This window comes from Pleurodeles waltl, chromosome 5 (assembly GCF_031143425.1).
Source record: "Pleurodeles waltl isolate 20211129_DDA chromosome 5, aPleWal1.hap1.20221129, whole genome shotgun sequence".
NCBI lineage: Eukaryota > Metazoa > Chordata > Amphibia > Caudata > Salamandridae > Pleurodeles > Pleurodeles waltl.
The window spans coordinates 1119055284-1119199462 of NC_090444.1; positions in this window are offsets into that span (position 1 = coordinate 1119055284).

The following is a 144179-nucleotide window of genomic DNA, read 5'->3' on the forward strand; positions in this document are numbered from 1 at the left end:
TTTTGCTCTGGTTTTGTGTTTGTAATATGAGCGAGCAAATCTCTGCTAAAAGCTGCTTAACAGTTATGGATTAAACCCTGTGGAGGCCCCTAGGCAATAGCACACACAGATGCAATAATCATGCCTTTACACCCCTGCAGGACCCCTACCCAACGTCACCGGACAGGAGGTTCCAGACATATCCAGTCCCCCCACAGAAGAGACCAACAGTGATGACAGCATCTCTGCACAACTGGATCAAGATGACCAGCCCGGCTCATCTGGGACCTCGGGACAGTCGGTTCCCCTGACACTGGCACAAGCCACCACAGAGCCTCCCCCCCCAGGAAACACCAGCACAGCACCCACCCAGCGGGCCCATCCCTCTGTCCCCAGGACACATCAAGCAGCAGTGTGTCCACCACTACAGGGAACCCAGGCAAACCCACCACCCCAAGAAAATCAGGGACCTGGGGTAGTGGCAGTGGGCACACAGTTCAGGGGACAGAGGAACTGGAAAACAGGGGAACTGGGAGGACAGCTGTGAGACAGGGGGAGGACAGGCCCAGGGAACTCACTCTCCACGAGGCCCTCTCCAACATCATGGGAGCTTACCATCATTCCCAGGACACAATGGCAACGGTACTGGCCAACTTTCAGGAGACCCAGCGGCTGCAGGAGGAACACTATCTGGGGATCAGGGAGGAACTGAAGTCCATTAACACCACTCTGGTAACCATTGTAGGGGTACTGAAGGACCTGGTCAAGACCAGGAGGGACACTGTGGCACAACAAGAGGCCCCTGACACTAGCCTGGATGATGATCAGCCCTCCGCCTCCGCCAGCGCTAGTGGACAGAAGGCACCGCCACAGGACCACAACACCAGCACCCCACCCCCTGCAGATGGAGAGCTGTGGTACTGAAAATTCTGGACCCGTGTTATAAACATCGTCGAATCACAACGATTTTGGTATCAGCAGACCGAGAATGATTAGAATAGTATGCACAAGCATTGTATTCATATCCAGGTGACGAAATCACCCGAATATCAGAGTTTCTGTCCTGAAACTCTGAGGTTCCATTTAAACGACAGCCATTTTGTGATTGCCCTCACATAGGCCAATGACTAATGCCGAAAACGAGTCTGAAGGACACGTACATCTTTGCTGACTCCTCTGTGACCTGAGCAAGCTGACTCCACTGCCTGAAGCCAAACCTGTTCGACCAGTTTCATTCCCAGTGGCCGAATGAGATTAGTATCAAGGCACAACACATCATAAAACCTTTCATCACACACAAACCATGCCTAATCTTACACGCACCTGTCCCTGGTTCTTTCTTTATGACTTGCTTTACAAGGAGGAGGTGCCTGTTTATATTGGGGGTCCGTCGATATCTGATGAAAGTACTGAGCCTTGCCGGGTAATTGATTGAGGGCTGGACAAACTGAAATATGGCTTGTCATCATAACCCTGCTATTTCTTTGTAGTGAAAATATGTGAATGGTCAACTGTAAAATAAGGAATGTTTGCCTAAAGCATAATATTTTGTATAAAAGAGAAGGTTAGCTTTGCAAGGGGAGCAGTCTCCTGAGAATATACACCGTGTTGTACTTCTAGGATACCTGTTACTGGCTGCAGCCAATAAACAAGATCTTTGACTTCACCAAGAAGACTCTGTGTTTCTGTAGTCTGAAACAGGAAGGACTCGAAGTCTTAGGGTGTGTTCCCTGGCACCACTGGGTTCTGAAAAACCCAGTACTTCAGTTGGCGCCCAACGTGGGGCAATTTCAGCGGTACCGGTCCAAGCCAGAGGTTTGTGAGGAGCTTCGTGTGAAAATTCTGGAGGGAGGCCGCCACTTCATCGACCCCTGTATGTCGACGTGGTCCGAAAGTCTTTGCTGCGAGGTTCCCCGCTTTCCGACAGCTACGAAGGACTGCTGCCCTGACTTTCGCCCTGTTTTGGACCCTTGATGATTTGGTAGAGCGAAATGATAAACGAGTCATCTGGTGACATCATCGATACCTCAGTTAAGTATAAGTGGAGCGTCTCCCAGTCCTTAGTTTGGTTCTTAGTTTGGTATCCCCTTGGGATCTTTGATTTGGAACTTGCAAGTACCAAAGCCGGGGGATTTGTGTATTCACGAGACTATCATATTCGATAATCCTTTGAAGTTTGAAGCTAGACTGGAGAGCGAAGATGCCTGGTCTTAGCAGACATGGAAATTTGTTTTGTCTTGGTTATAATAGGGATTCCCGATTGGAGGACTCGTGTCCGGTTCCTCCGATTGGAACTCCAACCTATGAACTATATGTGAAACATGGCATAGGCCCCATCATATATAATGAAGTATGGATCCGATACACCAGGAAAGATGGTGTTTTAAAATGGCCCCAATATGGTAGTTTTGACACAGAGATTCTCGATAATCTGGAGGTTAAACTTTTTAAGAAGAAAGCCCGGCCGGCGATGTTTGACTCTTTCCGCCTATGGCGTAAGGAAGCCAAACAGAAGGAAATTAAATTAGCAAAGAGAAATAAGAGGGAAGAGGGTATCTCGATAATGCAAGCTGCCATGCAGTTTGAAGATGATGAAGAAGAACAGATGAATGAGCAGTTGCACAGGCAACGTAAAATGGTGACCGATAAATGTTATCCAGTTTTTCCGCTTCTTCAGCAAGATGCAGCAAAAGAACTTGAGAAAGATCCTTTAATGTCACACTTGTTGAGGTCGCCACCCCCTTATGTGCAGAATGCTACAGCACCTCCGCAACCTTTAGCTGTGCAACCTCCGGTTATTGTGCCTCAGGTTCTTCCACAGCCGCCAGCTCCTCTTCAGTTGGCTCCTACTACTATGGCGCAGTCCCTTCAAGGGCCGCCGACTTCGCTACCTGCTCCATCTGTACCTCCTACGACTTTATGTACTACATCGACTGCCTCTTCTGGTGTTCTTCCTGATACTGCCTCTGAGTCTGCCTCTGCGTCTGCCTTGCCTCCCTCTGTTTTTCCTCCTGTTCTTTCATCAACTTCTCCTTCTGTCCGACAGAGAATGACAGATACTGTTGCCAGCCTTATATTTCCTCTCTTTGGGTCGTCTGGTGTGACCCCAGATTCGGAGCGTAAGCAGTCGCGTAGTCAACTGCCTAATTCTTGAGAGAGAGAAATGTTTGACCGTATGGCGCATAAATGGGTTGTTTACCCTTCAAGATACGATGTAGAGTCTGTTATGGATGTCTTCTGTCAATGGGAAGCACCGAAACAAAGATACGTTTTTGAGAAAATGTGTGCTTTCCTTTGTGAGGAATTGGAGGATAATGATTTGGAAACAAATCCGCCTGATTTGTGCCGTGTACGGTTTGAGTTTGCAAAGGGCACGATTTTGGGTTCCGATGTTGAGAAAGCAGTTGCGACGTTGTTGTCCTTTAGGAATAAGGATCCTTCTCAGTCATTGTTCGAACATGACTCCTCTGTTAAAAAAAAGGTGCAACAGTACCCAATAAGAGAAGTCCCTCCGGTGTGGAAGGACGCCGTTGAGGCTGATGTTGCTAATCAAATTGATGCTGTCCCAGCTCATTTTCAGCGTGTTTGGGTACATGTTCCGTGGAAGCGAGCTGAAGTTTTAGTCCTTAAGCAGACTTTGCCTGATCCCCGTAAAAACCCTGCAGGGTATTATAAGGAATTATCACAGACTGCAGACACATGCATTATGAATTTAGCCGACATAGACATGTTATTTGGGAATGTTGTTCCACAGCCTTTGTGGGGATTGATTCGCCATACAGATCATGCGCAAGAGTTAGGTGACTTATGGGCTAATATTAGTGCTGCAAATGATAGACAAGTTGGTGGTGCCAAGCCTGAGCCTTTGGTAGCAGAACTGCCTGCTAGGATCATTACTTACATGAAGACTTTAATGCCTGCGATGCGTGTGAATTGGGATAAATTGTCTGCGTGTAAGCAGAAGAAAGATGAAACAGTGTCTGATTTCTTCACCAGGTTTGAGGAAACGTTTATCGACCACAGTGGTCAAGATATGAGTACAGAAGGTGGTCAACGGTTGTTCGTCGACAAGTTTGTGCACAATTTGCTTGCCGAGCTGTGTAAGAAATTGAAGGATTCAGAGAGTTCTTGGGCCGTTTCCTCTTCAGCACAAATATTGGCTACTGCACAGTACTACGAATATAGGGATAAAGATGAGAAGGATAGAGCAGACAAGAAAACGAAAGAATTAAAGACGAAGGTTCTTTTACAACAGGCGTATCCGCCACGTGGTGGTCAGAGTAACTATCAGCAACCTCAACAGTTCCAGAGAAACTCGCAAAGGTTCGAGTTTTCTCAACCACGTGTTCCTGTAGGTCCCAATCAGTGTTCATATTGTAAAGAAGAGGGTCATTTCAAGTATAGTTGTCCTATTTTGTTACAGCGTACGAATGATGCTTCTGGCGCCAGAGGTCGAGGTGTTCAACAAGCTCCTAGAGGTAGAGGACGTGGAAGTTTCCCCAAGAACATTCGTTCCTTTCCGTCTCAAAACTCAATGAATAGCTTTGACCAGCAACATAACGCGTCTGGTAGGACGGCTCAGTACTATGCTGACGACTACTATACAGAAGATGAGAACCTGGAAGGTAATAATTGCTAGGACAGCCATAGACGGAGAGAGGGAGTTTTTTTAGTTCCAGTAGATCAGAATGGACGTTATGTTAAGGTGATTACATCAGGTGTGTCGGAGCCTTTTCTGTTGGATACTGGTGCTACAAAGAGTTCTATTATGCACTCAAAACTCCCTGGCGCACCTTTGTCTGGCGAGATGAATGTTTCAGTAGGTTTTTCTGGCGCCCCGGTTAGGAACCCGATTTCTAGTCCTATGTCCCTTTCTGTTGGACCTTGTGAATTGGAAGCACCCCTTATTCTGACGACAGGTTGTGGTGAAAACTTGTTAGGATTGGATTTGTTGAAAAGATTGTATGCAACATTATATTGTTCTCCTTCGGGAGTACAACTGACACTGGGTAGGAAAATGGTCTCTCCAATGTATTTGTCAAAGGATAAACTTAAGACCGAATTGTCGTTTCTTCCTGATACCATTTGGGCTACTGGTCCTAATGACGTGGGTCTGTTGGAAATACCGCCTTATGTTGTGACATTGAAAGCCAATGTTAAATTACCACGCATTCAACAATACAAGATCTCTAGTGAAGGTGAAAAGGCGTTGCTAGCGATCATTTATGACTTAAATGAAAAAGATGTAATTGAAGAGACAAGAGGCAACGTTTGTAATAGTCCTGTTCTGCCTGTTTTGAAACGTACTGACCCCTCTAAGCCACCTGTTTACAGGTTCGTGATTGATCTTAGAGAGGTAAATAAAATAGTTGTGCCACAGTTTCCAGTTGTTCCTGATATCACTGCCATATTAACTATGATTCCAGCTTCCGCCACCTGGTTCTCGGTGATTGACTTAAAGAATGCTTTCTTCAGCATCCCGATTGCCGAGGAGAGCAGGGATATTTTTGGCTTCAGTTTAGGAGGCCGAAGTTTCCGCTTCAAACACGCTCCTCAAGGCTACTGTGAAAGTCCATCAATACATAGTCAGGCTTTAAAAACACAGCTTGATGCAATTGTTTTACCTGACGGCGCTACCCTTATTCAGTACATTGATGATTTGCTAGTCGCTACAGATACTGAAGAGATTTGTAAAGAAGCCACTTTGTTTTTGTTGCGTCATTTGTCTGATTTACATCACAAAGTGTCCCTTTCAAAACTGCAATATTGTCGACAAGAAGTGACCTACTTAGGTCATCTCTTATCGAAGGAGGGAAGGAAACTGACCTCAGAAAGAATTCAGGCAATTGCAAAATTGAGTGTGCCAAGGACACAGAGAGAAGTACGTGCTTTCTTGGGCATTACATCATACTGCAGACAATGGATACCGAATTTTTCTTTGCTGGCCAAACCTTTGGTAGCATTGACCTATAAAGATACACCGAATCCCGTTCCGTGGTCTGAAGATTGTCAGAAAAGTTTTTCCGAATTGCGTAATGCATTGTGTTCGGCTCCTGTGTTGGGTACCCCCGACTACAGTAAGCCCTTTGCACTGTATGTCCATGAGAGAGAGGGTTGTGCATTGTCAGTGCTGACACAGTCTTTTGGAGACAAGCAGCGCCCATGCGCATATTTTTCGTCGACTTTGGATCCGGTAGCTAAAGCATTGCCGAGTTGCTTGAGAGCCACAGCGTCAGCAGCTGTTTCTATTCGACAGTCTGCTGGGTTAGTGATGAATAATATGTTGATTGTGATGGTTCCACATGCAGTGGACACGTTGTTAAACAGGACCAAGACACAGCATTTAACTAGTGCTCGATTGTCAGGTTATGAGTTGACACTGTTAGCGAGTCATGTGCACATAAAGAGGTGCAATACGTTCAATCCAGCCACGTTATTGCCGATTTCAGAAGAAACAGATGATGTTGAACAACATGATTGTTTTCTTAGGACAGAAGAAGAAACGAAAGGGAGAGTAGATCTTAAAGATACTCCTCTTGTAAAGTGTGATGGTACCTATGGGTGGATGGTTCATGCTTCAAGCTTCCGAATGGTGATACGACTGCAGCATATGCTGTCACAACTTTGCATACGATTGTTGAAGCTGCACGTATACCACATAATTCAGCTCAAGCAGCAGAGCTGATTGCACTTACGAGAGCGTGTGTGTTATCGAAAGGAATGAGAGTGACCATATATACCGACAGCCAGTATGCGTTTGGTGTGGCCCATAGTTTTGGACAATTGTGGAAAGAACGTGGGTTCCTGACTTCGCATGGAACTAAAATTCAGCATGGTCAGTTGGTGAATGAGCTTCTTGAGTCACTGACCTTGCCATTACAAGTTGCGATTGTGAAATGCAGTGCACACAAGAAGGTTACTGATGATGTCGGTCGTGGCAATGCATTTGCTGACGAAATCGCAAAAGAAACAGCAAAAGATGTGATGAATCGAATGTATGTTGCAGGCCCCGCAAGATGGGTTGGTGACGTTGGAATGTGTGAAGATACGATAGAGGGTGTGAAGTCTCTTCAAGCTGAAGCTTCAGAGAAAGAGTTGAATGTGTGGAAAGAAAGTATGGGTAAATTGGATGAAAATGGTTGTTGGGTTGACTTGTCAGAACATCAGCGATGGTTGTTACCCGATGCGTATGTGCTTGCAGTGGTGACAATGGCTCATGGAATGGCCCATATCAGTGTGAAAGGGATTTGTAAGTTGTTGGCTCCAGTATGGCAAAATGCTAGAAATTTCCTAAATGTGCAGAGAATGTTGTCAAGAATTGCATGGTGTGTCTGAAATACAATCCTGGTAGGGGAACCCCAACTCCAGCTGGTCATTTTGCGCCTCCAACGTATCCGTTCGAGGTTTTGCAGCTAGATTTCATCCACATGGAAAGGTGCAACAATCTGAAATACGTACTCGTTGTTGTTTGTGCCTTTTCAAGATGGGTAGAAGCATATCCCTTAAAAGACAACACTGCCTTATCCACAGCTAAAGCCCTTGCCAAAGAATTCTTCCCTAGGTTTGGAATGCCGAGACTGGTCTGGAGTGATAATGGGAGTGAATTTGTGGGTCGAGTGATGAAAAAAGTATGTGAGGGGCTAGGTATCCAGCAAAAATTCCACACTGCAAATCACCCCCAATCAGCTGGACTTGTAGAATGCTATAATGGCACGCTAAAACTGAAGTTGGCAAAGATACAAGCGAGCTCTGGTCTTAAATGGCCTGACGCTCTGCCTTTAGCACTCCTATCAACAAGAATGACTGTGCATTCGCGAGTGGGACTTAGTCCCTATGAAACTGTGTTCGGCCGCCCGGCCAACATATGGGGAGTGCCAAGACCAGCAAAATTCAGTGAGATTGAGCACCCTGTACTGCTTGATTATTGGTATGAATTGACGGCTAAATTGCGTGTTCTACACCAACAGGTTCACGATACTCTGCCTCAGGTCTCTGAAGCTCCAGGACATCTTATCGATCCTGGATCATGGGTGCTGGTCAAGAACTTCCAGCGGACAAAGAATGACCAGCCCCGTTGGACCGGCCCCCACCTCGTCCTTCTCTCAACAAGATCAGCTGTTCGAGTGGAAGGGAAAAAGAACTGGATCCACGGCGTACACTGCAAGAGGGTCCCTTTTCCTCTACCGTACGACCGGTGGGTCCAGGAGGGGATCGCTGACTCTGAGACTGAGACTGTGCCTCGTTTTTTGCCATTTAGCGATGCACGTGTAAAAGGAACAATTTCTGAAAGAGAAAGTGACAATAATTTGCAAGAAGCTGTGCCACTGTCAATTCGATTGAACACTACAGAGCCTGAACTCTTGTTCCACAACCAGACAGTACCTGGAAAAAGCCGTTATAATTTGAGACGAAGAACTAAGGACAAATAATTTTTTTCCCATTCCTTTGCTATTTTTTTGAAAGTGCGGCTCTCTCATCTGAGGAACTTCCTTATTTTTGTTTTTTATTCTTTTCGAACCGCCATCCGGGTTCAGCTGTAGGGTCGTGGTTGCCCAAGTCTTTGGAGTGCAGCTGAAGACGTTAGGTCGACAGTTCTGGTCAGTCTAACGGAGTTGCCCTGGACTGACAGAAGCATTCCCTAGCATAGAACACCCTACCACCGCGAGCAGCAATTAGAGAGGATGGAGTTTTTCAAGAATGAGAGACCTGCCAAACAGATGGATTTTAAAGCCAGAATGTCTATAATAATGACAAAGAAACGATTTTTGATATTATGTATTTTCATGTTGCTCAGTGTAATGACGTTTTAATAGGATATGTTTTATTCTCTTTTCAAGTGACATTTGCACCCATTACACAACCCATACCTCCTTCTACTGTTTCCTCGCATTCTTTTCACCCCCTGCCTGAACACGAGTCTGCCAGAAGATTAGAATTTGTCAACAATTCATTCATTCAGCTTCTACACCAACACCAATTAGTAGTGAACACAACTAACTGTTGGGTGTGTGGTCTTATGCCTCATACTACTGATAAAGGTATCCCATATCTGGTCCTGCCTTTCAGCCATAATGGTTCTGTGTGGGCATATAGAACGGTGTTCATATACGCGTATGAAGCCAACCCCCTACGTTCTGTGAAAGATAATCCTAAGAATAGTGCTCTAGCTAAGGGTATAGTAGATATGATTAGGGAAGATATTTCCTATGAGACTATCCCGAGAGATGAGACACTAGCATATATTGGATGGAACATAACAGGATATGGAGTTACTCTGAGTGGGAACCAGCGAGAAAAGAGATCCTCCCCGATTTGTATTGTACCCCATCAGGGTCACCTATGTCTGCAAGGTAATGGCAAGAATCCCAGAGCTCAGTTAGGGAAAAGTATCTGCACTGAAACATATGTTTTTGCGTCTCAGACTTCTCCTTCGTTATTAGCAGCTAAGGGTACCTATTTCATCTGACATAATAGAGCCTATACATGGTTGCCCCCTGACTTCTCAGGCACATGTTTTGTTTCGTTCCTGTTACCTCCCACCTACAAGGCCGCAGCAGATTACCATAAGACAAGGATAGTTAGAGGTGTCATAAGTAAAGAAGACACTACAGGACAAGAATTTGGAGATTTCGTAAAGGGTTTTCTGATGTTTTGGGGTCCTATGGTTAACAGCAGGAACATAAGGCAATTGACAAGGGTGGTTGAATCCACGGTAGTTGAAACCGCCGGTGCCCTTAGTAATTTGACTGCTGAGCTCCAGTCGTATCGCCTTATGACTCTTCAGAACAGGGTCGCATTAGACGTCATACTTGCAGACCGAGGTGGGGTATGTAAATTGATCCAATCAAGTTGTTGTGTTTTCATCCCAGATAATGCTCCGACAGTCTACCAGGCCATTTCCAAACTGCATAAAATCTCCGAATCTATTCACGTGGATAAAGGAGATTGGTCATTGATGGGGTGGTTCTGGGAGCTGATATCCGCCTGGGGATGGAAGACTCTGGTAGTCATTGGGATGATCTTAGCCATTCTTTTCCTGTCCTGTTTGTGTGTACAGTGTGCTCCTGCAATATGTGGCCTCTGTGCTACATCGTGTGTAAGGAAACCTGTATCAAAAGACGAGCTAAGTAATAGGATGATGCTACAGCAACATCTCAGCGACTTTATGAATATAGACCTGGACTCAGATTAGCGTGAGTATGGGTTATTGCCTATGTAAGGGCAAAAGGAGGGTCTGTGGTACTGAAAATTCTGGACCTGTGTTATAAACATTGTCGTATCACAACGATTTTGGTATCAGCAGACCGAGAATGATTAGAATAGTATGCACAAGCATTGTATTCATATCCAGGTGACGAAATCACCCGAATATCAGAGTTTCCGTCCTGAAACTCTGAGGTTCCATTTAAACGACAGCCATTTTGTGATTGCCCTCACATAGGCCAATGACTAATGCCGAAAACGAGTTTGAAGGACACGTACATCTTTGCTGACTCCTCTGTGACCTGAGCAAGCTGACTCCACAGCCTGAAGCCAAACCTGTTCGGCCAGTTTCATTCCCAGTGGCCGAATGAGATTAGTATCAAGGCACAACACATCATAAAACCTTTCATCACACACAAACCATGCCTAATCTTACACGCACCTGTCCCTGTTTCTTTCTTTATGACTTGCTTTACAAGGAGGAGGTGCCTGTTTATATTGGGGGTCCGTCGATATCTGATGAAAGTACTGAGCCTTGCCGGGTAATTGATTGAGGGCTGGACAAACTGAAATATGGCTTGTCATCATAACCCTGCTATTTCTTTGTAGTGAAAATATGTGAATGGTCAACTGTAAAATAAGGAATGTTTGCCTAAAGCATGCAATTTTGTGTAAAAGAGAAGGTTAGCTTTGCAAGGGGAGCAGTCTCCTGAGAATATACACCGTGTTGTACTTCTAGGATACCTGTTACTGGCTGCAGCCAATAAACAAGATCTTTGACTTCACCAAGAAGACTCTGTGTTTCTGTAGTCTGAAACAGGAAGGACTCGAAGTCTTAGGGTGTGTTCCCTGGCACCACTGGGTTCTGAAAAACCCAGTACTTCAGAGCCACCCCACAAACAGTCCCTGAGATCCAGGAACAAGGCAGAGAACATTGACAAGACCCCACCAGGAAATGAGACCCCCTGAATGTCACCCTTCTGTCCCTCTATGTCACCCTGTCCATCCTTTAACTGCCGTTGCTCCTCTTCCTATGCCCCTTTGGACAATGCACCTGTGAAACAAATAGACTGGACTCAGCCATGGACATTCCTCCACCATCACCCCTGCCCATTTTACAACCCCCTCCACTTATTTGCACAGAAATAAACACACATCATTCACAAAAAACAATCTGGAGTCAGTCTGTGCTTTCACTAATGTGTAATTGTAATAACTATGGAATATAGCAATGTCAATTTAATTGTCCATATACCGATGAAACACAGATCCGATGAAACACAGCTGTAGGTCTGGGGTAAATATAACAGAGGGCACAAAGTGGGACCCACAACTGTTAAATGGAAAGTCAAAGTGACAAATCAGGGTCCATACACTGGGTGAAAATGACAGACTTCTGATAGCTCAAACAATAGTATGAGATGTGTGAGTCAGTATCATCTTCTTACCTATGTCTCACTGGAAGTATTGCTAGATAACGTTGTTTCTGTTGTCGATATCCTCTTCTTCTGCCTCCTCTTCTTCACTCTCCACAGGCTCCACAGCTGCCACAAGACCTCCCGCTGGACCATACTCCTGCAGAAAAGGCACCTGTCATCGCAAAACCATGTTGTGCAGCATACAGCAGGCCACGATGATCTGGCACACCTTCTTAGGTGAGTAGTAGAGAGAACCACCTGTCATATGGAGGCACCGGAACCTGGCCTTCAGGTGGCCGAAGCTCCGTTCAATCACCCTCCTAGTTCGCCCATGTGCCTCATTGTAGTGTTCCTCTGCCCTTGTCCAGGGATTTCTCACTGGAGTCAGTAGCCATTACAGGTTAGGGTACCCAGAGTCACCTGCAAATTCCGAGGGACAACTGTTAGACACACACTAACCCATAGGGACAACCCCATACCCAGACACCTATTCACACTGTATAGGGTCCTTGTCCTCACCTATTAGCCACACACAGTGCCTCTGGAGTTGCCCCATCACATAAGGAATGCTGCTATTCCTCAGAATGTAAGTGTCATGCACTGAGCCAGGAAATTTGGCATTCACTTGGGAGATTTACTGGTCGGCCAAACACACCATCTGCACATTCATCGAATGATAGCTTTTCCGGTTTCTGTACACCTGTTCACTCCTGCGTGGGGGTACCAAGGCCACATGTGTCCCATCAATGGCACCTATGATGTTGGGGATATGTCCCAGGGCATAGAAGTCTCCTTTCACTGTAGGCAAATCCTCCACCGGAGGGAAAACTATGAAGCTGCGCATGTGTTTCAGCAGGGCAGACAACACTCTGGACAGCACGTTAGAGAACATTGGCTGGGACATCCCTGATGCAATGTCCACTGTTGTTTGAAAAGAGCCACTTGCCAGGAAATGGAGTAGTGAAAGTACCTGCACTAGAGGGGGGATCCCTGTGGGATGGCGGATAGCTGACATCAGGTCCGGTTCCAACTAGGCACACAGTTCATGGATTGTTGCACGGTCAAGTCTGTAGGTGACTATTTCGTGTCTCTCTTCCATTCTCGACAGGTCCACCAGCAGTCTGTACACCGGAGGATGCTGCCATCTCATCACCTGCCCCAGCGGACGTGCCCTATGGAGGAAAACAGCGAGCAGAGAGTCAGCCTACACTGAGGTATCACAAAATGTCATTTGCACACATTTAGTAATCTGCAATGTGCCTGTTACTGTGTGTATGCAAGACCTAGATACGTGTGACGCAGTTATTATTAATGTCATGTGGAACCCTGAAATGGCAGCTGCCTGACCTGTAAGGTGGGGCAAGGGGATATGAGGTAACTGCGCTTGCGTTCTACACCGTCGTGGCAGGCGGTCGAAGACCGCAGAGCAATCCGGCATTGGTTAACATTGGACACTATGGGTCCGAGGAGCCAATCACGATGTACGCCGGCGGTGACGGTATGCACTGCCGCGGACGTGACTGCCATTTTCTGTCTGTTCACTCACTTGATACCTGACCTTCAACAGGAGAGGACCTACACTGCAAGTGCTGCTGTGACCTTAGTCAGGAAGCGACGATGGCTCATGTGTCTGGGGAAAGGGTCCCTGCCTTCACTTCGTGGGAGTTGGAGAAATTAGTGGATGGGATCCTCCCCAGTACACACAACTGTACGGTCTTCCAGACACACAGGTGAGTACACTGTGAGCATACTGCATGGGCAATGCCTGTTTGGAGTGGTGTGGATGGAAGATACGTGGGGGTGGACTGAGGCCTGCATGAGCGGACGGTGAGTGTATGTGCGTCAGGGCAAGGGTGGGAACGTTGGCCAATGAGTATGATGGTCCGGACGGGTAAAGATCTTCCTTTACCCCTGTACTATTCCACTAGGTCAGCGTCCACCAGAAGAAGGATATTTGGCGTGCCATCGCCAAGGACGTCAGGACCCTGGGGGTCCACCACAGATGGAGCACCCACTGCCGCAAAAGATGAGAGGACATTCGCCGCTGGAGCAAGAAGACGGCGGAGGCTCAGCTGGGGATGGCCTCCCAACGTGGGAGGGGTGCCTGTCGCACCATGACTCTCCTGATGTTCCGGATCCTGGCAGTGGCGTATCCGGAGTTGGATTGGTGCGTGATGGCATCACAGCAGTCACAATGGGGTAAGTACAGTCACATTCATCAGACTCTGCGCACATTCCAAGGTGTCTGGGTGGGGAGGTGGGCTGTGGGTTCCCCTAGGTCAGAGCGAGCTTGGTAGGCAAGGTCCCTTGAGAGGCAGGTTCAGTGGAACACCAACCCCACTAGTGGTTAATGCCATCTACACCTAGTCAGGCTCCTATGATTTCCATGTGTGCAGCAATCGGGCTTAGGCCTTGTACCCCATGGGCATGTGAATAATCTAGGAACAATAAGTGCATGGCGTATCGCAGAGGGCTGCTGTGTCTGTAGTGTCCACCAACGGTAGTGGTGTTGCATGCCCTGAGCATGTCTTTCTTCTGTCTCCCCCCCCCTCTTTGTGGTCTCCCTGTTCTTGTGTGCAATAGCATCATCAGGCAGAGGAGCAGTGGCACCGGAGCAGGAGGGAGCTACATCCCACTTGGCCCTGGAGGGTGAAACAACGGAGTCAGAAGCCACCAGTTGGATGGAAGGCGAGGGGAGCGCCACAGCAGGGACACGAGGTGACAGCAGTGACAGTGACTCCTCCTCTGATGGGAGCTCCCTTGCGGTGGCGGGCCCCTCTGTGCCCCCTGCATCAACAGGTACAGGGGCCACCCCCTCTACCAGCACTGCCCTCCCAGTAGCCCCTCAGCGTGTGTCCCGTGCCCGCTCACCCAGGAGGGTGGTCATCACCTTCGACCCAGGCACCTCAGGCCCTGCCCCAGTCAGCCCTGCTGCCCTCAGTGAGGAGGCTATTGACCTCCAAAGATCCCTCACTGTTGGGAAGTCTACCATTCTGAATGCCATCCAGGGTGTTGAGAGGCATTTGCAACAAAAAAAATGCATACCTGGAGGGCATTCATTCTGGCCAGGCAGACAAACAGAGAGCATTTCAGGCTCTGGTCTCAGCACTGATGGCAGCCTTTGTCCCTGTATCCAGCCTCTCCAACTTCCTCCACCCAGACCCAATCCCCTGTACCTCAGCCTATCTCAAGCACACCATCAGACCAGCATGCACACACCTCAACACACAAAAGTGGCTCAGGCAAACACAAGCACCACACATCCCACAGGAACTCACACAAGCACCATACTCATGCGGACAAACCGACATCCACTGCCTCCACTGTGTCCCCCTCCTCCACGTCTCCCTCCTCCCTCCCAGTCTGGTCTCCACTCACACCTGCATGCACTACATCTTCAGCCACTACCTCCATCACCAGCACACCCATCACCACACACCGCTCATGTGCACTCACCGCCCCCACTACCATTCACACATCCCCTGTGTCCTCTCCCAGTGTGTCAGTGAGCCCTCCTCCCAAAGTACACAAACGCAGGCACACACCCTCCCAACAGCCATCCACCTTACAACAGCCTCCAGCCCATGCACCTTCACCCAAATTCAGCAGACGTACACCTCCTACAACCACTACCTCTTCCTCCACTCCCAAATCCCCTCCATTTACCCGTCCCATTGTGTCTAAAAAACTTTTCCTGGCTAATATTGACCTCTTCCCCACATCTCCCCTCTGTCCGTCCCCTAGGGCCAGGCTTTCCAGGTCCCAACCCAGCACCTCAGCCACCACATCCCCAGGCACAGTGGTGCCAGCAACTGCGGGCTATTGGAGTGCACCAACCATCAGGGCTGCCAGTGTGCCACGGAGCTAGGGCAAGGGCATTCCGTCACCTGCCAAGCTAAAAAAGTTGCCCACATCCCAGAGGGAGAAGCAGAAAACACCTGCCACCAAGGGGTCAGGGAAAATGTAAGGGGATAGTGGCAAGACAGCTGCACCATCATCAAAGGTGGGGAAGGGCCAGAAACTGAAGGGCAGGTCAGGAGAGGGCATGGTGGCACCGACTGAGGGACCAGTGTCACACCATCTTTCCATGTCGACACCAACCTGTACAGCGGAGAAGATCGCCACCTGCACCGCTGCCAGCACCGCTGCCACAGAGACCGCTGCCACAGAGCCCACCACCAACCCCACCACCACAGAGCCCGCAACCAGCACCGCCGCCACAGAGCCCGCAGCCAGCACCGCCACCACAGAGCCCACAACCAGCACCGCCGCCACAGAGCCCACCACAAGTAACGCCGCCACAGAACACGCAAGCAGCACCGCCGCCACAGAGCCCACAACCAGCACCGCTGCCACAGAGCCCACAACCACCACCGCCGCCACAGAGCCCGCCACCAGCACCGCCGCCACAGAGCCCGCCCCCAGCACCGCTTCCATAGAGCTCACCGTCAGCGGCCCTGCGACATCCTGACCCAGTGGCACCACCGCAGACATGGCTGCCATCCCTAGTGGTCAGTCGTCCGAGGCTGGTGGTGAGCTGCAGGAGCCTGGACTGCTTCCATGAAGCATCACTTTCAGTGGAGAAAGGCATCCACTATCTCAGTCCTTGGCAGGATAAAGCACTCTGGGCACAAAGCCCCCTCCAGAACCAGTGGAGAGATACATCCACTACCTCTGTCTTTGGCAGGATGAAGCACTCTGGGCACAAAGCCCCCTCTAGAACCAGTGGAGTATCACATCCACTACCTCTGTCCTTGGTGGGATGAAGCACGCTGGGCACAAAGCCCCCTCCAGAACCAGTGGAGTATCACATCCACTACCTCTGTCCTTGGCGGGATGAAGCACTCTGTGCACAAAGCCCCCTCCACAACCAGTGGAGTATCACATCCACTACCTCTGTCCTTGGCAGGATGAAGCACTCTGGGCACAAAGCCCCCTCCACAACCAGTGGAGTATCACATCCACTACCTCTGTCCTTGGCATGATAAAGCACTCTGGGCACAAATCCCCGTCCAGAGCCAGTGGAGACTGTTTTCCACTTGAGAGACTGTGGCTCTACTCCCCAGGATAAAGCAGTGGGCAACCCACCCACTGAAAAGACTTTAGAGACTGTGGCTGTGCACTCCCTGGATGAGGCAGTAGGCAACCCACCTACTGAAAAGACTTCAGAGACTGTGGCTTTGCACTCCCCAGGATAAAGCTGTGGGCAACCCACCCACTGAAAAGACTATAGAGAATTTGGCTTTGCATTCCCCAGGATGAAGCAGTGGGCAACCCACCCACTGAAAAGACTTGAGAGACTGTGGCTTTACACTCCCCAGGATAAAGCAGTGGGCAACCCACCCACTGAAAAGACTTGAGAGACTGTGCCTTTGCACTCCCCAGGATAAAGCAGTGGGCAACCCACCCACTGAAAAGACTTGAGAGACTGTGGCTTTGCACTCCCCATGGTGAAGCAGTGGGTATGGAGCCCCCTCGTGGAGCAGTGGCGTTGTGCGTTCATCAGGCTGAGGTGCCCATCTCCCACTCCCCCTGAGATGCCTTTATATTTTCTATGTGATGTCCCAGCAGTGTTCTCTCCATTTGGAGTCAGTTATCTAATGTGGGCCTCGCCCATGCATTTTGGGCCCAGTGGTCCACGGACAATGATTGGTGCACTATCTGGACTTGTGTAGTTGGTGTACATAATTATATATACTGGATTTGGAGTTTTGACTACTGGATTTTTATTGATTACAATCGTTCAAATAATTTCCTTTTGTCCTTGCGTTATTCAAAGGGGGGTGGGGGTGTAAATGTAATGCTGCAGCATGTATTTGTGTGTATGGTGTTGTGGGTCAGGGTAGGAGTGCGGGTGTTGCGTGTGTGTGTGTCACTCTCTTTTCCCTCCCCCCTCCCCTGTATTGTAGGTGCAGTACTCACCGTGGTTGTCGCTGTCGTTGTTGGAGCTCCTGATAGAGGAGCAGGAAGACCATCGCCGGCAGGATCTGCATTTCTGGCTCCATGGCGTCCTGGTTCCTTGTGGGGTGTGGAGAGGTGAGTGATTTTCCCTTCTGTGTACTGTTTCTGCCATGTTTTTATTCGCGATGATTTCGTTCCGGTAAAGGTGCGGACTGCTGGCTTGTGATAGGGTGGGCGGTACATTGTCTTCCGCCTGTCTGTTGGCGCCTACCACCGCGCTGTTTGTTTGTACTGCCATGGCAGTCGGGGTGTTAAAGTGTCTCTCTATGTTGGCGGTTTCCGCCATGGTTGTGATTCCATTTTATTCCGCCGGCCTGTTGCCGGTATTACTGCCGCTTTAACACCGACCGCCAAGGTTGTAAGGAGGGCCATTGTCTCTTAATTTTTCACCCCTTTAACACAATGGGCCTCATTAAGAGTTCCGCAGTCCCAGGACCGTCATGTTGGCGGTGGCAGTTTTACCATCAGCAGGCTGGCAGAGAAGACCACCAAATTTTGACCATGGCGGTATTCCCAACAGAATCCACCAAATCCACCACTGGCACCACCAGTGCAGTCAGGCCATCACAGCGCTGGTAGTCACCTTCAGGCCAGTGGAGACCATGTTCCAGCCGGACAGATTACGCGGCTGCACACCACCAAGGTTTCCACCGCAGTGGCACCACCACAGAAACCCTAGTGGAAACCAACATTATAAAAGGAGGCAGCCACCTTCAGGAACACATACCTGTCTGGAGCCACCATGGAACCTGAATTACACATCTTCCCTCTGCTCCTGCATGCCCAATGACTGTGGAATCAGCGATGACGACGACGATGGCACCATCCGTGAGTACACATCGGCCTGTCACTATTGCAAAATGCCCAGATACCTATGCACACATAACATACACATCTGGGTGGCGAGTGTGACACACACACATAACCTCACACTTACATGCACACACACATAGCCACATACACAGTACACACACAATACGGCCATCACACACACACAGAAGCCACAAATACACACAACAACTCACAATACCACCAAATGACACAACTACTTCACAACCGCAAAACCACAAATCATTGTTAAGCACCTACATTACACACCTACACTTGACAAATCATACATACAACACAACGTAATAACACCAGAGAAAAACACACACACAATCACACATTCAATGTGCCATTCCACATAAACACACATCGCAATGGATCTGACATACCAATCCCCATACACTCAGTACAACCATACAAAGCCACACAACACAGCAAATAACACGTCAACATAAACACCACATAATATCAACACAATAACATGTCCCCAGCATACACATGCCCAGCACATATCACACTCATCACTGGAGGACAAATGCCATGCACACAACCGCACATGCAGCCCAGACACAACTGGTAGCACAACCACCACTCAAACACAAATGCTTACACACAAACAATGTCAGCCAAGACCAAAACATCCCCAAGTAAAGAAATGCAGGACAAAGATCCATCAGCAGTTTGGTCCTGTGATATATTAAATTTTAAAATATCTGAATAAATGCCCAAGGCCAGAGGCCAGTCGAATATATACAAGTGCTACATGAACAATATGCACATGTGTTTGCCCCAATTTGACTTCTGACAGCCATGAAACCTCCACAGGATGGAGCATCAAGGGGGCAAACAGGCACCTCATGGTTTGGGGGATGAGAGGAGGGTTTGGGCTTCTTGTCGGGTGGGTGATCCTTGGGCTTGGGTTTGGGAGGGGGGCTTACGTGGAGGCTTAGGGGATGGCTGGGAACTCTTCGGGGGGTAGACTTTTTGGTGGGGGAGTGGATTGGGAACTTGCAGGGGTGGCATGAGAGATCTGGGAGGTGGAAGGCTGGACTTGGGGAGGGACACAACCGTCTAGGGATATCACAGGGTGGGAGAGGAGTAAGGAAAATGCACAACTCTGAGAGGAAAGCTTTGTTACTCACACAGGGACGGTCATGGCAAAAGAGTTTGGGAGTGGAGCGAGAGGTAGTGCTTGTAAGAGGAGTCATGGTGGATGTGTTGGGTGCATGTGTGTGCGAGGTATGCTTGTGGGTGGAGCGTGTCTGTTTGGTGGGTCAGTGTGGGCGTTTATGTGTCTTGGGAGGAGTGGATAGAGGTGCTGGGAGATGCTGTGGTGGGTGGGTGACTGTCTGTTGGGTTGGTGACTACAGGCATGGTGGGTGTGCTGCATGTAGGTGTGTCAGTAGTTGTGGTGGCTACAGATGTGTTGACTGGAGTGGATGTCCAAGGGTCTGCTGTCCTGATGACTGTAGGTAAGATATGTGTTGTGGCTGTATCAGTGAATGTTGGTGTGGTTACTGCAGATATATCAGGTGAAGCGTTTGTGGTGCTGGGGGTGATAGGAGTGTCAGGGCAGGTAGTGACTTGTTGTGCCTGCAGGTGGGTTTTGTTTGTGTGCATGCCGGTGAGGGGGTCTTGTGGTGTTTGTGATTGTCAGCACTATCCTTGGATGTTGATGTGGATGCATGCTTGTCTGTCTGTGTGCTTTGGCTGGGTCGGGGAAGAGGGGTTTGGGTTTGGAAAGAGGAAGTTGGAGGGGGGACAGAAGACAAAGGGTAACTGGCTGCCATCAGTGTGGATGACAGAGCCTGAAAGGATCTTTGTAGGCCAGCCAGTGCACCGTGAACGCCCTCCTGGTCAACTGACCCACAGAGATCAACCTCAGGAGGTCAATAGTCTCCTCCCTGAGGGCAGCAGGGATGACAGGGGCAGGGGAAGAAGTGCCTGAGGCGAAGGACACGCCCACCCTCTTAGGTGAGTGGGCACAGAACAACGGGGTGGGGAGCTACAGGAAGGGCAGTGGTAAAATGGGAGTGCAAGACAAAGATGGTGCTGGGGTGGTCCCAGAAGGGTATACCATTGCCAGGGAGTGTCCACTGGATAAGGCTTCCGAAAATGATGAAGTGGAAGATCTGGCCTCCCCCTGGCACTCCCATTGTCCCCCGGGCCACTGTGTCCTTCGCTGTTGGTGGTGTCAGCACTTCGGTCCCGTGGCCGGCAGCATCCCCACTTGCCTGTGCTCCATCTCCTTTGGCTGCTGATGCAGATGCAGACAAATAGAGAAAGAGGGAGGAAGGGATTGAGAGGGAGAGAGAGGGTCATCACATTCTTCAGATACACACATCATGCACAACTGTTGGTATACTTCTCCTGAATCACATATAGAATACCACATATCTTACTTCATGTCACAACATATCACTTCTATCCAACCCTTCATGTCATATCTGTCACCGATATCATAATCCATGTAAGGTACCACAACTCGAGCCTTCCATTATTTCACCTGTAAACCTATGTCAGCATGTACATCATGCCCGTGCTAAAACTGAAAATCCATCCTAATCCTGTCACCATTAGGAACAGCAGTTGACAGATATCACCATATCATGCATGTTCACATTCAACCCCTGACCTATCCATGTCCATAAGTAATGTACCATGCAAGTAAAGACAACTCTATTGACTAACAACACAGCACCTGCCATTGCAATGACATGTCTAGCTGAACCCTCTGCACATATCTTACTCTATCAATACAATCCCTATTGAAGACACAACATTTGTCAGTCCCATTCAGGTGCCATCTGAATCTTAGAATACATGTCTGGAGAACAGCTAAATCACTACATGTATCAAATCCTAGAGGTTTAGTTGCAGTCACCATAAACAGATACTCCACATCACACCATGCATGTGCAGCAGCTGTGGCCTACCTAGCACAAATGATACATCCACTGACTAACAAAGAGAGCAGTGTAACAACTAAATAAAGGACAGCCAACTAATACCGATTATGGCAACTTATATTCCACATGACATGCAGATATAGAGCCACGCCATGTCAACATGAATAAGCCCACATCACTCACACCAATTCTGACATGTGAATACTAGTACCTAGGTCCACACAACATAGATATCACACTGAAAAGACATGTACACATGATGCACATATGCCATTGCACTTACAACGTATGCCCCAATAATAACACCTGTATGAGAAATAGTAGTACAGCCAAGCCCTGGCATCTCAAAGTATGAAGTAAGGCAAATCAATGCCTGTCCAGCCTATCCACATCAGCTAGGCTAAGGAAAACAAGGACTGTCACACTCTACAAGAACTGACCCGCAAGTAACCACTGTGACTTGATGAAGGCGGATAATACCATATGTTGCACTAGTATTTGTAGGCCATTGGCACACATTTCATGGACATTGCACTTTGTCTAAGCGTAGGACTTCCCAATTATTTACCTTCTCTGAAACACAGGCTTTGGTATAACAGTGATTCACCTATGTTTTAATGGCATGGAAAGGTCTGGTATGCCCAAATACACACTATCAGACACCCACAGTTGGATGTCCTTCGGTCACAACCTTTACATACCTCATAGTATGCATATGAAGGAACAATAGGGACAGTACTACACACCCATATGTACAGCCCAATTCTGCCCATACCTGTTTACTGAATGAGGATTCAGACTCGCATGGAGTCAATACCTGTACAAGGACAAAAGGTAACTAGGCCTGTACCACATATGCCAGGCACTCTTTAGCAAATACAGATGTGGGACATGAATGGGAGTAGTCTGACACCATAGAGCTACATATTCTTATAATATAGTTTATGGAGCAGGAAAAACTGGACAGGTAGGATGATACAGATGCCTCCATATATATAGATCCTGCTGGGTTCACTGTCAATTGTACATCTTCTAATGCAGACATACATGTACCTTGATACAGGTGGCCTAAACGTACACATGCACTAACCTAGGACCAGATCTCCATCTCTTACTCAGGTAATTAGGGTACTATGTAATCCTAGTAATCAACATACATGTAGCACCTCCTACTTTGTCAGAGCGGCTAAAGTGTGACAGCAAGCCCCAAACTATCAAAGCAAAATACATGGTTTCTGTAAGTACTTACCTCCTTGTGGCTGCTCTGCTGCCCTCAAATGCCCATCCTCCGCAGCGTAGGCCACTGTCAAAATATGGGCCATTATGGGGGTCAGGGTCCAACGGTCACTATTCCCTCATTGGGAGGACATCCCCCGCTGGGCCTCCGCAGTTGCAGGAAAGTCTTCCTTTTTGCCCTGGTCACCCCCAAACCTTTTGGACAGATATTGGTGGTTACTGACTCTTGCTTGTGCCCCGAGTACTGCTTACCAGTCCCAGGGCCAGTGCTCTGTGTAAAGTGGATATGCAAATTAGGCTAATTATAATTGACAGCATCAACCTACCTATAAGCCCCTAGTATATGGTAGAACATGTAGGTTTAGGGACCCCAGCATAGGTAGTGCACCAATAGGGGTGCTGCTGAGGTGCCCATGGTCCTTTTAAAGGCAGGCCTGCCTTCCTGGCTGCTTTTAAACTGAGGTTATATGGAAATTCATCTTTGGAATTAAAATCCCTTCCAAAGTCTTAAACTATCTTATTTTACATATAAGTCACCCCTAAGGTATGCCCTAAGAGCCCGAGGGTGGGTGCCATGGAACTATATGCAGGGTGTCGCGGCGTGAGCCGAGCATTCAGCTCGGGGTGCGGCCGCGATCCGTGGCAGCCGGGCTTGCCGCTCCCCTGCTGTACTTTACTTTCTAGCTCGAGGCCCCTAATTGGCCATGGTCTTTTCTTCTTCTTCCTTTCCTCCAGTATTTATGTGCTTCTTCAGCTGCCATGTTCTTTCTTTTTCCCAGCATGCCTTCTTTTTCCCTGCATGCTTTAGGAATCATTTTCAACATGGTGTTTTTTCTCTATATGTTCCTATGTTTCTTTCCCAATCCAATATGGTGACTTTCTACTTCCTATTGGTCATTTCCTATTCTTGGGTATATGAGGTGAGTGAGTCTTGTTCTCCTTGCACTGCAGCACTTCCTTTGGTGGTGATCTTCGCTCCTGCTACTTTTTTCGCAAATTATATTTTTCCAGCTTCTTTCAGTATTATTTTTCCTGTTGGAAGACTTATATTTTTTGCTTATTTTTCATTCCAGGGAGTTCCTGATTAGAGGTTTTTCCCTTCTGAGTTTTGTCCTCTGGGACTCCTTCTAGAGGGCACAGACTCCTTTTGGCATTCCTCCGTCGGCAGCACAGTGCCTACCAAAAAGGGCCGCCCCTACCTGGGTCAAGGCAGAACCTGCAAAAATCAAGACCTCTCTGCAATTCCAGTGGCCCGTGACACAGGGACCTTCTAAAAATTGTTTTAGAAGCCATGGTGAGGAAAAATAGCTACGTTAGTTTTTCCCTCACTGTACTGAATGGGCTCCATAGGCAAAAATGGGAGCCTTTATTCTAATTAATGAAGTCCACATAGGAGCCAGACATTTTGAGTTTGGTATAAAATTAATTGTTATAATAAATCCCACAACTTGCCATTGTTGTATTTAATATAACAATTTAGGTAAAGAGTTTTAAAACTCTACCTGAATGTTACCAACTTCAACTCTGTAATGCCCTTCCCTGATTGGCCAGCCTCTGGCAACCTGGCCAGGCTGCCTTGATGAGTTGTAAAGTGGCCTGGGCTGAACACAAAGGATGTGCCTGGGGGAGGAGATCTGCCTCAGGAGATGGTGAAACAGAATGGGTTAGACCAGCCAAACTGGTCTTCAAAGGAGGGAAGGACATTTGGAACAGCTCAGGACCTCCCCCATTTCCTGTACCCGCAGATAATAAGGGGCCCTCTTGATTAAAGTAGGAGAGGGCTGGAGAGGGGTGTATTAAAGGAAGTTAGCCACATCAGTGGGTGAACTCAGCCAGACCTAACCCAGGATAACCCACCACCCCAACAACAACAGGGACCTGGGGGCAGTGGTAGTGGGCACACGGTCCAGGGGATACAGGCCCAGGAACACAGGGGAAAAGGGAGGGCTGCTGTGCGACAGGGGGATGACAGGTCCAGGGAACCCACTCTCCACGAGTCCCTCTCCTCCATCATGGGAGCATACCACCACTCCCAGGAGCCGATGGCAACAATACTGGCCAAGTTTCAGGAGACCCAGCGCCTGCAGGAGGAACAGTATATGGGTTTCAGGGAGGAACTCAGAACCATCAGCTCCACCCTGGGCACCATCATAGGGGTGCTGAAGGAAGTACTCAACACCCGGAGGGACACTGTGGCACTACAAGGGGCCCCTGACACTAGCATGGACGATGAACTGCCCACCACCTCCGCCGGCGCTAGTGGACAGGATGCCCTGCCACAGGACCACCACACCAGCACCCCACCCCCTGCAGAGGGAGAACCACCCCGCAAACGGTCCCTGAGATCCAGGACAAAGACAGAGCACGATGCCAAGACCCCTGCCAAGAAATGAGACCACCCTGATTGTCATCCTACTGTCCCACTTTGTCACCCTGTCCATAATTTAACTGCCCCAGCTCCACTTCCTATGCCCATTTGGGCAATGCACCTGTGAGACTAATAGACTGGACTCTGCCATGGACATTCCTCCGCCGTCACCCCTCACCATTTCACTACCACCTCCAATATTGAGCACTTAAATAAACACACTTGAAGCACAAAACAATCTGGAGTCTCTCTGTGATTTCGAAATAATGTATTAGCAATTACAGTGACAAAATGTTATTTCAATTGTAATGTCAACATACCTATGTCACACAGCCCTAGTCCATGAGGAATCTAAGCAGATGTCACACAGTGGGACCCACATCTGTGAAATCGTAAGGGAAAGTGACAACTCAGTGACCATACACTGGGTGAAAACGACCCACAGTAGAGAGGTAGTAGTGTTAAAGTACATGTAGTAGGCAGATCTGTACTCTTACCTGTGTCTCACTGGAAATATTGCTGGATCACTGAGTCACTGTTGTTCATGTCTTCTTCCTCTGCTTCCTCGTCTTCACTGTCCACAGTCTCCACAGCTGCAACAACACCGCCACCTAGACCATCCTCCTGCAGAAAAGGCACCTGTCGTCACAAAGTCAAGTTATGAAGCATACAGCAGGCCACGATGATCTGGCATACCTTCTTTGGTGAGTAGAATAGGGAACCACCTCTCAGATGGAGGCACCTGAACCTGGCCTTCAGGAGGCTGAATGTCCGCTCGATCACCCTCCTAGTTCGCCCATGGGCCTCATTGTAGCGTTCCTCTGCCCTTGTCCTGGGATTCCATACTGGGGTCAGTAGCCATGACAAGTTGGGGTAGCCAGAGTCACCTGCAAATGTCGAGGGAAATCTGTTAGACACACTAACTCTTAGGGACATCCCCAGACTCAGACACCAAGTCACACAGTATAGGCTCCATATCCTCACCTTATAGCCACACACGGTGCCTCTGGAGTTGCCCCATCACATAAGGGATGCTGCTATTCCTCAAAATGTAAGCGTCATGCACTGATCCAGGAAACTTGGCATTCACATGGGAGATGTACTGGTCGGCCAAACACTCCATCTGCACATTCATTGAATGGTAACTCTTCCGGTTTCTGTACGCCTGTTCACTCCTGCGGGGGGGAACCAAGGCCACATGTGTCCCATCAATGGCACCTATGATGTTGGGGATATGTCCCACGGCATAGAAGTCAACTTTCACTGTAGGCAAATCCTCCACCTGAGGGAAAACGATGTAGCTGCGCATGTGTTTCAGCAGGGCAGACAACACTCTGGACAAAATGTTGGAAAACATAGGCTGGGACATCCCTGATGCTATGGCCACTGTCGTTTGAAAAGACCCACTTGACAGGAAATGGAGTACTGACAGCACCTGCACTAGAGGGGGGATTCCTGTGGGATAGCTGACATCAGGTCTGGCTCCAACTGGCCACACAGTTCCAGGATTGTGGCATGATCAAGACTTTGGGTGACAATTACATGTCGCTTCTCCATTGTCGACAGGTCCACCAGCGGTCTGTACACCGGAGGATGCCGCCACCTCCTCATCTACCCCAGCGGACGTGCTCTATGAAGGACAACAGCGAGCAGAGAGTCAACCAACACTGAGGTACGTTAACACAACTTTATTCCTCCATTTTTTAAAACCGCTATGTGCCTGTATTAGTGTGTATGCAAGGCCTACATATGTGTGACGCATTTAAAATTATTGCCATGTGGCCCCCTGAAATGGCGGCTGCCTGACCTGTAATGTGGAACAAGGGGATTTGAGGTAACTGCGCTGGCGTTGTACACCGTTGTGGTGGGCGGTCGTAGACCGCGTCGCAATCCTGCAGTGGTTAACATTGGACCCTATGGGTCCGAGGAGCCAATGACGATGTACGCCGGTGGTGACGGTACTCACCGCCGTGGACATGACCGCCATTTTCTCTCTGTTCAATCACTTGATACCTGATCTTTGACAGGAGAGGACCTACACTGCAAGTGATGCTGTGACCTCAGTCTGGAAGAGACAATGGCTCATGTGTCTGGGGAAAGGGCCCCTGCCTTCAGTATGGAGGAGTTGGAGAAACTAGTGGATGGGGTCCTCCCCCAGTACACGCTACTCTACGGTCCTCCAGACAAACAGGTAAGTACACTGTGAGCATGCCGAATGGGCAATGCCTGTGTGGAGTGGTGTGGATGGAAGATGGGGAGGAGAGAATGAGGCGTGCATGAAACAACGGTGAGTGCATGTGCATCACGGCAAGGGTAGGGATGCGGGCCAATAACTGTGACGGTGCGGGCGGTTATATCTTCTCCTTTTCCCCTGTACTATTCCTTTAGGTCAGCGCCCACCAGAAGAAGGATATTTGGTGTGCCATCGCCAAGGAAGTCCGGGCCCTGGGGGCCCACCACAGACAGAGCACCCACTGGCGGAAAAGATGGGAGGACATTCGCCGCTGGAGCAAGAAGACGGCGGAGGCCCAGCTGGGGATGGCCTCCCAACATGGGAGGGGTGCCCGTCGCACCATGACCCCCCTGATGTTCCGGATCCCGGCGGTGGCGTATCCGGAGTTGGATGGGCACTTGAGGACATCACAGCAGCCACAAGAGGGTGAGTACAGTCACATTCAGCTGATTCTGCGCGCAGTGGAGGTGTCTGGGTGGAGGAGGTGGGCTGTGAGTTCCCCTAGGCCAAGGCGAGTTTAGTAGGCAAGGTCCAGTTGTAAGGCAGGCCATGTGGCACTCCACCCCACCTGTGTTCAGAGCCAACTACACCTAGTCAGGCTCCTGTGAATTTCATGTGTGCAGCAATCGGCATAGGCCTTGTAACCCATGTCCCTGTGATTAATTAGGGAACTCAAAGTGCACGGCGTAGTGTAGGGGGCTTCTGTGTCTGTAGTGTCCGCCAACAGTAGCAGTATTACATGCACTCAACATCTCTTTCTTCTGTCTCCCCCCTTTTTTTGGTCTCCCTGTTCTTGTGTGCATTAGCATAATCAGGCGGAGGAGCAGTGGCACCGGAGCAGGAAGGAGCTGCATCCCACATGGCCCTGAAGGGCGAGACAGCAGAGTCTGAAGCCACCAGTGGGACGGAGGGCGAGGGGAGCTCCACGACAGGCATAGGAGCTGAGACCAGCGACACAGACTCCTCCTCTGATGGGAGCTCCCTTGCGGTGGCGGACCCCTCTGTGCCCACCACATCTACAGGTACAGCCGCCACCCCCCCTACCAGCACCGCCCTCCCAGCAGCCCCTAAGCGTGTGCCCCGTGGCCGCTCTCACCCAGGAGGGTGGGCATCTCCTTCGCCCCAGGCACCTTAGCCCCTGCCCCAGTCAGCCCTGCTGCCCTCAGTGAGGAGGCCATTGACCTCCTCAGGTCCCTCACTGTTGGGCAGTCTACCATTCTGAATGCCATCCAGGGTGTAGAGAGGCAATTGCAACAGACCAATGCATACCTGGAGAACATTCATTCTGGTCAGGCAGCCCAACAGCGAGCTTTTCAGACTCTGGCCTCGGCACTGATGGCAGCCATTGTCCCTGTCTCTAGCCTCCCCCCTATAACTTCCTCCACCCAGACCCAAACCGCTGTACCACAGCCTATCCCAAGCACACCATCAGACCAGCATGCACACAGCACAACACACAAGGGAAGCTCTGGCAAACATAAGCACCACACATCCCACAGGCACTCACACAAGCATCATACCCATGCAGACATTCCAACATCCACTGCCTCCACTGTGTGTCCCTCCTCCACGTCTCCCTCCTCCCTCCCGGTCTCATCTCCACTCACACCTGCATGCACTACATCTTCAGCCACTACCTCCATCACCAGCACACCCATCACCACACCCCGCTCACTTGCACTCACAACCCCCACTACCATTCACACATCCCAGGTGTCCTCTCCCTGTGTGTCTGTGAGCCCACCTCCCAAGGTACACAAACACAGCCACACACCCACCCAACAGCCATCCACCTCACGACAGCCTTCAGACCATGCACCTTCACCCAAAGTCAGCAAACGTACACATCCTACAACCACTACCTCTTCCTCCACTCACAAACCCCCTCCATCTACCCATCCCAGTGTCCAAAAAACGTTTCTTGTGCAACCTTGACCTCTTCCCCTCACCTCCCCCCCCCCTTCGGTCCCCTAGGGCCCGCCTTTCCACGTCCCAACCCAGCACCTCAGCTACCATATCACTGGGCATAGTGGTGCCAGCAGTAACCAGCTTCTGGATTGCGCCAAGCAGCAGGTCAGCCAGTGTGCCAAGGAGCCAGACCACGGACAGTCCCCCACCTCAAAAGCATAAAAATTTGGCCAGTGCCCGCTGGGAGAAAGGCAAAACATCTACCACCAAAGCCTCTCCCAGGAGCACAGTTGGGAGTGGGAAGACAACTACGCCACCATGCCAAGGTGGGGAAGGGGCACAGAAAGACAGACAAGTTGCAGAAAACCTGTACGGCGGGCAAGACCGCCACCAGCACTGCTGCCAAGGACACCGCCACCACAAGCACCACTGCCTAGGACACCGGTGCCACCAGCACCGCTGCCAAGGACACTGCTGCCACAAGCACCATTTCAGAGGACACCTCCGCCACAAGCACCGCTGCCAAGGACACAGCCGCCACAATCACTGCAGGCCAATGAGTGCCAAAAGCTCCGACGCTACTGGGGCCGCCACGAGCAAGATGAAGCACTCAGGGCACCAAGCCCCCTCCAGAACCAGTGGAGTATCCCATCCACAACCTCAGTCCTTGGCAGGATGAAACACTCTGGGCACAAAGCCCCCTCCAGAACCAGTGGAGAAAGGCATCCACTACCTCAGTTCTTGGCAGGATGAAGCACTCTGGGCACAAAGCCCCCTCCAGAACCAGTGGAGTATCCCATCCACTACCTATGTCCTTAGCAGGATGAAGCACTCTGGGCACAAAGCCCCCTACAGAACCAGTGGAGACTGTTATCCACTTGAGAGACTGTGGCTTTGCACTCCCCAGGATAAAGCAGTGGGCAAACTACCCACTTGACAGACTTGTGAGACTGGCTTTGCACTCCCCAGGATAAAGCAGTGGGCAAACCACCCACTTGAGAGACTTGCGAGACTGTGGCTTTTTGTGAGACTGTGGCTTTGCACTCCCCAGGATAAAGCAGTGGGCAACCCACCCACTTGAGAGACTTGTGAGACTGTGGCTTTGCACTCCCCAGGATAAAGCAGTGGGCAAACCACCCACTTGAGAGACTTGAGAGACTGTGGCTTTGCACTCCCTAGGATACATCAATGGGCATGGAGCCCCCTCGTGGATCTGGTGTCGTGCACTCATCCGGCTAATGGTGCCCCCCCTTCCCTTCCCCCTGAGGTGCCTGTTGTATTTTGAACTGATGCCCCAGCAGTGTTCTCTCCGTTTTGATCGGGTACCTTGTGTGGGTCTCGCCCATGCATTTTGGGCCCAGTGGTCCACAGACTTTAATGGTGGAATACCTTGGACTTGTATTGTTGGTGTATATATTTGTTACTAGTGTATATATATTTTTGTAATACTGAATTTTAATAGATTACAATCATTCACCTCATTTCCTTTTGTCTTTGCATTCTTCTGGGGGGGGTGTAACTGTAATGTATCATGATGTAGTAGTGTGTGTGTTGTCGTGGGTGAGGGTGGGGGTGGGGGTTTTGCTTGTTGCGTGTGTGTGTCACTCTCTTTTCCCTCCCCCCTACCCCCTCCCCTGTGTCGTAGGTGCAGTACTCACCGTGGTCTTCGCCGCCGGCGTTCGTCCTCCTGGTAGAGGAGCAGGGAGACAAAGGCAGGGAGTATGTGGAGTTCCGGTTCCATGGCATCCTGGTTCCTCGTGGGGTGTGTAGAGGTGAGCGTTTTCCCTTCCAAGTCCTGCTTCCGCCGTGTTTTTGTTCGCAGTGAATCCGGCCCGGAAAAGTTGGCAGATTGGACTGTTGCAATACTGTGGGCGGTACTTTGTCCTCCGCCTGTCTGTTGGCGGTTACCGCCGAGGTGTTTGTTTGTACCACCGTGGCAGTCGGAGTGTTAAAGTGGCTGTCTATGTTGGCGGTTTCCACCACGGTCGTGATTCCATTATTTTTACCGCCGGCCTGTTGGCGGTTTTACCGCCGCTTTAACACCGACCGCCAGGGTTGTAATGACAACCTTTGTCTCCTAAGTTAAGCCTTGTTGCTCATTGCAAAGCTACCAAGGGTTGAACTGGGGTTCATTTATTGAGACCTAGCTGAACCTTGTGGGGGTTAGTGACCTATTGCTAACTGTAGGTTCTCACCTGCCCTTACTAATAATCCACTTTCCAACAGCACTCTTCCAGGCCCAGCGACACAGGTTCTCCCACTGCTTTCTACCATTGGTGCTCTACCGGCTATGGACCCCTAGGGTGTGCACTTACTTCGCGATGGACCGCCTGATCCCCTTCTTTGGATGTGTGTTCACCTGCATGGATGACACAGACAAAAGGAGAAAGTCATGTACACTAACACCATGCCAATAAGATTGATCAGTGCACACCAGCCACAGCAAGTTGGCACACATACCCATCCTCTCAGCACACACACCTACACATCATGCCAGCTGCATACATCTACACCCACACTAGTGCACATGCCCGATGCAACGTCACACACACAATCTATCACACATGGCTAAGGAATAGGACTCACTTGCTCCTCTGGTGCCCCAAGTAGCTGTTCATACATGGGTAGGACCTCCTCCACCAGCATCTTAAGTTCTTCCAGGGTGAGGGCAGGTGCCCTATCACCTGCAGGACGTGGCATGATGGCTCCCAGATGCAGTACACAGGAGATCATGCCGTGGAGGTCTTGCTTGCAACAGTGTCAGGAGTCAAGTGAGCAATACTGTAGAAAATGGCAGTCACAGCTGACACATACAAAACAGTCACCACCTACGGTCATTGCCATAGGCCCAATTCCACCAAGGCAGCAATGTTACCCAAAGGCAAGTTGCACAGCGGTTGTGACCACCATGACGACTACTGCCGGCAGACTTAGGTCACTTCTAACTGTCCAGTGCAGTAGGTCAGGCACCTACCATTCTTGGCACATTTCATCGATGGATATGTTTATTATTCTGCATCATTCACCTATTTTACCAAAGAAGCTGTATATACGTATGTAGTGCTATCATGTATGTGCAACATAATGGTCACATATCTACTAAATGACGTGATGAGGGAATATATCTGGTGAGAACTATGTAAAGGTACTCTGGGACACATAGGCCAAGGGTTGATATTGGTAGGCTGCAAGACATATGTGTGAATAGTGCACAACAGCTAAGTCTTACACACATGTACATACCATTAGTTTCGTATGTACATTCCCATTTACACATTATATCCAATGTGCAGCAATGAGGCTGGAATCGGTGCATATCTATTGGGCTGGTCTGTATATGACAGCAGTGCTATGCATACTCTACAGATGTTAGGTGTCAGGTAATATACAATGTATAAATGATGTGTGCATTTTGCATACCTCATAGTATATTAACTTCTCTCAACACAGTAATGCTGCCATGAGGAGAGTGAGACAACTATCAAAGTACCATCCACTAGTAGACCAGGAAACCATGGAAGACAGGCATGTAATCCAGACATATCGTCTGATTCATCATACCATTATGGATCTTTGTACTCAGATGGAGCCATGTATGATGCCTGCAATTCGCAATCCCCATGGCATACTTCTCATCTTTCAAGTCTTGTCAGTGCTATACTTCCTGGCTACAGGCTCCTTTCAGAATACTTTCACCTTAGCAGCAGGGATGTCTCAGCCCATATTCAGTCTGGTGCTGAAGGATGTACTGTGTGCATTGGTGAATCATCTGGACAGCTACAGCAGGTTCCCCCAACAAGGGGATTTGTCCTATGTGAAGGCAGACGTTTATGATATGGGACACATTCCTCATGTGGTAGGAGCCATTGATGGCAGTCATGTAGCCCTGGTCCCTCCCAGTGCCAATGAACAGGTATAAAGGAACAGGAAGAACTATCACTCAATCAATGTTCAGTTTGTGTGTCTGGCAGACCAGTACATCTCACAAGTCACAGCCAAGATTCCATGATCTGTGCATGATTCCTACATCATGCAGAACAGCAATATCCCACTTCTAATGGGACGACTACAAACGGAGAGGGTCTGGCTGCTTGGTAAGCTTGCATTGTAGTGTGTGTCTTTGCCTTCTGTCATCACAATCTAGCCAGCTAACATACAACATGTGAGCTGTTTGACCATTGTGTACACTGGTGACTTCGGCTATCCAAATCTTCCTTGGCTGTTGACACCAGTGAGACACCCAGCCATGCCAGGGGAACTCCGTTACAATGGAGGAGCCTTCCTCTACTCACCTCAAAAGGTATGCCCAATTATCGTTCCCTGCTGCATGCTCCACAATCTAGCCCTGAGACATCAGAAACCATTGATTGCAGATGAGGGGAGGCAGCTGGACCTGTGGGTGGAAATATTGATATGGCAAGTGATGAAGAGCCAGAGGAAGAAAGAGCAGGTGACTCTAGGGCAGATCTTATCAATCAGAACTTCAACTGACATACAGGTATGTGAAGTGGACCTTTGTATGTGTTGAATGTGCACAACTTGAAGTAGATGGCTGCAATTACACCTCCTGACTTTCTTCATCAGTGGGGGAGTCATGAGCTCCAATGCCTATGTGTGATTTGTGGATACAGACTGATAGACATACAATACATTATGTCCTGCTATGTCATTATATAGTTACATCAGATCCTAACATACACTTCTGTAATGGACTATTCAGTATTGAGGTATGTTTCTTGAATTCGCCTATCCTCTTTTCCTTCCACTCACTGATACAGCCATTTCCTGTTTGGCACTGCAACCTAGGCTTGAGGTATTCATTGTCATTAGGCAATGGTGATTACTGACAGGCATGAGAGGTGTACAAAGACAGATAGCTGATAATATGAATGAAGGTGCAGTGGGTGGTACCTTGTTAGTACGTCCTTCATACAAGTGGGATTGTGAATACATAGTCCTTCCCTATTATCAGTGAGGTTGGGTGTGTGTGTGAAATGGTCTATTATGTGTCAGTTGTAGTTAGTGGCCCATGTGTGATGTTTCTATTACCTGTAAATGTGCTTAGTATGCCACCATGTCTTCCATCCTGATGGTACTGTCTGTAATATTCTAATTGCAGATAGGAAAATTGACTATACTGTGGTGTTACTCTGGATTTCAACTTCTCTGACTTCTGTCCAGTGACTTTTCTGTTGTCATGCGTCTCCTGCGGAGGAATCCTCCTTCTGATGGCCATTACACTGGCTGTTTGATTCAGGGGGACATTACCAGACCATAGTTAGAAAGCATGACAATTGTTGATGTATTATTAAAGACACATATTCAGTAGCTGTGTTCAAATGTGATTTATTGTGCATTTCAGAATAGGAAAAGTCAGATTAAATGTGCATAAATAAACAAAAAGGTGATGAGTGAAGTCATGGTAGATAGATTCATCGGAGTAGCTGCTACAACAATTGGGTACACAGGTCCTGTGTCCTTGTACCATGGGAAAATGGAGTTATGTCTCACAACAGTCAACAGGGTGTCTAAGTGGCACACAAGGATGATAAATCAGGAGACGTTCACTTCCTGGCAGTGGTTTTGTTCTTGGCATCCATTCCAGCTGGATGCCTGGGTGGATGCTCACATTTTCGGAGAGGTTGTTCAGCTACAGAGGGGGGGGGGGTCTAAGGCTTGTGGTTCCCCTGGCAGGACCTCCCTTACACTACCTGCCACTGATGTAGATGGGGCAGATGTTACGTTGCTAGTGGAAGGGGCCTGAAGGTATGTTCAGAAACCATGCAGAGTGGTGTTGATATCCCTCAGTATTCCTGTAATGGAAGCCATGTGGGTATTTTGGGCCGGCCACTGCTATATGACTTCCTGGTGGTATTCCCTCTGCAGCCTTTGATTTTCCCCCAACATGGTGATTATTTGGCCCATCCTGTCCTGGGACCTTCGGGTTCTCCCAAGGCTTGGGAGATATTTTTTTGGTCAGTGGAGTCCCTTTGAGGCCCCATCCTGTGGCCCACAGCATCCCTCCCATCCCCCTGGCTTGGTGGGTCCACTCACAGTGGTAGCAGGACCATCATTGTCTGGGGTGTCAAGGTTCGAATCAGGCCCCCATACTCTAGGGCACACAATTGATGAAACAGTCATTGGAACACTGGTTTGGGGGTGAATGGTTGGCTGTGATGTGGATGCCCCAGGGGTGGGAGGGGTTGATGAGGGCAGGGTGAGGCAGGGAGTCATTGACTGACCAGGTGTCCCAGATGGGCCACGTTGTTCCTCACTGTCCAGACATCCAGTCATGTTGTCCTCACTCGGACCTTCATCCTTAGGGGGACTGTCAGTCTTTGGTATCCTCTCCATGGTGGCAATGGCAGGGTTACCTGTGGAGGGAATGAATCACATAGTTCAGGTTCGAAAGTGTCTTTGATTGTCTCTTTCTGAGATGTAGACAGCGGCTTCTTGTAATTCCATGCAATGGCATTGTCAACTTGTAGATACAACTCTTTGTCTTGATTTCCATACTCCATGTTGAGAGCTGTCGTACAAGTTTGGTACATATTGCACTGTGGATGGGTGCTTGTTTTGTCTGATAATTGACATGACTGTTCAGCTCTGTTACCTAGTGAATAGTCAGGCTTGCTAGATGTCACACATTATAGCTGCGCATTGCACAATGGTGTCTTAGTGGGACACAATATCTGAGTATGCAAGGGTAATAGTCCTGTGTCTGGCTGTTGTGGATGTGCATTGAGTCTGCCATCTTACTTTCCAACCCAGGTCAGTCTATTTCAGGCTTGGGGGTGTGGATCTGTGGCCATTAGGAATGGTCACTCAGGTGTAGCTGTGTTTTGCTTTGCTTGCTTTTGTGAATGTGCCATTGTGTTGCTGTCATTGCCATGTACTGGTCCTCACTAGAACAATCTAGATGGTGTGGCTCACACTTTAGTTGGACATGCATTACATGTGATGTGTATTCACATTGATGGGTTAGTACATTCTGGGAATCATATTGATATGATTAGTCAGTAGTTAACACATCATTGCTAAGGGCTGTGTGGGCAGTTGGGCTAAGTGGGGTGGTAGCATGCAGGAGAAGGGCATTAGGTTATTAAGTGGTAGGTGTGGTGGGACATTTAGTTAATTAGGGAGTATTTGGGTGGGGATGAAGCATGCAGGACAAGACAAATGTCTGACATGGATGTTGTGGGTACTTACCAGACTCCAGTCTCCCAGGTATTCTAGTCAGGCCCTCTGAATGCAGTATGTCCGAGAACCTTCTCCTCCCAAGATGTGAACTGTGAGGGAGGAGGTGGGGGCCCAGTGCCAGTCTTCTGCACAGCGATCTGGTGGTGTGATGCCATAGAATGCACCTTCCCCCATAGGTCGTTCCACCTCTTCCTGATGTCATCCCTTGTACGTGGATGACTGCCTACTGAATTGACCCTTTCGATTATACTTTGCCACAATTCCATTTTCCTGGCAATCGATGTTTGGTGGACCTATGCTCTTGACAGTTGTGGCTCTAACCTGACAAATTCATCCACTATGACCCTCAACTTGTCATCAGTGAAATGTGGGTTTTTTGTGGGGACATTTTAGTGGTTGTGTAGACGGTGTGTGGTGGTGTTGTGAGTCTAAGGGTGAAGTATTGGGTGATTGGTGAGGTGTGGGTGCTGCGTTGTGAGGGTGAGACAGATGTCATGGATTGTATGTGCCCATGATGTGTATAATGTGTTAGTTCTGCTGGTGTGTGGTGTATGCTGAGTGTGATGTGCATGTGTGCCTATAGCGTTAAGGTACTATTTCAATATAATAGCCTGCTCTCGGTGTCTCTGAATGGTGTGTTTGTTGCAAGGGATTGTGGGTTGTGTAGGGGAATGTTATATAGTGCAGTGAGTAGGTATGTTGGGTGTGTGGATGAGTGTCAGGTGTGGGGAATTCAAACTATCCAATGTGGTGTTGTGTTGTGACAGTAGCGAGTTGCTACTGTGGTGGCTCACACCGCCAATAGTTTTCTACCATGGAATTACTGTTGTGGCGATTTGTGGCTTGTAATCTGGTGGGTGGATTTTTGTCATGTTGGTTGGTGCTGGTGGTGGGACTGCCTCTTTCCTACCCTTCAGTATTCTGGCGTTCAAGCATACCAAACAAGAGAAACAATTAAAGGAAAATGTGCATGTTTGGGTGACCCTTGTAGTTTATTTCTCCTGTTACTCCTCTGTCCCTTTTGTCTTTTTTTTCTGCAATTGTGTTAGCCAGCCAGCAACTCTGATGGTGGGGTGGGTGAAAGTGGTATTCAATTGGAATTAGCCTGGCAGATTTAAATTAGGATGCTAAATGGCAACATTTTCATTTTTTGCTGCAGATAGAGAAAGAAGGTAGCTGGAAGTGCTTTAGTTATACACAGGGCCACTGGAATTATGTGGCAGGAAATTAACAAATTATAAGGCAGGGTTGACCAATTTATGTTTCAAGATAATTCCAATTATGCATTTATAACGCCAATAGCCTTAACTCTCACAAATGCGAGACCTGTTGCATTGCAAATGCTTGTTTGCTTTTGTTGTTTGAAGGATAGTCGCTAAATCAATTAATAGGTGGCCGCTTTGAGCATCCAGCCATAGATCTATGGGAACGCTAATATGCAGATATAAAGGGTCGCTGTTCCAGGGGACCTTAATCATGATACAGAATCATTTTATGGACAAATATTGAGAGCAAAAATACTGCTGCACCAGAATATTGTGCTCAGAGTATCGAATACTATAGATAGCACTGTGAAGTTTAGTATAAATAGGTTGGTTTAAATGTATTATTCCCAACTCCACATGTATGTCTCCTGTAGAAGCTGATCAACGGCAATGTAGAAGAATTTGTTCCTTTAAGATTTAGGCCCTGATTTATACTTTTTTTGCATAGCATTTGCGTCCTTTTTGACGCAAAAGTGGCACAAACTTACAAAATATAATTGTATTCTGTAAGTTTGCACCGCTTTTGGGTAACAAAATGAGGCAAATGCAGTGCAAAAAAAGTATAAATCAGGGCCCTAGTCTCTTAGGCCCATATTTATACTTTGTTAGCGCCTCATTTGTGCCACTTTTTGACGCAAAAACGTCGCTAACTTTAAAAATACAATGGTATTTTGCAAGTTTGCGCCGCTTAAAAAAATTACGCAAATGCGGTGCTAAAAAGTATAAATATGGGCCTTAGTATTGGCTCAATTCATGCACAAGATCCTTTCTGTAATCTAGTAACTGGATGTAAACTAGGCATGAATGGCTTTTAGACTGCCTTGATGGTGCAATCACCAGAGCAACATTGCCTTGGGCATTGTAAGAAACTGTCAGTAAAAGTGCCTACTATCATAAAAAGAAGGGACTAACTTTTTAGCAATGGGATGAGAGGATAGTCCACTAGGTTAATGTATACAGATCAACTGAAGCTTATAGCACTCCTTCCATTTGCAGCACATACTTTTCCTGGTATTAACTAGAACAGTGGTTCCCAACCTTTTGACTTCTGTGGACCCCCACTTTATCATTAATGGAACTGAGGGACCCCCACTGAATCATCATTGGAATCGGGGGACCCCCAGTGAGTCATTACTGGAAGCATGAGACCTAATTTGTCAATATTTGTTAATATTTTTAAATTTTCTAAGCAGTCGCGGACCCCCTGAGAAGGCTTCACGGACCCCCAGGGGTCCCCGGAACACAGGTTGGGAACCACTGAACTAGAACAATGTTTTACTCATAACCTAATGTAGTCAGCTATGGTGATGATTTGCATTTATTATGAATATGTGTGTGACGTTGTGATATCTGCACACTCACAACTTGGAACAGCTATATGTTTTCACGAACTGTGACGCTTCAGTATTTACAATAGCAAAAGGGTGGCTGGTGTAGCTATTCACAGGTGCAGCTATTTTTGCTAACCATTCCACATTTTCATATGTCCTTGACCGCAGTAGTCTAAGTGGGCAGAATCAGAGGGGTACGACGTGCCACTACTTCTCTTGTTTATTAAAAACCGTTCCCCTAATTTTTGTAAAAAGACAACCATCCCAAGACAGTTCATTCTAATACTTTTAAATGAGCTTCAGCTTAAGCCTCATGCAGCGAGTCTCCTGTGCTGTGAAAAGGAAGCCAGGCAGACATTTAAACAAGCGTTTCTTCCAGGGTGCCTGTTTCACTGAAAGAAATGCAAATGTGCATCATGTTAATCTGCAAATCTTTAGGATAATCTGCAGATGTAAAGGACTATTAGGAGGCAGTACTGGCTTTACTTGATCGAATCCCTCAAATCTCTGTGATGACAAAGAGTTAGCAACTGAGCTGGGAAGTGTGAGCTTTTAGTTGAAACTGTATTATATAGTGAGAAGAGGTGATGAAGGGACAGTTATGTAAAAACATTGCATTATGTACAGTCTGGGTATTACTTAAATCTATATTTTGGAGGCACCATTTCATCTTTAACCTTTGTGTGAATTCTTTAGCAGTCTCTATTATACTGTGTGTAAGGCAAGTTTAAAATAATGAGTTACACATTCGCATAGGCTCTGGCCTCATTGCACTATACACAAGTCACTATTCTCCACTGCATCAACCAAGATTTCATTAAGTGGCTTTCTGGTTACCTACAGACCTCAGCAGTGCAATAACTAATAGAGGTTTCATAATGTAAAGTAGTGCATTTCCCACCGAGTAGCAACTTTTTAAATATATTTTTCATTTAACCTGCATTTTATACCTGACGGTGAAATCCCAAAACAACTTACAGGATATTGTCTTTCTTCAGTCATAACTTGACTCCGCCCCCACACTCACTGACTTCACCCCATTGCATGCAGTATCACAGTTCCCATACTTTTATTAATGCTCTTCTACCACTGCTTGACCCACAATGCACGGAATCCCACTTTAGCCTTATAGCCCACTGAAGCGGGCTAGTCCAGCCAGTAAAAGCCTGCTCCAGCGTTAAAGGCCTGAGCTTAAGGTGAGGGTCTTTAACAAGGAAGGGGAGATTAATGTCAGTATAGCCCAGCTGGGAAGTGCTATAAGGGTATTGAAGATTCTGGGGGTCATTACGACCTTGGCGTTCTTTTTGCAAGACCACCGAGGGACCGCCGTGCGGAAGACCGCCTGTGCCGGCGGTTTGCCGCTCTGCGTATTATGACTGTTGGCTGCTCTCCGTCATTATTCCGACGGAGAGCCGCCAACAGCCATACTTGCGGGCGGCGGGGAAGTGGAGGTTGCTCCACCTCCACCGCCACGCCAACAGAACACTGCCCAGCGAATCACATCCTGTGATTCGTCGTGGCGGTGTTCTGTTGGCGGTGTGGTGTCGGCGGAGCTGCCCCATGGCTCCCGTCCCCTCCCGGAGGATCGACAGACCAGGTAAGTCGATCGTCCGTTAGGGGAGGGGGGTGGGGGGGTGTTGTGTGTATGGGAATGAGTGTGGGTATGGCTGTGGGTATGGCTGTATGGATGTGCGCGTGTATGTTTGAATGTGGGTGTGCGTGTCTGACTGTGTGTGTGGATTTAGGCATGTATGTTGGGGTGTGTGCGTGTGTGTGTTGTTGGTGCCTGCATGCGTGTCGGGTGTGTGTGAGTAATGTTATGTTGGGGGTCGGGGTGGGGAGGGGGGCCCTGCCACCTTTGGGGCATGGCAGGAGTGGTGGGGAGTGTGGGGAGGGAGTCGGGGTGGGGGTGGGGGGTGGGGGAGACCCCTATCAGTGCCAGAGAAGGAATTCCCTGGCACTGATAGTGCTTACCGCCATGGATTTCATGGCGGTTGAAACCGCTGGAAATCCACGGCAGTAAGCCGGGTCCAAATACCGCCGGCGGTATACTGGCGGCCGCCAGGCTGGAGACCCAGGTCTCCAGCCCGGCGGGCGGGAAGGAGAACCGGCAGATAACCATGGCGGTAACCGCCATGGTCATAATTCACCAAGGTAAGACCGCCAGCCTGTTGGCGGTCTTACCGCCGGTTCTCCGCCATCCGCCAGGGTTGTAATGACCCCCTCTGATACTAGAGGAAAGAATGTTGTAATAAATAAAACTAAGGCCTCACGGAGACCAAGGGGATTGAAATCCCTTCGGGCTCATGAATCTTTTGTTCACAGCCACAGTTGTGAACAAAAACATTGGAATGGTGGTGCTCTGGTTTCTACTGGCCATTAGAAGCCTGGAGGACTTCATTGTTTTCAATGGAGCTCACAACATTCCAATGTTCTAATCAGAAGTAATGTGCTGTCCTTCCAAAACACTCAGATTCCTACCTTCAAGGTAAGACTTTGGTGATGTTGAATCAGAAACTATAGCTGATGAGCAGCAGCTGTTTTCCCCTTCCACTCTGGCCTAATTGAAGCAAGAGGAGATAGTGTGAAAATGAAAGACTGTTTTTGGACACCACTTCACAAGACCTTCAGGATCAGTGTCTTATGCTCTTCTCACTCACCTTGGTTTTGTTCTTTAATGCATAGAAATCATGTACTCAGCTTGGCATGCCAAAGCTAAGCATTGCCTCATTCAAATTCCAGAAACACCACCCAGGCTATGCCACAAGTGATGGTCCTCAACTTTTCATTACTTCACTAGGAATTTCATTTTGCCTAGAAAGCTGGCTAAGTACTTTTTACATGTATACCTGATCTATCAGACTAGACTGGGTTGCTGATGATTCCACTGGATGTAAAGATGTTGGGTGATAATTGGTGAATTTTGTAAACAGCGGGATGGTATACGTCATAGGTAAAATACTGAGGGCTATTGGAGGTGGTCAGGATGAATACTTAGAATGTATTATTATTGCTGGTTGTAAGAAATTAGAGAACTAGCTGAGAGAGTAGGAACCCACCTCAAATATTAATCACATTCCTTATCAGATTGGACCAAAAATGTTCCTAAATAAAGTGTTGCATAGTCCTCTAGTAGTTAGGCTCAAAAGCAGTCAGGCATAACTTAGAGGCAATGTAAAAAGTGGTTATGCAGTACCCAAACAGTAAGAAAGTGAAAATACAAAAAAAAAAAAAAAATAGGGAATATTTTAACAGATAAAATTATATTAACCCTTTCGCTGCCAGGCCTTTTCCCCCTCCTGTGCCAGGCCTTTTTTTGGCTATTTGGGGCAGTTCGCGCTTAGGCCCTCATAACGTTTTGTCCACATAAGCTAGCCAAGCCAAATTTGCGTCCTCCTTTTCCAACATCCTAGGGATTCTAGAGGTAGCCAGACTTTGTGGGTTCCCCTGAAGGAGGCCAAGAAATTAGCCAAAATACAGTGATTTTTTATTTATTTTTTAAATGGGAAAAAGTGGCCGCAGAAGAAGGCTTGTGGTTTTTTTCCCTGAAAATGGCATCAACAAAGGGTTTGCAGTGCTAAAATCACCAGCTTCCCAGCTTTTAGGACAACGAAGACTTGAATCAGAAAACCCAATTTTTCAACACAAATTTGGCATTTTACTGGGACATACCCCATTTTTACGATTTTTTGTGCTTTCAGCCTCATTCCAGTCAGTGACAGAAATGGGCTTGAAACCAATGCTGGATCCCAGAAACCTAAACATTTCTAAAAAGTAGACAAAATTCTGAATTCAGAAAGGGGTAATTTGTGTAGATCCTACAAGGGTTTCCTACAGAAAATAACAAATGAAAAAGAAAAATATTGAAATTGAGGTGAAAAAAACTGCCATTTTTCTCTACGTTTTACTCTGTAGCTTTTTCCTGCAATGTCAGATTTTTGAAAGCAATATATATTGTTATGTCTGCTGGACTCTTCTGATTGAGGGGATGTATAGGGCTTGTAGGTTCATCAAGAACACTAGGTACCCAGAGCCAATAAATGAGCTGGACCCTGCAGTGCGTTTTCATTCTATACCGGGTATACAGCAATTCATTTGCTGAAATATAAAGAGTGAAAAATAGCTATCAAGAAAACCTATGTATTTCCAAAATAGGCACAAGATAAGGTGTTAATGAGCAGTGGTTATTTGCACATCTCTGAATTCCGGGGTGACCGTACTAGCATGTGAATTACAGGGCATTTCTCAAATAGATGTCTGTTTTACACACTCTCTTATATTTGGAAGGACAAAATGTAGAGAAAGACAATGGGCAATAACACTTGTTTTGCTATTCTATGTTCCCCCAAGTCTCCCGATAAAAATTATACCTCACTTGTGTGGGTAGGCCTAGCGCCCGCAACAGAAAGTGCTCTAAAACACAACATGGACACATCAAATTTTTTGACAGAAAACAGAGTTGTTTTTTGCAAAGTGCCTACCTGCAGATTTTGGCCTCTAGCTCAGCCGGCACCTAAGGAAACCTACTAAACCTGTGCATTTTTTAAAACTAGAGACCTAGGGGAATCCAAGATGGGGTGACTTGTGGGGCTCTGATCAGGTTCTGTTACCCAGAATCCTTTGCAAACCTCAAAATGTGGCTAAAAAAACACATTTTCCTCACATTTTGGTGACAGAAAGTTCTGGAATCTGAGAGGAGCCACAAATTTCCTTCCACCCAGCGTTCCCCCAAGTCTCCCAATAAAAATGATACCTCACTTGTGTGGGTAGGCCTAGCGCCTGTGACAGGAAATGCCCCAAAACACAACGTGGGCACATCACATTTTTTGAAAGAAAACAGAGGTGTTTTTTGCAAAGTGCCTACCTGTAGATTTTTGGCCTCTAGCTCAGCCGGCACGTAGGGAAATCTACCAAACCTGTACATTTTTTAAAACTAGAGAGCTAGGGGAATCCAAGATGGGGTGACTTGTGGGGTTCTGACCAGGTTCTGTTACCCAGAATCCTTTGCAAACCTCAAAATCTGGCTAAAAAAACACGTTTTCCTCACATTTCGGTGACAGAAAGTTCTGGAATCTGAGAGGAGTCACAAATTTTGTTCCTCCCAGCGTTCCCCCAAGTCTCCCGATAAAAATGATACCTCACTTGTGTGGGTAGGCCTAGTGCCTGTGACAGGAGATGCCCCAAAACACAATGTGGACACATCAATTTTTTTGAAAGAAAACAGAGGTGTTTTTTGAAAGTGCCTACCTGTAGATGTTGGCCTCTAGCTCAGCCGGCACCTAAGGAAACCTACCAAACCTGTGCATTTTTGAAAACTAGAGACCTAGGGGAATCCAAGATGGGGTGACTTGTGGGGCTCTGATCAGGTTCTGTTACCCAGAATCCTTTTCAAACCTCCAAATATGGCTAAAAAAAACACATTTTCCTCACATTTTGGTGACAGAAAGTTCTGGAATCAGAGAGGAGCCACAAATTTCCTTCCATCCAGCATTCCCCCAAGTCTCCCGATAAAAATGATACCTCACTTGTGCGGGTAGGCCTAGCGCCCGTGACAGGAAATGCCCCAAAACACAACGTGGACACATCACATTTTTTCACAGAAAACAGAGGTGTTTTTTCAAAGTGCCTACCTGTAGATTTTGGCCTCTAGCTCAGCCGACACCTAGGGAAACCTACCAAACCTGTGCATTTGTGAAAACTAGAGACCTAGGAAAAACCAAGATGGGGTGACTTGTGGGGCTCTGAACAGGTTCTGTTACCCAGAATCCTTTGCAAACTTCAAAATTTGGCTAAAAAAACACATTTTCCTCACATTTTGGTGACAGAAAGTTCTGGAATCTGAGAGGAGCCACAAATTTCCTTCCACCCAGCATTCCCCCAAGTCTCCCGATAAAAATGATACCTCACTTGTGTGGGTAGGCCTAGTGCCCGTGACAGGAAATGCCCCAAAACACAAAGTGGACACATCAATTTTTTTTTAAGAAAACAGAGGTGTTTATTGCAAAGTGCCTACCTGTAGATTTTGGCCTCTAGCTCAGCCAGCACCTAGGGAAACCTACCAAACCTGTGCATTTTTGAAAACTAGAGACGTAGGGAAATCCAAGATGGGGTGACTTGAGGGGCTCTAACCAGGTTCTGTTACCCAGAATCCTTTGCAAACTTCAAAATTTGGCTAAAAAAACACGTTTTCCTCACATTTCGGTGACAGAAAGTTTTGGAATCTGAGAGGAGCTACAAATTTCCCTCCACCCAGCGTTCCCCCAAGTCTCCCGATAACAATGGTACCTCACTTGTGTGGGTAGGCCTAGCGCCCACGAAAGAAAATGGCCTAAAACACAAAGTGGACACATCAATTTTTTTCACAGAAAACAGTGCCTACCTGTGCATTTTGGCCTCTAGCTCAGCCGGCACCTGGGGAAACCTAGCAAACCAGTGCATTTTTTAAAACTAGAAACCTAGGGGAATCCAAGATGGAGTGCCTTTTGGGGCTCTGACCACGTTCTGTTACCCAGAATCCTATGCAAACATCAAAATTTGGCTAAAAAAACAAGTTTTCCTCTCATTTTGGTGGCAGAAAGTTTTGGAATCTGAGAGGAGCCACAACTTTCCCTCCACCCAGCGTTCCCCCAAGTCTCCCGATAACAATGTTACCTCACTTGTGTGGGTAGGGCTAGCGCCCACGAAAGAAAATGGCCTAAAACACAAAGTGGATACATTAAATTTTTTCACAGAACACAGAGGTGTTTTTTGCAAAGTGCCTACCTGTGGATTTTGCCCTCTAGCTCAGTCGGCCCCAGGTGGGCAGAAATGGCCTTAAATAAATTTGCCCCCCACCCCCTTCCCGGGATTGACCCTTGCCTACGGGGTCGCTCCCCTTGCGTGACATTGGCGCAAAAAAAAAATCCCCGGTGCCTAGTGGTTTCAGCCCCCTTGGGGGCAGATTGACCTAAAACCGGCCGATCTGCACCCAAGGGGAGCAGAAATGGTCTAAATACAATTTGCTCCTCAGGGGAGCGATCCTTGCCTAATGGGTTGCTCCCCATCTCTAAAAAAACAAAAACAAAAAAAACACACAATTTTTTTTCGCCCTGGCGCCTAAAACAAATTTGCCCCCCAACCCCCCACCGGGAGCTACCCTTGCCTACGGGGTCGCTCCCCTTGTGTGACATTGGCGCAACAAAAAAAATCCCCAGTGCCTAGTGGTTTCTGCCCCCTTGGGGGCAGATTGACCTGAAATCGGCCGATCGGCCCGTAAGGGGGGCAGAAATTGTCTAAATACATTTTGCCCCCCAGGGGAGCGACCCTAGCCTAATAGGTCGCTCCCCATCTCGAAAAAAACAAACAAACAAAAAAAAACATTTGCCCTGCCGCCTAGAGGTTTCTGTCCCCCCGGGGTCAGATCGGCCTAATAATAGGCCAATCTGCCCCCAGGGGGGAACAGAAATGGCCTAAAATAAATATGCGCACCCACCCCCCAATTGCCCCCCCCCCCGGAGCGACCCTTTCCTGCGGGGTCGCTCCTCTTGCGTGACATTGGCACAAAACAAAATCCCCGGTGCCTAGTGGTTTCAGCCCCCTTGGGGGCAGATTGACCTAAAACCGGCCGATCTGCACCCAAGGGGAGCAGAAATGGTCTAAATACAATTTGCTCCTCAGGGGAGCGACCCTTGCCTAATGGGTCGCTCCCCATCTCTAAAAAAACAAACAAACAAAAAAAAAACACCCAAAAAGAATTTGCCCTGGCGCCTAGAGGTTTATGCCCCCCGTGGGGCAGATCGGCCTATCGGCGGGGCAGAAATGGTGTAAAATAAATGTGACCCCCACCCACAACTCCCCCCCGGGAGCGACCCTTGCCTACGAGGTCGCTCCCCCTGCGTGACATTGGCGCAAAAAAAAAGAAATCCCAGGTGCCTAGTGGTTTCTGCCCCCATTCGGGGCAGATTGGTGTAGCAAAAATCGGCCGATCTGCCCCCAAAGGGGGCAGAAATGGCCTAAATACAATTTTCCCCTCCAGGGGAGCGACCCTTGTCCAAGGGGTCGCTCCCCATCTGTAAAACAAAAACAAAAAAATCCCTGGTGCCTAGTGGTTTCTGCCCCCCTTGGGGGCAGATTGGCCTCATAAAAATAGGCCAATCTGCCCCCAAGGGGGGCAGAAATGGCTAAATATAATTTGCCCCCTAGGGGAGCGACCATTGCCTAAGGGGTCGCTCCCCACCTCTAAAAAAACAAAACAACACAAAAAGGGGAAAAAAAAAAAAAAGATCCATGGTGCCTAAAGGTTTCTGCCCCATCTGGGGGCAGATCGGCCTATTCCCAAAAAAATGCCCCCCTGGGAGCGACCCTTGCCCAAGGGGTCACTCCCTTATGTCAGTTACAAAAAGGAAAAAGAAAATCCCTGGTGTCTAGGGGGCGTTTTGACAGCCGGATTGCTTTTAATCCAGCTGCCAAAACGCAGAGAGAGACTTCAAAGGGAAGGAAATAACTTTTCTTCCCTTTGAAGCCTCTCTCGGCCTCCCCCACGTGATCTGAAGAGAAATGCAAAGCATTTCTCTTCCGATCGCGCTGGAAGCTGAGCGGAGGAGATGGAAGTGCTACCATAGCTGAAAGCATGTTAAACAGTGCCTCTATTCTTTGGACATAAAGGAATATTGGCTCACCCCAAACACTGTTACATCCTCTGCTCCAACAAAGGGTCTCATTACGCGGTTGCGGTCACAAGACCACCAGCCTCACGTGGTGGTTGGACAACCATGGCTATGGCAGCCCGACCTCCAAATTACAAGTTTGGCGGTTGGACAGCCATCAGACTGTCGTCTCTGCCAGGATCCTAGATCCTAATGGGGTGATGGTGTTTTTGGTGCAATAAGCCAGGACGATGCTGAATTCAGCACTGCCTTGCTGATTACAACCTTGTTCTCCTCCAGCCTTTTCATGTTGGTTTCTCCACTTTGAAAAAGCTGGTGGAAAACAAGTGCAGGGGGACCCGAGGGAGGCCTGCATTTCCCATGCCCATGGCATGAGCAGTGCAGGGACCCCTCTGCAGAGCACCATCGGAATGCGCACTGTCTTCTTTGCAGGCAGCGTGCATTCTGAGGGTGGTGGTCGGCCCCCTTTGTGCTATGAGATAACGCTCAGCTCGTTTAAGGGAGCCAAGTGCTATTGCCTAGCACTGTTCCTGCCAGTCAGATGGCATGAGATGCTCTATTCAGAGGATTCCGTTGGTCAGCTAGGTCTGACCGGTGGAAATCTTGTAATAAGGAGGGGGGCGCCATCGCTATGACAGTGGTATCCTCCCCATAAGTTTGGCAGTCCCACTTTGGGACCGCCAAACTCGTAATGAGCCCTTAGGTCCCTGTACTTAAAATTCAGGTTCGGAACCCTGCAACTCACTTTATCTACACACAAATGGAAGGATGGAAATGGGGGAAGCAAGACTTGCCCAGTCTATAGTGGGGCAAAGAAACAGATGATCACCTTCTGTTTTTTATCCTGTATACTACAGGCAGCAGAAACACTGGATTGTCCCTTTATGATGCTACCTTGGCGTTCGTCAGTACAGAGATGCTGTAAGGACCTGCAAGGATGATACATCTTTTGTGGTCATTTTTGCTGTTGCCAAGTATCTTGAGAGTATCTGGCCCATCTGGTGCAAAATCATGCCTTCTTTAAACATAATACCCTAACACTAGTTTTGCAAATCAGTATGGACAAGGGTGCTTTTCGTACTTTTTACATTTTCATTTTTTATACTGCTTGGTCACTTCGTATTCATTTATGACGTTGATGTGTTACTGTTCTGTGATATTCATCCATCAATGATGGTGTTTATGAAATAGATGTTTTTAATGATGTTTTTTAAGTGTTTTTCAATTTTTTGCATGTTACATGTGATTGATGTATACTTTTATGGTCATTGACTGAAATAAAGTGTAATTGACTTGACTTGAAAAAAAAAAAAACATATCATCCAATTAGTGTCCTCAACTTGGTAGAAATTGGAGTGGGAACAGTAAATTTCATCTCTTTAGTGAGCAACACCTTCCACAATTTGGTGTAGATTGGAATAGGAATGGTAAATGCCACCCTCTTAGTGTCCAATACTTTTTTAAAAAGTGGTTTATGTTGGAGTGTGAGCATTTCATTTAATAATTTTAGTGTGAAATATGTTTTGTATGTAGTAGAAATAGGTTCCGTTATTTAATTAGTATTGTTGATATTTAATGATATAATAACACTTTTTAGTTATATGTTTGTTTAAAATGATATTATTGATTACATACGTTTAAATAAGAAAGATTAGTACGGCATTGGTCTAACTTATTGAAATGATGCATAAACATTTATATATAGAGACATACAAAAATGTATATGTATTTTTGGGAATGATATGTGTTTTTCAGCTGGGTTTTCAATGAAGGAGTACATTTTGCATTTGTAAAGGCAATAATCGCTCAGGAGTCATTGTGGTGCTAACAACACGGAAACAAAACAAAAAACCTTGACCCTCCAGAAAATAAACTATTAAGATTGAGTGAACAGTCATGTTTTCAGAAGCTTTCTGAAACTATCAAGGCTGATACTTGCTGTAGAAAAATCAGAAGATTATTCCATGTTTTTGCCCCAAGAACAGATATAGATCAGCCCACCCCCTGGTTTATAACCTGAACTTCAGGATAGATAACAGATTATTACAGGCAGAACTCAGTGTTCTCAGTAGAAGGTAGAGAACAAAACGATCAGAGAAGAATTTGGGACCAATAGGCCCTCTACACTATAGTTAAAGCTTTGAACATAATCTTTTTACCAACCATTTTGTATGACCTGAGTCTTCTAGATCACATATTTAGCCAAACCCAAGGGTAGACTATTGCAGTAGTCAAGCCTTGCTGTGATAAGGACATGAATAATTGACTTCCTTTCTGAAAAGTGTAGAAAGTCAATAAACTGTTTGAAAGAGTTAGGGCTGATCAGGAGTTTGGCAGGTATACCACCATTCTGCTGTGGCGGCAGTCTAAAGTGCTCCGTTGAGTTGTCTGTCTTTCACCTGCCCTATTACAATGCATGCAGCCTGACCTGTCAACCGCATCAACGGACTATGCCCTGCCTGCGAAGTGGCGGACTGCAATCTATACTCCATCTCCTTCAGGGCCACGGGTTCCCACTGAGTAGATTAATAAAACATAGTGGTATTGACAGTCCCCTTGTGGCAGTTTCCCAACAGCGGTAGGCCATTGGGGTACATGCACAGTAAAGCACCATTCCAGTGGCCATTGGATGGATGCAAATACAACACACTTGATGATCATTGGCCAAGTGGCTACACGTGCTAATCACACTGTAAAACACACCCCATTCCAGAAAATGATCTTTTTCAACTCTATAGCAGCACAAAATGTTTGAGATAACATTTTGGTGAGGAAAGGCAGGCATTTTTATCCTCATCCCTTTTATCACTCTTTACACTTTGCTAGTACATTTTCTTATCATCCCTTTAGAGTATTTTTCTTGCACTGTCACTAACGTTTATTTGGGGATATGTCAAGGCAAACAAATCTATGTTTTTCAGAGGCAGAGTTGGCACCCCAATTGTTTGGATCCCAAGTACAGCATACTACTATCAGTCAGAAAAGGGACATCTAGTCCAGAATAGTAAACAGAATGAATGCTTTAGTTACCACCCTGCGCACACAGGAGGAAATTAGAAAGGGGTGGAATGACCTGAGGGGGAAGGTATGTTCCCTGGCTTCCAAGCAACATCTAGAGGTCAACAGGACTAGTGGCGGTTCTCCCACCACCCCAGTCAAATGTCTTCAATTGGAGGAGAATGTCTTGGAGATCCTACATCCTGAAGGATTGACAGGAATACCTGGGGGACCTGCGTCTGGTAAGTTACACCTCAGTAACTGTCACAATACCTCAATATTCTATTTGCTCTCCATTCAGCTTTAGTATTGCGTTGTTTATGTAGTTTCCTGGCATGCAATCCCAATAGTATCAGAGATATGCATTGTCTGTGTTATTGTGTATTGATGCATACATGATTGCATGTATCAATCTCCATCATATGCCAAATGTTTTAATTGTGTGTGTGTAAGTGTTGCCCTACAAAAATATCATTTCAGGGCCCATTATATCTGTCACCATGTAAATGTATGGTCCATCCCAACTGCATTGTGTGAACAGGTATGTTACACTAAACATTCTGTAAGTATTGGCAAGTAGAGATTCAAGTGACTATAACTACAATGAAGCCTTGTTTCAGTAATTCAAAACAAGGCAAATTTGTGATTTTGCCCATTTCCACCTGTCTGACATGACATATCACAACTGATGTTCATTTCTCATGGAGTGAGCAATCTACGTACAATGCTATACTCAGAGATATTTCTGCCTACTTTGCTTTATGTTGTCCTGGTCTCCTCAACTGAACCAATTGATGGAATAACACCATACGAAGACTGTGGCTCAAGTATTTGCAAGGCGTGAAGTTAACACAGCAAATTAGAAGTTGCAGGTGACCCACTGCCTTTGCACTGCTCACATATGATATGCTAAATATACAACCAAGTTGTGTGATTGCCTGTTTTGTACACAGCTAGAGGTTGAAATGGTCAAATACACATGTTAACTCTCCACTGTGTAGTCTTGAATGTTAGAGAGATGCCATGTTTATTATCTCTTAATCTAAAAAACATCTCATGACATCTAATGAGCTGCTTAATTCAAGTACATGTATTTAAAGTCTACACATTTTTTGTCGCCAAGTTTAATACCACTGAATTATATCACAATAGTAATCTCCACCTAGTTTGTTTTTTTCTAGGTTTCTACTTATTGTGTCACACAAGATTTGGATGTAGATACCACACTCCCACCAATAACAATGTTCTCTATTTTGCAACAGGTCCATCCAGCAGAGCATCTGCCCAGAACTTGGACACAGAAGAGACACCCACTTCACCCCAGGACCAAGCCTTCAGGGGTGACATCACTCCTGGTGATCTGGATGAGAATTTGCTTCGCAGGTCTATCTGGTTAGTCTGGACAGACAAAAACAGTGAGTGTCTCTGGGCCAACCTCAACACCTCTCACCTCAGCTACAACACTCAGCCAACATCATTCCCCACAACCTGTCTACCTGTGCACAGTAATAACCATTGCATGCCCCTGTGCTGGATCCTGATGTAACAATCACCACCCCAACTGCAGAGGGGCCAGGAACAAGTGGAAGAGGGCATCCTGGGCCAACGGTGCAGGCTCATGGTGGTAGGGTTCATGGGATGGTAACTGTGGCCCGGCTGAGTGAGGCCATTGGGGCCACTCGCACCCAGGACACCATCGACCAAGTCATGTGAGCCTATCATGAGTCTCAAAGCGTGATGGGCCCGGTACTCACCAAAATTCGGGAGATGGAGCAGCTGCAGAAAGACATACATCATGAGATGTAGGCCCATAACTCAAATAAGGACTCCCTTATTGGGGTGTTGCTGGACATTCACACACACACCTGTGCAGGGCTTCCTCACCATCATCAACCTCTTCTTGTGATCCAACTCCATCAAGCCCATCAACATCTACTACAGCCACAGAAATGGAGGCATTGCCAGAGGAAACCACACCTACAGCCTACCTTGTCCCTGCAGCTGTGGATCCCCCCCACCACACTGGCAAGCTTGTATTTCCATGCAAATTACTAGGAGGTGTGGATGGCAAAACCTCCACCACCACCAGCAAGAAACCTCAAACATATTTCCCTCTAGTATATGTAACATATTCACACTGTGGACTGTTTCTGGACACATCTTCCTTTCTGATGGCAGTAGTATTTTGGACATCGGACTTCCAAAAAGTTGACATCTACAATGATGTTTTATTCACCATGACTGACTTCTTCACTTTTCAGTTTTCCTGTGTGATATCCACAATCTTTCTTTTCTCCTGGTTCATTTAAATGAATCCACTAGTCTGAAACGCAATGCCTGCTGTAGTATATCTCAATTCCAACAATGTATATATGTACCTCCATATGAACCTTACAATGGCAAAAATATCTTCTTGTGTAAGCATGGATATGTTGCTTGTACACAATGTTTAGCTCAGGATCACAACCATATCTCACTAAAACATACATACAAGTGTTTTCTCATAAGCCATCTTTATTCCATTGCGCCAACAATAGCCTGGCATTATTTCAGAATCGTAGCAAATCATATATGACATTAATAATCTGTGCCAGTGGGCATATTTTCATTCGAAGACCTTAACAACATGGAAGGAGGGGATACATCTGACTATTTCATATTGAGTAGGCAAAACAAAATTGGTCTATGGCATCAGCTGGAGCAATATCACCTAGCCAACTGCTAAGCAGAATTTTCAGAATTAAGGCAATTTGCACTATGCAGAGTAGCGTGACACTACTAAAACCTGCCATCTGACACAGAGCAGAGTTAATTTGCACATTCAAAATTAGTTTTTGGTGCTTGCTCGTGAGTGTCACAATACTTTTGAGCTGCTAGAGGGCGCACGAGTGACTTTGTGCCTGCTTGCGCAGCTTCCAGATGCAACAATGGCAACAACAGTGCCACTCGTAAGGAAGTCTACACCTTGAGTAGATTTTCTACTCAAGATGCATCTAAATCTATTCGAAAAGAGGTTTTTGAGTAGATTTTCTTTGCCAATGGACCCTTCAAGTTGTTTTTTAGTGTGGGAGACCTTTTTTTTTTCAACCAGAAAGTGACCCAGAGACTCCAACTTCTTGTTCCTGTTTAGGAGGCTCCTCCCAGTGCTTTGCCAATCTCCTTTTTACTTTACACTAGGATTTCCAGGTGGAAGAATCACTCTCCTTGTCTCCTGGAAATATACCTTTGGATTAAGGACTTTGTTTTTGTGATATCACACAAGTAAGTTCAAAATTAATGTATAAGGGTGATGTATGTTTGCTTGGGCATGTACCAGTATTTCTTTGTAATTTAATTTGATTTTTAAATGATATTGTGGTGGGTGGCCTGGAGTTTAAGTAGGGGCCTAGTTATGTATTTTGCATTTCTTTAATTTTTTCATCTGTTGTAAATGAAAATTGTTGCACAACTCAGTGCCTTTTTCTCCATGTTTGTTACATTTGCAATAATATTTTACTATGTGGCCTACGCTTCAACTGGCATCTAAACAGTAGGCCCAGCAGTAGTAGTCATCAGTAAATGAAATATATGTTTCTGTGGCATATGGTTTTAAAACTTTGCTTAGAGCAGGAATGGGATTGGAATAAATTTAAAACATTGGCTATTTGCAATTGGATTTCATTTTTTGTTGCAAAAAGTGTATATGTTGGGGGTAGTATTTGATGGCATTGGAGGTATTGTGTACAATTTAAATAGCTCAATCATTTTCATGTTTACATTGCTGAATTAATGTTAGTGTTTTCTTCAGTATGAGTGTGTGTGTGTTTGTCATTATCCAGCTTTAGTTTTTGTTCTCCATGCCGTATGACCAGGGGCCGTTTTGTGTAGTCTTGCATGTGTTATTTGTTCTCCATGCATCCTTGCTCAATGTAGTTGTTTGACTATGTGGCTGGAAGCTATTTTGTGCATCCAGCCAGTGTGTTTTTGCCATAAGCTTGCATATGTTCTTTGTTTTCCATACCTCCTTCCTCAATGTTGTTGCTTGACCATGTGACTGCTTGTGCCTTCAACCAGTGTGTTTTTGCCATAGACTTGAATATGATCTTTGTTCTCCCTGCCTCCTTGCTCACTGTTGTTGCTTGACCATGTTACTGGAATCCATTTGACGCATCCAGCCAGTGTGCATGTGCCATAGGCTTGCATATGTTTATTGTTCTCTATGCCTTCTTGCTCAGTTTTGTTGTTTGACTATGTGGCTGACAGTAATTTTGTGCATCCAGACAGTGTGTTTTTGCCGTAGGGGTGCATGTGTTCTTTGTTCCCCATGCCTCCTTGCTTGCTGTTGCTGTTTGACCATGTGGATGACAGCCATTTTGTGCATTCAGCCAGTGTGTCTTTGCCAAAGGCTTGCATGTGTTATTAGGTGCCATGCCTCCTTGCTCACTGTTGTCATTGTTATTTGACCATTTTTCTGGTGGCCATTTTGTTCCTCCATTCAGTATGCCTTTGCCACAGACTCGCGTGGATGGATGTGATACCAGTTTAATATATGCTCGAGGACTATTATAGCATATGTATACTAGAAGAAAATGATTCTGATGAACATTGCTAGTATTATTTCCTACTTTTTTTTGCATTTTTTACTTTGCATCTCATTTCCTAATGAAAGGTTTCTTTCCCCTTGACCTCCTATACAAACAACAGCAATTATTGATCATGTGTTTGAGGAATTTTTCTTTTTCCTTTATTTTTTATGACATTTTGTTTTGAATTTTGTATTATATTTTTTATAATTTTAATTTCCTATGTTTTATTTTATTTTTTGTTTTAATTTTAGATTTCTTAATTTATTCACATTTTTATTTTTTTCTAGTGTTTTATTCTTTAAATTAGTTATTTAATTCTGCATGTTGCCTTGATCCATCCATCCATTCATCCATCCAACCACAATAGGTGCACTGCCGCACTACAGCATTCAGCTTCTTTAGATGTATAATCCAACTCCCATGCACACCATTGCTGTGGTGCACTGCAGAACCATCAGCAGCATCATCCATTTTTTAATGATTATTCCATTTCCCCTTGACCACCTTGCTGCCATAGGCTTTCTAAGGATTATTCCATTTACCCATGGACCTCTCTGACTTCCACAGGTGTCTCCTTTAAAATAGATGGAGATTGAACAACAAGTGATACCTGTGTGTTGCCTAATTTTAAAAGAAATGTTATGGTATGGTGGTGTAATTTGACTTTAGAATGTTTGGATAAATTGTTATTTGTTTCTACAAGTAACCAATCACACTTATATAGCATTTGTCTGTACTATGTCAACCTGCTACTTTGGAATATTTCACTAACTATGTGCTTTTCTTGCTTGGTTGCTTTTACGGGTGCAACAGAAGAGACAGCACCATCAGTGCTGCCCAAGAAAAGGTCTGTGCTTTCAGTCTGCCAATCTTTTCCGCTTCTGCAGCTTAGTGCCACTGCCATCTGAGAGCTATCAGATTCCTCAAAGAAAGTTACTCCCAAGAAAGTGGTCAGTGAGATGAAGCAGCTTTCCACCAGTGGCGTGCCGACCGCAACCATTTACGGGAGATATATGCCTGCTATATCGGGCTCTGGGAAGAAATATAGGAGCAGCACACCTGCATAAACAGCACCACCCCAACCTAAGGCCAAGACCACGTCTTGAGTTAGACAGTCACTACAATCATGGTGAAGCTGACGAGCATTAACGATGAATTGAATTTGTCCCCATCACCAAGTAGTACCCAGTCGTTTCAGGAAACAGAGCGAAGTGGATAGCAGCCACAGCCAGAATTGACGATCTTATTGAAGTTAGAGCAGAACAGTAGGTTGAACTTCCTGCTGAGTAAGAACCTCCTTTGGAATCAATGGCTCCCAGATTTCGAGCACAAAAGGAAGGGTACTACTTTACCATCTTCTCAAAGCACCACTTCTGATGAAGATGATGGGGACATGGGGTGGACCCCAGCAGAGCCCGGGAGATGCCAGGAGAGGCAAGGGAAAAGAGAAGTTCCTGAAAGCCTTAAAATCATGGAAAGGGATGAGGAGGAAGATGAAGATTATGAATCAGTCAATGAGGAAGCTGGCACACAGGAGTCTGACATTGCTATTCCACCTTCTCCGAGGGATGTGGCACAGGTAGCACCACCAGCTTCCATGGTTATAAAGCTCCAGGTGAGACCTGCACCAACCCCTACCTCCGTAGAAGTATGTACTGCAGAGAGGCAATCAATCGCACACCCACCTACCTCCAGTTGTTCTTTTGGCATTGGCATTGGCAGTGGCCCACTGTGAAAGTACTCCTTCCCAGTTTAGGACTGATTTACACTTAGCAAACAGGAGGAGAACATTGCAGTATGTTCAATTTGCCCACAAATGTTTGTCGAGGTAAGCATTATGGTACTGCAGGCCAAACAACCCATGTGAAAAAACATCATGCTATCCGGTGAGAGGATCACCTTAAAAAAATATGTTCAACATGGTTGTGGTAGTGAAGGTGAGGAAAGATGGGAATCATCAGCCACAATTGGTCCACTTGTGGTAGAAAGTAAGGAAAAAGAGGGTGATATCATCATAAAAGCAGCCCTCTTCACAGCAAAACTACCTGCCTCAGTGATCTCACAATGGCACAGAAAGACTCAGAGTCAGATGGAGACACCACAGCACACAGAGACTGCTCCATGACGCACACAGAGGCTATGGCCTCTTACTTCTCAAAAGTCACCTGTAGGAAAGTAGCCTCTTTCTAGCATGGTTACCCCCACGTTGGGCCTGTTTGTCAGTGTGTTTGACTGTGTCTACTTGGATCCTGCTAATCAGGACCCCAGTAGTTATGCTCTCTCCCTTAAATTATGGTTATAGGATACTGATAATCCAGTATTTCACCCACAATTGGCATACTGGTGTCCCCGTATAAGTCCCTAGTATATGGTGCATAGGTATCCAGGTCATTGGGGTTCCAGGGGATGCCTATGTGCTACAGCATTTCTTTTGCCACCCATAAGGAGCCCATGCAAAGGCTTCTACAGGACTGCCATTGCAGCCTGTGTGAAATGGTGCATGCACCCTTTTCACTGATATTTACATTGCACCAGGTCACTTATGACTCACCCATATGTCAGGCCTTCCAACCCTGAAGGCTGGGTGCAGAGTACCTGTGTGAGGGGACCATTGCTCTAGCAGAGGTGCCCCCACATCATCCAGGACCATTTTCCCGGACTTTGTGAGTGTGGGGATGCCATTTGACGCGTGCACTGGACATAGGTCACTACCTATGTACAGCTTTGACATGGTAACTCCGACTATGGCAATGTTTAGTATCAAACATGCTGGAATCATACCCCAAGGCTTTTGCAAGCATTGGTTGTATGATTCCACTCAGGGGGCTCCTTAGAGGACCCTCAGGACTGCCATTATAGCCTTCTGAGGTTTTCCTAGCAGCCCCAGCTGCTGCCACCTCACAGACAGGTTTCTGCTCTCCTGTTGCTCAAGCAGCTCAAGCCCAGGAACGCATAAAACTGAATATGGACCCTCCAGGAACTCTACAAACTGCAACAAAGAAGCAAAGATGACTTCTGCAACATTGTAGCTTCAGTTCCTGCTAGCAACTGCAACTGTTTCCAGGTTGTACATCCTCCGAGGCTTGCCTGTCTTCAGCCTGCACAGAAGAATGACGTAATCTCCCTTGGAGTGAAGGATTCACTCCTCTGCCTGTGCAGTGATGACAGGTGGCGTGGGCCCCCTCTCCTGATGAAGTACTTGATCCAGCAAAACAGGTGGTGGACTTAATTGGTCCCGAAAGTCCTGACGTCCAACTCTCCAACTTTGTGGAGATAAGAGCTTGCATCCGTACACAAGACAGTACCCCTTTGCATTGGGTATTTGGCAGTTGCCAAGGCTTGTTGTTCATACACCATTCAGCACCGCCCCCCAGCACTCATTCCTGCAATGCACAGCTTCCTGAGTGGTTCTCCTGCGGAGTGGGATCCCTTTGTGTAATGCTGCATGGGGCTCCTTTTGCTCCTTCTTTGTCCCCATGCTGTTGGACTCCTGTGTGTGCTGCCTGGTCTTTTGAGGGCTCTGCAATACTGAGAGCCCTCTCTGAATCCCTTTCCTGGGTAAAGTCCACCATGTCCCTCCTGGCCACGGGCAGCGCCATTTCTGCTAAACGCGAGCTTTGCGTGTGCCAAGGCTTGTTGGCGGAATCCAGTGCCACAAACCAGACTGCAATCATCCAGCTGGCATGGGACATCATCTGCACCAACCAGAAACCCACATTTGTCTTCTTTGGTGCGGTACTGACTGTTGTTCTTCACCGCTGGTGATTCTTTTGCACCTTTATACGGGTTAGCAGAGGCTCCTGTTCTCCTGGACTCTTCAGTGCTTCTTGGACATGGTCCCCTTCTTCCACAGGTCTTCAGGTCCAGGAATCCATTGTTGGTGTCTTGCAGACTCTTCTGGTTCTTGCACAATCTTCTTTCTGGTGTTCTTGTGCGTTCTAGTACAGTTACTGTGATTTACTCCTGCTTTCCTGGGCTCTGGGGTAGGTTCTATTACTTTCCTTTGGTGTTTTCTAATACCCTCAGCACTGCTCTACACACTACACTTGCCTAGGTGGGAAACCAACTTTCGCATTCCACTTTCTTAGTATATTGTTTATGTTCCACCTAGGACCATTTCTATCTATTGTGACTTTCCCTATTTGCACTGTTTTCTAACAGTTTTCACAGCCATTTCTGCACACTAGTGTATCTAATTTGTGTATTACTTACCTCCAAAGGGAATATAGTCTCTATGGTATTTTTAGCAGTTGCGTCATCAAAATAAAGTACCTTTATTTTTGTAACACTGAGTATTTTCTTTCATGTGTATGAGTACTGTGTGACTACAGTGGTATTGCATTAGCTTTGCATGTCTTCTAGCTAGGCCTTGGCTGCTCATCCACACTACCCATAGAGGGCCTGGCTTCTAGACACTGTCTACATTTCACTAATAAGGGATAACTGGACCTGGTATAAGGTGTAAGTACCTTAGGTACCCACTACAAACCAGGTCAGCCTCCTACATTGCAGACATCAGTGGCCCCAGAAAAGAAAAAAATCCAGGCTACTATTATGGGAATGTTTAGTCAGGAGAGTCCCTAAGACTCCAATCACCCAATGGCATGTGTGTGCAATTTGAAGCTGCAAAAAATGTTAGAGCTGGACCGCCTGTCTTTTTCTTTTGCGACAGGAGTGGGATTCTTGGAATTTATGGCAACCATCTACTTTAAATGGAAAGTTCCAAATCAGGCCTATTTTGCCAGAGTTGCTGTGACTGGCTGGGCAAGATCTGCAGCAAAGTGTTGTCCACACTATCCACCTGATGACAGACATGTGAACTAGTTGCCATGTGACTGATTACATGTAGATCACTGCACACTGGATCTTTTTTGTGAGGGGTGAAGCTAAAGTTATTTACAGGTCTTGCCCATGAAGAACTTTTTAAGAGCATTCAGCGGCATGCTAGAGTAGCCATGTTCACCGTGGAGAAATCGCACACAGCTGCAAACATCTTGGATTAATTTAATAGCAAGGTATCTGGGTGGCTGCAACCTAGAGGTCCCTGAACAGGATTTGTTTCCATGGACGATGGCAGAAACAGAGTCAAGGCCATGTCCAACAATGGCTATTTCAGGTCCTGTGTTTGGGCCACTGCATCAATGTGGCTGTTCAAGTGTTTCTCAAGAAAGACATAGGACCTCATTATGAAATTGGCAGTAAATTCCACTTACCACCATGCCGACTGCCGCCAGCAGACCGCTGCCATGGCGGATATCCACTAACCATATTATGACACACATACACCAATCCGTCACTATTCAGCCACACACACATATCCGCCAGCCCAAAGGTCAGTGATAAACTGGCGGTAGCAAAACCCACACTGTTACGCCAACAGAACTACACCCTCAACATTATGACCCATGAAGCACCACGGCGGACATTCAATGGCGGTAAACCATTGGTGGTACATACCGCTGCTCTCAAAATACACACACACATTCAAAACAGCACCACATTGGACAATTCAAACTACACACACATGACACACATACACACACCACACCCACACACCCACACCACTATAAAACACACACCCACATTACCCACAACCCTTTATGACTACAAACAATTGCCACCAGAAGGAGACAGCAAGAACATCCATACAACCAGAGACACAAACCACCATCACCTATACACAACCATCACCTATACACCACCCACACACCTTACATCACACACCCCAACACATCACCCTACACACCCTCACCCACACCACTCACACTTCACTCATGGCACCACAATGACACCCCAGGTTCTCTGAGGAGGAGCTAAGGGTAATGGTGGAGGAAATCATCCGGGTAGAGCCACATCTATTTGGATCACAGGTGCAGCAGATATCCATTGCTAGGAAGATGGAGCTATGGTGGAGAATCGCTGACAGGGTCAACGCCGTGGTACAGCATCCCAGAACAAGGAATGACATCAGAAAGAGCTGGAACAAACTATGGGGGAGGTACATTCCATAGCAGCAAGACACCAGTTCACAGTACAGAGGACTGGCGGTGGACCCCCACCTCCTCCTCCACAATTAACAAGATTGAAGGAGCAAGTCTTGGCAATCATGCATCCTGAGGGCCTGGAAGGAGTAGCAGGAGGACTGGACTCTGGTAAGTCAACTCTCTCTTACTATCACCCCCTACCTGCATGCCATCACATGCCCTCACCCTCACTCCCATCACCCCACCACCTCCCACACACCCCACCATCGCTATCCACTCATCCCAATGCCAAGCCCTGCATGCACTACCAAAGCATGGACACCTATCACTACAGCATGCACACTAGAGAGAATGAGCTAGACCACCAAATAACTCACACAAGGCCAAGCTGCCAGGGCAATAACAACCATACAGGGCAACCCACCCATGCACATAATGTCTCACACAAAACCAATAACACTGCATTTACATCCCCACAGGTAACCTAGCCAATGTCACAGCAGAAGAGGTGTCAGCAACATCCAGTCCCCCCACAGAAGAGGGCCACAGTGATGACAGCAGTTCTAGTTGCCTGGATCTGGATGACCAACCTGGCCCATCAGGGACCTCCAGACAGTCAGTTACCCAGGCACACTCTCACAGCACCACAGAGCCTCCCCCTCAGGAAACACCACCACTGCACCGACCCAGCGGGCCCATACCTCTGTCCCCAGGACACATCAATCAGCAGTATGTCCACCACTGCAGGGACCCCAGGGCACACCACAACCCCAGGACAATCAGGGACCTGGGGTCAGTGGGCACACAGTTCATGTTACAGAGGCACAGGACAACAGGGAAGCTGGGATGACTTCAGTGCGACAGGGGGAGGACAGGCCCAGGGAACCGGCCCTCCAAGAGCCACTCACCGCGATCCTGGGAGCATACCAACATTCCCAGAATACGCTGGGCCAGATCCTGGACAAGTTGCAGGAGAACATGCGGCTGCAGGAGGGACAGTACCTGGAGATCAGGGTGGACTTGAAAGCCATTAACACCACCCTGATCTCCATTGCAGGGGTACTGACAGACATGGCCAACAGTATGAGGGAGACAGTGGCACACCACTGGACCCTAACACTAGCCAGAACATGAACAGCCCTCTAACTCTGCTGCCGCTAGTGGACAGGAGGCCCCACCACAGGACCAACAGGCCACCAGCATCCCTCCCCCTGCAGAAGGAGAACATCCCCGCAAACGTTCCCTGCGATCCAGGCAGAAGCCAGAGACTATTGCCAAGACCCCGCCGGGAAATAAGACTCTCCTGATTGTAACCCTTGTGTCCCACTCTGTCAACCCGTCCACCTTGAACTGCCATTGCTCCCCTTCCTATGCCCCCTAGGACAATGCACCTGTGATACAAATAGACTGGACTCTAACTTGGAGTTTCCTCCATCATCACCTCAGCCCATTGCACTACCCCCTCTTCTTCAGAGCATTGCAATAAACACACTTTGTAGTTGGCTGCACTGAACACACCAGGAGCAATAGTGGGGCACCAACCTCTGCAATAATAGATGCCAAAGGTTACAGTGAGTGGGCATAGAAGGAGGAATACACAGCCTGCCAGTGACAATGTCACACATCAAACTGTAAATGAAATGTGAAATAACCATGTCTTACCTGTGTGTCATTGGAAGTATTGACGAATGACTGCACTTCTGTTGTCCTCATCCTCTGCCTCCTCATGTTCACTGTCCACAGGGTCCACTGCTGTCACATGGCCATCTCCAGCCTCCTCCTCCTACAGAAAAGGCACATGATGGCTCAAGGCAAGGTTGTGCAACATGGAGCACGCAATGATGATCTGGCAGACCTTCTTGGGTTAGTAGCACAGGGATCCACCAGTTAGATGGATGCACCGAAACCTGGCCTTCAGGTGACCGAATGTCCTTTCTATTATCCTTCTAGTTCGCCCATGTGCCTCATTGTAACATTCCTCTGCCCTTGTCCTGGGATTCCTCATAGAGGTCAGTAGCCATGATAGGTTGGAGTAACCAGAGTCACCTGCAAATATTGAGGGACAACTGTTAGCCACACACTCACCCTTAGGGCCCACAACATACCCATTCACGCACATCCACTGAGTGGGGACCTTTGCTCACCTATTAGCCACACCTTGTACCTCTGTAGTTGGTCCATCACATTTCGGATGATGCTATTCCTCAGGATAAAGGCATCATGCACAGACCTAGGATACTTTGCATTGACATGGGAGATGTACTGGTCCGCCAATGTACACCATCTGGACATTTATGGAGTGAAAACTCTTTTGATTTCTGAACACCTGTTCATTCTGCCGGGGGAAAGGGGGCAAATGCAATATGTGTTCCATCAATTGCCCCAATTATGTTGGGGATATGTCCCATTGTGTAGAAGTCAGCTTTCACTGTGGCCAAATCCTCCACCTGTAGGAAAACCGTGTAGCTGCACATGTGTTCAATCAGGGCAGCAAACACTCTGGTCAGCACTATTGAGAACATTGGCTGTGACATACCTGCTGCCAAGCCCACTGTCACTTGGAAAGAACCAGTTGCCAGGAAATGGAGCAAAGATAGGACTTGCACAAGAGGGGGGATCCCGGTGGAGTGACGGAGAGCAGATATCAGATCAGGCTCCAGTTGGGCACACAGCTCTGTGATTGTGGCCCTGTCCAATCTATAGGTGAGGATAATGTGCCTGTCCTCCATTGTTGCCAAGTCTACCAGGGATCTGTACACAGGGGTGTCTCCATGTCCTATTCACCTTCAGCGGTTGAAGTCTAACGGACAAAGGAGTGAGCAGCCGGTCATTATCTGTACATTGGAACCACTACAGTTCAATGCATATTGTGATTGTTACAATATTTTGGTGTAATAGGTCCAAAGTGTGAACTTGTGTACTGTGATGCAGTTAGGGTCCATGGCCTGCCCCTGCCCTGAAATGGCATCCGCCTGTCCAGTGGGGAGGGACAGGTGGAAGTGAGGTAATTTCACTGACATTGTGCGCCGCTGCGGGCAGCGGTCAAGAACCGCCATGCAACTCCTCATTGGTTATCATTGGGCCCTATGGGGTACAGTGGCCAATGGTGATGTACGCCTGAGGAGACGGTACACACCGCCGTGGACGTCACCGCCATTGCCTATATAGAAGAAGAGATCAAGAACTTAAACCTTCCGAAGGCAACAGACAAAAACTACACTATCTTAAGAGAAGTACTTAACAGTCACCAACTATATATTAAAGACAAAAAAATGAAAAAACTCATTAGGGATGAGAATGATTACAGTAACGGCGGTATTTACACCTTTACACGTAAGTTTGACCAGGTCAATAAGGATTTCCATGGGAGGATGACTGATACCAACCTTACGGATGTGTCAGCACCGAGCAGTCTATCAGATGTTTCAAGTAATTCTAGTAATAGCTTGGACTCCTCTACTGAAGGGACCTCTCGTAATTTACCTACTCCTGGCATTACTCACCCAGCTTCTTTTTTAGAGGAACTAGGACGTTACAGAAGGGGTTTATGACAGAACTACAACAGATCAAATCTAAGTACAAACCAACCAGTAGGGGGGAGAAGAAACACAACGTTAGACAAAAGGGAGGGCGTAACAACTCGCTCGATCGCAAAAAAAATGAGAACATGAACTTTTGTACCACTTTACGTCAAACTACTTTGGATGAAGATACAGTTCAGGTGATCAATCTGTCTACTCTCACATTGTCTAAGGACAAAATAAATGTGCTGAAAAAAGGCTTGGGCTTCTGTCCTGTTTCTAAACCTGACTTTTCGAACATACACATTGACCTCTTTAAGTTTTTACGCCACCTGAAACTTTAAAAGGTTTTCTTTAATAAACCAGCGCATAGTACAATTCCCAACTTACCTTCTCGCTCTTGCAACAAAACAAGATCCTACAACACACCCATCTCTTAGTTTTGAGGAACTATTGTTTCACCTCAATATTCAACCCAATTTGGATCTTGATAGTGGTCCCAGACCCAAATCCATTTTTACACCTACTTTACCACCCGACAATAGCATAGATGTCTTCTACACAGCAGTTAGTGCCGATCTCTTTATACTTGAGGATAAACTCAGGACTCACGCCCCCAAATATAAGAACAACCTCAATCCAATGGAGTTTCTAGCCCTTAAAAAACTCTCTTCCTGCACTGACATTTTTATTAGAGAGGCGGACAAAGGGGGCAATGTGGTCATTATGGACAGATCGGACTACATGTCCAAAATCAACAGAAACCATTTCTGCTAAACGCGAGCTTTGCGTGTGCCAAGGCTGGTTGGCGGAATGCAGTGCCACAAACCAGACTGCAATCATCCAGCTGGCATGGGACATCATCTGCACCAACCAGAAACCCACATTTGTCTTCTTTGGTGCGGTACTGACTGTTGTTCTTCACCGGTGGTGATTTTTTTGCACCTTTATCCGGGTTAGCAGAGGCTCCTGTTCTCCTGGACTCTTCAGTGCTTCTGGGACATGGTCCCCTTCTTCCACAGGTCTTCAGGTCCAGGAATCCATTGTTGGTGTCTTGCAGACTCTTCTGGTTCTTGCACAATCTTCTTTCTGGTGTTCTTGTGCGTTCTAGTACAGTTACTGTGATTTACTCCTGCTTTCCTGGGCTCTGGGGTAGGTTCTATTACTTTCCTTTGGTGTTTTCTAATACCCTCAGCACTGCTCTACACACTACACTTGCCTAGGTGGGAAAACAACTTTCGCATTCCACTTTCTTAGTATATTGTTTATGTTCCACCTAGGACCATTTCTAACTATTGTGACTTTCCCTATTTGCACTGTTTTCTAACAGTTTTCACAGCCATTTCTGCACACTAGTGTATCTAATTTGTGTATTACTTACCTCCGAAGGGAATATAGTCTCTATGGTATTTTTGGCAGTTGCGTCATCAAAATAAAGTACCTTTAATTTTGTAACACTGAGTATTTTCTTTCATGTGTATGAGTACTGTGTGACTACAGTGGTATTGCATTAGCTTTGCATGTCTTCTAGCTAGGCCTTGGCTGCTCATCCACACTACCCATAGAGGGCCTGGCTTCTAGACACTGTCTACATTTCACTAATAAGGGATAACTGGACCTGGTATAAGGTGTAAGTACCTTAGGTACCCACTACAAACCAGGTCAGCCTCCTACATTGCAGACATCAGTGGCCCCAGAAAAGAAAAAAATCCAGGCTACTATTATGGGAATGTTTAGTCAGGAGAGTCCCTAAGACTCCAATCACCCAATGGCATGTGTGTGCAATTTGAAGCTGCAAAAAATGTTAGAGCTGGACCGCCTGTCTTTTTCTTTTGCGACAGGAGTGGGATTCTTGGAATTTATGGCAGCCATCTACTTTAAATGGAAAGTTCCAAATCAGGCCTATTTTGCCAGAGTTGCTGTGACTGGCTGGGCAAGATTTGCAGCAAATTGTTGTCCACACTATCCACCTGATGACAGACATGTGAACTAGTTGCCATGTGACTGATTACATGTAGATCACTGCACACTGGATCTCTTTTGTGAGGGGTGAAGCTAAAGTTATTTACAGGTCTTGCCCATGAAGAACTTTTTAAGAGCATTCAGCGGCATGCTAGAGTAGCCATGTTCACCGTGGAGAAATCGCACACAGCTGCAAACATCTTGGATTAATTTAATAGCAAGGTATCTGGGTGGCTGCAACCTAGAGGTCCCTGAACTGGATTTGTTTCCATGGACGATGGCAGAAACAGAGTCAAGGCCATGTCCAACAATGGCTATTTCAGGTCCTGTGTTTGGGCCACTGCATCAATGTGGCTGTTCAAGTGTTTCTCAAGAAAGACATAGGACCTCATTATGACATTGGCAGTAAATTCCACTTACCACCATGCCGACTGCCGCCAGCATACCGCTGCCATGGCGGATATCCACTAACCATATTATGACACACACACACCAATCCGTCACTATTCAGCCACACACACATATCCGCCAGCCCAAAGGTCAGTGATAAACTGGCGGTAGCAAAACCCACACTGTTACACCAACAGAACTACACCCTCAACATTATGACCCATGAAGTACCACGGCGGACATTCAATGGCGGTAAACCATTGGTGGTACATACCGCTGCTCTCAAAATACACACACACATTCAAAACAGCACCACATTGGACAATTCAAACTACACACACATGACACACATACACACACCACACCCACACACCCACACCACTATAAAACACACACCCACATTACCCACAACCCTTTATGACTACAAACAATTGCCACCAGAAGGAGACAGCAAGAACATCCATACAACCAGAGACACAAACCACCATCACCTATACACCACCATCACCTATACACCACCCACACACCTTACATCACACACCCCAACACATCACCCTACACACCCTCACCCACACCACTCACACTACACTCATGGCACCACAATGACACCCCAGGTTCTCTGAGGAGGAGCTAAGGGTAATGGTGGAGGAAATCATCCGGGTAGAGCCACAGCTATTTGGACCACAGGTGCAGCAGATATCCATTGCTAGGAAGATGGAGCTATGGTGGAGAATCGCTGACTGGGTCAACGCCGTGGTACAGCATCCCAGAACAAGGAATGACATCAGAAAGAGCTTGAACAACCTATGGGGGAGGTACATTCCATAGCAGCAAGACACCAGTTCACAGTACAGAGGACTGGCGGTGGACCCCCACCTCCTCCTCCACAATTAACAAGATTGAAGGAGCAAGTCTTGGCAATCATGCATCCTGAGGGCCTGGAAGGAGTAACAGGAGGACTGGACTCTGGTAAGTCAACTCTCTCTTACTATCACCCCCTACCTGCATGCCATCACATGCCCTCACCCTCACTCCCATCACCCCACCACCTCCCACACACCCCACCATCACAACCCACTCATCCCAATGCCAAGCCCTGCATGCACTACCAAAGCATGGACACCTATCACTACAGCATGCACACTAGAGAGAATGAGCTAGACCACCAAATAACTCACACAAGGCCAAGCTGCCAGGGCAATAACAACCATACAGGGCAACCCACCCATGCACATAATGTCTCACACAAAACCAATAACACTGCATTTACATCCCCACAGGTAACCCAGCCAATGTCACAGCAGAAGAGGTGTCAGCAACATCCAGTCCCCCACAGAAGAGGGCCACAGTGATGACAGCAGTTCTAGTTGCCTGGATCTGGATGACCAACCTGGCCCATCAGGGACCTCCAGACAGTCAGTTACCCAGGCACACTCTCACAGCACCACAGAGCCTCCCCCTCAGGAAACACCACCACTGCACCGACCCAGCGGGCCCATACCTCTGTCCCCAGGACACAACAATCAGCAGTATGTCCACCACTGCAGGGACCCCAGGGCACACCACAACCCCAGGACAATCAGGGACCTGGGGTCAGTGGGCACACAGTTCATGTTACAGAGGCACAGGACAACAGGGAAGCTGGGATGACTGCAGTGCGACAGGGGGAGGACAGGCCCAGGGAACCGACCCTCCAAGAGCCACTCACCGCGATCCTGGGAGCATACCAACATTCCCAGAATACGCTGGGCCAGATCCTGGACAAGTTGCAGGAGAACATGCGGCTGCAGGAGGGACAGTACCTGGAGATCAGGGTGGACTTGAAAGCCATTAACACCACCCTGATCTCCATTGCAGGGGTACTGACAGACATGGCCAACAGTATGAGGGAGACAGTGGCACACCACTGGACCCTAACACTAGCCAGAACATGAACAGCCCTCTAACTCTGCTGCCGCTAGTGGACAGGAGGCCCCACCACAGGACCAACAGGCCACCAGAATCCCTCCCCCTGCAGAAGGAGTACATCCCCGCAAACGTTCCCTGCGATCCAGGCAGAAGCCAGAGACTATTGCCAAGACCCCGCAGGGAAATAAGACTCTCCTGATTGTAACCCTTGTGTCCCACTCTGTCAACCCGTCCACCTTGAACTGCCATTGCCCCCCTTCCTATGCCCCCTAGGACAATGCACCTGTGATACAAATAGACTGGACTCTAACTTGGAGTTTCCTCCATCATCACCCCAGCCCATTGCACTACCCCCTCTTCTTCAGAGCATTGCAATAAACACACTTTGTAGTTGGCTGCACTGAACACACCAGGAGCAATAGTGGGGCACCAACATCTGCAATAATAGATGCCAAAGGTTACAGTGAGTGGGCATAGAAGGAGGAATACACAGCCTGCCAGTGACAATGTCACACATCAAACTGTAAATGAAATGTGAAATAACCATGTCTTACCTGTGTGTCATTGGAAGTATTGACGAATGACTGCACTTCTGTTGTCCTCATCCTCTGCCTCCTCATGTTCACTGTCCACAGGGTCCACTGCTGTCACATGGCCATCTCCAGCCTCCTCCTCCTACAGAAAAGGCACATGATGGCGCAAGGCAAGGTTGTGCAACATGGAGCACGCAATGATGATCTGGCAGACCTTCTTGGGTTAGTAGCACAGGGATCCACCAGTTAGATGGATGCACCGAAACCTGGCCTTCAGGTGACCGAATGTCCTTTCTATTATCCTTCTAGTTCACCCATGTGCCTCATTGTAACATTCCTCTGCCCTTGTCCTGGGATTCCTCATAGAGGTCAGTAGCCATGATAGGTTGGAGTAACCAGAGTCACCTGCAAATATTGAGGGACAACTGTTAGCCACACACTTACCCTTAGGGCCCACAACATACCCATTCACGCACATCCACTGAGTGGGGACCTTTGCTCACCTATTAGCCACACCTTGTACCTCTGTAGTTGGTCCATCACATTTGGGATGATGCTATTCCTCAGGATAAAGGCATCATGCACAGACCTAGGATACTTTGCATTGACATGGGAGATGTACTGGTCCGCCAATGTACACCATCTGGACATTTATGGAGTGAAAACTCTTTTGATTTCTGAACACCTGTTCATTCTGCCGGGGGAAAGGGGGCAAATGCAATATGTATTCCATCAATTGCCCCAATTATGTTGGGGATATGTCCCATTGTGTAGAAGTCAGCTTTCACTGTGGCCAAATCCTCCACCTGTAGGAAAACTGTGTAGCTGCACATGTGTTCAATCAGGGCAGCCAACACTCTGGTCAGCACTATTGAGAACATTGGCTGTGACATACCTGCTGCCAAGCCCACTGTCACTTGGAAAGAACCAGTTGCCAGGAAATGGAGCAAAGATAGGACTTGCACAAGAGGGGGGATCCCGGTGGAGTGACGGAGAGCAGATATCAGATCAGGCTCCAGTTGGGCACACAGCTCTGTGATTGTGGCCCTGTCCAATCTATAGGTGAGGATAATGTGCCTGTCCTCCATTGTTGCCAAGTCTACCAGGGATCTGTACACAGGGGTGTCTCCATGTCCTATTCACCTTCAGCGGTTGAAGTCTAACGGACAAAGGAGTGAGCAGCCGGTCATTATCTGTACATTGGAACCACTACAGTTCAATGCATATTGTGATTGTTACAATATTTTGGTGTAATCGGTCCAAATTGTGAACTTGTGTACTGTGACGCAGTTAGGGTCCATGGTCTGCCCCTGCCCTGAAATGGCATCCGCCTGTCCAGTGGGGAGGGACAGGTGGAAGTGAGGTAATTTCACTGACATTGTGCGCCGCTGCGGGCAGCGGTCAAGAACCGCCATGCAACTCCTCATTGGTTATCATTGGGCCCTATGGGGTACAGTGGCCAATGGTGATGTACGCCTGAGGAGACGGTACACACCGCCGTGGACGTCACCGCCATTGCCTCTATAGAAGAAGAGATCAAGAACTTAAACCTTCCCAAGGCAACAGACAAAAACTACACTATCTTAAGAGAAGTACTTAACAGTCACCAACTATATATTAAAGACAAAAAAATGAAAAAACTCATTAGGGATGAGAATGATTACAGTAATGGCCGTATTTACACCTTTACACGTAAGTTTGACCAGGTCAATAAGGATTTCCATGGGAGGATGACTGATACCAACCTTACGGATGTGTCAGCACCGAGCAGTCTATCAGATGTTTCAAGTATTTCTAGTAATAGCTTGGACCCCTCTACTGAAGGGACCTCTCGTAATTTACCTACTCCTGGCATTACTCACCCAGCTTCTTTTTTAGAGGAACTAGGACGTTACAGAAGGGGTTTATGACAGAACTACAACAGATCAAATCTAAGTACAAACCAACCAGTAGGGGGGAGAAGAAACACAACGTTAGACAAAAGGGAGGGCGTAACAACTCGCTCGATCGCAAAAAAACTGAGAACATGAACTTTTGTACCACTTTACGTCAAACTACTTTGGATGAAGATACAGTTCAGGTGATCAATCTGTCTACTCTCACATTGTCTAAGGACAAAATAAATGTGCTGAAAAAAGGCTTGGGCTTCTGTCCTGTTTCTAAACCTGACTTTTCGAACATACACATTGACCTCTTTAAGTTTTTAGGCCACCTGAAACTTTAAAAGGTTTTCTTTAATAAACCAGCGCATAGTACAATTCCCAACTTACCTTCTCGCTCTTGCAACAAAACAAGATCCTACAACACACCCAACTCTTAGTTTTGAGGAACTATTGTTTCACCTCAATATTCAACCCAATTTGGATCTTGATAGTGGTCCCAGACCCAAATCCATTTTTACACCTACTTTACCACCCGACAATAGCATAGATGTCTTCTACACAGCAGTTAGTGCCAATCTCTTTATACTTGAGGATAAACTCAGGACTCACGCCCCCAAATATAAGAACAACCTCAATCCAATGGAGTTTCTAGCCCTTAAAAAACTCTCTTCCTGCACTGACATTGTTATTAGAGAGGCGGACAAAGGGGGCAATGTGGTCATTATGGACAGATCGGACTACATGTCCCAAATCAACAGAAAACTTCTGACTCCCTTTCCTGGGTAAAGTCCTCCATGTCCCTCCTGGCCCCGGGCAGCGCCATTTCTGCTAAACGCGAGCTTTGCGAGTGCCAAGGCTGGTTGGCGGAATCCAGTGCCACAAACCAGACTGCAATCATCCAGCTGGCATGGGACATCATCTGCACCAACCAGAAACCCACATTTGTCTTCTTTGGTGCGGTACTGACTGTTGTTCTTCACCGGTGGTGATTTTTTTGCACCTTTATCCGGGTTAGCAGAGGCTCCTGTTCTCCTGGACTCTTCAGTGCTTCTTGGACATGGTCCCCTTCTTCCACAGGTCTTCAGGTCCAGGAATCCATTGTTGGTGTCTTGCAGACTCTTCTGGTTCTTGCACAATCTTCTTTCTGGTGTTCTTGTGTGTTCTAGTACAGTTACTGTGATTTACTCCTGCTTTCCTGGGCTCTGGGGTAGGTTCTATTACTTTCCTTTGGTGTTTTCTAATACCCTCAGCACTGCTCTACACACTACACTTGCCTAGGTGGGAAAACAACTTTCGCATTCCACTTTCTTAGTATATTGTTTATGTTCCACCTAGGACCATTTCTAACTATTGTGACTTTCCCTATTTGCACTGTTTTCTAACAGTTTTCACAGCCATTTCTGCACACTAGTGTATCTAATTTGTGTATTACTTACCTCCGAAGGGAATATAGTCTCTATGGTATTTTTGGCAGTTGCGTCATCAAAATAAAGTACCTTTATTTTTGTAACACTGAGTATTTTCTTTCATGTGTATGAGTACTGTGTGACTACAGTGGTATTGCATTAGCTTTGCATGTCTTCTAGCTAGGCCTTGGCTGCTCATTCACACTACCCATAGAGGGCCTGGCTTCTAGACACTGTCTACATTTCACTAATAAGGGATAACTGGACCTGGTATAAGGTGTAAGTACCTTAGGTACCCACTAGAAACCAGGTCAGCCTCCTACATTGCAGACATCAGTGGCCCCAGAAAAGAAAATAATCCAGACTACTATTATGGGAATGTTTAGTCAGGAGAGTCCCTAAGACTCCAATCACCCAATGGCATGTGTGTGCAATTTGAAGCTGCAAAAAATGTTAGAGCTGGACCGCCTCTCTTTTTCTTTTGCGACAGGAGTGGGATTCTTGGAATTTATGGCAGCCATCTACTTTAAATGGAAAGTTCCAAATCAGGCCTATTTTGCCAGAGTTGCTGTGACTGGCTGGGCAAGATTTGCAGCAAAGTGTTGTCCACACTATCCACCTGATGACAGACATGTGAACTAGTTGCCATGTGACTGATTACATGTAGATCACTGCACACTGGATCTCTTTTGTGAGGGGTGAAGCTAAAGTAATTTACAGGTCTTGCCCATGAAGAACTTTTTAAGAGCATTCAGCGGCATGCTAGAGTAGCCATGTTCACCGTGGAGAAATCGCACACAGCTGCAAACATCTTGGATTAATTTAATAGTAAGGTATCTGGGTGGCTGCAACCTAGAGGTCCCTGAACTGGATTTGTTTCCATGGACGATGGCAGAAACAGAGTCAAGGCCATGTCCAACAATGGCTATTTCAGGTCCTGTGTTTGGGCCACTGCATCAATGTGGCTGTTCAAGTGTTTCTCAAGAAAGACATAGGACCTCATTATGACATTGGCAGTAAATTCCACTTACCACCATGCCGACTGCCGCCAGCATACCGCTGCCATGGCGGATATCCACTAACCATATTATGACACACACACACCAATCCGTCACTATTCAGCCACACACACATATCCGCCAGCCCAAAGGTCAGTGATAAACTGGCGGTAGCAAAACCCACACTGTTACGCCAACAGAACTACACCCTCAACATTATGACCCATGAAGTACCACGGCGGACATTCAATGGCGGTAAACCATTGGTGGTACATACCGCTGCTCTCAAAATACACACACACATTCAAAACAGCACCACATTGGACAATTCAAACTACACACACATGACACACATACACACACCACACCCACACACCCACACCACTATAAAACACACACCCACATTACCCACAACCCTTTATGACTACAAACAATTGCCACCAGAAGGAGACAGCAAGAACATCCATACAACCAGAGACACAAACCACCATCACCTATACACCACCATCACCTATACACCACCCACACACCTTACATCACACACCCCAACACATCACCCTACACACCCTCACCCACACCACTCACACTACACTCATGGCACCACAATGACACCCCAGGTTCTCTGAGGAGGAGCTAAGGGTAATGGTGGAGGAAATCATCCGGGTAGAGCCACAGCTATTTGGATCACAGGTGCAGCAGATATCCATTGCTAGGAAGATGGAGCTATGGTGGAGAATTGCTGACAGGGTCAACGCCGTGGTACAGCATCCCAGAACAAGGAATGACATCAGAAAGAGCTGGAACAACCTATGTGGGAGGTACATTCCATAGCAGCAAGACACCAGTTCACAGTACAGAGGACTGGCGGTGGACCCCCACCTCCTCCTCCACAATTAACAAGATTGAAGGAGCAAGTCTTGGCAATCATGCATCCTGAGGGCCTGGAAGGAGTAGCAGGAGGACTGGACTCTGGTAAGTCAACTCTCTCTTACTATCACCCCCTACCTGCATGCCATCACATGCCCTCACCCTCACTCCCATCACCCCACCACCTCCCACACACCCCACCATCACAACCCACTCATCCCAATGCCAAGCCCTGCATGCACTACCAAAGCATGGACACCTATCACTACAGCATGCACACTAGAGAGAATGAGCTAGACCACCAAATAACTCACACAAGGCCAAGCTGCCAGGGCAATAACAACCATACAGGGCAACCCACCCATGCACATAATGTCTCACACAAAACCAATAACACTGCATTTACATCCCCACAGGTAACCCAGCCAATGTCACAGCAGAAGAGGTGTCAGCAACATCCAGTCCCCCCACAGAAGAGGGCCACAGTGATGACAGCAGTTCTAGTTGCCTGGATCTGGATGACCAACCTGGCCCATCAGGGACCTCTAGACAGTCAGTTACCCAGGCACACTCTCACAGCACCACAGAGCCTCCCCCTCAGGAAACACCACCACTGCACCGACCCAGCGGGCCCATACCTCTGTCCCCAGGACACATCAATCAGCAGTATGTCCACCACTGCAGGGACCCCAGGGCACACCACAACCCCAGGACAATCAGGGACCTGGGGTCAGTGGGCACACAGTTCATGTTACAGAGGCACAGGACAACAGGGAAGCTGGGATGACTGCAGTGCGACAGGGGGAGGACAGGCCCAGGGAACCGACCCTCCAAGAGCCACTCACCGCGATCCTGGGAGCATACCAACATTCCCAGGATACGCTGGGCCAGATCCTGGACAAGTTGCAGGAGAACATGCGGCTGCAGGAGGGACAGTACCTGGAGATCAGGGTGGACTTGAAAGCCATTAACACCACCCTGATCTCCATTGCAGGGGTACTGACAGACATGGCCAACAGTATGAGGGAGACAGTGGCACACCACTGGACCCTAACACTAGCCAGAACATGAACAGCCCTCTAACTCTGCTGCCGCTAGTGGACAGGAGGCCCCACCACAGGACCAACAGGCCACCAGCATCCCTCCCCCTGCAGAAGGAGAACATCCCCGCAAACGTTCCCTGCGATCCAGGCAGAAGCCAGAGACTATTGCCAAGACCCCGCCGGGAAATAAGACTCTCCTGATTGTAACCCTTGTGTCCCACTCTGTCAACCCGTCCACCTTGAACTGCCATTGCTCCCCTTCCTATGCCCCCTAGGACAATGCACCTGTGATACAAATAGACTGTACTCTAACTTGGACTTTCCTCCATCATCACCCCAGCCCATTGCACTACCCCCTCTTCTTCAGAGCATTGCAATAAACACACTTTGTAGTTGGCTGCACTGAACACACCAGGAGCAATAGTGGGGCACCAACATCTGCAATAATAGATGCCAAAGGTTACAGTGAGTGGGCATAGAAGGAGGAATACACAGCCTGCCAGTGACAATGTCACACATCAAACTGTAAATGAAATGTGAAATAACCATGTCTTACCTGTGTGTCATTGGAAGTATTGACCAATGACTGCACTTCTGTTGTCCTCATCCTCTGCCTCCTCATGTTCACTGTCCACAGGGTCCACTGCTGTCACATGGCCATCTCCAGCCTCCTCCTCCTACAGAAAAGGCACATGATGGCGCAAGGCAAGGTTGTGCAACATGGAGCACGCAATGATGATCTGGCAGACCTTCTTGGGTTAGTAGCACAGGGATCCACCAGTTAGATGGATGCACCGAAACCTGGCCTTCAGGTGACCGAATGTCCTTTCTATTATCCTTCTAGTTCGCCCATGTGCCTCATTGTAACATTCCTCTGCCCTTGTCCTGGGATTCCTCATAGAGGTCAGTAGCCATGATAGGTTGGAGTAACCAGAGTCACCTGCAAATATTGAGGGACAACTGTTAGCCACACACTCACCCTTAGGGCCCACAACATACCCATTCACGCACATCCACTGAGTGGGGACCTTTGCTCACCTATTAGCCACACCTTGTACCTCTGTAGTTGGTCCATCACATTTGGGATGATGCTATTCCTCAGGATAAAGGCATCATGCACAGACCTAGGATACTTTGCATTGACATGGGAGATGTACTGGTCCGCCAATGTACACCATCTGGACATTTATGGAGTGAAAACTCTTTTGATTTCTGAACACCTGTTCATTCTGCCGGGGGAAAGGGGGCAAATGCAATATGTGTTCCATCAATTGCCCCAATTATGTTGGGGATATGTCCCATTGTGTAGAAGTCAGCTTTCACTGTGGCCAAATCCTCCACCTGTAGGAAAACTGTGTAGCTGCACATGTGTTCAATCAGGGCAGCCAACACTCTGGTCAGCACTATTGAGAACATTGGCTGTGACATACCTGCTGCCAAGCCCACTGTCACTTGGAAAGAACCAGTTGCCAGGAAATGGAGCAAAGATAGGACTTGCACAAGAGGGGGGATCCCGGTGGTGTGACGGAGAGCAGATATCAGATCAGGCTCCAGTTGGGCACACAGCTCTGTGATTGTGGCCCTGTCCAATCTATAGGTGAGGATAATGTGCCTGTCCTCCATTGTTGCCAAGTCTACCAGGGATCTGTACACAGGGGTGTCTCCATGTCCTATTCACCTTCAGCGGTTGAAGTCTAACGGACAAAGGAGTGAGCAGCCGGTCATTATCTGTACATTGGAACCACTACAGTTCAATGCATATTGTGATTGTTACAATATTTTGGTGTAATAGGTCCAAAGTGTGAACTTGTGTACTGTGATGCAGTTAGGGTCCATGGCCTGCCCCTGCCCTGAAATGGCATCCGCCTGTCCAGTGGGGAGGGACAGGTGGAAGTGAGGTAATTTCACTGACATTGTGCGCCGCTGCGGGCAGCGGTCAAGAACCGCCATGCAACTCCTCATTGGTTATCATTGGGCCCTATGGGGTACAGTGGCCAATGGTGATGTACGCCTGAGGAGACGGTACACACCGCCGTGGACGTCACCGCCATTGCCTCTATAGAAGAAGAGATCAAGAACTTAAACCTTCCCAAGGCAACAGACAAAAACTACACTATCTTAAGAGAAGTACTTAACAGTCACCAACTATATATTAAAGACAAAAAAATGAAAAAACTCATTAGGGATGAGAATGATTACAGTAACGGCCGTATTTACACCTTTACACGTAAGTTTGACCAGGTCAATAAGGATTTCCATGGGAGGATGACTGATACCAACCTTACGGATGTGTCAGCAGCGAGCAGTCTATCAGATGTTTCAAGTATTTCTAGTAATAGCTTGGACCCCTCTACTGAAGGGACCTCTCGTAATTTACCTACTCCTGGCATTACTCACCCAGCTTCATTTTTAGAGGAACTAGGACGTTACAGAAGGGGTTTATGACAGAACTACAACAGATCAAATCTAAGTACAAACCAACCAGTAGGGGGGAGAAGAAACACAACGTTAGACAAAAGGGAGGGCGTAACAACTCGCTCGATCGCAAAAAAACTGAGAACATGAACTTTTGTACCACTTTACGTCAAACTACTTTGGATGAAGATACAGTTCAGCTGATCAATCTGTCTACTCTCACATTGTCTAAGGACAAAATAAATGTGCTGAAAAAAGGCTTGGGCTTCTGTCCTGTTTCTAAACCTGACTTTACGAACATACACATTGACCTCTTTAAGTTTTTACGCCACCTGAAACTTTAAAAGGTTTTCTTTAATAAACCAGCGCATAGTACAATTCCCAACTTACCTTCTCGCTCTTGCAACAAAACAAGATCCTACAACACACCCAACTCTTAGTTTTGAGGAACTATTGTTTCACCTCAATATTCAACCCAATTTGGATCTTGATAGTGGTCCCAGACCCAAATCCATTTTTACACCTACTTTACCACCCGACAATAGCATAGATGTCTTCTACACAGCAGTTAGTGCTGATCTCTTTATATTTGAGGATAAACTCAGGACTCACGCCCCCAAATATAAGAACAACCTCAATCCAATGGAGTTTCTAGCCCTTAAAAAACTCTCTTCCTGCACTGACATTGTTATTAGAGAGGTGGACAAAGGGGGCAATGTGGTCATTATGGACAGATCGGACTACATGTCCAAAATCAACAGAAAACTTCTGACTCCCTATCCTGGGTAAAGTCCACCATGTCCCTCCTGGCCCCGGGCAGCGCCATTTCTGCTAAACGCGATTTTTGCGTGTGCCAAGGCTTGTTGGCGGAATCCAGTGCCACAAACCAGACTGCAATCATCCAGCTGGCATGGGACATCATCTGCACCAACCAGAAACCCACATTTGTCTTCTTTGGTGCGGTACTGACTGTTGTTCTTCACCGGTGGTGATTCGTTTGCACCTTTATCCGGGTTAGCAGAGGCTCCTGTTCTCCTGGACTCTTCAGTGCTTCTTGGACATGGTCCCCTTCTTCCACAGGTCTTCAGGTCCAGGAATCCATTGTTGGTGTCTTGCAGACTCTTCTGGTTCTTGCACAATCTTCTTTCTGGTGTTCTTGTGCGTTCTAGTACAATTACTGTGATTTACTCCTGCTTTCCTGGGCTCTGGGGTAGGTTCTATTACTTTCCTTTGGTGTTTTCTAATACCCTCAGCACTGCTCTACACACTACACTTGCCTAGGTGGGAAACCAACTTTCGCATTCCACTTTCTTAGTATATTGTTTATGTTCCACCTAGGACCATTTCTAACTATTGTGACTTTCCCTATTTGCACTGTTTTCCAACAGTTTTCACAGCCATTTCTGCACACTAGTGTATCTAATTTGTGTATTACTTACCTCCGAAGGGAATATAGTCTCTATGGTATTTTTGGCAGTTGCGTCATCAAAATAAAGTACCTTTATTTTTGTAACACTGAGTATTTTCTTTCATGTGTATGAGTACTGTGTGACTACAGTGGTATTGCACTAGCTTTGCATGTCTTCTAGCTAGGCCTTGGCTGCTCATCCACACTACCCATAGAGGGCCTGGCTTCTAGACACTGTCTACATTTCACTAATAAGGGATAACTGGACCTGGTATAAGGTGTAAGTACCTTAGGTACCCACTACAAACCAGGTCAGCCTCCTACATTGCAGACATCAGTGGCCCCAGAAAAGAAAAAAATCCAGGCTACTATTATGGGAATGTTTAGTCAGGAGAGTCCCTAAGACTCCAATCACCCAATGGCATGTGTGTGCAATTTGAAGCTGCAAAAAATGTTAGAGCTGGACCGCCTCTCTTTTTCTTTTGCGACAGGAGTGAGATTCTTGGAATTTATGGCAGCCATCTACTTTAAATGGAAAGTTCCAAATCAGGCCTATTTTGCCAGAGTTGCTGTGACTGGCTGGGCAAGATTTGCAGCAAAGTGTTGTCCACACTATCCACCTGATGACAGACATGTGAACTAGTTGCCATGTGACTGATTACATGTAGATCACTGCACACTGGATCTCTTTTGTGAGGGGTGAAGCTAAAGTTATTTACAGGTCTTGCCCATGAAGAACTTTTTAAGAGCATTCAGCGGCATGCTAGAGTAGCCATGTTCACCGTGGAGAAATCGCACACAGCTGCAAACATCTTGGATTAATTTAATAGCCAGGTATCTGGGTGGCTGCAACCTAGAGGTCCCTGAACTGGATTTGTTTCCATGGAAGATGGCAGAAACAGAGTCAAGGCCATGTCCAACAATGGCTATTTCAGGTCCTGTGTTTGGGCCACTGCATCAATGTGGCTGTTCAAGTGTTTCTCAAGAAAGACATAGGACCTCATTATGACATTGGCAGTAAATTCCACTTACCACCATGCCGACTGCCGCCAGCATACCGCTGCCATGGCGGATATCCACTAACCATATTATGACACACACACACCAATCCGTCACTATTCAGCCACACACACATATCCGCCAGCCCAAAGGTCAGTGATAAACTGGCGGTAGCAAAACCCACACTGTTACGCCAACAGAACTACACCCTCAACATTATGACCCATGAAGTACCACGGCAGACATTCAATGGCGGTAAACCATTGGTGGTACATACCGCTGCTCTCAAAATACACACACACACTCAAAACAGCACCACATTAGACAATTCAAACTACACACACATGACACACATACACACACCACACCCACACACCCACACCACTATAAAACACACACCCACATTACTCACAACCCTTTATGACTACAAACAATTGCCACCAGAAGGAGACAGCAAGAACATCCATACAACCAGAGACACAAACCACCATCACCTATACACCACCATCACCTATACACCACCCACACACCTTACATCACACACCCCAACACATCACCCTACACACCCTCACCCACACCACTCACACTACACTCATGGCACCACAATGACACCCCAGGTTCTCTGAGGAAGAGCTAAGGGTAATGGTGGAGGAAATCATCCGGGTAGCGCCACAGCTATTTGGATTACAGGTGCAGCAGATATCCATAGCTAGGAAGATGGAGCTATGGTGGAGAATCGCTGACAGGGTCAACGCCGTGGTACAGCATCCCAGAACAAGGAATGACATCAGAAAGAGCTGGAACAACCTATGGGGGAGGTACATTCCATAGCAGCAAGACACCAGTTCACAGTACAGAGGACTGGCGGTGGACCCCCACCTCCTCCTCCACAATTAACAAGATTGAAGGAGCAAGTCTTGGCAATCATGCATCCTGAGGGCCTGGAAGGAGTAGCAGGAGGACTGGACTCTGGTAAGTCAACTCTCTCTTACTATCACCCCCTACCTGCATGCCATCACATGCCCTCACCCTCACTCCCATCACCCCACCACCTCCCACACACCCCACCATCACAACCCACTCATCCAAATGCCAAGCCCTGCATGCACTACCAAAGCATGGACACCTATCACTACAGCATGCACACTAGAGAGAATGAGCTAGACCACCAAATAACTCACACAAGGCCAAGCTGCCAGGGCAAAAACAACCATGCAGGGCAACCCACCCATGCACATAATGTCTCACACAAAACCAATAACACTGCATTTACATCCCCACAGGTAACCCAGCCAATGTCACAGCAGAAGAGGTGTCAGCAACATCCAGTCCCCCCACAGAAGAGGGCCACAGTGATGACAGCAGTTCTAGTTGCCTGGATCTGGATGACCAACCTGGCCCATCAGGGACCTCCAGACAGTCAGTTACCCAGGCACACTCTCACAGCACCACAGAGCCTCCCCCTCAGGAAACACCACCACTGCACCGACCCAGCGGGCCCATACCTCTGTCCCCAGGACACATCAATCAGCAGTATGTCCACCACTGCAGGGACCCCAGGGCACACCACAACCCCAGGACAATCAGGGACCTGGGGTCAGTGGGCACACAGTTCATGTTACAGAGGCACAGGACAACAGGGAAGCTGGGATGACTGCAGTGCGACAGGGGGAGGACAGGCCCAGGGAACCGACCCTCCAAGAGCCACTCACCGCGATCCTGGGAGCATACCAACATTCCCAGGATACGCTGGGCCAGATCCTGGACAAGTTGCAGGAGAACATGCGGCTGCAGGAGGGACAGTACCTGGAGATCAGGGTGGACTTGAAAGCCATTAACACCACCCTGATCTCCATTGCAGGGGTACTGACAGACATGGCCAACAGTATGAGGGAGACAGTGGCACACCACTGGACCCTAACACTAGCCAGAACATGAACAGCCCTCTAACTCTGCTGCCGCTAGTGGACAGGAGGCCCCACCACAGGACCAACAGGCCACCAGCATCCCTCCCCCTGCAGAAGGAGAACATCCCCGCAAACGTTCCCTGCGATCCAGGCAGAAGCCAGAGACTATTGCCAAGACCCCGCCGGGAAATAAGACTCTCCTGATTGTAACCCTTGTGTCCCACTCTGTCAACCCGTCCACCTTGAACTGCCATTGCTCCCCTTCCTATGCCCCCTAGGACAATGCACCTGTGATACAAATAGACTGTACTCTAACTTGGACTTTCCTCCATCATCACCCCAGCCCATTGCACTACCCCCTCTTCTTCAGAGCATTGCAATAAACACACTTTGTAGTTGGCTGCACTGAACACACCAGGAGCAATAGTGGGGCACCAACATCTGCAATAATAGCTGCCAAAGGTTACAGTGAGTGGGCATAGAAGGAGGAATACACAGACTGCCAGTGACAATGTCACACATCAAACTGTAAATGAAATGTGAAATAACCATGTCTTACCTGTGTGTCATTGGAAGTATTGACGAATGACTGCACTTCTGTTGTCCTCATCCTCTGCCTCCTCATGTTCACTGTCCACAGGGTCCACTGCTGTCACATGGCCATCTCCAGCCTCCTCCTCCTACAGAAAAGGCACATGATGGCGCAAGGCAAGGTTGTGCAACATGGAGCACGCAATGATGATCTGGCAGACCTTCTTGGGTTAGTAGCACAGGGATCCACCAGTTAGATGGATGCACCGAAACCTGGCCTTCAGGTGACCGAATGTCCTTTCTATTATCCTTCTAGTTCGCCCATGTGCCTCATTGTAACATTCCTCTGCCCTTGTCCTGGGATTCCTCATAGAGGTCAGTAGCCATGATAGGTTGGAGTAACCAGAGTCACCTGCAAATATTGAGGGACAACTGTTAGCCACACACTCACCCTTAGGGCCCACAACATACCCATTCACGCACATCCACTGAGTGGGGACCTTTGCTCACCTATTAGCCACACCTTGTACCTCTGTAGTTGGTCCATCACATTTGGGATGATGCTCAGGATAAAGGCATCATGCACAGACCTAGGATACTTTGCATTGACATGGGAGATGTACTGGTCCGCCAATGTACACCATCTGGACATTTATGGAGTGAAAACTCTTTTGATTTCTGAACACCTGTTCATTCTGCCGGGGGAAAGGGGGCAAATGCAATATGTGTTCCATCAATTGCCCCAATTATGTTGGGGATATGTCCCATTGTGTAGAAGTCAGCTTTCACTGTGGCCAAATCCTCCACCTGTAGGAAAACTGTGTAGCTGCACATGTGTTCAATCAGGGCAGCCAACACTCTGGTCAGCACTATTGAGAACATTGGCTGTGACATACCTGCTGCCAAGCCCACTGTCACTTGGAAAGAACCAGTTGCCAGGAAATGGAGCAAAGATAGGACTTGCACAAGAGGGGGGATCCCGGCGGTGTGACGGAGAGCAGATATCAGATCAGGCTCCAGTTGGGCACACAGCTCTGTGATTGTGGCCCTGTCCAATCTACAGGTGAGGATAATGTGCCTGTCCTCCATTGTTGCCAAGTCTACCAGGGATCTGTACACAGGGGTGTCTCCATGTCCTATTCACCTTCAGCGGTTGAAGTCTAACGGACAAAGGAGTGAGCAGCCGGTCATTATCTGTACATTGGAACCACTACAGTTCAATGCATATTGTGATTGTTACAATATTTTGGTGTAATAGGTCCAAAGTGTGAACTTGTGTACTGTGACGCAGTTAGGGTCCATGGCCTGCCCCTGCCCTGAAATGGCATCCGCCTGTCCAGTGCGGAGGGACAGGTGGAAGTTAGGTAATTTCACTGACATTGTGCGCCGCTGCGGGCAGCGGACAAAATAAATGTGCTGAAAAAAGGCTTGGGCTTCTGTCCTGTTTCTAAACCTGACTTTACGAACATACACATTGACCTCTTTAAGTTTTTACGCCACCTGAAACTTTAAAAGGTTTTCTTTAATAAACCAGCGCATAGTACAATTCCCAACTTACCTTCTCGCTCTTGCAACAAAACAAGATCCCACAACACACCCAACTCTTAGTTTTGAGGAACTATTGTTTCACCTCAATATTCAACCCAATTTGGATCTTGATGGTGGTCCCAGACCCAAATCCATTTTTACACCTACTTTACCACCCGACAATAGCATAGATGTCTTCTACACAGCAGTTAGTGCCGATCTCTTTATACTTGAGGATAAACTCAGGACTCACGCCCCCAAATATAAGAACAACCTCAATCCAATGGAGTTTCTAGCCCTTAAAAAACTCTCTTCCTGCACTGACATTGTTATTAGAGAGGCGGACAAAGGGGGCAATGTGGTCATTATGGACAGATCGGATTACATGTCCAAAATCAACAGAAAACTTAGTGACACTCAAGCCTATACACATCTGCTTGACAATCCTCTGCCAAGGATCATTAGTACAATTAGCAACAGACTGGCCTATTGGAAAAATCTGTGCCTTCTCTCTAACCACGAATATAGATACATGTACAATAACACACCACAAGCACCTTGTATCTATATTTTACCCAAAGTTCACAAACGTGGGACCTTCCTCCCTGGTAGACCCACCATCTCAGGCATCGGTTCACCTACAGAACAAATATCTGAATACAATAATTATTTTCTCCAACCGATGGTACGTAATTTACCCTCTTTCATACAAGGCACGAGGGACCTATTGTGTCAACTGGAAGATGTGGACTGGACTGGTGACTGTTGCTTAGTCAGCTTTGACGTCAACTCACTTTATACATCTATCCCCATGGAACGGGGTCTTGACATGATTTCTTTAACACTTGCAGATAGAGATGCCACTCTCTATGAACATACTCAAATGTTACTTGACCTCACACGATTAGTTCTTGAGAATGATGTCTTCTTAAATGATGGGCAATGGTACCAACAATGTCAAGGGGTTGCCATGGGAGCAAAATTCTCTCCTTCTTACGCAAATCTATACACGGGACAGTTTGAAAAACAACACCTCTGGCCAAACTGTCCTTCACACATTACCCAACACATTCTTTTTCGGGGGAGATATATCAAAGACATACTCACCATTTGGACGGGCAACAGACAGGACCTTAACATACTCATAGACCACCTCAATTTCAATTACTTTAATTTGGTTTTTACACATAAATTTGACTGTGCCCAAATTGAGTTTCTTGATCTCTTACTTTACATTACTAACAATAAGATCTCTTCTAGACTTTTTACAAAACCGACTGCCTGTAACTCTATCCTCCATGCACATAGTGCACATCCTATTGCTCAGATCAAAGTAATTCCGTATGGCGAAATGGTCAGAACCCGTCGCAATTGTAGTGATGATGAGACATTTACACAGGAGTTGGAATGCTTAGCTCAACGTTTCCGTACAGAGGTTACCCGGAAGACAAAATCTCCACAGCTAGCAAACGTATATCTTCCAAACAACATCATTCCTTACTTATCAAAGGCTACAAGAAATCCAGTACCAATAGAAGTAAGGTTATCCTATTTGTTACTAGATTCAGTCTCGCAAGCAAATCAGTGTTTCGCATACTTAAAAAACATTGGAACTTACTACTTCCTGGTCTAGGTTCTATTATTGACTCTGAGGAACACTCTCTGCCCTAGCTTTATCTCACCTGTTACTTAGACCCGTCCGCCAACTTGGATTCCCAACAAACCTGCTGGTTTCTACAAATGTGGTTGTTATGTTTTGTGCCAATTGGCTCTCAATAAAACTTTGACATTTACTTACAACAGGGAGGCTATGTATCATGTTAGACAGTTCATCAACTGCAACACTAGGTACACAGTTTATTGTATTATCTGTGTATGTGGACTCATCTACATGGGTAGTACAATTCGCCCTCTCAAAGAACGTATACAAGAACATATCAGAGCGATTGGAAACCATATTGCCACATATCCCCTTGTGACACATTTCAACTTGCAACATGAAGAGAAGAATGTTCTCAATATCAGATTTCATGGCATTGCCCATGTATCCACATCACCTAGATTGGCAGAATGGGGGATAGAACTAAGGATCTACGTAAGTGTGAGGCGAAATGGATACTTAAATTATGGGCCGTGGAAAAGGGTCTTAACATTGACAGGGAATTGTATGTGTTCTTAACCTAATACAGTTTCGTTATAAATGGATCTTTGACCACCCCCCACCATGGTATCTCCCTCATGTTTACACTACTTTTACATGGTTTCTTATACGGTTTTCTCTTTACAACTTTAGTACCGTCCGTGTTTTTTCTTGCTTCTATCAAATGTCTTGAAATGCCTATAATTGTTTTTTTGCTATACCAACCAAGCATGGATATTCTTTTTACTTAACCGACACATGACTTTGCGTCTTATCTCCGTTCTGTATGTAAATGGGGTTTTGACATTCCTATATGGCCAATGGCCTTCGATCCGTGTCTACTTAAAACAATTTATCTTGCTGTTACTATAAATTTGACTCTACGGATATATACATAGGCTATGCGCATTTCTATTTGGACTATTTATTCTCTAATGTTCTCCACCATGTTTAACTTGTATTGCCAATTTGCGTTACCCCTACTGTTGTCTATGGTTTGTTTACATGGGGTAAATGTTCTTTGCTTTGTATACTTGAATAAGCACTCTGTGTAAATTTATCTTTAGCATCTAATTGTTACTATCGTATGCACACACTGTCACCATTACTGGTATATCTAATATATGTGCAAAAATGTCTTCCTTCTACGACTATGCTAATACTGTGCCTTAAACTGCACTTTGAGCCTGAATTCTAAGGTCTTAATACTTTTATTTTGACGGATATGTCCAATTACGGTTACTCGTTTTTTAACACTTTTATTTTTCTACTAACTTGTGTCTGTTGTTTACTTTAGTTTAGGTTCACTTTACCTTTGGGGCTCTTATCCTCCGTGCATGTGGTGTCCTTTACATGTTTTGGCTCACATATACGGACCTTTATCTCTTATCACAGTTTCTCTTCCTCTTTCAACATGGCTTTCGCTTTCCATACCCTTTTTGTCAGAATTCTAGCAGTACAATACACTGCTTCTGTAATACTTCTTTTCTCCGACCTTCTTCTGCTTTGTTGACTGGTTATTGAGTAGCCCTTCGTCCATTTCCATGACGTATCTGGCATTTAACACCGCAGTTTCCCGCTATGCCATTCATACTGACTGCCCACAAACGAGCGTTACGCGGTACTCTGTTTGGCAGGTAAGCCTCCTTCCTCTTTTTGAACAATAGTGACCTTATCGGTGGTTAACTTATCCCTGTTATTTTATTTTCTCTCTGACCTAACCTTACTGATATCTAATATCCCTACTAGTTCTACTTACTTACGCGCCAGCCTTTTTGACGTGTCACGCAACTTTTTTCCTTACTCTTGTATTTTTTCCGGGATCACGTTAGGACTTACCAAGGTCCTCCTATTTATATCAAATACTTGATCATTGCTTTCCACACTTCCTACCTGGGCGCATTTATCTACTTGTCTAAAACAGGTAATTAATTTAATTAATTAATTTTTACTGTTTTCCCGCTTTGCTAGCCCCCTGTTGACTACTTTACTGACGACTTTGTTTTCCTTTCCAGTTTATACTTTGTGTACAAATTTCCAACTTGGAACATTCTACATTTTTGCCCATACCCTAGGTACGATTAAGGCCGTTGTTCTTTTTCTTCTTTAGGCACTCATTCTTCCGTTTATTTGACTTACTACTGTTCCTACTATATTTTGGGCAATACATACCCATTCCACATGGGCTTACCAATATACTCACGTTTTCACACACTATTAAACAATTGCTTTGGGTGTTCTTGTACTAAAGAATATATACATTTCGTTGGTTTAGTCTGGCAGTATCTCTGGACTAATATCACAGATTTTACCACTGTGGTGTTTCATTATGGTGTTTGCTCGCTATCCCTACTACTTCGATTGTCATGTCTGTTATCTTTTCTATTTGCACTACTTACTGGGTTTACTTACCTGTGGTATATGCACCCATTTACTTATTTGTTACTTTTTGCTTTATGACCTGTCCGGAATAAAATTAAACATTATTGTATACATATCTCTTTGTAGCCTTGAAAAAGTCACTTGTGTGACGAAACACGTGTTGGGTGTATTTGATGGATGTGTCTTTTCATTTAACCAAACTGCAGTTTCAAAATAAAAAGATGTTTCCTATGAGGAAAGGGGAATATTGATGTGCTTCACTTACCAACGGATTCTTCATACTTTGGACTTTACTGTTTATGTATTACTGCGTTTTACGCTCTGTGCAGTGGTCTCTTTTGTTCACTGCCATTTTCTATCTGTTCACTCACTTACTACCTGACCTTCAACAGGAGAGGACCTACACTGCATGTGCTGCTGTAACCTGTGTCTGGAACCGACCATGGCTCGTGTGACTGGGGAAAGGGCCCCTGCCTTCACCTCAACGAAGTTGGAGTGACTGATGGATGGGGTCCTACCCTAGTAACGACTGCTGTATGGGCTTCAAGACCAAAAGGTGAGTACACCGTGAGTACAGTGCTGTGTGTGAAGGCCTCGTGTGGGAGGAGTTGCTGGATGGGGCCTGGGCAGCGTGCAGCATGTATGCTTGGGCATGTCTGTGCTAATGGGGATGGGAAGGGGCATGGTGGCCCATAAGTGTAACAGGCAGGACAGTTGGACTAATACCTTTCCCTGCAGGTCAGTGCCCATCAAAAGAAGGGTATGTGGCATGCCATCGCCAAGGACGTGCAGACCCTGGGGGTCTACGGCAGGAGGAGCACCCACTATCGGAAATGGTGGGAGGACCTGAGATGCTGGGCACAGAAGACGGCAGAGGCCCAGCTGGGGATGGCCTCCCAATGAGGAAGGGGTGCCCGTCGAACCCTGATCCCCTCCCGATGGCCCACATACTGGCGGTGGCCTATTCGGAGCTAGATGGGCACTTGGGGTCATCACCGCAGCAACAAGGGGGTGAGTACAGTGCTCGTCGTTACAACTTACGCCTGGTGGGGTGGTATCCGGGTGGGGGGTGTAGGCCTTGTGGGTGCACCTAGACCAGGCCTGACATTGCAGAGTAGGTCCCATGTTGGGCAGGGTTCTGATGTGAAGGCCCACCAACCAAGCTAGTAGGCATCCAATACTCTGCAGGGGTCTGCGGGCCTCAGGTATGCTGCAATTGGTGTTAGGTATCCCTATCCATGGGCTGGTGACTAGTATTGTGATTGGCAGTGCATAGCCTAGTACGTGGGGCTGTTCCGTGTGTGTGAGTGTGTTGTGTACACCAACGGTGCCACCATTGACCAAGTGTATCATTTGTTTCTTCAACCTCCTTTTTGTTTTGTCACCCTGTCCTTATGTGCATTAGCATCATCTGGCGGAGGAGCAGAGGCACCGATGACGGAGGGAGCTGCATCACAGGACCCAGGAGGCCAAATCCACTGACGGTAAGGGTACCAGTGGGACAGAGGGCAAGGGAAGCACCATAGCGGAGATAGGAGGGGACAGTTCGGACACGGATACCTCCTCCGATGGAAGCTCCCTGGTGGTGGCAGATACTTCTGTGTCCACCCCAGCTAGAGGTACAGCCGCCACCCCGTACCAGCACCGCCCTCCCAGCATCCCCTCAGTGAGTTTTCCATGCCCGCTCACCCAGGAGGGTGGGCATCTCCTATGGCCCAGCCACCTCAGGCCCTGCCCCAGTGAGCCCTGCTCCCCTAAGTGAGGAGGCTATTGACCTCCTGCGATCCATCTCTGTTGGGCAGTCAACCATTGTGAATGCCATCCAGGGGCTGGCAGCCCAAACGCAAGTCCAAGGCATTTCTGGAGGGCATTCACACTGGCTTGGTGGCACAACAGAGATCAATCCAGGCTCTGGCCTCCTCTCTGATGGCAGCCATTTGCCCTGTTTCCACCCCCCCCCTCTAACTTCCACCCAATCCCATTCCCCTCAACCACTACCTATCCCAAGCACACAGGCAAATGAGCATGCACACAGGACAACACACAAGAGTGGACATGGCAAACACAAGCACCACACTTCATCCCACAGGCACACACATAAACACCATCGTGATGCAGACATACCAACATCCACTACCTGCACGGTGGCCCCCTCCTCCTCCTCGTCCACCTCCCTCCCAGTAGAGTCTCCACTCACACCTGCATGCACTACATCCTCATCCATTATCACCATCACCAGCACACCTATCAGTACACACCCTTCACTGGCAGTCACCACCCAAACATCCATGCACACGTCCCCTGTGTCTGTGCCCCCTCCTCCTAACGTACACAAACGCAAGCACTCAGACACCCAACAGCCATCCACCTCAAATATCATCCAGCCTATGCACCTGCACCCACATACAGTAGATAGACACCTCCTACAACCACTCCCTCTTCCTCCACTTCCAAACCATATCCCTCTTCCCGCCCCAATGCCCTAAGAAGCTTTTCTTTTCCAACATTGACCTTTTCCCTACCCCCGTCCCTCACATCAGGCCAGTTTGGTCAAAACCCAGGTAAGTATCTCAGCCACCCAGTCCACAGGCACAGTAGTGTTCCTAGCAACTCCAGGTGTGAAAGGATCCCGGCCATCAGCCAGCCAGACGGAAAGGGTGCCTGCCCCAAGTGCTTCAAGGAAGGGCAAGGAGTCAGCCCCAGCTGCAGGAAGGAAGGACAAGGACCCAGCTCCAGCTGCAGGAAGGAAGGGCAAGGAGCGAGCCCCAGCTGCTGCCACAAGGGGTAAGGAGCCATCCACAGATGCTGACAGGAAGGGGAAGAGGCCTGGTGCTAGAACTCAGTCAGAGCCCCCACCACCAACCATGGTGGTGCAGCCCTCCGAGGCTGCAGGGGATGGGCTAGAGACTCCCCCACCACTACCAGCAGCACCGTCATCAGTACCACCACCATCATCAGCAGCCCCAGTGGGCAGCTGTTCAAGGCTGCAGGGGATGGGCTGGAACATCCCCCCACCACTACCAGCAGCAGCAGCAGCACCACCACTGCCCCCACTGAACAGCCATCACCGCCGGCGGACAGTGTGTAGTCCTGCGTCCATTGGCTATTGTGTGGCCTGGCCCCTGAAAATCCTGTGGGTATGACACCCAGATGAGAGACTGTGACCTTGCACTCCCCAAAATCTGCATAGCAGGGCACGATGCCCCCTCCAGAACCAGTGGAGAAGCCATCTACTCACCTCATCCTCCCCTGGATGAAGCACACTGGGCACAATGCCCCCTCCAGAACCAATGGAGGAGACATACACTTGAGAGACTGTGGCCTTGATCTCTCCAGGACCAAGCACAGGGCATGTTGCCCCCTCCAGAGCAGGTGGGCCAGTCACCCACTTGAGAGACTGTGGCCTTGCCTCACCAGGACAGAGTAATATGCATGTTGTCCCCTCCAGGACCAGTGGTGTTGCACCATTTTCCGGCTAAGGTGTCCCCCGTTCCCTGTCCTCCTGAGGTGTTTTGCTATTTTCAACCTGATACCCCTGCAGTGTTCTCTTCGTGTTGTTGCAGGAGTGAGGTGGCACCTTGGACTTTGTGATGTGGCCATGTGGCCCATGAACATTGACGACTGGGCTGTGTCCCTTGATTTGTAAATATGTATATACTTTTTGATTTGGATGAACGTGTTCCTACTATATTTATCTTATTACACTCGTTTTACTCTATTGTAATCCTTGCATTATTGCTGATGGGTGTGGGGTAAATATGTTATTTTACTGCTTCTGCTTGTGTGCATGGTGTTGGGAGTGGGGGTGTGGCATGTTGCGTGTATGTGTCACTCTCTTTTTCCTCCCCCCATCCAATGTTTGCTAGGTAACTGTACTCACCGTGGTCGTCTTCACCGTCGTTGGTGTTCGTAGTGGAGCAGCACGTAGAAGAACATGGGGAAGACATGCAACTCGGGCTTCCTGGCGGCGTGGTTCTTCCTTGAGTCTCCACAGGTGAGTCCTTTGACCTCTGAGATCTGTTTCCGCCAGGCTTTTGATGTCTTTGGTACTGGCCCAGAAAAGATGGCGGGTTGGCATGTCTTAATACAGTGGGCCAAACATTGTCTTCTGCCTGGCTGTAGGCGGTTACCACCATGGTGCCTGTTGTTTCTGCCCTGGCGGTCGGTGTGTTAATGTGGCTGTCTGTCTGAGCTGTTTCCGTCGTTGTCATATTTTGGGGGTAATTTCCGTCGGCCTGTTGGCGGTATTACTGCAACTTTATCACAGACCGCGAGGGATGTAATGAAGGCCGTAGGCAGCAACATACTGGCCACATGCTAGTGAATCTGCACTCACTTCAACCATTGTTTTCAAGCACAGAAGCAGCTGTGGGGTTTTCAGCGTGCTAATAGATTAGCAGTTAATACAGGAGGTGCCAACATTTTGGAATTCAACCTTTTACAGACAGATCTATGACTATATCATTAAAAGAGGAGGGGATGCAATAGGGAATGCTCTGACCATGGATGTGGTCAAATGGGGACTAGGCAAATGCCTTACACATGTTCTGCTCCCTTCAGAGGTTTTCACATGGATAGTTAACAAGTAGCACATTATGATGGGTCAAGCTATCCCTTTGTTGCATCTGCTACAGGACCAGCTAAAAAGTTGTCTGAAAGGTTCACACTCGGAGGGGTGGAAGAAAACCCAGATGCACATGCCTTGTTTAAGAGCATAAGCTATCACTTGACTTGTAATGCAAGGATGCAAAATTACATTTCTTCTGAAGGGTACATCTGTGCCATCCTACTTGATACACACTACAAAAACGTCTTCCCATTTTCATTCCTTTTTCTGAAGGGGATTTTTAAAAATATAAAAGGTGGATCCTTGGTGTGGTCTCCCCTAACCTTTTGCCTCTACTTCCCAGGTTGTGTCTGTGTGCTGGACTCTGTTTTTGCTGCTTTGTTTGCTCTGGACACTTTACCACTGCTGACCAGTACTAAAGTGTAAGTGTTCCCAGGGTAAATTATATGTGTAATTGACTTTTCATGATTGGCAAATTTTATTTACTAGTAAATCTCTAGTAAAGTGCACTAGAGGTGCCTAGTGCCTGTAAATCAAATGCTACTACTGAGCCTGCAGCACTGGTTTGCCACTCATATGAGTAGCCCTGTAAACATGGCTCAGACCTGCCACTGCAGTATCTGGGTGGGCAGTTTTAAACTGGCAGTTCGACCTGGCAATCATACCCACTTGCCAGTTCTAAACCTTCCCTTTTTCTACACGTAAGACACCCCTAAGGTAGGCCCTAGGTAGCCCCATGGGCAGGGTGCAGTATATGTTTAAGATGGGACATGTACTGATGTATTTTACATGTCCTAATAGAGAAAAACTGCTAATTTTAGTCTTCATTGTCGCAAGGCCTGTCTCTGCCATAGGTTAACTTGGGAGCCGCCTTTAAATAACTTTAAAGTGCAGACTCCCTTCAGGAGCTGATAAAAATTTGGAGTTTAGGGTCTCTGAACTCACAATTTTAAAATACATATTTTAGTGAAGTTGGTTTTTAGATTGTTAGTTTGAAAATGCCAACTTTAGAAAGTAGGCATTTTTTTTGCTTAAACCATTCTGTGACTCTGCCTGTTTATGGATTGCCTGGCTGGGTCAGATTGACAGTTGGGTAGTGAGACAAAGGGAGCTGGGGTGTAGCCTGCATTTCCTATGAGCCATCTGTGCTAGACAGGAAGGAGGAGTGGTAATTTACACCTGAATGTTCTGTGCCTGCTTTCTCACAATGCAGTCTCCAACCCCCTGGTGTGTGTGTGGGGCCTTACCATTGCAAGGCAGGATCTTGTGAACAACAGAGACTTCCTTTTGAGGTAGGCCACTTCAAAGGCAGAAGGAATACAAGTATTGGAGCCAAAACCCCTGAAAATCAGATCATTTCTGGATTCAAGAGGAACCTCTGCCAAGGAGAAGAGCAGAAGAGCTGAGGAGAAGTGCTGCCCTTGCCTGTGATGGTGCTTTGTTGGGCTATCCTGCAGTTGTTGTTTCTGCCTCTAAAAGGGGACAAAGACTGGAGTTTGGTGTGCATTCCTGCTTGTGAAGAATTTCCAAGGGCTTCGTTTGAGCTTGCCTCCTGTTTTGAAGTCTCAGGGCCATCATAGACTTCCTCTGCTAACAACTGGACTCTCTGCTGAGACTCCTGCCCTGCCAAATGGTGTCCTATCCAGTCCCTGGGCACTTGAATGGTGAAGATGGCAGACAAGAGCTGAAAATCCACACACAGAATGCTGTGTGGGGAAATTTACGATGCATCGTCTGCAACGCTGCTGATAAATGAAGCACCTCCAGCTTCGCTGCTAAAATCGACGCTCCCCCTGCATCACGGCTGGGGGATTGGCGCATTATGGCAGGAGAAACAAGGTGCAACACCCGCTTGTGGCTGCTGATAACGGTGCAAACCCCACGCAGAGCGGTTTTCTAACACCATGCAACAGGATTTTCCACACATCGTCCCTGGGTGTCAAAGTCACCCGAACTCTGTGTGGATCCAAGGTGCCCCACCCGGAAATTGACACATTGTTCTCTTGCGAGGAAGAAGAAATGACGTATCGCCTACCCAACTGGAGAAGAAAACAACGCACGGCCTCCCTTGCGAGGAACGAATTGACTCATCGCTGCCTTTTCCAACGCAAGTTCACCTATGCGGCTTTATTTTGTACGCTAATTAGGTACTATGTGTAGCAACAGAATTCTCACTGTTTTCTAAGGATTAAGGGCCAGATGTAGCAAAATAACATTTTGCGACATGCAAATAGCGAGTCATTGCGACTCGCTGTTTGCAAGTCGCAAAATGTTATGCAGTACGGTGTCTCAGACACCGACTGCGACTCGCTATGGGGTCGCAATGACCCACCTCATGAATATTCATGAGGTGGGTCGCAAATTGCGGCCCCATAGCGAGTCAAGGCACTCGCAAACATGGAGGCCTGCTGTAGTCAGCAGACCTCCGTGTTCATGACTGCTTTAAATAAAGCATTTTTTTTTTTTTTAAGTGTAGCCCGTTTTCCTTAAAGGAAAACGAGCTGCACTTTAAAAAAAAAACGAAACCTTTAGTTTCGGTATCTTTTCAGGGCAGGGAGTGGTCCCTTGGACCACTCCCTGCCCTGAAAAAATGTTTTTGGGTCCAGTCACAAACTGGAAGGGGTCCCATGGGGACCCCTTCCAATTTGCGAGTGGGTTACCATCCACTTGAAGTGGATGGTAACTGCGATAATATATGCGACCGCGTACGCGGTCGCAAATGGTATTGCATCCCACTCAGACTCGCAAATAGGAAGGGAACACCCCTTCCTATTTGCGAGTCGGAAATGCATATTGCGAGTCGGTCCCGACTCGCAATATGCATTTCTGAATAGCAAAGTGGCTTTTGCGCCTCGCAAACAGCGATTTTCGCCGTTTGCGAGGCGCAAACACTTTGCTACATCTGGCCCTTAGACTCTTATTCTTTTGAAAATTCATATTTTAACTTGTGTATGTTGGATGTTTGTTGTTTTAGTCTTGTTTGATATACATAAATATTGCCTATTTTTCTAAACTGGTGTGGTGTCCATTTTTTTGTGTTTTCATTGTATTACTATGTGTGTCGGTACAAATACTTTATGCATTGCTTCTGAGTTAAGCCTGCCTTCTTGTGTCAAGCTACCAAGGGGGTGAGTGAGGGTTAACCAGGTGTGTTTCTCCTTTGCCCTGACTAGAGTGAGGGTCCTTCCTTAGACAGGGGGTAACCCGACAGCCAACCAAAGACCCTATTTCTAACATTGAGCAAGATGGGAACTGGAAAAAGAATGGCTGGAACCTATAGTACTACTCCACAGTTTTGGGGTGTCACCTTCAACTTCCAGAGAGGGTACTCTTGTCTCATAGAAGCCAACACTGGCAACAAGAACACTGGCAACAACAGCAACAGAAGAATCAATCAATCGATCAATCAAAAAATGTATAGAGCGCGCTTCTCACCAATAAGGGTCTCAAGGCGCTGAGGGGGGGGCAGGGAGGGTTACTGTTCGAACAACCATGTCTTGAGGTTCTTTCTGAAGAGCAGGAGGTCTTTGGTTTTGTGAAGGTTGGTGGGGAGGGAGTTCCAGGTTTTGGAGGCGAGGTAGGAGAAGGACCTGCCTCCTCTGGTGGTGCGTTGGATGTGGGGGACTGTGGTTAGGGCAAGGTCGGCTGATCGGAGGTTGCGTGGGGGAGTGTGGAAGTTCACTCTTTCATTGAGGTAGGTTGGGCCAGTGTTGTGGAGGGATTTGTGTGCGTGGAGGAGGATCTTGAATGAGATTCGCTTGTCTATGGGGAGCCAGTGAAGGGCTTTGAGGTGTGATGAGATTCGTTCGTGGCGGGGGAGGCCAAGGACGAGACGTGCGGCTGTGTTCTGGATTCTCTGGAGTTTGTGTTTGAGTTTGAGTGTGGTGCCGGCATAGAGGGTGGTACCGTAGTCTAGTCTGCTGCTGATGAGTGCATGGGTGACTGTCTTCCTGGTCTCTGGGGGAATCCATTTGAAGGATTTTTTTAGAGTGTGGAGTGTGTGGAAGCAGGAGGAGGTTAGAGCATTAATTTGCTGTGTCATGAAAAGGGTGGGGTCCAGGATGATGCCGAGGTTGCGTGCGTGGTATGCGGGGGTGGGTGCGGGGCCTAGGGTGGTGGGCCACCAGGAGTCGTCCTATGTGGTTTTGTTGGGGCCGAAGATGATGATCTCAGTTTTGTTGGAGTTAAGCTTGAGGCGGTTAGTAATCATCCAGTTGGCGGTATCGAGGAGAGCAGCATGTAGGTTGGTTTTGGCGGTGGTGGGGTTGCGGGTGAGGGAGAGGATGAGTTGGGTGTCATCTGCGTAGGAGAGGATAGCGATTCCATGTGCTCAGAGGATGTTGGCTAGGGGGATCATGTAGATGTTGAAGAGTGTGGGGCTGAGGGAGGACCCTTGGGGGACTCCACCAATGATCTTGGTGGCAGTGGAGTGGAAAGGTGGAAGACGGACTCTCTGGGTCCGGTCGGTGAGGAAGGAGGTGAGCCAGTCTAAGGCTTTGTAGCAAATTCCTATGTTGTGGAGGCGTGTGCGGAGTGTGTGGTGGCAGACGGTGTCAAAGGCTGCAGAGAGGTCTAGGAGGATGAGTGCAACGTTCTCGCCTTTGTCGACTTTGGTCCTGATGTCGTCAGTGCATGCGATGAGGGCGATTTCCGTGCTGTGGTTCTGCGGAACCCAGATTGTGAGGGGTCAAGAGTGATGTTTGCTTTGAGGAAGTGGGATAGGCGGGCGTTGACTAGTTTCTCGGCAACCTTGGCGGGGAAACGGAGGAGGGAGATGGGGTGATAGTTGGAGAGGATCTCCGGGTCGGCTTTGTTTTTTTTTAGGAGAGCAGTGATTTCCGCGTGCCTTCCAGGGGTCTGGGTAGGTGGCAGAGTCGAAAGAGGAATTGATTATGTCGCGGAGTATGGGGGCGATGGTTGGGCTGGCTTTGTTGTAGATGCGATGTGGACAGGGGTCGAAGGGGGATTGGGAGTGGATGGAGTTCATGGCTTTTTCAGTTTCTTCATGTGTGGTGGGGGACCAGGTGGTGAGAGTGGTGGGGGGGGTCATGAGTGGGTGTTAGGTTGGGTGAGGGAGGGGTGTGTGTGGTGGGTGTGTGTGATATGAAGCTGTTGTTGATGTACAGGATTTTGTGGTGGAAGTGGTTGGAGAGGGTGTCACATAGGGGCTGTTTGTGTGAGGGGTCTATGTTGCTGGCTTTGGGTATGGAAGTTCATTAATGATGGTGAAGAGTTCTTTGCTGTTTTCAGAGTTGTTGTCAAGGCGTGTCTTGTAGTGATCTGTTTTGGCGGTGCGTATGAGTTGGTGATGGGTGCGAATGGTGGTTTTGAGGGTGGAGAAGTTGGTTGTAGATGGTTCTAGTCGCCATATTTTCTCAGCTTGGCGGCATTTGCGCTTGGAGTCTTGGAGTTCGTGGGTGAACCATGGGGCGTTCTTGATGTTGCGGGTGGCGATGTGTTTTCTGAGGTGGCTAGTGTATCTGCGCAGGTGGTGACCCATTTGAAGAGGTTGTGTGCTCCTGTGTTGTGGTCATTGATGTGGGGGGGGTTGTGAGCCAGTTGGGAGTTCAGGCATTCTGTGGGGATCTTGTCCCACATGCGGTAGGGTGTGGTGTGTTGATGGTGGTGTGTGGGGGGTTTGGTGAAGTAGGAGTGGACGCAGTGGTGGTCAGTCCAGAGTAGTTCGGTGGTGTGGGTGTAGGCTATGTGTTGGCTTGAGGTGAAAATTGCGTTGCGCGTGTGTCCTGTTGAGTGGGTGGGTGCGGTGACCAGTTGTTTGAGTCCGAGGTTGTTGAGGTTGTCGATGAGGGAGGTAGAGTTGCGGTCTTTCCAAGTGAAAGTTGAAATCACCGAGGAGGATGTAGTCTGTGGATGTGAGGGTGTGCGAGCTGATGATGTCGGCGATGGTGTCGCAGAAGGCAGGGCGTGGTCCTGGTGGTCTGTAGATTAATGTACCTCTGAGGGTGGAGTTGTTGTTAATGTGGATCAGGAAGTGCATGTGTTCTGTGTTGTTGATAGTGTCTTGGGAGCGGGTGGTGACTTTGATGGTGTCCCTGTGTAGGATGGTGATGCCACCACCGAGCCTGTGGAGGCGGTCTTTGCATTGGAGTTTGTATCTCATCGGGGTGCGATGGCTATGTCGCGTTCTGAGGGGGGGTTGGTCCAGGTTTCCGTGAGGAAGGTGATGTCAGGTGAGTGTGATGTGATGAGGTCCCAGAGTTCTATGGCATGTTTGTGAAGGGAGCGGGTGTTGAGGAGCAGACAGTTGAGGTGGTTGTGGTGGGTGGTATTGGTGTGGTGCATGAGGGTGTTATTGCGGGGTGTGTTCTGGTTGTGGGCTGGTGTGCGGCGGGGCTGGTTGGTGGGGGTGGGGGCAGAGCAGGTGAGTATTGCATTGGGGGTGTGGTGTTTGTTGTCGGGGGGGTCGCTATGTTTGGTATGTGGTGTGAGGGATGAGGAGAATGAGAAATGACAGGTGTGGCAGGTGAAGGGTCCATGAGTGTGTGTGGGGCTGGAAAGGGTGCAGGTTAGGCGGGGGCCTGGGTTGAGTGAGTGGAGGGTGAGGGGGCAGTAGGTTTGTCTGAGAGGGTGAGGGGGACTGGCGCTGGGCGCGGTCTTGGCGCAGACTGGCGCAGACTGGCGCAGACAGGCTTGCCTTTGGCACGAAGAATCAGATCTAACCAGTGCATTTTCTTGGTTTCAGGTGGTTGATCTTATGTGCTATGCAGGGGTGAAGGCAAAAGAGGTCGAGCAAGTGTCAGCACAAATGACCATTCAGAGGATGTTCCAGGAGTATCTGGATGACCCAGAGGAAGTGTATGTGGATTAAAACTCATTGGTGTATTGGTATAAAGATTTGTCAATGACCAGACTGGCAATAAAACATCTGGCTGGTCCTGTGGCCAGAATGTCTGCTGAATCTGTGTTCAGTGCAGCTGGTGCAGTTGTTACAGTGAGAAGAACCAGTCTTTCACCTCAAAATGTGGAGAGATTAAACATGATCAAAAAATGAGCCACCATTTTACACCACCGGATTATACCATTCCTGAAACACCACAGGAGGTGTAAGAGGATGATTGGTCAAAATCAAGTGTGTTTGCTGACCAACTTCTGGGTGAGCCACCTGAGTCTTAGGACAAACTCTATTTCCTGGACTGAGTATGCCAGTGACCCTAGAACTTTTTAATTAATTCTCGTTGAACTTCTTTCTTTGCAAAAAAAGTAGCTACTTAAACATTCTTTGTTTTGGGATTTCATTTTATGCTGCCCCACTATTTATTTAGTCACATATATGTATGGCCAAATGGGATTTGGATCAGTATGCAGGGAAGAAGCCTCAACAACAATACACCTTCATGACATTGGGGTCAATGCCCGTCTCCCTTCCATGCTATCCTTTGTCTGCATCACTTAGCAGGGCTGCCTCAGAAGATAATTTATTTACAAGAGTGCAAACCAAATTTGAATGTGTTGAATGCAATTGTGTACCTAACCTACCCATACTTGGATTGGAAGAGGTAACTATAACTAAGTACATCTATTGCAAGAATGACTGAGTGAATTTGAGTGATGATTGATCATTTATGTGGCGGCAGACAATGAGGGATGGTAAACAATTAATAGTAAACTAGATTTTGGTGAATTGCAATGTTTGGTGTCTGATGTGTGATCATTTTTCCTGAAGGTGAGTGGCCATTACAAACTTTCTAACCGAAAATGTACCTGTACACTCTACTCCTTTTTTCCGGTTCTACGGAGACCTGACCAGTCACTTTAGTTAACAAACACATATCTATACAACATACAGCAATTCAATTTCTTGACTTGTTCTGAAACCGCAGTGCACAACACATCTATCTTGCTCATGTTGGGACTGGGACAGAGTTACTCGGAGTAAAGAGGAGAATGGAAGGATTGAGGGCGGGACTACCTCATCAACAACAGCTAGAAGAAGGGAGTTATTGACTTCAAAGTTATGTGGGTTGGAGAGAGTTGCACTGATTTGGAAAATACTGATTAGTGTGTGTGTCACTGGTGGCAAAAGTGAAATTCTGAGTCCTCCTGGTTTTTGCTCTGCCTCTGAGTCTTTTTGGTACACCCCTCATAAAACATACCTTCTTTCTGTCCTTCTTCTTAACTCTACAATGCATTTTCTGTTTTACAATCCACCACAGTACTTCTCCTCTAATGCATGAACAAAAGGTGAACAATGGCCTCAATCGTCCTGCTTACCTACCGGACTGGTCTTGAGACTGTCACCCAAGAGTGACTGATATTCCAAGGAGAATGCAGACACACAACCCAGTTAGGCAATAGAGTATAATTTTTCTTTTAATAATCAAATGTTTTAGAACTGGGTAGAATCATTTCACTCTGCCATTTCAAACCAAGATGACTGATCATTTGGATCTCTAATAAATTGGGTCTCTATTTGCAATGCATTTTAACTGAACTGTGTTATTCTCATTCCTTCATTCATTTCCTTCAAGAACTGATTGATGATTATGATGTGCTGCTCATCACCATGATGAATACTGCTGTTGTGTTTGTCTTTGCCACACCTTTCCCTAAATCTCCTTTGTCATCCATTCATCAAACCCCTAACCCTTTTCCTCCAGGCTGTGTGATTTATTGAGGTGTGACTTAAGTTAATTATATCAAAAAGATGCCACACTTTGTGGGGCGGATGTGGTTAAATATGATACCAACTCACAATGTGATTGTCTGTTACCTGAGCAATAGCCCACACCGGTCCCATTTACCCAACCACGCCTAAATAAGAATGAGCGTCATTCCTCAAAGTCAAGACATCATCAGGCAGGCGTTTGTTATGCATCAATAAACTGCTTACTTTTCACTAGTAAGTTGACAGCATGAATAGGAGTCCAAGGTAAGGAGTAGGAAAATAGCTCTCCTAAAGAGAAGAAGAAAGCAGTTGAAACTCACTATCCGAAAGAAGGAGGTCAATCGCAAGTAGATCGCCTTGAGGAAAGCTGTCGTATCAAGAAATTCCAGTAAATTCTGGGCAAAAAATTAGCTCACTTTGAGTACGGGGAGAATGCAGGCAAGTTACTAGCTTGGAAATGCAAGCGAGATTTAGCAAGGAACTATATTAAAGAAGTCGAGATAAATTAAGCAGGCAAGAGATCATCGAATAGCATGGAAATGGAGGTAGCTTTTCACAATTCTTTTCTGAATTGTATAAAGAAGAGGCTGAGATAGGAGAGGAGGACATCAGTAAATCGTTGGCGGATGACAGACTCCCAACTATATCACAAGAAGAACAAGTCGCTTTGAATAGCCCGATCTCAGCTGGGGAAATCAGGAAGGTGCTGATGGGCAGTAAGGATGGTAAGGCACCTGGGCCCGATGGCATTCCTATGGAATTCTATAAATTGATGGCTGAGCCAATAATCCCAGTCTTGGTAGAATTATTTGCTGCGATCTTTGAAAATAGGGCCCCTATCCCTGGTTCATGGAATGAGGCTACGATTGCCTTAATTCAGAAATCGGGTAAGAGTCCGATTAAGTCTGAGTCTTATAGGCATATCTCCTTGCTCAACTGTGATTATAAGATGTTTGCTAAAATTCTTGCTGATAGACTCAGCAGAGTGGTGGGTCAATTAATTCATCCTGATCAAAAAGGATTTATGAAGGGTAGGTTTCTATATGAATTGACGTACAATTCGGCGGGGGCAATAGATATGCCTTTGGCTGTGGTTACCCTGGATGCAATGAAGGCCTTTGATAGGATGAACTGGAGATACTTAGCATTCATTTTGAGATCAGCTGGTCTAGGAGAAAAACTGTGTGGAGCTAAAAGTCTAATATATAGGGATCCCATCGCTAGAGTTTAAGTAAACGGTAACCTTACTGAGCCTTTGAGGATCACGAGGGGCACTAGGCAGGGTTGTCCTCTCTCCTGTTGCTGTTTAACTTCTATATAGAACCACTGGATAGGAAAATAAGAGGTAATTTGGTTTTGTTCCTTTTAAGTATAATGGTTGGGTGAAAAAGGTGGCTCTGTAGGCTGATGACCTCTTAATCTACATGGCTGACCTGGTATCTGCCCTGCCTATTCTCTTGTCCTTAGCTGAAGACTTTGGTAAAGTTTCGGGATTTCGGGTAAATACAGAGAAAAAAGAGGCTATAGCATGGAATCATTTGTCTGTGGGACAGATACAATTGAAGAGAGAAATTAGATATTAAGGGATTTCATTCACCCAGGATATTCATCTGCCTGCAATGACGAATCTAAAACCAGGGGTAGAGGAAGGGTGAAGATCTCTTCCGAGATGGATGAACCTTCCCCTGACATTGGTAGGGAGGGTTAATTTAATGAAAATGATGATTCTCCCTAAACTTTATTTTTTGTACAGTTCTATAACTTAACTAATGCATAAGCAGTATCTGTTAAAGCTTCAAGAGGCTATTACCTCTTTTATTTGGGTATCAAAAGGATCAATGATTTCATGGAAAAACTTGAGGAGAAAGAGAGAAAAAGGCAGGTTGGCGCTCCTAAATTTAAACTATTATGCTTGGGCATTCTAAATGAGATCTGTAAAAATGCTTTTTTCCACTCCTGATGCCTCGGCTATTGGTGTAATGTTTAAGGCTATGTTGGGTATGGTCTACGGGATATCCTTTTAAGTTTGGAGATCCAAAATTCTTTAAAAAAATAAAATTGAAAATCCTCTGCGATCTTGCGGCAAGTAGGTACTATTTGAGGGTGGTGACAGGAGTCAGGTATTACAGCCCATATGCTCCGATTTGGGACTCCCCAGGTACCCCAGAATGTTTAAAGGACATTTTAGCATTGTCTTTGAAGAAGGCAGGGATAGTGTCTTGGGGGGATTTATTTAGCGAAGGAACGGTAATCTCTCTGGAAGATCTTGAGGCGAAGATGGGGGTACTTTTTCTATATTGAAGTATTCTCAAATAAAAGGTTGGCTACGAGAATCACGAGTGTTATGTGGGGGTGCCGGCTTTTTGGAAGACTTTTTGTTATCAGAGTCCCCCAGACTTAAGCGGGTTTCAAATTGGTATTGGGAGATATTAGAAGATCTGCATGGGAAATTTACACTGCCCTCTTCCCTATGGGAAAAGTTGTGCAGTGGTGGGAATCTTTTATGTCAACTCTGTTTAGGATAGCAAAGCCGGCATCTCTGCTGAGGAATCATTTGTTTACAGGACATAGAGCATATCTATCCCCAGGAAGGCTCACTAGAATAGGCAGCAACAAAGAAATTAAGTGTTCTAAATGTGATTTACAGCTTGCTTCTAATATTCATATGTTTTATGAGTGCCCGGGGGTGGAGCTTTTCCGGAACGATCTATGTAAATAATTCTCTCATTTGTTGGGATGGGAGGTTTTGGTAACTCTCCCTTTGATTATTTTTGGCCAGACGCAAGGGCCAGCTGGGAAAGTCACAACACCAGTAAAGCACATAAGGACTTAATTTTTTATTCTATCTTGGTGGCTACGAGGGAAATATTTCGAAATTGGATGGTGAATACACCTCCCCTGCTCAAGGTCTGGCTGCAAGCCCTTCTCTACTTTGCAAAAATGGATTTAGCGGTGGGAGGCTTATGTATGAGGAAAGAGGAAATGTGGGCCCCTCTGCTTAGATGGCAAGGAAGATGAACATGCCCATAGTCTAATAGGGAGGGTATAAAGTGAGGTTTGGTCTGTTAATGTCCAATAATTATTCCCCCCCCTCTCTCGTTAGACTGGGTGGCGGGGGTATACCATTTACCGCTCGATATATAAATGAGAGGAAATGGGGGCTCCTCAGCATGATCAGCTTCTCTCGGGAAATGGTGCCAGGATTAACTATGGGGCTGTTATAGGAGTTTTGTGAGGTGTATGAGGAAAAAAAAAAACATTCTGAGCAATAATCTCCCATGAGTGTGGAAAGCATAAAACTTCCACCCCTCCACCAATAGCTGAGGTAGACTGGAGGGAGTAAATACTGGCCCTGTATGCAGAAAATCAGGATATGGACTTCGGAAAAGTGGCCCGAACACATCTGGAGACAGGGAAGTGGCGTTCAGTGATCTGCCCTCCTATTTTGAGATAGAAGAGATTATAAGCTCAATGCAGGCCTCCGGTGCCATGGGTCCTGATGATGCCCCGATGTCACTCATTAAACAAGAGCCTAAATTATGGGCAAGAATCCTCCACACGGTCTTTCTTTACTGATCCCAGACTCCTAGACTGGGAGTAATATACTCTGTTTATATAAAAAAGGTGATAGATAAGCGCCCTTAAACTATCAGCAAATTGCTTTGTTGGATGCCACGGGTAAAATCTTTACGAAGAGTATCCTAAAGCATTTAACTAACTGGGTGGGGGGAAAATGAGATCCTCCCAGTGGAACAAGCAGGCTTTAGAAAGGTGCACACCACTGTAGATAATTTCTTGAAATTGCAAACGATAACTGAAAAATATGTCCAAAGTAGGGCAGTCTATGCGGCATTCATAGATTACTCGACCGCATTTGACAAGGTGAATAGGAAGATTCTGTGGAGGAAACTGTTTGAGTTTGGTGTTCTGATTTGTCTGTTGTGCCTAGCTATTGCATTGCACTCATCTACGTGGTACAAAGTCCTTATGGGAGGAGAGCAGGGCCCCCCCTCAAAATTCCCTACAAAATATGGACTGAAGCAGGGTTGCCTGTTGGCACCACTGTTATTCTCCTTGAACATTTATGATCTCCCTGATATCTTAAGGAAGGCTGAAGGTTATGCGCCTATAGTGGGTGGCTGTTCCATTGCCTGCCTACTATACGTGGATGATATATTTGTGTTGGATTTTACCCAAAAGGGCCTAAATCGACGTTTGGCTGCCCCATCTTCCAACTCTATGCAGCACCATCTTAAAATTAATATTTCTAATTCTCAAGTGGTATGTTTCTTAGGGAAAAAAGTTGGGGAAATAAATATTTTTTTCTGGTTCCTGGGACAGCATACGCTAGCATACTGTTTTCTTAGTAAAGTTTTTTCTGCCGCTTTCAGGGACCAGGCCCATACTGTAATAATATTAGTAAGGCCCTCTCTCAAGCACAAGGCGTGGTGGCTTTTTTTAATGCAGTTGGTCAGCGTCATTTTTCCCACTTACTGACTGCCTACAAAGTAGAGATCACAGCCACTCTCCTGTACGCGATAGAATGTATAGATTATGCTAAATGGGATTTTCTTGAGAAAATAGAAGGCCGGATTCTAAGACGTTTACCCTCCTGTAACAATTCAGCTTCGATGGGAGCTTTAAGGCTCAGATTCGGCATCAAGAATATCTTTGTGCAGAGTTTGGCAGCAGTGGTCGGAAGGGCACATTGCATAGCACACAGTGTGGAATCTTCACTGAGATACCTGGCTTTTTTGGACATTTTTAATAGCGTGAGAGAGAAATCTAGGTTCTTCAGAAATTATACTCATGCCGTCCAGTTATTTGAGCTGGATCTGGTCCTCATCAAGGAGATTCCACATTTATCTCTGAAAAAGACACTGACATTTTCAATGGATCATGAATCTAGCCTCTCTAAGGCAGGCCGAGCCAGTGCAGTTAAGTCTGTGGCCCCTAAAGTGGCGCAGCATTACCTATCATGGAATCTGCCACATGGGGTAACACAGCTCTTTATTCTGATTAGACTAGATAGAGTGCCACTCATGGACCTAATTTCTAATTGGGATGGCAACTCTAATACCTGTGACCTGTGCCATAGGGAAGTGCAGAATCTTCAGCATATATTTTTGTCTGTCTAGCTCTAAGCGCATTAAGGCGAATGTGGCCGAAACCCCTCTACCTCCGGCTAAATAATAGATCGGCCAGGGAGGCTATAGAATCCTTCTTTAAATCCCCAAATGAAATGTTCTGTATAAGAACTTTTATATTTTTTCAAGGTTTTTTAAAGATATATTAACCGGTTCTGTGCCTTGGACGAGGTGACCTCGTCCAAGGCTACAGTTCCCCTGTGCCTTGGACGAGGTCACCTCGTCCAAGGCACAGTGGAACTTGGGAGAGCGCCAGCGTGCCCCCCGTGCAACCCCCTCCCCCCCAAGACGGGGATGGAGGGGGAAGACCTTCCCCTTCCACCCCAGACCCCCCCCCCATCCCCCCTGTGACGTCAGCGCGCGAGCGCGTGCTGATTTGTCAGAGGGGCCTCCCCCATCGCTCTGCAAAGCATTTCTCTTTCAATCACTGGGGGAGGCCCGGAAGGGCTTCAAAGGGAACTAAATGTATTTCCTCCCTTTGAAGTCCCTCCCAGGGTTTCAAAAGCTAGATTGCTTGCAATCCGGCTTTTGAAACCCCACTAGACACCAGGGATTTTTTCTTTGTCTTTTAGAAAGTGACATAAGGGAGCGACCCCTTGGGCAAGGGTCGCTACCAGGGGGGGGCATTTTTCAGGAAGGTCTTTTCTGCCCCCCTCTAGGCACCAGGGATCTTTTTTTTGTTATGTTTTTTTTTGTTTTATGTGGGGAGAGACCCCTTAGGCAAGGATCCCTCCCCTAGGGGGCAAATTATAATTAGACCATTTCTGCCCCCCTTGGGGGCAGATTGGCTTATTTTGATGAGGCCAATCTGCCCCCAAGGGGGGCAGAAACCACTAGACACCAGGGAGTTTTTTCTTTGCATGAATTTCATGCAAGGGGAGCGACCCCTTAGGCAAGGGTCGCTCCCTGGGGGGGGCAAATTTATTTTAGGCCATTTCTGCCACCCCTGGAGGCAGAAACCTCTAGGCACCAGGGCAATTTTTTTTTTTTGGTTTTTTTTTTTTTTTTTTTTTAGAGATGGGTAGCGACCCATCAGGCAAGGGTCACTCCCCTGGGGGGCAAATTGTATTTAGACCATTTCTGCCCCCCTTGGGGTCAGATTGGTCGATTTTAGGTCAATCTGCCCCCAAGGGGGCAGAAACCACTAGGCACCGGGGATTTGTTTTTTGGAGCCAATGTCACGCAGGGGGAGCGACCCCGTAGGCAAGGGTCGCTCCCGGGGGGGTGGGGGTTGGGGGCGGCAAATATATTTTAGGCCATTTCTGCTCCCCCCTGGGGGCAGAAACCTCTAGGCGTCAGGGCCAATTTTGTTTTTGTGTTTTTTTTTTTTTTTTTTTTTAGAGATGGGGAGCGACCCATCAGGCAAAGGTCGCTCCCCTGGGGGGCAAATTGTATTTAGACCATGTCTGCCCCCCTTGGGGGCAGATTGGTCGATTTTAGGTCAATCTGCTCCCACGGGGCAAAAACCACAAGGCACCGGGGATTTGTTTTTTGGCGCCAATGTCACTCAGGGGAAGCGACCCGTAGGCACGGGTCGCTCCCGGGCAGGGGGGGTTAGGGGGGGTCAAATTTATTTTAGGGCCGGCTGAGCTAGAGGCCAAAATCCACAGGTAGGCACTTTGCAAAAAACACCTCTGTTTTCTGTGAAAAAATATGTTGTTTCCACGTTGTGTTTTGGGCCATTTCCTTTTGTGGGCGCTAGGCCTACCCACAGAAGTGAGGTACCATTTTTATTGAGAGACTTAGGGGAACGCTGGGTGGAAGGAAATTTGTGGCTCCTTTCAGATTCCAGAACTTTCTGTCACCGAAATAAGAGGAAAAAGTGTTTTTTTGGCCACATTTTGATGTTTGCAAAGGATTCTGGGTAACATAATCTGGTCAGAGCCCTGCAAGTCACCCCATCTTGGATTCCCCTGGGTTTCTAGTTTTTAAAAATGCGCTGGTTTGCTAGGTTTCCCTAGGTGCCGGCTGAGCTACAGGCCAAAATCCACAGGTAGGCACTGTTTTCTATGAAAAAATGTGATGTGTCCATGTTGTGTTTCGGGGCATTTCCTTTCATGGGCGCGAGTCCTACCCACACAAGTGAGGTATCATTTCTATCGGGAGACTTGGGGGAACGCTGGGTGGAAGGAAATTTGTGGCTCCTCTCAGATTCCAGAACTTTCTACCACAGAAATTTGAGGAACATGTGTTTTTTTAGCCAAATTTTGAGGTTAGCAAAGGATTCTGGGTAACAGAAACTGTTCCGAGCCCCACAAGTCACCCTATCTTGGATTCCCCTAGGTCTCTAGTTTTCAGAAATGCACAGGTTTGGTAGATTTCCCTACGTGCCGGCTGAGCTAGAGGCCAAAAATCTACAGGTAGGCACTTTGCAAAAAACACCTCTGTTTTCTTTCAAAAAATGTGATGTGCCCACGTTGAGTTTTGGGGCATTTCCTGTCACAGGCGCTAGGCCTACCCACACAAGTGAGGTATCATTTTTATTGGGAGACCTGGGGGAACGCTGGGTGGAAGGAAATTTGTGGCTCCTCTCAGATTCCAGAACTTTCTGCCACAGAAATATGAGGAGCATGTGTTTTTTTAACCAAATGTTGAGGTTTGCAAAGGATTCTGGGTAACAGAACCTGGTCAGAGCCCCACAAGTCATCCCATCTTGGATTCCCCTAGGTCTCTAGTTTTCAGAAGTGCACAGGTATGGTAGGTTTCCCTAGGTGCCGGCTGAGCTAGAGGCCAAAATCCACAGGTAGGCACTTTGCAAAAAACACCTCTGTTTTCTTTCAAAAAATTGGATGTGTCCACGTTGCGCTTTGGGGCATTTCTTGTCGCGGGCGCTAGGCCTACCCACACAAGTGAGGTATCATTTTTATCGGGAGACTTGGGGGAACATAGATTAGGAAAACAAGTGTTATTGCCCCTTGTCTTTCTCTACATTTTTTCCTTCCAAATATAGGAGAGTGTGTAAAAAAGACATCTATTTGAGAAATGCCCTGTAATTCACATGCTAGTATGGTCACCCCGGAATTCAGAGATGTGCAAATAACCACTGCTCCTCAACACCTTATCTTGTGCCCTTTTTGGAAATACAAAGGTTTTCTTGAAAGCTATTTTTTACTCTTTATATTTCAGCAAATGAATTGCTGTATACCCGGTATAGAATGAAAACGCACTGCAGGGTGCAGCTCATTTATTGGCTCTGGGTACATAGGGTTCTTGATGAACCTACAAGCCCTATATATCCCTGCAACCAGAGGAGTCCAGCAGACGTAACGGTATATTGCTTTCGATAATCTGACATTGCAGGGAAAAATTACAGAGTAAAACGTAGAGAAAAATTTATGTTTTTTTACCTCAATTTCAATATTTTTCTTTTTCATTTGTTATTTTCTGTAGAAAACCCTTGTAGGATCTCCACAAATGACCCCTTGCTGAATTCAGAATGTTGTCTACTTTTCAGAAATGTTTAGGTTTCTGGGATCTGGTTTCATGCCCATTTCTGTCACTGACTGGAAGGAGACTGAAAGCAAAATTGCAAAAATGGGGAATGTCCCAGTAAAATGCCAAAATTGTGTTGAAAAATTGGGTTTTCTGATTCAAGTCTGCATGTTCATGAAAGCTGGGAAGCTGGGAAGCTGTTGAGTTTAGCACCGCAAACCCTTTGTTGATGCCATGTTCAGGGGAAAAACCACAAGCCTTCTTCTGCAGCCACTTTTTCAATTTTTTTTAAAAAAACTAAATTTTCACTGTATTTTGGCTAATTTCTTGGCCTCCTTCAGGGGAACCCACAAAGTCTGGGTACCTCTAGAATCCCTAAGGTGTTGGAAAAAAATGATGCAAATTTGGCTTGGTTAGCGTATGTGGACAAAAAGTTAGGAGGGCCTAAGCGCGAACTGCCCCAAATAGGAAAAAAAAGGTCTGGCACAGGAGGGGGAAAAGGCCTGGCAGCGAAGGGGTTAATTCTATTCTAGATAGGATGCATCACAAGGTTTAGTACATTAAAAGTTGATAAGCCAGTCGATAGGGTATTTAAGGTCATCTGCCGAGAAGGCAATTTGTCAGTTCAAGAGAAGGTCAAGCTTTCTTAATGATTTGTTGCTTTAACTCGGGAGTGGAGGAACACTTCTATAGTATTTGTAAGGAAGAAATGTAGTTTTAGGAATTGTATTATATATTTTATCGAGTTGCTTACTGTTTGCATGTGGACCTCTGCGGAGTTCTAAATCATGAAAATAAATAAATAATAATGGAATAATATACTACGAGTACACTTTTCATGGCGTGAGGATTTCATAAGTTTGGTTTTCAAATTCCATGCTCACCATTGCTCAGAAAAAATGAGTACTGCTAGTTTTGATATGAGGCATTCTTTGAGGTGTCAATGTGGTAGTAGTCTGCCCTCAGTCTTTCTAAAGCTATAATAAAGATGTATATGCATAGACTACTAACTTGTGGTTTTTCATTCAATTTAGTTTCCTTCATCCTTTTGATTAATCCTACAGTTGGAGATAAGATAACCTTGGTGGGAGTGCGACCTCTCTGTGATGCCTTCCCTGTTATTGCAGTACCATAAAAAGAGGCACCTTGGGAAACCCTTCAGTAAGTTGCTGGATCTTTCAACATTGACAGAGGGAGCAGTTACGAATCATCACTTCATCTTTTCAGGTAAGAGAACTATGGGGTAAGCAAACTACTTTACATAGTACGTAACTAACCCATACTGCAGTGAGGGTAAGTGACTGCTTGTTTATCTATGCTTCTGTAGACAATATAGGGGTAGGCAGCATGCCCTCCTAAGTGGCATACACTTGGAGAAATATAGATTAAAAAGACAGGCTGCTGGAAAAGACAACAGTGCAAAGTTAAAATAAAACACAAAAACAATTCAGACATGAAGTGGATTGTGAAAATATCCCCCTAACACACACAAATAATCTGTAAACCCTACCCCCTCACCTACAACAGGCCCACCCCTGTCCTACATTTTACCCCTCCCCAACCAAAGTCTAAAATGAATACCCAAACACCATTTCCAAACTACCACCCTCTCCACCCACAGAAACTCTCTCCCTAAAAAAGAGGAAAAGGGCTAAAAGAGGGCATTTTAAAGGAGGGTCGCAACATGTTCCATGTGGCACTCAAGGCGTGCAAACTGAAAGCTCACTTGTACCCACTTGTGCAGCACATGGCATTGGTACAGCCTGTCTGAAAGGGGGGCAGCGTGGGGATGCGCAGACTGTTGAGGGTGCTTGTGTGTCAAAGAAGCTAGAGGTGCAACCATTGGCTGGTAGATCTGGGCCCAGGTTTAGAAGAAGGGGCATGTGCTGGGTCCTCCTTGTTCACTAGCTGCTGGTAATGCTGCCTGGTGGCCAGGCTGATATCAAGAAATAAAAAACACAAACGTTCTTTGTAGACACTTTTTTGTAAATGACATAGTGGCACAATATAAGTACATTGCTGCTGGTCCCCTGGCCCACTGGATTTCTTGATGTGATGAATATAAAAATCTGTCACAGGGAGGGGCATGATTGACCATGCTTCAGAAACTAATTGACTGGCTGAAGGGAGGCAGCAAAAACTGTGTTTTTTTCTGGTAAAGGATTTTCTAAATTATAAACCACACAGATACTTTGTGTGAAAAAAATGTTTAATGAGTGAAGCATTATCCACTATGGAGTACAAGTATTTAATACTTGTAGCGCTAAAAGATGCCTGAAAGCGTGCTAGCTAGCACATCAGTTACACTCCAAATTTGCTACTCTCGGTAGTCTGCAGGTGGAGCAGCTGCAATGGACAAAACATTAACTTTGATTCCAATGTTCCCGCTCCTCTCCAAATGCCTTTCAATTCTACCCTGACTACAAGAGGCAGATGGTAAATATATGTCACACACATCATGTATAACATGTGGATAATAGATAACCTGCATGGCATAAGTAGATGGGAAAAATGATGCACTGCAGTACAAGCAGAAGGGATGTGTGTGTGTTTTCCCGCTCTTCTCCAACTGCTGTTCAATTCTACCTTGACTACAAGAGGCAGATGATGATTACATGTCACACACATCGTGTATACCATGTAGATAATAGATAACCTGCCTGGCTTAAGTAGATGTGAAAAATGATGCACTGCAGTACAGGGAATTTTCCCCCCAAAAAGTAGGCTGTTGATTCTTGTTGTGCATTGGAAGTTTCGGGGTGATCCGTCAAGCGGGGGCCGAGAAAAAAGGGGCTAGAAAAAACACTGTATTTCCCATGTTAATTCCCTTAGGACTTGTCAACTTGCCTGCAGCCCAAACCACTAGACGGAATTACACCAAATTTGGCAGCAAGTTAGCTGCCAGTACGTAGATTATGCTTTTTTTAAATATTTGGTGTAAATCCATTTAGTAGTTTAGGGGATATTTAAGAGCAAATAAATGTGCATATCCCTGGCCACAAATATTTCGCCAAATTAAGGAATTTTTGTGAGTACGAGTGCAAAAAGAAGTGTTGCATTTGGCTGACTCCAGCCTGACTAGATAGTTGTGACTGCTATTTTATTTCACAAGACACAGTCCATGGGGGTGAAAAAATTCAAATTGAATGTGTCATAAGGGGTCACGGTGAAGGTACCCTGACCTAAGGGGTGTGATATACGTGTGTTTTATGGGTAAATTATAGGTTTAATATAATTTTGTGTCACCCCATGTAATATTTGTGAAAAATCATGAATTTTCACTTATTTCTGTGAATTATTTCCAAAATATTTGTGATTATTGAAAACATTGAAAGAAAAAACACACTCATTCATACACTAAGTCATACACTTAGACCCACTCATAGACTCACACACCCACTTTCAGACCCACTCAAATACTCACGCACCCACTCACACATCCACTGACAGAGACAGGCCCTGTGGCCAACCTGTGCTGTGAATGGCCAAACACGACTCATTGTGCAGGGTTGGGTTGGAATAACTATAGTAATTAAAATGACTCACCGTTAAAAAAAAGTCACTGAAAAAAACAAAGGTTACAGGGACGCTATAGTTAGGTTCTAAATTTACTCGTACAAAATCATAGAAATTCAGCAGTTATATTTAGAGTACTTTCAATTAACTATAACTCACGCCCTAAGGTAACTATAACTCACACCTTCATCATGCACAATAAGAAAACTGTGCATGGCAAGGGCACGAGTTATAGTTACCTTAAGGAGGGAGTTTTAATTGCTGGTCCCGGCATTGATGGTCTGTGTGGCTAGAAAAATAATTACACATTTTAGGTGCCACATGCACCTCTCCCTTTCTTATAACTAAATACTACCACAAAACATGAATGCAGTTGAGTTTGCAGTATATCCTCTCCCATCTAAAATATCACTTTGGGAATTCTGTTGGATGACAATGTTAGAAAACTACACAAAGTAATCAAGCCAATCCTAATGAAGGGGCAGAGATAGGGTGATGACTGTGAGTCACATCAAGCACAATGAATGGGAACAATAAATTGGTCAATGAAGGACATGTGGTTTGGTTTTGGTTGGCAATTTTGGCAAATTCAATGGGATTGTCCTCATTCTACTTTACTGACATGCTGCATTGTCATCTAAACTGCTGGTATAATACAACACAGCATTGAAGGTGGATGGTGCACCAGAATCTTGGCCACCCTCTTGTCACTTGAGCATGAGCAAGAAATGGAAAGCCTTCTCAAAAAACAAACATAGAAGAGCTTGCTTGGGTCTGCAAACTCTGCAATCTTCACAGTAGACTGCCTAATCTAGGACCGGATGTATGAACCATTTTATCAGTTGCAAACAGCTCATCAGGCATTTTGTGACAGGTAAAATGCATTTTGCCATGTACCAAATGTGACTCAGCGATGGCCTGGAATAAGATCCTGCTGGGACTGCAGACAGTGTTGTGCCAATCAGCTTTCAAGAAACAGTTGAAAACGTGGCTCTTCATCAGTGCTAATTGTAGGCTATCGATTGAGTAGCCAGGTGCAATATAAGTCTCTAGTCTTTCATTCATTCAACAAATCACATTTTTCTTTTGCAATTTAGTATTAGAAAGGGGCATGCTTCAGGACATCCCTTCCTAATGCCAAATAGCACTGGCATGTATGAATGTTTTGTGACCAGAATGCGATTGTTCATTCATACTTCACTGACTCCCTAGAGGAGGCGGTAACCCATTTTGCAAACTTTCCCAATCGACACCTTTCCCTTTTTGAATGTGGCTGAAAACATTTTTTAAGAGGAGGCAGTGGTCCCACTGACCACTTCCTACACTTAAAAAATTAAAGGAAAACTTTTTCGTTATCTTTTTGTAATGCATCCAGTTTTTCCTTCGGGAAAATGGGCTGCATCTAAAAAAACTGCTTTATTTAAAAAGCAGTCACAGACATGGTGGTTGGCTGACCCCAAAAGGCCACCATCCTTATGAGTGCTGGCCATTCCCAGTCAGTCGCAAATTATTACCTTTCGCTTGAATATTGATGAGGCAGGTACATTGCAACTCATTTGGGAATCACAAACAGTGTTAAACACACTGTAGTACATTGTAGTTTGCAAAGATTCACAATCAGAAAATCGCAAGTTAGACTTTTTATACATCTGGACCCTAGTGTATTTTTTCTTACCAGTCCACAGGGTATAATAAAGGTTCGAGGAGAGGGACCGCATAACCAAGCAGAAGAAAGCTTAAATTACAGATTACAGAAACAGGAGGAAGTCAGCTACAGAAACAAGAATTAGAGATAAAAGGATAATGCAGGGTGGGATAACATGAATAAAGACTGAATAGAATGAATAGCATTTGAAAAATTGTGACAGCATAAGAAAAAGGAGGAAACATTAATTGGGGAGAGAAATAAATATTAATAAGAACTTACTGGGGCCAGTAGAGCCATGGCACTGGTGATGTCACCCTCCTCGGCTCGACGCTCCAATGCCCTCTTCTTTCTCTGGGGTGCTGATATAAGAAATAAAGAATATAACAAAAATTGATAAGTGGTACAATTGATCTCTTAGAAAATATTTTGACAGGCAAAGGCAAATGCAGTAACATATTGGCATTGGACTTTACTACTTTTCTGAATCAGATTGCCTAATACATATGTGATCAGGCTGCCCTATTTCAAGTAACTTACCTAAGACCTATTTCAATTTCCTAAACTACAATTGGAAATGCTAATGCATTGCAACAAATGATCTTTGCTCCACAAATTGATTTTGCAACCCCGTTTTCATGTTCCCAATCTGTTATTTTCTCTTTTTGCAATGCATTGATGTGTGAAACCATCACTGGAAGAATGCTTGGGACTGTATGAGTTACATAAAAGGAAAGACACAGAAGGCTAACTCACTGATATATATATATATATATATATATATATATATATATATATATTACTTACTTCTATTACTACTACCACATTACCACTATCTTAGTGACTAGAAAACAAGGAAATCAGCATAACCAGCTTAATCAGCATGATGAGCCCAAGCAAGTGCCTACAGCAACAAGCAGAACTAGGTAGCACCGAGCACCTGGCTTGGTCATATTGCATAACATACTATTCATAACGTTACATTACATGAAAGTTATTTACCTTTGAGTGTGAGTAGCATGTTATTTAAAGAAAATAGCTTTGAAGGACAGGACAAAACAAAATATGTAAAAATTAACTACTAGTACTCACCAAGCCCCTCAACCTGGATGCCCAGCAGGTTGAGCACATCCTTCTCCCAGTCAATAATGTCGGCCCAGTGGTGCATCAGCTGCTGCTGGGTGTGCCGAACCCCAGTGTGTCAGCTGATGCAATGGTGAACCCTTCCCCACAACAACCATTGCTCCCGCAGGCCATAGTCACTGCTGGGCTTGCTGCCTGCCATCTGCCGCCTGCTGCCAGCATTGAGGGGAGGTAGCGCTTCACAAAAAAAACTAGTGCAGACACCTCATCTTCACTAAAGTTGGCACAAGGCTTAAACAGTCTGTGGTGCCAATGCCCTCAGGGTGTGTGGCTTTCCGCATCGCCATGTCCCCCACGTTCTGCCATTGTGTTGGTGGTGATATAAAAAAGGCGGGGGAAGAAAGAATAGAGAGGTAAAAGATAACTTAAAAGAAGAAGTTAGGGGAAAACTAATAAAGGGACAGAAAAGCCACAGAAAATAAAAAAGAGGCAAAAACATTAAGTACACCAGCACAAATACACAAATAATGAAATAAATGTAAAATAGGATAGAATAAGTGGGATAAAGTAGGGATTGCAAAGAGTGATGTAAAAGTAGGCCTAGCACCATGCACAGAATAAGAAAAGCAAAATGGCGTATATGAATTTCACCAATCAACGCAAATGGGCAGCAAGCACAACTTCGCCCGCACGTGTAAATTTAGGTAGAGTTCACTGAGTGTTTTCCTAATCTGGGGTATTCCACGTAGTGGAACTCTGCAAACTCTACCCAGGCCTAGTGCTCATGCAAATGTTGAACCCCATGTAGTGAACCATGAAGGTTATGTAATCTGTGCACTTTTGTAATGTTTTATCTTTTAATCTGATGGTTATGTGTGTTCATGTGGATGCAATTAACCAATTTTAATGTGTAATTTGAGATTTATCCTGGGCAAGCGAAGGAGAAAGGGCCAACATACCTAACTAGCAGCTATCACAATGGTTCTGGTCCTGACAGTCCCAACACTTTGGGAACCAGTTGCCAAGAGCGGCCACTCCCAATTCCATCACTCCCCACCCTGTTGCTCCCCTTCCATATCATAGGGCCCGCTCTCCTTAGAGGGGAGCTGTCTCCTGCGCTCAAGACACCTCAGCCCTTGCCCCTCCTCCTCTGTGCAAAGTGAGGAGGCTATTGGCCTCCTGAGAAATATCTCTCTAGATCATACTGTAATTTTGAAAGCCATCCAGGGGAAGGCAGCCATGTGCAGCAAATTATGTCCTACCCAGAAGGCATTCCCCAGGGCAATATTTGGCCTTCAGGGATCTTTTCAGGCTCTGGCCACCTCCTTCAAAGCAGCCTCCCATCCCCCCAACTTTTTGTACCTCCCAGAACCCCTTCCCATACTAATACCCTATTCCCCAACGTGGACAAAGCACATACAAACCTTTGCACATACCCACTGATACAGACCCAAGCAGCACATCCACATATAAGCACAAACACAAAAAAGGTATGCATCCACACAGACAGACAACACACCTACCACCACATGCACAGACACTCTCACCACCATCACATCCACAACCACCACTGACAACACCATACCCACATACTCACACCACTCCCCATCACAGTCCCACACAACACAGATACCATCACACACACATGCACAAACCACACCTCCACCACCACATCCACAGCCAGCACCAACAACACCACACCCACATGTACCCCCAACACCCATCACATCCATATACACCATACACAACCACACCCACTGTCACCACCACATCAGCATCCACAACACCCATACCCAGCACTTCCACTGCAGCAACCTACACAGATCCACCATTTACAATTCACACACCCAAGAAACACATACACACACAGTTAATCACCCCAAAGACACCACAGATACAGGACACGCATACTTACATCACATACACCTGACACACATGCATCTGAAACTACGACAGACCCAAGCATATCATACACAGTCACTGTCTCTCCCTCCAAGACCCCATTCTTTCCCATTCTCACTCCTAAGTACCCTACTGAGGATCCTTCCTTTTCCCTTGCCAATAACCCTCCCAAACCTCCAACCACCACTTCCAAGAAGGTCGCTAACCCTCCCACACCCAAGACCGCCTCTTCCGCCTCCAAATCTACCCCTATTATCCACCAGCCACCTCTTCCGAGCCCAAAGGTAACCCTCCAAAATGTTCTTACACTCCTTTCACTTCTCAACCCCCCAACTGCAGGCCCTCCCCTTCCTCTTCTCATCCCAACACTTCCAAAATCAAGGCCACCCCTCCCAAACACAAAGTGCCCCTCCCAAATAACATATTTGAGGTAACTGCCCTGCCCAGTGGATGTCCTTTTGTGAGGAGATTGCCCTGACAGTGTCTTTTGGAGCAGATTTAGTGGCACTTCAGTGTACTAGCACATACAATTTCAAATTGGACAGGCCATTGGCATTTTGGATGTTCTCCATTTAATAGTTCTTATGAAGAAATACATTTTTGTTTGTTATTCTACACATTAGTCTCTAAATTACTTTCCCCTAGTTATATTTGAGAACCTGGCAATGTTGCATTGATTAGATTGTGACACAATGTCGTTGTGTTTACACATTATGGCATGTTATACTACATTTATATTAGAGCGTACTTTGGTATGCACATCACATATGGTATGTGATGGGGATTAGCTTTTGAGGGCAGCCATTCATCATAGTGATAATCACTTGCTCCACATAATTTATGTGATTGGATACATTGGGATGTGTGACTACAGGTGTGTTTATTTCATCCTGATTGGTGATCAATATGGCCAGGTTTGTATAGTTAGAGCTTGGAATCAGTACAGGACTTACACAGGACAATGGGGAATGTTCTATGGATGGATATGTGGGATGTATCCAAATTGGGCCAGCCATTGATTTGAGTGGTATTTCAAATGGTAAAGGTTTGTCTTGAGCAATGTCAACCTAATTTTGTTTGCTCTTCTCCTCATAACGTAAGTTGGATACATATTGAATGTGTGCCAGTTAGTTATTTTTTTATCCGCACCTGGAGGGTGGTTAGTTATCTTCATTTTTGGATATGTGTCCATTATTTTGTGTGTGCCTTACACATTATTTAGTTGTATGTGAAAAATGTTGTTACTGATGTGTTTGTTTCAATATATTGCACTTACACATTGCACACATATGTATGGCATTTGGTGATGCTATTGGTTGTCCATGATAGTCCTAAAGTCAGGGCCCTGAGCACAGAAATGTTTTGAGGCATGGTCAAAGTGAGCTCCGGCCCAGGGACCCAGACCTTTAGAGGGCCCCTTGATTTAGCAAACTGTGTTCTACAGAGATTATTTAAATGATGACTTTGCAATACTTCTTAAACATATTGTTTTAAGTACCATTTTTCCAAGGTTACTTTTTAATGTGCATGACATTTGAGAGCCTATTCCAGAAATTATGCAGAATAGGTGTGTTTCTGTGTCATGAGACATCCCTACATATGTTTTTTTCTTTCTCTCAGTACAGGATCTAGCGTATTAGATATTGAAGGGTATTGCAGAAATAATTTGCTGTAATGTTAGTGAGGAGCTGCTGTTGTATTACAATATTGTAAACACGCATGACTGTCCCTGAATATTAGTTGTGGACAAATGTAGAATTTGGAATAATGTTCCTATGCAGTGTCAGTGACGTGGCCAAAGAGCAAATGAAAGAGAAAAATTTGGATCATACATTCAAAGCTGTACTGAACAGGAACACACATAATTGTTTGGTCCAGGGCCCCCATACAACTTAAGATGTACTTGCCTGTGCATCTGTAACTGAAATGTCAATGAAACAGGTAGGATTGTGGCTTACCATAAGTTGTGTCCACAACGGTGTGGGTTTTGGAAGTCATCAAGAAGCAGCAGCATGGCATGGACAATGGGCCCCTTGCCAGCAGAGGATGTCTGCGGCTGAATACAGGTGAGTTTCTGCCTTATATCCATCCCTTTTTGCCATCTCAGGTGTGGAGGTTTTGCTGCCACAATCATATCAGTGGGAAGGGGCATCATGATTGGGCCAGTGGAGAAACTGTGTGTCCACCCTTTCACATACACATTGGCCTACCCCACTGCCGTAGCGGTTGAGTTTTTCTAGCAGTGATAGATGTGCTGTGAAGGTCTTAAGTCTATATACCCGCTTGTTTCATAAATGAGCGAGCAGACCACCAAGTTGGTGGATGCTGTATGCAATGCCGTTTTGATGACAGTACCCTTTCTATCACACTCATAATCAGGCCCTTAATCACAGAAAAACATACCCTTGACATGGCCTTTACATGGGGGCAAAAAGACGAATCATGGCTGAACTTGACTTCCTAGTTCTTCCCCACCTTAGTAGGCAGGGGGCTTTCATGATTGTATGGACACCAATTCAAGACAGATAACTGGTTGTTCTTCCCAACAAAATATAACATTTCCATTCTATCAGCGTTGCAATTTAGGACATTTTAATTCATGCACGTAATAACTTCCAAAAGGCAGTTTTTAGTAATTTTTTTAGAGCTAGTGGAATTCTTGTCAAGAGCAAGAATCAGTTGTGTATCATCCACATAAGAATTCGTGGAGATACCAAATTACTTGATAGGCGTAATAAGTGGGAAAATTCCTATAATAGTATTATGGTATTTTTTAAGGCTCATTTATTTAGGACTTTATCTGCATAAGCATATGTGGCCCTTAAGGCCTAATTTAATATCTTACAGAAAATAATTTCTTGTGTCAGTGAGGGAATAAATTGAGCTCAGATCTTCTGAGTATCGATAATGTGAGATAATTGTTTATTGATGACCTCAAGAAGCCAATGATCAAACCTGTCTAAGTCATTGTTTACTCCTTCTGATGAGAAAGAGAGAGAACATGAAAGTTGCTGAAAAAAACAAAGAAAAAAAGAGTACTGGAGTTTGACTCATTATCAAATAGTATTGCTTAGAAACCTGCAAACAGAAACCCCAAATTTCTGTCCTTTCTAAGTTATCAATCTGAAACATTGAGCACTGAAAGGTATGTGAAAATCAAAAGCTAACTCACCCTGACTCCATTTCTGTCCACCCGGTTAAGGTATAGCCTGGAGGAATCCCCATTGCAATACCTGGGTTGAACTACTCACTTAACCAAGATTTTTTTTTAATAATAAAGTTCAGCTTTTTTGTATCAGTAAACTGTAAATATTTAGACTGCGTTTAGAGAGAGATCTAATGTTTATAATTCCCCATAGCAATTTGGTATTATTGCCATAATTTCTTTAAATGGCCATATTAACGCCTGGGCTCTTCCTTTCTATAACAAATTCAGCGTCCTGGGGAATATTGATAGATTGTTGATAAATGAAGCATGATAGTGATTCCAATGCTTTGCCAAGATTCAAGTTTAAATTGCAACATGGTTTCTTGCTGAAAGCCTCTATTAATGCACTGAGTAAAGAATGGGTCTATGCTGTCCTGGGACAAAACTGGTAGTGTGGCTGGCTCTGAATACAGAGCACACGCAGATGGGCGCAGACAGGTTTGCTTTTGGTGCACTAGCAATGCACCTACTATGTGTGTTTGCTTTGTATCTGTGCTGCAGGTTTCCTTTTGAGCATTAGCTCAGTCAGAGTTCCCTCCTCTGCTACCGAATGGCTAGACCACTCACTGCCAATGTGATAACAGAAAGCAGGACAACAATGAAGCATAAGGAAATCACCCCCGCCCCCCCCAAAAAAGTAACAACAGTGAAATGTTAAGAACCCCAGTGCGAAAAAGTAGCCTCTTTCTAGCAAGGTGACCCCCACTTTTGGCCTGTTTGAGAGTTTGTGTCAGTGTGTTTTTACAGTCTCACTGGGATCCTGCTAGCCAAGACCCCAGTGCACATAGTTAAAACCCTATTTGTCAGTGTGTTTTCAGTAGTGCTTAACTGTGCCACTGAAGTTCTGCTAGCAAGAACTCCAGTGCATATGCTCTCTCCACTTCCAAATTAGTCACTATAATTTAGTGACTTTATATTCCAATTCCAATTGGAACACTGGACCCTCCTTATAAGTCCCTAGTATATGGTACCTAGGTAACCAGGGCATTGGGGTTCCAGGAGATCCCTATGGGCTGCAGCATTTACTTTGCCACCCACAAGGAGCCTAGACAAACCCTTCTGCCACTGCAGCCATTTTCACTGCACTTAAGTAACTTATAAGTCACCTATATGTCTAAACCTCATTTACTGAAGGCTAGGTGCAAAGTTACTAAGTGGGAGGGCACCCTTGCACTAGCAAAGGTGCCCCCAAGCTGTCCAGGACCAATTCCTCGCACTTCGTGAGTGCAGGGATACAATTACACGTGTTCACTACCTATAGGTCAATTCCTATATGTAGCTTCACAATGGTAACTCTGAATATGGCCATGTAAGGTGTCTAAGATCATGGAATTGTCCCCCCAATTCAAATCAGATATTGGGGGGCCAATTCATGCATCCTGGGGGCTCCACCATGGACTCCCAGTACTGCCAAATCAGCTCTCTGAGGCTTGAACTGCAGCTACAGCTGCTGCCACCTCACAGCCAGTGTTCTGCCCTCCTGGGGTCTGAGTAGCTCAGTCCCAGGAAGGCAGTACAAAGCATTTCCTTTGGCTGACTGAGTCACTTCCCTGCTCCTGCAAGCACCTTCCAAGACAACAACAGGTTCTCTGGGACTCCTCTCCTGATGATGAGCATGCTCCCTGAAACACAGGTGGTGGACCCATCTGACCTAGACTATCCTAAGGTCCAGCTGTCTAAATTTGGAGGGGATAAGAGCTTGCGTTACCAGTTTGCGACAGTACCCCTGAACACCGCATCGTCTTTAGCTCCTTAGGCTTCTGTGCACTCCTTCCAAGAATCCTCTGTACACAGTGTAGCCCAGGTCCCCAGCACTCCATCCTGTGATGCACAACTCACTGAGTTGTTCGGCGACATGGCACCTTGTTTTGTTGTGCTGCACCTTCTTTGTCTCCTTGTTCTAGGACTCCAGTGGGTGCTGCCTGGTCATCTGTGGGCTCTATCCAGTGTTGGGAGCCCCCTCTGCCTCCTCAGTCTGAGTTGAAGCCGCCTGGTCCCTCCTGGGTCCAGGCAGTGCCATTTTGACACAAACTGCTACCTTGCTTGAACCAAGGCTTGTTGGACGAATCCAGTGACGCAAACAGCCTGCCTCCAACTTTTCGATGTGGGACATCTCCTGCACCATGTAGGAACCTGCAGACATCTTCTTTGGTGCTCTTCTGCAGACTTCTTCTAACCAGAGCATACTCTTTTGCACCATCTTCTATGTGTGCAGGGGCTCCTGTCCTTCCTAGAATCTTCTGTGACTTCTGGATCAGGTCTCCTCTCTTCAGAGGTCTTCGGGTCCAGGAATCCACCACTTGTTGCTTGGTTCTTTCAATAACTCTTATCACGACTTATAGTGTGTCCTGAGGAAACTTGCAGTACTTTATTCCTACTTTCCTGGGCTCTGTGGTGGGGTATATTACTTACCTTTGGTGGTTTCTTACACTCCCAGAGTCCCTCTACACCCTACACTTGCATAGGGGGGGAATTTTTGATTCACATTCCACTTTCTTAGTATATGGTTTGTGTTGCCCCTAGGCCTATTGCATTCTATTGTATGTTCTACTGTTTACACTATTCTATGACTATTTACTTACCTGATTTTGGTCTCTAGTGTATATATTGCATATAATACTTATGCCCAGAATGAGTATTGCCTCTAAGATATGTTTGGCCCTGTGTCACTTAAATAAAGTACCTTTATTTTTTGTAACACTGAGCATTGTCTTTTATTGTGTATAAGTAATGTGTAACTATAGTGGTATTGCAGGAGCTTTGCATGTCTCCTAGTTCAGCCTATGCTGCTCTGCTACAGCTACCTCTAGACAGCCTAAGCTGCTACAACATTGCCTACATTTCACTAATAAGAGATAACTGGACCTGGTATAAGGTGTAAGTACCTAGGGTACCCAGTACAAACCAGGCCAGCCTCCTACACCCAGAAGACACTCAAAAATTTGACTATTAAAATATCTCTGTAAGCCAAAAGTACAATGCACAGTAAAAGTGAAGATATACAGAGGAATTTAACTTATTCCCCCTGTAAGTGCAGGTTAAAAGTCATATAAATTATGCCCACCAAAAGTGCAGGTGAAAAGTCTCATACAAAATGAGGAAGCTGAACTAACTCATGTTTTCTTGTTTACTTTACAGGTTTTTGTCAACAAACATATCCAATGTCCATTGGAAGTAACCCTTTATTTAAGGAAATCACTTTTGGTTTATATTAAACCAATAGTTTTTGTTTTGATTTCCTTTCTTCTATAAGAAATCCAAAAGTTGCTGGAAGACTATCTCTGAAGATGATTTGGGTAATGATAACATCCTCACTCCCTCACCTATTGCCTTGGGACTACACTCAGAAGATAAGTTGAGACTTTAGCAAAATTGGTTTATTAACACACTACATTAATAAGACAAACTTTTGCTACGATGTGTTAGAGTCCCATTAAAAAATTTTGCTTAACATCTGGATACCACTGGACAAGCAGCAAGCATTTCCCCAGAGAAAGATTCAATAGTTTCTTCAAGTAACAAACTATGCAAGAAGATAACACAATAAAAATGTGAAACAAATTTGGAAAAATGTAATACACAAAATGACAAAAACATGACACAATTGGTTTGAGCTAACAAAAAATATGGATATTAAAGTTTGAAATCAAAATAGGCTAAGAACTGTTACTACACCAACCAAACCCTGTGTTCATGGGAGAACAGACTAGGGGCTTGATTTAGATCTCGGCAGGGTTAATATTCCATCACAAACATGGAGGATATCCTGTCTGCTGTATTAAGATCCCATTATATCCTATGGGGATGTATGTGATGGAGTGTTCCCTCTGCTGAGATCTAAAGCAGACCCTAAATTGAGATTTCAGGCGTTTGTTGGATAAGTCTTCTGGGTCACATCAGTCAATAGTTTTACCTTGGGACTTAGAGCCTTATATAGAGTTTGGGGGACAGCACACTCTGGAAAAAATATGTTGCAGTGCTTCGTACTTCAAACTCAATGCTTCTCCCTGTATCACAGTATTGCAATATTTCTGATGCCAGAGGCTCTGCTATTTCTGCAGGCAGAAACCTTTGCCTAATGGCCCAACTGGCATTGGGCCATCAGATAAGGAGCAACAGACTATTTGCCATATTTAGAAAATACTTTCTGCTCAGAACTGCCAGGGAAATCCTAGATGATCCAAACAGTAAAATGAAAAGCTGCATTCAAGTAAAAATCATAGCGGCACAGAGCTCTATGAGTGCCTGCCGAAAATAATGACATGCTGCAAATAATGACATGCTGCAGTCCACCAGGACAGCTGTGAATATCCCACCTCTAATCTGCTGGTGTATTTTTAGTTCCCAAAGTTCAAGAGCTGAGAAGGACCCCAGGGAGTAGGATACTTCTTTTAATTGGGCCAATGGTAGCCTTCAACTGGAAAAACCTCTAAAGAGCACAAACTGGCAGTATGAAGCCTTTCAAGAAGACACTGTTTTGTTTCACTACTCCAGATGCCATAAAAATTCTAAAGTTCCAATTTGTGTTGCTGCTGAAAAAGTCGCCCTAATCTCTCCTTCAGTTCCCACTTACTCATGGAACACCTTAAAGGTGAGGTCTCTCTCTAGCCACAGCTTACGCAGGTCCCACTGCAGTACACTATCAACTGGATATCTAGTTCTCCCATGCAGTATTGAGGATTTCTTCAGCCTTTTATGTTCCTGAGGCAATATAGGGGTTGAGTGAGTTAATCCTTGGAGAGCACTTACAGTCTTGGGGTTCTCTTGGGGAGCAAGGCTTCTTCATAGGCAGGATTCTTCATTCCTTTGATGTTTTCTTCCAGGTCCAGGAATGACCCTAAATGTTGATGTGATGCCATTTTTATCCAGAACTCTAGCCTATGATTGTTGTCATTCTGTGGACCAATGTTACACCATTCAGACCAAATCTCATCCTCTTTTTCAACATCTTCTCTTTTGCTTGGGTGTACTCCTTACTCATCACCAGAAGCCTGTATTCAAAATGAAGGAGGCAGGATCTCACATTCAGAGGGCTGTTTCTTGACCCATGTCCAGTCCTTAAGCAAAGAGGAGTTAAGGGCTAGATGTACGATGTTTTTTCCCAGTCACAAATGGCCCATCAGGCTCTTTGCCACCGGTAAAATTCATTTCCCCGTGTACCAACCCTATTTTGCAAGTCAGTAACTATTACAGACTCGCAAAATAGTATTTGTAAGGTGGTATTAGGAATGGGTATATAAAGGGCATCCCTTCCTGAAATCGAGTCTCACTGGTATGTATGAATGTTTTGAGACTGAGATTGCTGTTGCAAAACAGTCACACTCGATCAGTTCCTTGAAGCAGGTGGACCCCTATTCGCAAAAGTAAAGGGGGTACCCAAGGGGTCCCTTCCCCTTTGTGAATGGGGGGGGGCAAAAAAATTTCAGAGCAGGCAGTGGTCCCAAGGACCAGTGCCTACCCTAAAAAAATGAAAAGAAACTTTGCATTTTTATTTTTGAAATGCATCCCATTTTCCTTTAAGGGAAACAGACTACATTTAAACAAAGCTGCTTTATTTAAAAAGCAGTTACAGACATGGTGGTCTGCTGACCCCAGCTGGGCACCATTCCTGTGAGGGCCAGCCATTCCTAATGGGTGGCAAATTGTGACCTGCTTCAAGAATTATAATGAGGCATGTCCCTTTTGAACCATTTGGGAACCTCAAACATTGTCTGAGACACTGTTGTACATCAGTGTTTGCTACTCACAATTTGGAACTTGCAAAAAAATGCAAATTGTGAGTCGCAAACACTGAGGGTCATTCATATGGCTCCAAGCCCTCTTTCTGATTTGGAAACTGGTAGAAAATAAGACAAAGGTCTTACGTCTTTCACATTAGCCTTCTGGTGGCGTCATCATTTCAAACTTCAGACCTTGGCCTGTGTCCTTTGTTACATTATCTACTTCTAACCAGTCCTAAATGACACATCCAACATATGTGGTCAGGGATTGCCTCACTGTAGTCTTCTTGCTTTTAGACATTTTTGTTTTGTTTCCTATCAGAGCATCTTTTTGTGACATCAGGATGCCTTTTATTTCAACTGAAGGGTACACAATGCCATAAAAACTTGTGTAAGAATACCAGGCCTCCAAGCATCACATATTATGATTTTTAGCAGTTGTTTTTGATCAATAGATAACAAAGACTACATTCAACACTGAAGTAGAATTTTATTAAAAAGTAAAAAAAAAACATTTGAGCACATTTCTAACATTTCTCCCAAGGAAGGTGGACAAATCAATCAATGAATCAAAAAATGTGTAGAGCGCGCTACTCATCCGTGAGGGTCTCAAGGCGCTGGGGGGGAAAAAGGGGGGCAGGGAGGGTCACTGTTCGAACAACCATGTCTTGAGGTTCTTTCTGAAGAGCAGGAGGTCTTTGATTTTGCAGAGGTTGGTGGGGAGGGAGTTCCAGGTTTTAGGGGCGAGGTAGGAGAAGGACCTGCCTCCTGTGGTGGTACGTTGGATGCGGGGGACTGTGACTATGGCGAGGTCGGCTGATCGGAGGTTACGGGTGTGAGTGTGGAAGTTGGAAATAGAATGTTGCTCTCATAAGGCCTCTCCATAGTGGTACATGTCGATCCACATGTATTGAGTAGAACATGTGGACAGGGTAAATATACACTGCAGTATACCTATCACATTTAACTTCCACAACTCTGGTGCATTAATGATACCAACTTACCATAGCGATATTGGAAGGTTAGATACATTAAATGGGTGTAGCCAGGTCTACCTCATGATTTCAGGGACATAGCGCATACCCTGTGATACCCTGTGATTAGCTATATGCTTTGATTCCTAGTGCTGCAAGCAGAATGTAGCACATGAAAAGGCAAAGACTTGAGATTGCTACATTATCAACTGGAAAGCTAGTTTTTCCACAAAGGACCAAGCCCTTCTTCAACCTTTTTAACCTTCCATTATAAGATATATCCATATTTCCATTTCTGCTTGGTTTTATTCTTACATGAATTGCTATTACAAAAGCAGGAACATTGTAGATTATCCAAAGCTGAACAGATACTCCATGATCACAAACCTCAGATTGCCATATACCTATTATAAAACAGGTCTGGTTTCCAAATCACACATTCTACTGTTGAGCACAGATAATACTCTACAGAAGCACTAGAAACTATTCAGCAGAACACAGGACTTTCTCAGTCCCAAATATTTCAGGAAAGGGAGTGTCCTCAATTACCACAAGAACTCTGTGGTAATCAGATGAGTTAATCATAAGGGGCTTCCACAAATACATTTTCACCTACTTGGGGAAGCATCAAATCATAAAGCATATGGGGCCACATGTAACAACATCAGGTTTTGTGACTCGCAAATTGCAAGTTTTAGCGTCTCGCAATTTGTGAGTCACAAAACCTGTTGTACAACAGTGTCTCAGGCACTGTTAGCGATTCCCAAATGAGTCCCAAGGGACCTGCCTCATTAATATTCATGAGGCAGGTTGCAATGTGCGACCCATTGGGATGGCCAGCACTCACAGGGTATGGTGGTCTCTTGGGGTCAGCAGACAACCATGTCTGTGCCTGTTTTTTAAATAAAGCAGGTTTTTCTTAAAATTCAGACTGTTTTCCTTAAGGGAAAAGAGGATGCAGTTTCAAAAATAAAAATGAAAAGTTTTCCTTTCATTTTTCATAGTTAGAAGTGGTCCATGGGACTACTACCAGCTTTGAAAATATGTTTGCTCCCCATTCACAAAGGGGAAGGAGTCCTGTCGGGACCCCTTCCTGTTTGCAAATGGTTACCACCAATTTGTAATTGGTGATAATCTGTCAATGTTTTGCAACCATATAATATTCCTACATTCCAGTGTGACTCGCTATTAGGAAGGTACACCCTTCACACGCACCTTCCCACCAGCGGCTCACAAACCCAATTTTTCGAGTTGGTAATAGCTTACCGACCACTATAGTTTTGTACATGTGTCCATGGATCTGTGCTTCATCTTCCTAATCAAACATATTTCAGCCTATCAAGCATAGTTACCAGTCCTGAACCTCTATCCATTTGAGTTGCCAAGAGAGGTGGTTAATTCTAGAAATGTATTGTCATGAATGTGCTGGATTAGCAGACATTAATTCCTCTAAAATGCAAGCCGTTCACTGAAACCTATAAATCATAGGTCCAATCAGAGTCCCATTGGGCCATTTGGGAAAAGTAAAATGCATTTTGCCTTGTACCAACCCCATTTTGCGAGTCTGTAACCTATTTACTGACTTCCAAAACAGGATATCGAAGTCGCTATTAAGAAGGGGCATGTAAAGGGCGTCCACTCCTACTAATGAGTCACACTGGTGTGTATAAATGTTTTGCAACTTGAATGTGGTCACAAAACATTCATATTTTACTGAATCCATAGTGGGAGTGGTAACCCATTGGCCATTGTCCTGAAGAAACTCTTTCCCCATTGTAAATATGGATGAAAACATTTTTTTAAAACAGGCGGTGGTCCCACGAACCACTGCCTACTCTTAAAAAATTAATAGAGAACTCTTCAGTTTTCTTTTTGTAATGCATCCGGTTTTCCTTTAAGGAAAATGGGCTGTATTACGAAAAAAAAATTGCTTTATCTAAAAAGCAATCACAGACATGGTGGTCTGCTGACCCTAGCAGGCCACCATCCTTGTGATTCTGGCCATTCCCATATGGGTCACAAATTGCGACCTGCCTCATGTATATTATTGCGGCAGGTCTCTTGAGAGCCATTTGGGAATTGCGAACAGTGTTAAGCACACTGTTGTACATAGCTGTTTGCAATTTCCTAATAGCAAATCACAAAGATGAAATACTTTGAAATCGCAAACTCAAATCTACGTGCATCTGGCAATAGGGTCAGATGTTTAAAGCTTTTTTATGCTGCAAATGGCCGGATTCACAGAACTGGGGCCATTTGAGACCAGAAAAAAAGCATTTCTGGATGTAGTAGGGCTTACTAATTTTGTGATTCAGTAATCTATCACCAAACTGCAAATGGATTAGCGATTCAGTAGAAGGAAGAGACGTATCAAGAGCATCACTTCCTAATAGCGACTTGCAGTTGGTATGTATGAATGTTTTGTGACCAACATTCGCTTATTACTACCAAATGAAATATGGTGGTGACCCATTTGTAATCAGGAATTGGTCCTCAAGGGATACCTTTGTAGGAGGCTGGCCTGGCTTATAGTGGGTACCTGATGGTACTTACACCTTGTGCCAGATCCAGTTATCCCTTATTAGTAGATTAATAGTGTTCTATCAGCTTAGGCTGAATGAGGTAGCTATAGCAGAGCAGCTTAGGTTGAAACTAGGAGACATGCAAAGCTCCTACCGTACCACTTGTATCACATAGCACTATATCATAAAAAACACAATACTCAGAGTTACTAAAAATAAAGGTACTTTATTTTAGTGACAATATGCCAAAAGTATCTCAGAGGATATACTCCCTTAGGAGGTAAGTAATATACACAAAATATACACACAAACCAAAATCAGGTAAGTAAAACACTTAGAAAAGTAGTGCAAACACTGTAGAATACAATAGAATGCAATAGGAGACAATAGGCCTCGGGGCAACACAAACCATATACTCCAAAAGTGGAATGCGAACCATGACTGGACCCCAGGCCTAGTGTAGTGTGTAGAGGATCACTGGGAGTGTAAGAAAACACTAAGGGTGTCCAAGATACCCCACCCCAAGACCATGAAAAGTAGGAGTAAATGTACCCTACTACCCCAGACATACTGTAATATCGAGATAGGAGATTCTGCAAAAACAACAACAGACTGCAAAGCACTGAAGACGGATTCCTGGACCTGAGGACCTGCAAAGGAAGGGGACCAAGTCCAAGAGTCATGCAAGTGTCCGGGGGGGAAGGAGCCCACTAAACCCCGGATGAAGGTGCAAAAGGGCTGCCTCCGGGTGGAAGAAGCCAAAGATTCTGCAACAGCAGGAGGTGTCAGGAACTTCTCCTTTGGTCAGAAGATGTCCCACAGCGTGCTGGAGTGTGCAGGGTTGTTTCCATGCAGAAAGACCACAAACAAGCCTTGCTAGCTGGAAGAGTCACAGTTAAAGATTTTGGGTGCTGCCATGGCCCAGGAAGGACCAGGAGGTAGCCCCTTGGAAGAGGAGACAGAGGGGGTGTTCAGCAACAGAGAGAGCCCACGTAGAGGCAGGCAGCACCCTCAGAAGCACTTGAACACACATTCAAGAAATCTGAGCACGGCGGTCATCTCAACACAACAAAAGAGGGTCCCATGAAGCTGGTGGTCAACTCAGCGAGTTGGGCAATGCAGGACGGAGTGCAGGGGAACTGGGCTGTGCTTTGCACGACGGATGTCTTGCAAAAGTGCACAGAAGCCCTAGCATCTGCAGATCATGCAGTACACAGGATTACTGTCTGGCGTGGGAAGGCAAGGACTTACCTCCACCAGATTTGGACAGAAGGACCACTGGACTGTCAGGGTCACTTGGATCCAGCTCTTGTGTTCCAGGGATCATGCTCGTCAAGAAGAGAGGGGACCCAGAGGATTGGTGATGCAGAAGTTTGGTGCCTGCATTGGCAGGGGGAAGATTCCGTCAACCCACAGGAGATTTCTTCTTGGCTTCCATGCAGGGTGAAGACAGACAGCCCTCACAGCATGAACACCAGGAAACTCAGAAACTCCCTATACTGCAAAGGGATCCTTTGTTCTGACTTCCTGGGACTGGGCTTGCCAAACCCAAGGAGGGCAGAAACCTGTCTGAGGGTTGGCAGCAGCGGTAGCTGCAGAGAAAACCCCAGAGAGATAGTTTGGCAGTACACCGGATCCATGCTGGAGCCCCAGGGATGCATGGGATTGGCACCCCAATACGAGATTTGGCTTGAAGGGACAATTCCATGATCTTAGACATGTTACATGGCCATGTTCGGAGTTACCATTGTGAAGCTACACATAGGTATTGACTATATGTAGTTCACGTGTGTAATGGTGTCCCCGCACTCACAAAGTCTGGGGAAATTGCCCTGAACAATGTGGGGGCACCTTGGCTAGTGCCAGGGTGCCCTCACACTTAGTAACTTTGCATCTAACCTTCATTAAGTGAGGGTTAGACATATAGGTGACTTATAAGTTACTTAAGTGCAGTGTAAAATGGCTGTGAAATAACGTGGATGTTATTTCACTCAGGCTGCAGTGGCAGTCCTGTGTAAGAATTGTCTGAGCTCGCTATTGGTGGCAAAAGAAATTCTGCAGCCCATAGGGATCTCCTGGAACCCCAATACCCTGGGTACCTAGGTACCATATTCTAGGGAATTATAAGGGTGTTCCAGTGTGCCAATCAAAATTGGTAAAAATTAGTCACTAGCCTGAAGTGACAATGTTAAAAGCAGAGAGAGCATAAACACTGAGGTTCTGGTTAGCAGAATCTCAGTGATACAGTTAAGCACCACACAGGGAACACATACATGGCACAACTTATGAGCACTGGGGTCCTGGCTAGCAGGATCCCAGTGACACAGGCAAAAACAAACATACATACAAGTAAAAATTGGGGGTAACATGCCAGGCAAGATGGTACTTTCCTACATGTGTTCAATTAAGAAAGTGGATGGATAGCTGAAAGATGCCCACAGATACTTGGAAAAACAAAATGGGAGGGTGCTTGGAGATGACATAACTGCTGTGGCAAGTGTAATGTCGTGTGTGTGTGTGTGTGGCACTCATTAAATCTCACAAAGCCAGGCAATGGGACAGTAACTATCATGTAGCCAGTAGTAGAAGATGTGCACCTCTACAACTTACACTAGTCACACATTGCATTCTGTCCATGTATTACCAGACAATGTTGCTGTAGAAGATGTGTACAAAGTATAAGCAACCAAAAGAATGGCAGCAATGTAGGACACAAAATATTCCTAACAAGTAATGAGGTAAAATGTGGAGAATGAACACACATAGGCCAATACTGACTGTGCCATACACCAGTGCCTACATGTGATCACCCAACATATGTACAGAGATGGTGACTAGGTCAGTACATAACCCAGTCATGTTTGCCACTACTATAACCTGGTAGTTGCTCATCGCATACCAACATGACAGGAGCCAGAGACATATAACACTATCAGTCCCCTGGCAGGTTCCCAAAATAGAAATCGCACGAGAGATACAACCCCTAGCTGCCCATGGAAATTACTAAGGACTTAAAATGTCTGTCAGACCATGCCAAATGATGTGACATGTCCTACATGTGCAAGTAGCCAGTCCTCAGTACATGAGAGGGGAAGGCTGACATCAAGTATCCAAGAGGAAAAAATTATATCCCAGTCTGTTTGATCACAATTGTACATGTATTTGTCTGCAGGGGACTGGGCATTGCTCTGCTGATTAGCAATCATGAAGAGGCTAAATCCCCATCCAAAACACCTCAACACCACTATTCTGGCAACATAAACTATTGACATAGTCAGGTGCCTGATGCATGTGCACGGTGGACTGAGTAGTCTGGAGGTCCATACACCTGCACCTTCACATGCAACCATGGATCTGTGTTGGCATAAAAACTCCCACAGTGGTGATGAAGAGTTGGCCAGACTGCAACACTGCTTCACAGTGGTATGCCATTGTATGTGACAGCCATAACAAACATGATGTGAATGATTGTGAGTACCTAGTTGGTGGCATGCACACATATACCAGATATCTCAGCACACATGTACCACTTAAATGGCAGAGGCCTGTTAATGTGTGCTGGAGTCTGAAAAAAAGGCAACTTACCACAAATGTAGGTGCATATGTATCACAAGACCATTAACAGAAATAAATGACCTTTACATGTGTACCAAAAAAGGAAACATAGGTGGCACTGATATGACTACACAGGCATTTGTCAAAGTCCAACATGTGTCCATTCAGGAAGATAGATATGTGAAGTTTCATATTACATGAACAGACCTCTGTGGTAATATGATACTGAAATGACACTACATACATCTTTACACACACATGGCACATAGCAACCTTCATTAACAAATGTGTACACTGTCACCTGCATCTAAGATGCATGGGAAACTATGGCCCTCATTATGACTTTAGCAGTCTTTAATGAAGACCACTGTGGTGGCAACCACCGAAAGACCGCCACGGAAGAGGCTATCAGTCCGTCATATCATAAGTCACAAACACAAAACTGCCAGAAAACAGTCAAAATTACAGTCCCACCAGAGTCAACGCCTCGCCGCCACGCCCATAACAAACTCCCCTCCAGATAATGACCCACAAATCACCACATCGGACACTCAATGGTGGTTACTCATTGACGATGCGGACTGCTGCGGTCGAATTTGCCACTCCATACCAACGGAAGCCAACATTGGTGACATTGAAAAACCCACACCTCACATACATACGCACACTGTACACACCCACCAATACCACTATAAAACATACCCCCACACAAACCACAAACATGCAAACCCGAAAACTCTGCTACATGTTGCCAGCCAACACATCTCCAGAACTGCACACACAAACCACAGCCACCTATACACGCTTCACGCATCACACACCACATATCATACCTCAACACCAAAAACACACATCACTGCACTCAATCACAATTACACATCATCCCACATGCTCAAACAACCTGCACCTCCACCAAACATTTCATCCTCTGTACAACATAAATTCTACACCCACTATGCAATTGGCATGTTGCCACAAAATAACTCCTGTTTCACTGATGAGGAGTTGCAGGTCATGGAAGATGAACTCGTTAGGGTAGAGCCACAGCTGTTAGATGCACAGCTCCACCAGATATCCATTGCCAGGAAGATTGAGCTATGGCGGAGAATCGTGGACAAGGTGAACTCTGTGAGAACCTATTCACGCACAACAGATGACATTAGAAAGAGGTGGAACGACCTACAGGGGAAGGTGCTTGCAATGGCATCCAGGCACCACATTGCAGTAATGAAGACTGGTGGTAGACCGCCACCTCGTCTCCACAGTTGACAACATAGGAGGAGAAAGTCTTGGCTATTCTACATCCCGAGGGCTTCAATGGAATCACTGGACAGCAGTACACAGGTAGGTCACCATTACTTCTTCACCACCACATACAACTGCATAGCATGTCTCCCCGTCACCCTATCTCTCTTCAACCCACTCCATCCTAAACAGAGAACCACCCCCATAACCACCTTTTCCCTGCATGCCCTTCCACTTCAAGAGCACCTCTCCAAAGTCATCATTCACACACATGAGTAATGCATGGTCACCATTAAGCACTACCAATCCCACAATTCATCATGATACACAAACAAAAGGTGGAAAAACCACACCCATCCCATAGGGAAACCCACAACTGCTGAATATGTATCTGAGAATGCAATTAACAATTATCATAAATGTCCACAGGTACCTCTGCCAATGTCAGCTGGCAGCATGTGCCACGTCAACCCAGTCCTCCACCAGAAGAAGGCCCCAGTAATGACAGCAACTCTGGATGTCTGGATCTGGAAGATCTCTCTGGCTCATCTGGTACCACTGGTCAGTCAGACACCACCGACAACTCCCAGTCCACCCCAGAGCTCCCCACATCAGACTCCACTATCACAACAGCCACCCAACATCCCCAAACCTCAGTCCCCAGAACATGTCAATCAACAGTGTGCCTACCTGTACAGGAGCCCAAGTCAACACCACACAGGCAAGATGAAGAAGGACCTGGTGTAAGTGGGAGTGGGCACACAGTTAAGGGGACACAGGCACAGGGGGCCAGGGGCAGTGAGAGGACATCTGTGCACCAAGGGGTGGGCCAACCTAGGGAACCAACTGCCCAGGAGGCACTGTCACATGTCCTGGGAGCTTTCCAGAAATCTCAAGACAGGATGGGCCAGGTAATTACCATGTTGCAGGAGAAACAGAGGCTGCAGTGGGAACACCACCAGGAGGTCATGCAGCAGTTGTAGGCCTTCAATACCACCACGATCTCCATTGTAGGGCTGCTCAGTGATATGGCTACCATCATGCGTAAGTACACAACACACCAGTGGGCTCCTTCCACTAGCCAGTGTACTGACCATCTCTCCACATCTGCTGCAGCTAGTGGACAGGAGGACCTGCCACAGGACTCACAGACCACCAGCACCCATCACTCTGCAGCAGAACAACACCCCCATAAACTTTCCCCACAAGCCAGAAATCCACTAGAGACTGTAGCCAAGATCCAATCCACTGCCAGAAAGTTAGCCTTTCCTACATGTCTCCCTTGTGTGCCACTGAAACATCTTGTTTACTTTGGACTGAAATTGTTCATTTTTCCTATGGGCTCATGGATACTGGACCTGTCCTACAAACTAACTGGGCCTCTACCCTGAAGATTTTATCCACCATCACACCACTCTATTGCACTATCCCTTCCTTTTTGTCATTTCAAAAAACACACTTAAACACAACTGAAGGATTTGTGCTTTTATTTCATCAATATGCAAGGACCTGACCTTTATTATCCTGTGCAAATGTAATGTAAAGTGTGAATCCATCTTATGTACAGTCAGCTTGGGGTACACATTACCAGTGTAAGAGCATGCTACAAGTCACCATCCACCAAACTGTGTTAAAGCAGTCTGAAGGCATTGCATGAGTTCACAGTAGTGGCCACATCAACATCTGTAAAAAGGGAAACCATTAGTGACATTCAAATGAGAAGTGAAAGGAAATAAAGCAACATGGGCCCCTGTAACATAACAGCCGAAATCCATCTGGTCACATCAACTCAAACCTTTGCACTGCAATTACCTCCAAACACCAGAAGTTAAGAGAAACAACTAATGTAAGGACCTCTGACAAAATGCCACAGTTTTAGCTATGCCATATTATCAGTATGCCAATCTCTCCTCTGGTCCACCTAGTCCAGGCCAAACTGTCAGGGACATTGTAACTCATACAACATTCCCAGCATTAAATGCTAAGTACAATATGGAAGGAGGACAAAGTTTGATCTGGGCATGTATTTGAAACTGACAAACAGCTGATACATTGCCTAGGCAAAATAAGCTTTTTCACAATCATCACACCACTGGTACGACTGATCACAGATGAAACAGTGTCAGGTTACAGAATATACACATTTCAGATTGGTCCATCATAGGTGCCACACAGCTCTTAAATTAAATGGTGGTGTGAACAGAACTACAGTCTTACCTGGGTGTCATTGGTAGTACTGGTGTATCAGATGTGTCCTGTTGTCCACATTCTCCTCCTCCCCATCTTCATCACTGTCTTGAGTGTCCTCTGCTGCCACAGGTGGATTGTCTCTCCCTCCTCCTGCAGAAATGGCACATGCCGTCTGAGGGCCAAATTGAGGGCCAAATTGTGAAGCATGCAGCAGGCCACTACTATCTAGCAGACCTTTTCAGGAGAGTAGAGTAGGGACCCACCAGAATTATGGAGGCACCTGAACCTGGCTTTTAGAAGCCCAGATGTTCTTTCAATGACTTTTCTGGTCTGTCCATGTGCCTCATTGTATTGATTCTCTGCCCCTGTACTGGGATTCCACGCTGGTGTCAACAGGATAGGTTTGGGTAGCCAGAGTCACCTAGAAATAGTGCAAAACACACCTTACCTGTGTACAACAGCAAAGGGGACAAACCCAGGTGACATACAGTGACATACATTGTGTGAAACGTCATACTCACCAATGACACAGACTCTCTCTGTCTGTAGTTGTGCCATCATCTGTGGGACTCTGCAGTTCCTCATTACGTAGGCATCATGCACAGATCCTGGAAACTTGGCAGTAACATAGGTAATATACTGATCAGCAGGGTACACCATCTGCACATTTTGAAAATGGTATAAATTTATAATTTATCCTGTGAGGGACTAAAGCAATATGGGTCCCGTCAATGGCCCCAATCACATGTGGAATGTGTCCCATTGTGTAGAAAGCAGCCTTAACATTGGGCAAATCATCACTGTGGGGGAATGTGATATACCTGCTCATGTGTTCCAGCAAGGCAGTCAAAACGTTACTCAGCACATTAGAACACATTGGCTGTGACATATCTGCAGCCCAGCCCACGGTCACCTGAAATGATCCACTGGCTAGTAGGTGGAGCACTGACAGCACCTGTTTTGTAGGAGGTACTGCAGTAGGACTACGAAGAGCAGGAATGAGATCTGTCTCCAATTGTGCAAACAGATCAATGATTGTGGCCCTGTTCAGACGATGGGTGAGAATTATATGGCGTTCCTCCAGTGCAGTCAAGTGGACTAGGTGTCTGTACATGGGTGCATTCCTCCTCCTCCTCCGCAGTGGTTTGTATCTAAACAAACCAAACATCACAAGTAGCAGGAAGGATAGACACACAACATCACAGTAAACAGAGCTGTCTCATACATTTCAGGTAACCAATGACTGGAATATGCTCTTGGGTACCCAACATGCGAAAGGATTTCTGAAACCATACATTCTCATTCAGTTGCTATACTGCCTGTAGGAAAGTACCATCTTGCTGAGAATGTTATCCCCATTTTTACATGTATATAAGTTTGTTTTTGCCAGTCTCACTGGGATCCTGCTAGCCAGGACCCCAGTGCTCATAGTTTGTGGCCTGAATGTGTGCATCTGTGTAATGACTAACTGTGTCACTGAGGCTCTGCTAACCAGAACCTCAGTGGTTATGCTCTCTCTCCCTTTACAATTGACAGTAGAGGCTAGTGACTATTTCACCAATTCTAATTGGCACACAGGACCACCCTTATAATTCCCTAGTATATGGTACCTAGGTGCCCAAGGTATTGGGGTTCCAGGAGATCCCTATAGGCTGCAGCATTTCTTTTGCCAACTATAGGGAGCTCAGACAAATCTTACACAGGACTGCCACTGCAGCCTGAGTGAAATAACACACAAGTTATTTCACAGCCATTTTACACTGCTCTTAAGTAACTTATAAGTCACCTATATGTCTAACCTTCACTTAGTGAAGGTTAGATGCAAAGTTACTAAGTGTGAGGGCACCCTGGCACTAGCAAAGGTGCCCACACATAGTTCAGGGCAATTTCTCTGGACTTTGTGAAACCGGGGACACCATTACACGCATGCACTACATATAGGTCAATACCTATATATATCTTCACAATGGTAACTCCGAATATGGCCATGTAACATGTCTAGGATCATGGAATTGTGCCCCCATGCCAAATCTGGTATTGGGGTGCCAATCCCATGCATCACCGGGGCTCCACTATGGACCCCGGGTACTGCCACACCAGCTCTCTTGGGTTTTCTCTGCAGCTACCGCTGCTGTCACCCCACAGACAAACTTATGCCCTCCTGGGGTCTGGGCAGCACAGTCCCAGGAAGGCAGAACAAAGAATTTCCTCTGAGAGAGGGTGTTACACCCTCTCCCTTTTATAATATGTGTTAAAGGCTGGGAAGGAGTAGCCTCTCCCAGCCTCTGGAAATGCTTTGAAGGGCACAGATGGTTCCCTGATTGCATAAGCCAGTCTACATCTGTTCAGGGAATCCCCAGTCCCTGCTCTGGTGCAAAAATGGACAAAGGAAAAGGGAGTGACCACACCCCTGTCCATCACCACCCCAGGGGTGGTGCCCAAAGCTCCTCCAGTGTGTCTCAGACCTCTGCCATCTCGAATCCAGAGGTGTGAGGGCACACTGGAGGCCTCTGAGTGGCCAGTGCCAGAAGGTGATGTCAGAGACCCCTCCTGATAGGTGCTTACCTGACTAGGTGGTCAATCCTCCTCCGAGGGCTATTTAGGGTCTCTCCAGTGGGCTTTTCCTCAGATAACGACTTGTAAGAATTCACCAGAGTTCCTCTACATCTCCTTCTTCAACTTCTGCCAAGGATCGACCACTGACTGCTCCAGGACACCTGAAAAACTGCAAAAAATAGCAAGAAGACTACCAGCGACATTGTAGTGTGTAATCCTGCCGGCTTTCTCAACTGTTTCTTGGTGGTGCATGCTTTGGGGGCTGCCTGCCTTCATCCTGCACTGGAAGCCATGAAGAAATCTCCCGTGGGTAGATGGAATCTTCTCACTGCTCCAGCAGGCACCAAACTTCAGTGTCACCGGTACTCTGGGACCCCTCTCATCCTGACGAGCGTGACCCCTGGAACACAGGTGGTGGACCCAAGTGACCCAGACTGTCCAGTGGTCCAACTGTCCAAATTTGGAGGATGTAAGTCCTTGCCTCCCCTCTCCAGACAGTAATACTGTGCACCACGTGAAGTGCAGCTGTTCGGGGTTCTGTGTACTTTTGCAAGGAATCCTTCATGCACAGCCTAGCCCAGGTCCCCAGCACTATGTCCTGCATTGCTCAACACCCTAAATTGACCTCTGGCTTCGTGGGACCCTATTTTGTAGTATTGGGACAGCTGCCAGTTTTCTTGAACCCATGTTCAAGGACTTCTGCAGGTGCTGCTTTCTTGTGCATGGGCTCTCTGTGTTGCTGAGGGCCCCCTTTGTCTCCTTTCCCAAGTGGCGACATCCTGGTCCTTCCTGGGCCTGGGCAGGACCCTTTTTCTTTAACTGCAACCTTAGCATCTAGCAAGGCTTGTTTGCAGTCTTTCTCCAAAGAAACAACTCTGTCTCCTCCAGCACTCCGTGGGACATCTTCTGATGAAAGGAGACGTTCCTAGCACCGTTGGTTGTTGCAGAATCTTCAGTTTCTTCCATCCAGAGGCAGCCATTTTGTACCTTCATCCATGGTTTAGTGGGCTCCTGCCCCCTTGGACACTTTCACAACTCTTGGACTTGGTCCCCTTCATTTGCAGGTCCTCAGGTCCAGGAATCCATCTTCAGTGCTCTGCAGTCTCTTGTGGTCTTTGCAGAATCCTCTCTCACAAGTCTAGTGTGTTTCTGGGTAAGTAGTATCACTTTACTCCTACTTTTCAGGGTCTTGGGGTGGGGTATCTTGGACACCCTTAGTGTTTTCTTACACTTCCAGCAATCCTCTACACACTACACTAGATCTGGGGTCCATTCGTGGTTCACATTCCACTTTCAGAGTATATGGTGTGTGTTGCCTCTAGGCCTATTGCATCCTATTGTATTCTACAGTGTTTGCACTATTTTTCTGACAGTTTACTTACCTGATTTTGGTGTGTGTGTATATTTTGTGTATTTTACTTACCTCCTAAGGGAGTATATCCTCTGAGATATTTTTGGCACATTGTCACAAAAATAAAGTACCTTTATTTTTTAGTAACCTGAGTATTGTGTTTCTTATGCTATAGCACCTATTTGATATAAGTGTTATAGTAGGAGCTTTGCATGTCTCCTAGTTCAGCCTAAGCTGCTCTGCTACAGCTACCTCTATCAGCCTAAGCTTCTAGAACACTACTAATCTACAAACAAGGGATACCTGGACCTGGTACAAGGTGTAAGTACCATCAGGTGCCCACTATAAGCCAGGCCAGCCTCCTACACTGCCTCACAGGTGTAGTCAAAGTCGTAAGACGTGATTTGTACTATCACATTTCACATGTTTTGTAAACTACTCTTCTGCAAGCAGTGCACTGGTAGGAAGTGGTGCCTGTTGGACCCTCCTAATGACCCGCATACTGGTGGTGGCCAACCCAGAGTCAGGTGGGCGCAGCCACAAAGGGGTGAGGACATGCCTTGTACATTTCTTTCTTGATGCCTGGCATGGTCTTTGGATGCAAGGAGGTAATTGTCAGTTTATGCCTTTGTTTGCCCCTGTAGGTTATGTAGGGAAGTTCTGAATAGCTATGGTGAGTGGTATGTATAATTGGTATTGGTCATTTGCTGGTATTCCAGCTTCAGAAAGGACCTACATCCTGATTCAACAGTGTTGGTGGATGCTCTGATGTCCACTGCCTAGGTGGTTTGACCTGGCAATTGTGCAGTCACTTTGTCTGAGTAGTGTAGCTGTGCCTTTGTCAACAGGCAGACATGGATTAGTGAGTCTCAGTAGGTGTGCAGATGGTTGTGTCGGCAGAGTTCATTTCAGCTGTTGTTCCCAGGCAATGGTGTGGTATTGTGTTTGCCACTGCATAGTGTAATTACCAGTGAGTCATTATGATGTGTATGCCATATGTGCTTTTATTGCTGTTATTGCCCCTGAGCTCCCTTTCTTTCCCCCCACCCTCCCTCCTTTTCTTTTACTGTCCTTGTGGTCATTAGCATCATCTGATGAAGGAGCAGGGGCACCAGTGAGTGGGGGAGCTGCAGCCCACGGGACCCAGGAGGCAGTCTCCACTGACGCAGAGGGGACCAGTGGATTGGAGGGCGAGGGGAGCACCATGGGGGAGACAGGAGCTACAACAACTGACACTGATACCTCCTCCAATGGGAGCTCCCTGGTGGTGGCGGAACCCTCAGCACCCCAGCATCATCATTTTCCACCACCCCCGTTCCAGCACCTCCCTCCCAGTAGCCACCCCACCCAGTTACCTATGCCCGCTCACCCAGGAAGGTGGGCATCTCCTTCGTCGCAGGAAACTCAGCCCTTGCCCCAGTCAGCCCTGCTGCCCTTACTGAGGAGGCTAATGACTTCCTGATATCCATCTTGGTAGGGCAGTCAACCATAGTGTATGCCATCCAGGGGCTGGAATCCCAGATGCAGCAATGCAATGCCTTCCTGGAGGGCATTCCCGGTGGCTTGGCTGGCCTACAGAGATTGTTTCAGGATCTGGCCTCCTCTTTGATGGCAGCCAGTGTCTCTAGTTCTTCCATCCCCCTCCAACTACCGTACTCAGTCACAGACACCTCTCCCTCACCCATCCCAAGCATACATTTAGATGAGCATGTACCCAAGACAACAGACAGGACTCACAAAGACAAGCACAAGCAACACAGATCACACCACAAGCGTACACACAGCCAACACACAGAAGCACACACTGCCTCCACTGTCTCCCCCTCCACCTCCTCCCTCACAGTCACATCAGCATTCACACCTGCAAGTACTGCATCCTCAGTCCCAGATCCTGCCACCTGTTCACCCTTGCCCACTGTCACCACAACAGGAGAAACACAGATTAGCACCCCATTCATGACATGTGCAGTCACCACCATCACAACCACATGCAGCACACTCACCTCACTTGCAGACACCACTGCAACATACATGCACACAACCTTTTGTCCTCTCCCTCCCTCTCTGCCCCCTTCCTCCCAAAACACATAAATGCTCCCACTCAGATACTCAACAGCCATCCAAGTCACACAGGCACACTTTACATGCACCTACATCCCAGTCCAGCGCACGTACACATCCTACAACCACTTCCTATACCTCCACTCCAAACCTCCTCCAACACTCCACCCCACTGTACCTAAAAAACATTTCCTTTCCCGCTTTGACCTCTTCTCTCCTCCTGACCAATCTCATGCTGTCCTGAAATGTGAGGCCCTGCTCCCCCAGCCTAGTTCCTCCAGCTCCCAGTCTTCTCATGGTCCCCCTAGTGTTGCAAATGTTCCTCACCTTGCTAAAAAAAAACTCCCACTATAGAGCACAGGGCAGCCACTCCCACCCTGCACTCCAGGCCCACTTCCCTGCCCCTAAACAGAATAGCAAAAGCTTACCCTCTCCCAAATCAAAGTCTAAAGAGTCCCCTTCCGAGAAGAAACCATCACCACCCCCCTCCCCCTGAGGTGCCTGCCTTCCATATTTATGTCCCTGCTCAG